Source organism: Tyto alba, unplaced genomic scaffold (genome assembly GCF_018691265.1).
Source record: "Tyto alba isolate M040663 unplaced genomic scaffold, T.alba_DEE_v4.0 Super-Scaffold_38, whole genome shotgun sequence".
In the NCBI taxonomy this organism is placed as follows: domain Eukaryota; kingdom Metazoa; phylum Chordata; class Aves; order Strigiformes; family Tytonidae; genus Tyto; species Tyto alba.
This window is the reverse complement of record NW_024881313.1, coordinates 8751635-8895813: the sequence shown is the minus strand read 5'-3', so window position 1 is coordinate 8895813 and position 144179 is coordinate 8751635. Positions and strand designations below refer to the sequence as shown.

The following is a 144179-nucleotide window of genomic DNA, read 5'->3' as shown; positions in this document are numbered from 1 at the left end:
ATTGTATAACATGGTTTTATTATTCTGATCCATGGTCAAACTAAAGCATAATAAAAATACATTTTAAAAATGTAGTTACAAATTTCAACAATTGGATCAAAGTGAAGTCAATTGTACCAAACCCAAACCCTTGCAAATACTTAGTGCTTTTGTTATTCTAACTTCATGCTATGGATCAGAAATAAAAACCCCAACATAATACCTCACTAACATCAGTTCAATCCTCAGAAATAACATTAACTCCACAGCATTGGAAACACCCTAAGTCATTTCACTCCATCTTGCAAGAAAGCCATGCTCCACAGCAATGCCACTCTTCAGCCTGATGAAGAAAGGTCTTCCTCCACAAAATCAGCCCTGGATGTCTTCCCTTGGTAATGTTGGTATAAAAATCAGAATGTGAGAGCTCCGACCCCCAGGATGCCCATGGCCCATTTCTAAGTGGACAACTGAAGTTCAGAGAGCTGTATCTCTTTTGCTATGGCAAGATGTGGCCACAAAAGACCATGTTCCTTTCAATCCCAGTCTTGCCACCCTGACCATCTGGCCCAACAGAGTGATGTACAGGTGAAGAACAGTCTCAGGCCCTCATAAAAACCACCTGCTCTGCCTCTCTTGAACACCCACAACCATAGCAGTAGGTTTACACCTCAAAATACTTTGTTTTAAATAATAGTCCCAGAAGGTAGATGATCCTGTCTTTACCACTGATATAGACATTTGTTGCACCACATTCCTATCAGGAAAGATGAAAATTTACCTTGCTTTTTCAGATGAAGAGGAGAACCCATACTACATAACCAAGTAATTCTTTGCACATTGCATACAAGTATTTTGTGGACTTCAGGTTGAAATCCACAGTATTTCACTGGGTTTCAAAATTTGTGTCACACGTTTGATTCCTGCTTGTTCCAAAGGAGGAGTAAGTTGAATAAAGAAAATTAAGGTACCCCTCACTGCATTCACTTCCAAATGATGCCAGGCAATGCCTGTGGACAAAAGGACAGCTGACACAGGCTGGCCAAGGTAGTTAATACAACAGTATGAAAAGGCTGTGTTCTCCAGGCTCACAGCAATTGCAGCAGAGAGGGCAGAGAGAGAGCACACGTGCTGCACAAAGCCCGGCAAAACCGAGTGGGGCTGCAGGCAGGGCTGGCAGCAATGCCAGCAGAAAATCCCAAACACCCTCAAAGTTCTCCTTTTAAGCCACAGCTGGCTGCCAACTGTTCAACAGCTGCAGAGAAGAGGAAGAGGAACAGGGAAACTTTGTAATTTAACAGCATATAGCTTTCGTAGGAATAATTTCAGAGAGAAATGCAGGAAGGAAGAAAATAAATGAAACGTACTGCCCTCCCCCACAATTTTAAAAGGAAAATGACATGGCCATTTACAAACCCCAGGTTTCTGTACCAGCTGAATGACCAGCTATAACAGAACTGCACAGATTATACTGTTTGCTAGATGGGACAAGGACTGGAGTTTACCTGCCCACTTGTAACAAATACCCAAAGGAGACTCTTCAAAGTCTACAAAATACAAATGCACAAACCCCCAAAATTCTGACATTTAAAGAAAGCAAAGGCATATGAACAGATGACTCAGGACACCTGAATCAGAGCATGATTACCAGTTGAGACACAAGACCCATCAGTACACTGCTCTAGGCTCACAACATCTGCTGATGAGAAGATGTATCACCCATTAAGCTAAATTAAGATGCACAAAGGAAGAGTGGCTTCTGGGAAAGAATTTCCAGTAAAGCCACACTGGCATGAGTAGCACAAACCACGTAGTCTGACACAGAGCAGACCCACCACAGAATAAAGATTACTATCAGAGCTTCATGGTTCCCCAGGGTGCCTGCTAAAGGAGGCCAATAGGTACAGCACAGAAAAGAAAACTCAAAGCAGCATGTTGCTACTTTTCTGAACATACTGATATGGGAGATTTAAACTCACATGCTGGTGATTTCCTCATTAGAACAGCACTATTGTACTATTTGCAGACTAACTTACTACTCAGCATGTGCACTATGTCCCTAATTTGGCCCTTAATAGGAACATATTGATACACACTGCACCAGATGGAATGCATTAGACATTAAATATAAAAGTTGTTTTTGTTTTTAGAAGTCTATGTAACTTCATACACACACAAAATAGTATCCCACAGACTATATATTAATCATGTTTACTGATCTCTGGAGAGTATTAGTACACTTTGAAGTTAGCCTACTGTGCCAAGCCTCTGTCAGTTGAAGGCATAAATTTCTCCTTTGCTCCTTGTGTAACTTTTTCTTTCTCTCCCCACTCCAGCCTCCAATGAAGTGAGGTTAGATTGGAACTAGATGTGTTTTTATATTAGCTTACAACAGCTTATGAGATGTGTGAATGGGTGACTTCACTTTGAAGGTACGTGTTCTAGAGTCCAAGCCATCTTTTCCACCCAGTAAACTTCTCAAGCATTTTTTGAATTGTTCTGCAACAGAATGGAAACTTTCCAAAAGTACAACTCTACCCATTAGCACATCATTAGAGAGCCAAACTTCAAGCCTAAGGCTGCAAGTTACATCTAAAAAGCAGTGATTATAAATAAAACATCCAAGATATGGTATCCCCCACATTGTGAGGCATAGTAATAACACACCTCATTTAACTGAATAGGTATTTTGTGTCAGAATACAAAAAAAATATAAGTTCCAGTCAGAAAAATATCAGCTGGTAGAACAAAATGAAAAGATGTGTTGATAAAACTGAGCAGAGTCATGCAGCATTTCCTACCTTGAGACACAATGCCATCTAGCAGTGGAAAAGGAGTCATCTTTCAGCCATCAGCTGGTGTAGGCATGCACAGACGTGGCATCAGCAGGGACATGGCATCAGCCAGACAGCTAGTGCCTGATGTTCCTGGCATTTCTCGGAAAGTCCTGGTACAGTGGGAATATCTCTCGAGAGTCTTTTAGCAAGAGTCACTGAGAAATGTTACAAATGTCATGTATAAAAGCACTTACTGGACACCAAAGCATAAACACTACTTGCTAGGAGCAGCTCAGGAAAGTCAGTCTAAACTATACATAGTTCCACCGTTAACACCATCTTCTGCAGAGCAAACAAGTAAATGCAATACAACAAAAACAATCCCGTTCCTTCACCAGAAAAACATCACAGACTGCATATAAACAAGAAAGGCACACAGAAATTTCAGCTGTAGCTAGCGTACAAGTCAAAATTGTCAAAGTTAATAAAGTAAGACAAATTTTCCTTGCAGTCACATCAACATAAGTGATTTGTGGTTATGCATAGTCAATATCTCTATCCACCTGCATTGCATTTAAAAATTTAGGCTTCTGATTTTGGCCCTCTGAATTGTACTGAAACAAGCTGCCTACAGTAGCCTGAAACTAGTGATGAACATACATGACCCTCAATATATTTTTCATAGCAAAGAATGACTTCAGTCACCAGTTCCAATCTGACTGGAGATATCGAAGATAGATATCTCAGCTGGAAAGGGCAAAAATCAAATGGCCTTGAAAGATTATTGAGAATTTTTCTCCTCTGCCTCCCAAAAAGACAGCCAGCACACAGCTAATCAAACAGAAATTGAAAGACACAGGGCACAGAAAGCAAAAGTGGTCTTCTTTATGCAGCCATGGTGGGAAGCTGCTCAAACACTACTTCTCTTGACTGTTTGTAGGTTGGAAACGTATAAAAGATGCAAATGGGAGCATAGGAGGGGTGTTTAAAACTGGGATGTGACACAAAAGATTGCTTCTCCAGCCCCAGGAAACTATCATTAACTCAGCAACACCTGGAAAATCAATGTCTTGACTCACCAATGTAGAAGTAAATGTCTTTTCTCTGACCATGCAGCCAAATAAATCTGACCTTTCTGAGCATCTGAGTTGTGTGATCCCATGCCAAGGCCTGTGTTGGCTCTCAGAAAGAACAGGTTTGAAAGGTACCTATCTCCATCCCCTTGGAGCTGCCTGTTCTGCGCTGTGCCTGTAAACAGTGAGTGCTAAAACCTTACCCCAGCCTGGGATCCTCAACATTTCCTACTTTGATTTTTTTCTGGCATTGTCTGGGCACAAGAACCTCAGATTATAGTAAAGCTTTTATAAAGATTAAAGAAAAATGTTACATTCATTGTGAAACTAATACATCTTAAGACTTTGTAGCCCACTATCTTCCCGTTACACCCTAAACACACACACACTGAAGATGAAAAATTATATGATGAGCATACCCATAAAATATATTAGTAGGTCATTCTAGTCAGTGTTACATGATCATGTCATGAAAGATCCCGCTATCAAAACAAATGCATGTTATTTACAAAGGAGTATTACTAAGGTAACAATCAGACACCTGAACTCTAAATTCTCACTTTTTGTATTTATATCTGAAACTTAACCTCATAAGAGTATGATTTAGTGCATCAAACAGAATGGCCTCTTGGAAAAAAATACCCACCAGCACACTTATTTCATCCCTATTCTTAACACACCCAGAGTGTACACATACTTTCACTCACAACTCAGTATGGATAAAGATAAAAGATCAGAGACAGTTTTGAAAGCTTTAGAATTTGTTTCTACTTTGAATGGGTTAGTTATCAGGGCTACAATACAATTCAGAGGCAGTTTTCTGATGAAGCTGAAACAGCCACTCTCCTGGGCTGGGAAAGGACGTTACTTAAAGGGCTCTACTAGTCACTAAAGCATTTTTCTCTTAAATGTGCAAGTTTTTGACCTTGGAGGTCAACAATAGACTGCATCTGCTGTTAGTTGGTTTTCCTGAAGTCTTGCATCCAAGCGTTCAGGCTGACGTTTCCCTAATTGCATTTCCTTTCTACAACAATTTGTCATGGCCCCATTCAAGAAGGGGTTCATCCAGATTGGAAGTGCTTGTTGTGGCACTTGGGACAGGGTCTGCATCGTTGTTTCTGGCTGAGAAAGACCTGCCAACCAGAACAATCAAAGAACTTCATGTCCCAGTAAAACTAACCAAAGGGATCCATTCAAAGCAGGGGAGGGAAAAAAAAAAAAAAAAAAGAACAATAATAATATACAACTAAATCAGAGCCATCCCACAAGAGGGTCCAGTCAGCATGTGCTGGGCCACAATGGAGCTTTTATTTCACTCAGCTACAGGCAGGGAGCCCCTAGCGTACAAACAATGGTGTAAGAAGGGGAATGATGGCGATTACTACCCAAACCAACAAAAACTGAAAGAAAGGAATAGAGATTTTTTTTTCCTAAGTAATTCAAACAAATGAAATAAAAGTACAAAGAAAAAATTCCTCTTTAAGAATCCCTCTCCTTGCAAAAGACAAATACATCAAAGGAGGAAGCAGGCAGTGTGACACGTCATGGTTATTGATGGTAAGTGTTCTTGTTTCCAGTAACTATTTTGATCTCAAATGTGTGTTTCAGATGGCTTAAATAGAAGAAAAAAAAAAAAAAAAAACCAAACCAAACCAAAACAAAAAACACTTCAGCCAGATAGAAAATATTTTTTTCCCCTTGCTTTTCCTTCCACATTACTTGAATCGCTCCCTTTTTTTGTGTGCATGTTTTAAAGCAAGTACCCTCAAAAAACTGTTTGCATTCACCCAAGTTGTGATAAACAAGAAAGGCAAAACACTGAATATCCTGGATATATCTTCTGTATGTGTGTAAGACATAACACTTCACAGTGCACATCTCTGTGCAAAGTTTTACTATGGGGCTACAATAGAAAACCTCACTTTCTGTTTACCCTATCAGCTGAGCATGTCATTAGTAGTCACTGAGGATTTCATCATGTTAAAAACAACCTCTCAAGGAACAGATAGCAGTCCCCCCAGATCACCATGGAAATTATAGATTATAATGATAATGATTAATATTTTGAATCAAAAAATGAAATTTCAAAGTTCCTTTTTCTTAAAAACAAAACAACACCCAAAAAAAGCCCAGCTGCACTTGATTTCCTGTTGTCATATCCTTAAACCCTGCCAGTGAAAATGTCACTCAGAAACAGCATTAAGCACACGTGCCACCTTGTGTATATGCTTGAGCACAAAACAAGTTTATACAGACACAGAATGGGAAACTTTTCAAAGAGGTCATAAAAAATGACTCTCACTGGCTTTATGAGAAATTAAATATCTGAAAAAAAGGTCCGTGATGTGATATATACCACCTTGTGGCAATACTTTGCCAAATACACAACATTTTCACAGTGCCATACGGTCTGTTATTTAAAGTCCAAGCATTTCTCGCTTGAAATCCAATGAAAATATATTTACTTCTTAAAGCTACTCTTTTATACTTTATGGTATATTTGTAGAAGCTGTATATTCATTTAGTAGATTATATAAGTTTGCTAATTCTTTCTTATTCACTAGGTGGCAATATTAGACCATCAGTTCTATGCTAATGAATGAAAGCTCATTGGCATTTTCTCCTATAGTTGTTGCAGACCTCTGTCTGAAAAAGTGTTATGTTTTTAAGTCTACTTTAAGAGCTCTTCTGGGTTTCCCTTGACATGTTTTGTCATCTTGAACAGGAGAACAATTTTTCAAAAAGACTGGAGAAATTAAAGCCATGAAATGCATTACATACGTATATCACTTTATATTTTTAAAGCTCTGAATGGTGATATAACCACATAAAATAAAGATCCAGCATGAGGGGAAGAGAAAAAACTACCGTGTGTCTGAAGCCTGACTTAAAGTGTTTATGCTTTACACACGTTTCCTGTGAGGAAATTACTGAAGGGGGAGAAAAAAAAAATTAACTTCTGGGGCAGCAGAAACTTCTACTCATTTCTGAATGTTCAGTTACAGAGCTTGAGTTGTAATAATAATAATACATAAATACTTGCTTTGTTTGTAGCCTTTTGGTTATTGATTACTAAAACTTAAAGCAGTAGCCAATGTAGTAAAAGTTTGCTGATCTTTACTGAGAAAACAATGTGTAAATAAGGGAACTGAAGTTAGAGCCTCGTTTTTCTCAACCTGAAGAGCTAATAACGTGGGATGTAACACCCAGTGCTTCCCACGGAGGATCATACACTGACAGGGAGGGCAGATGTGCCAGCCCAAGGGTTTCTCACTAAAGCATGCAGCAAGACTGATGGTTCAGTAAAACGCTCTGAAACACAGTCTGATCTCTAACATTAGTTTGGTCGGTTAGTCAACAATTCGCAAGGCTGATTAGAAAGAGAAAGGCATAAAGGAAAAGCTGATTCTGTTTTGATGGCAAAGGAAAGCGTCAGCCCCTGCTGTCTGCCTGTGCTGTTTCTCCAGCATGCTTGGTGGGTTACTTTTCCTGGAAACCCCTGCAGCTTGTCCACAGGCTGTGGACACGGTGGATGCAGCCAGCAGCTGCCATAGTCTGTCCCCAGCACCAGCCCACAGAGACGGAAAAGGCAATGGAAAGCTAAAATAAGAACTAGCTGTAGCACTACTCAGTCCAAGTGAAAACCCAATGGTTGCCCACGAAAGGCCAGTGCCTGGCTCCCCGCAGAAGTCTTCTCCCTGTTGTAAAGGTCAGTGACAGGTTCTGCTTGCTATAAAGCTCCTCCTCACTTGCACAGGATAAAGGGCCTGTGTGCATGAGGAACAGTTTTTAAGTGGTCTGTGGTCTAGCTATGAAACAGAGCTATTGCCAGAGGCTGCTGTAGGTGAGACCTGAAGAGGCCAGAGTGCCAGGGCAGGTCTGACAGGCACCCAGTACCTAGGGAGTTGGTGCACGAGCTCTTGCAACGGCTTATGAAGGCCATGATTCATGTCTAATTGGTGCATCACAGAAAAGAAAGATCCATTCATACGTGTGTCCCAGATTTCCCACATGACAAACTCCAGCCTTGCTCAGAGAATAAATCATGCACCGGGTTTCTGAATGACCAAGAGGCCTTTCAGATTATGTTTTCAAAAACACTTACCAGTTTGGCTACTTCTGAAAATCTGAACCTCAGGTGAGGAAATAGGAGATGGGATAAATCTGACTCTTGGAAGGTGTTATAATCATAAATATTAGAGATTAAAATCTCTGTTAAATCATCCCTTCTGCATTAAACACATTTAGAGGGTTTCCATGCAGGGCTTTTTTTTTTTTAATCATATATTAACATTCACAGGAACGGGTGCTTCTGAGTAACTCCTGAGGTCCTTTAAAAGTATTTATTTGAATGTTTTTCTTCTTCCAGTTTGTCACTTGCTCACATATCAGAAGTTTAGAAAAAGTCACAGAACACCACTGTGCTCACAACCAGCTCCCTGAATAGTCCCTATGCAGCTGTAACTCAGCAGGAAAGTTAAGCTGCTTCTATGTGTTAATTAGTTGGCAGCTCTCCTCAAATTTTCAGCATTAATGCTTAGTGCTATAGGTCTGTCGCCAGGCATACACTTTTATTTTGCTGTTTCACCAGGCAAATCATGTAAAAGGAAGAACAAGCACTGAGTTTAATAGGAGTTAATGCATTACTTTACAAGCACTTCATGGTTGAGAGTCTAAAGTCTTCCTTTCAGTGATGTAACTGAGACAGCTGCAAAACACTAGTAATGACCTCTGCGAAATGAGTCAGTTGGTTCAGTTCAACTCCCAGCAGATAAATAACGGCAGATATATATCTACCCTTCAGCTATTTGACCTAGCCTTGAGAAGGAAACAGTGTATGTGAGCCTCCTCCTGCTGTAGCTGCACACAACCAGCTGTACCTACGTGAGCAAGCATGAGGTTAACTGTGCAACTCCGACCTTGCAGGCATGGTGTGACTGGTTTTTCCTGTCACCCAAAACACTCGAGAGCATTAACAGCCTCCAACATGGCATCAATTCATCAAACATGGAACCTGGGCAACGTTCTGTTCTGTTCCATGCTGTGTCAGTGGCTCATTGTATCACCTCATCCAAATGCATGATCACCCAAAACTGTAAGAAGGGGATTTTTTTTTTTTTTTTAATTCAAAGTAGTATCTGCAATGAACAGTTAGCTCAGCTGGTTCTTTTTCAAAGCAAGATTTTGTACATTTACTAAGTTATTTTAAATGCATTTTAGATTATCATGCTGGATCCCCTCAGCAGTGAGGGTACTTTCAGGCAGCTCATTACCTAGCACCTTCAACAATCTATGAACTGCAGAAGGCTATCTCAGTTTTCAGAAACAATGTTAGACAAAATCAGTCACCTCTGAGTACTGGAAGGGTCCAGTTTCCAAAATCTTGGGAATTTTCTTTTTTCTTTGTTTGACCAATAAGAAGTAATTAGCACCCTCAGTATTATTTCTAACTGTTTTCTGGAGTCCATTAACAAAGTACACACTGAAAGAGATTTTTCATGAGTAGGTTTTCTTTTTCAGCTTTTCCTTATTGCAGGGTAACATTGTAAGAGAACATCAGTCAGCTGCTTGTAATAGGTACAAGCTCAGTTCACTTAAGATGATGTATTGTAACCTACAGTCATATAATTATTTGTACTGGTGCAAAAAAAATGCATGAGGTAAAAATACAACACAATGCACTAACATATTCAGAGGTCAGTTAAGTAAATGGAATTTACCTAGTTTTTTCTGGATCATACTGCATTTAGCTACTCATATACTTTGGAAAAGTAAGTTTATCCTTAGTTTGGTTATATGTCTATACAACTTCCATACAGCCTGCTCTTCTCTTCTCTTAAAGCTGAAAAAATAGGTCAGGGAAGCAACTTCAGACTTCATAATTAATGTGGCATTATGATGGTATAGCAAAAGTGCCATTTCAGGTGGCATTTGAATGTCAGCAATCAGCTGACTGTAAGTGAGGTCCTTCAAGACAACAAGTTAAGATGACAGATTTCTGGTTTTATGCGAACTGTGCAAAGAGCCATACATGTTGCTTATCTCTTTTATTAACATTCCAGGGGAAAGATCAGTCACAGCAAGAACCAGTAGCCAAGAAACAGCACAAATGTAATTCTGCAACTGGGGAGAGGACTGGCCACCGTCACCTTTGCACATGCCAAAGGCAAAGGCACCCACCAAGGCAGAGGACCCGCAGCAGGGCTCTGCACCCACAGTGGTGCCAGCCAGGCAGCTTTGAAAAATACTGCCTTTAAAATAATTAAGGATGTAGTTCGTTTATAAAATACTGTGTCATAAGGTCTGTAGCCTCATTTTCTTCAGACTGACTTACACCAACTGTTAAATATATGTCTTTGAAAACAGTATCTGCAGTAGGAGAGTAAATGTGGTATTACTTGCTCTACTGGAAAAATACTAGACTACCTGATCAGCACAGTGATTCGATTCTGATACTGCAGTTCCTGCTTTTTAAGGAAAACACCTTTGGTCTGGAGCGGAATAGGACTGAAAGTGCTTATTCATACAGGCATACACTGAATATTGAGATATTATCACATTACTTAGATCAGCATTTGCTAGCTTCATTTCCAGGCATTAAATTTGAGAATTTAAAAGAAATTCTGAAAACTAAGTGTTTTCAGAAAAGAAATTCTGAAAACTAAGGGAGCTCAGTCTTTGCCCATCCATGCAGTTAGCTAGCATGTAGCCAGAAAGGCAGACTTACTGTCATCTTAAATCTGTTTAAAAAAAAAAAAAAGAAAATGAAAAATGCAATGCATCCCATTCAACTCAGTTTCCAAGGGGCTTCCAGAAGGTGGCAATCTTGTTTCTTATTTGTGTCATTTCCAGCCAAACTCCTGCAGCAGGACTGAGTCTTCTTCACCTGCAGATTAAATAAAGAAAAAAACAACTCGATTTTAAACTGGCAGCTAGAGGCTTATTTACAGGCACAAAATCAAAAGAAAAGGGAAAAAACCCCTCATCTCTAGAGATAAAGATATTATAAAGTTGAGCAATTTGACTGAAAACAATATAATTTTTAAAAAGTTGTTCTTGGTAGATAGAACTATTTTGCAACTGTCCTTTTATTTATAATTACCTTTAGGACTGAGAAACTGATCACAGACCTGTTTTTACAGGCAGAACTTTTTAAGTGGAAATATGTGCAATGGAAAGCTTTTGGTTCTTTACTGAGGTGCAATTTGCCTACCTCATAAAGTGAGCACAGAGGACCTCTATATGGGAAAGACACCATAAATTTTGCTTCCTGGAAGAACTTGGAGTAATACAGAAGTAATAGGTGTCTCAACATACAGAAACATTGTTTGAGAAGGTATTTTAAAAAAATGAGCACACTACAAAGCAATTCAGCTCTGGTTTGCAGAGAAAATTAGAATAATTTCTCATTAATAAAGGGAAAGGAGTTACCTCTTGCACAGGGCCTAAACCCACCTGCAATGCTTTCCTCAATGAACGAAATGGGAGATTTACCACAGCAAAATCTGCAACCCCTATTGAACTGGAAGAAACATCAGTTCAGGATGATTTTTCACTCCTCAGGTCTACTCTTCTCCCATGGCTTTCCTGTATATTTTGGGAAAGTTTGACTATTCTGCTTTTCCAAGGTCCTAGATGCAAACAGACATACTGAGACACAAAAGTGTGTCACAGGAAAGAGTCTTACTGGGAACTTTCACAGCCACAGGCCTGGTTACGACTTTTGCCAGTGTGCATGCTCTCTGGAGGGATTACTCTAACACATGCAATACTTCACATAATTTGGTATTTTGCACCCCAGAAATGTTCTCCAGACCAAGGACCTCTTGAAAAAGAACTCCCTCTTGCAAGCTGTGTGTAAAACCCAGAGATCAGTTTCTACAGAAGTCTAACATAGGAAATAATTTATTACTGCCTGATTAAAGATTTCACAATGTTTAACGTTAGAGGAAAAGCTTGTCCACAAAGAGCACCAGAAGCTGAGGTTTCCCAGGAGCTTCCCATAATGTGCCTGGTGTCAGGATTTCCCGTCGTTGTACCTCAGACATGTGCCAAGTCAGGCTTTTGGTGCATTCATGTACTCTTGCACCTCCAAAGGCAGCAGCTGAAATGGGTTATTTTCTCTGAGACTCAGCTGTGCCCTGCAGCAGATGCTTTTACCTCATCAAGTAAATATTTTCAAAGATCTTCCGTGATATTTTAAGTAGTTATATTTTAAAGGAAATAAAAGTACAAAAGAATAAAATGAAAGTATTTCTGATTCTTTGAGGCATCATCTATTTAAGCTATGCAGTGGCTGCTGAACCGCAGTGGTCCTTATCCCCTGGCTCGGAAAATACTGGATTAATTGTTGACATGCAGAGGACATGTTTGTGCTAGTGTCTGTAAGAGCATTAATCTCTCCATCCTCTGCAAGAGGCTGTTGTTCTGGGCATCAGTACAGCACAGTAACTGTAAAGGACAGAAAGCAAGAATTAGAATTAGGCCAATAAATTATATGTTCCAAAGCACAACAATCATTATGTTGTGCACAGACATTTGCAGTTAGCTTAATGAAGTGAGAGTGAAGGCCAAAAGACCAAAGGGTGTGGAAACCTTCAATCTGCAGACATGTAATAGCAGCAACCACCCAACTCAACATAAGGCCAAAATAAATCACTAAGATAAGAGGAGATTTCTCCAGGAGACTGAAAAACATTGGAACATCTGGGAAAAAAAAAAAAAAAAAAAAAAAAAAAACAACAAAACTTGAATGTGTGTTTTGGATGCTTGGTAGGAAAAATATCTGCAAGAGACCGTCTTGTCTTTAAGCATTGAACATTGAGACCCAGGACGTTTCCTGGGGATTAATAACTACCTAGGAGGGTTAATGACCCAGAGAAAAGCTGAGGGTCATTAAAACCAGTCAGTCATCAGCTCATCAGGAAATGCCCTCTGCTGAGGTTTGTTAGGGTTGCTGCTAGCACCCCTCCTTCTTGATAAATACAAAGAAAGAAAAAAAAAAAGTAGCAGCATACTTCCTTCTGCACCACCAGAAAGCCCTGCAGCCCTACCTCTGTGAGGGGAAATGTTGGGGGGCACCACTGTCTTGCTAAGCTTCCCAAAAAAGACGATGAATATTCTCCCTCGAATCTAGATTACATCGCATAGACACTTAAAGCTGCACTTTTTAAAAGCATTCCTGCTAACAAGGTACCAACAAAGTATCAAGAGGAAAATGTCACTAACACATGACAGAAGCTGCCTGTCTCCTCCCTGTTAGAAGAGCATCATGTGCTACAGGGAAGGGATGGAGAAAACTTTCTGCCCAGTTTTCTATGTACCCCCAAAAGTGAACACAGCACCACTCAAATTATAGAGGAGTTGGAAAGGACCACAAAAACATTTCTAGACCTGAGAACAGTTTCTCCCTCCCTTACTTTCACTCAGTGAGATGCCGCCCCACTCGCGCTTCAGAGTGCTCCTTGCTCTGAGCTGTGCTGCCCATCAGTCCGTGTGGGGGGGATCAAAGGGACACCCCGAATTCTGGGTCACGCCCAGTGGCTCCGTTTCACTCCAGGATTACAGCACATGTGTGAAACAGAGACCTGCCGGGGCACAGCACGGGCTGGGGCACTGCCAGTAATGCACCAGTGGAGCCTTATAAAAAACAGCAAGAAGGAAGAGTAAAAGTATGATCTAGAATATATGGTGACAGTGTACATTTTTTGCAAAATTTTGTGTAACCATCACTTTATTATCAGTTTCCTTAACTCTGGAGAGTGGAGATGAACAAGATGAAAGGTGATGTTACACTGTGAAAGAGGTTCAATACAAAAAGCTAGGCAGCCAGGCAAATCTCTGCAAACTCTAGTATTTCATCTATAAGATGAAGTATGTATGATTATTAAGGCATTTTACTAGTTTGCAGTTTAGGATACATATGGTATTTGCACAAAGTAGTATTGTTGTATCTTATTTCAGTGCCCTTAGATATAGTTGCACCTGGAAAGTCTCAGACATCTTTCAGGAAATGCTAGATACTTAAGAGATTCTTAACATAAAATATTAACTTTAATAACTGTAAATGCACTTATTAATAATAGCACTTGCAGCTGAACAAGGACAGAACATGTTTCAGCCTTAAGGCACCCAAATATTATCAGGTACATGAAATCTCCAGTTTAGCAATGAATATTGGCAGACAGGTGCTTATCTGAATATTTCATTTGTCTGAGAGTTTGCCAGTAACAAGGGCAGGTACAACATAAGCAACAACCACAGTCATGTATTTCTTATCTTAGTTATATGCCATGATACTGTTGCAGAAGCCAGCAGCCAAAAGCAAAGTCAGGAATTCTCTGGAAGAGACATTCTTTCAGGGATATCTCTGTCTGTGTTTAGGTTAAGGTAGTCGGCTGTAAAAACTTGAGGCAGCAAAGTTTCCTTTAAGAAGTAGATTTGGTAATGAAGCATGTCTAATATAAAATACATTTTTACAAAATTTAAAGAGAGGCAGGGGGCTGTGTTTAACAAAGATAGCTTGAACAAACAGCAGTTATCAGGTACAGCCAAAGGACCTTAAATACCAATTTTAATTCTCAGCCATGCAGAAAGATCCAAGTGGGCATACACGACTGAGGCAGTGAAATAGTGCAGGCACTACATGGCTGGGGTCCTCCATATTGTCCTTAAGGCAGATAGCAGGGCAAGAACAACCAGGGACTGCCCAGGCTATCTCCTTCATCAGCAGAAGCTTCATATAGTTTTCAGAGAATCATAGAATCATTTAGGTTGGAAATGACCCTTAAAATCATCAAGTCCAACTATAAACCTAACACTGCCAATTCCACTGCTAAATCATGTCCTTAAGTGCCACATCTACACGTCTCTTAGATACCTCCAGGCATGGTGAGTCAACCACTTCCCTGGGCAGCCTGTTCCAGTGCTTGACAACCCTTTCAATGAGGAACTTTTTCCTAATATCCAATCTAAACTTCCCCTGGCGCAACTTGAGGCCATTCCCTCTTGTCCTATCACATGTTACTTGGGAATTAAGACCAACACCAACCTTGCTACAGCCTTCTTTCAGGTAGCTTTAGAGAATGATAAGGTCTCCCCTCAGTCTCCTTTTCTCCAGACTAAACAACCCCAGTTCCCTCAGCTGCTTCTCATAAGACTTATTCTCTAGACCCTTCACCAGCTTCATTGCTCTTCTTTTGCTGCATGGTAAAAGGTCTCCTGTGTTCCTCCCCCACCATGCTGGGGTGGGCAGTGGAGCTGTGTATGAGCAATTTAAGAAACACAGGGAAGGAGCTGTTCATCTCAGACAGAAAAATTCATATAGACACTACAGTAGGGACCTTCTGGAACTGAGAGGCAATTCTTTCAGAAGACTCATTTTACTGATTTATTTAGGTAAATTATTCAGAGCTGATAAAATAAATCTCTACCTTCTTCTGTACAGAGTCTTGCTACACTTCAAACTGGGAAACCTTCTTTTCTCTTGACCGAACGTACGTCTCCTCTCAGGAGAAGCTTTCCACCAAATTCCTCTTCCTCCCCATCCCTCACAGGAAAAGGATGCACCACTTCTCCTTACAGACTTTGGACATTACTCCTCATAACTTTTCAAGATGTGCTGGGGCTGAAATACTCAGGATAGCAATTTTTACTGCAGAAAAGGGAGAAAAACTATTTTTAAGTGCTCCTACTTTTTAGTCAAGTGCCTTAATCTTTGTTTTTTATTACAGAGTTTCTCTGCACTTAGGAAAACAAAAGTTCACCAGGACAGAAGTATCTTAGGAAGTTCAATCCAGCCTGCTCTGACTAGTGATAATTAAGCAAATTTATTTCCCTGGTGTTTACTTCCCTTCCAAGCTTCACTTTTTTTTTTTCCTCTGTCTCAGTGTGACAGTCTTAGGCAGCAGTATCCTTCCTTCATCAGAGAGAATGGAAGAGAAATTCAGCAGTCTCCACAGTTTAACCTGCCCATCTGGAGTTTTACCTGGCATTTCTGTCATCATCAATAGGCACACAAGTAAAATTATTTGCCATATCAGCCCTATGATACCTTCTTGAAAGAGCAGGGTTCAAAGTAAGGTTTAAAATAAACATGGAAAAAGGGAGACAAGGGAGAGAGAAGTCTGCCAGCAAGTCAGAAATCTTTTCCAACTTTTTATACAAACTTTCACGTACTGAGTTTAGCTGGAAATCTGTCAAAATAGGGTGCTACACCATCCACACGTTTTTTACTTAAAATAGTGGCAATCAGCACAAAACGTAATTAAATGCAAGAAAGCAAACAAAAAATAGTCAACGTAATATTATAGTATGGCAGACTTGCAAGACTAGGAGAAAGGAAAAAGAATATATGGAAATTCAAAACAGAGAAGCTTCCAATTTCTCTGGCATTGCCAAATATCAGGGACTACATGGAGAGTGAATGTCAGCAAAATGAGCTTTTATCACGCAGCAGACGGATCTCATTAATTGCACCAGGGCGATTAGGAAGGCGCTGCTGTGAGCAAACCCAGGTCTCATACCAGCTGCAGCAGCCGCTGCCAGACTTCACCTGGACACCAGACTCTGCTCCACCTTTTCTCAAAGAAACACTTGCTGTACACAGAAAGTAGGTCTAAGAAGAGTATAAAGTAGTACAGTTGGGACAGTTTCTTGAAAAAAAAAAAAAAAAAAACAAACCACCACAAAAAAACAAACTACTGTAAACCATAAGGAGTGGGGGGGTGAGAGCTGGGTAAATATCACACGCCAAAAATTGGCAAAAGGACTTTTCAGACTTTGTTATGGGATTTCTCTGCAATTTATTTTTTCGTGTTACAATTACTACTTCTACAGGTGTTGGGGAAGTAAAAAGAGCAAATACTCTAAAAAACAGCTACAGCAGAAAACCAGAAAATGATAATAGCCTAAGTTAAAAGTATGATGTCTGTGACAGCACTCCAGAGAGGTAAGATTGCACTTGCCAAGGCCAGGGGAAAAAGCAGGATACAATAACCTGTATGATGATAGCCTTGACATGCGTTAAGTTTCAAGCTTCAAGCAGTAACCGGCTGCAACAAGAGTGACTTTTCTAAAAATTCCTCTTTAGTCATCATGTGCAAGCAGAGACTTACTAAAAACCAAAACCTGAAGACTAAAGGATTGTTTCTTCTCAAATATCCATTCTATATCCATGAAATACGTGCAGAACAAGGGTAACATGTTAATAGACCTCAGCTCTCTTGCCCACTGGATACACGGAGGCAAGAGACTGATAGAGAAGGGCAACAGAGAATGACCTGCTGAAACTAAGTAGGATATCAGGCCATCCTCAGTACAAACAAGGCAATGGTTTTGGGGTTGGGGAAAACAAAGATTTTCTAGAGCTTCTTACATAGTCCCTGCTAGCTGTCAGGGCTGAGAGCCCAGCCACAGCTTCCATCCATGTCTTTGCCCTTTCCACCTACAAGATTATGTGTCTGATGCTTGATCTAACACCACCTGCAACCACAGACTGCACTGACCAAAATTTCTTCTTAATTAAATGTTTTTCAAATTTTTCACATGAAGTCACACACACAAAAAAAATTCTTCATGCAGCTTCTCAGTTTAGGACCCACTTTCAGAAATATGTTTTCATTCTAACATTATTCAAAGACAACTGTTAACATATTCACTCCCTGGAACAATTTATGGAGAGGAAAAGAAGCAATATAATGTAACATAGGGAATTTACTACTACACAGGGCTTTTCCCAAATTAAAACGGCAAAGCATGGTAACAGCAGTCATACTATTGCAACTATAATAGCACACTAGTAATTGTGACAGTAAGTTTTGTAAAACAGTGAGTTTATCAGGATGGAAGTAACCTGAGCTAACAGGTTTCAGTGGTAGTCAGAGCTGGTAACAGATTAGCTTCTGTAGAGCAAATTAACAGCCTGTTCAATAATTGGCACCACCACATACAACTACTGTCATTTTTAGAAATGCACAGAGCTAACAGAAGACAAGAAACATTTGCTCAGGGAGAACAGGGCTGGGCAATTTTCTTTTTTGACCTGGAACACTGAGATCCTCTACAAAGGGAAGCTCCAGAGATAACACTGGCTTCTGTATCTTGCAAATTCATCATCTTTCAGTCTGTCTGTTAATTTTGCCAGACAGCATGCATCATATTTTTGAAGACAGCTATTCAAGAGAGGAAGGATTAAGCTATTTTAGCCTGAGGTCCACGGAGTTACATTTGCTGCTTCTCTGAACGTCACTCTGGGACTACCTTAAACTTTTCTGGGGCATGGGGGTGGGATGTTGGACTTCTCCAGCCCTGCTGCTCTTTGTGTGCTTGCCTATGGGAGGGAAGGAGAGTGCAGCCCTTATACACGTGACACTCACAGTACAACTGCCAGGAAGCCTACCTCTCTGCAAATACCATTAGGAACTTTTCTGTTCAAAAAAAACAAACTTAAATCAACATTAGCACTGTAATTATTGCAAAGCTGTTGAATGGGCCACTCCGTTAACATCAAGCCCATTTTAATCTCAAAACAACATAGTTAGGATGGGAAAGACTTTTTAAAGGTATTTGAAATATGCATACTCAATTTCAGGTCCAGGGAATCAAATTACCAGCCTGTAAGTGAGATAAGGCAGTGAGAGAGCACCGAGACCCCGGGCGGCTGCGGGACTTGGGTAATTTGCTCAGTTCAGTCCTCAGGCGAGCAAAGCCCCCAGTAACACCAGCTGGAACGTGTGCACTGCAGCTCCGGACAGCTGGGAGGAGAAAAGGCCAGTCACAAATTAAATTAAGAGGTGTAATATGGTGTGAGAAGAAAAACAAATTGAGATTGTGAAAACAGGTGCCAACTGACATTTACTCAATACTCAGTCACACTTTCCTTTCTCTCTATGTGATTAGCAGCTAAGCTGAATTAGGATAGATTTCATGCTTCTGTGACCTTCTAGAACCCCCCTGCAGAAAAAGAAAAATGCCTGTAGCTAGAAGGTTTTTCCCAAGAGGGTAAAAGTGCTCAACTATCATGGAGCTGGGGTGGCCAGACAGATATATTAAGGCAAAAATATATGTATATGTTGGGTGACTGCAATCAGATTTTTTTTTTTTTTTAATTAGTCCAAGAAGTAGCACTAAACACAGGGCTTTAAAGCAGCATCAGGCTGGCAAACCAATGGATTTAGTAATCCGCATCATCCAAGGCTGCCTTAATATTTGTTGTTCAGGGAATAAACTGAAACCCATGGATGCTATCCTGAAGTTCCTGTAAAGGACGGAAGTGAAACTCAATGGGCTCAGATCATTCCCTGCAGAGCTTTGTGCTGTTTCCATGCCTCAAAGAAGGACTGATTTTGTATCAGCTCCATTCAGGGCTCCCTGAAAGAGGATTTAGCTGGGAGGGCATAGGAGATCATCCCAATACCACTGCACCTGAACATCTTTCCTCCACAGTCATTATAGCTGGTCACATCTCATGGTGGGAAATAAAAACTTTTCTTCCACTGCTGGGGCAGCCTCTCCTGTTTGAGCATGGAAGCTCCCACAGGCTTGGCCCTGAGCTGTCTCCTGGCTGGAAGCCTCTCCAAGCCTTCTCCTGCTTGCTGCAGGCTCCTCACAACCAGGTCTTACTCTGAGCTTCTCTCCTAGAAGGGAAGCTACTGCAGATTTTCAACCAATTGACCTGCGAACACACCAGTCATTTCTCTTGATCTGATTCAGATGCTAAGGAGGTCCCTGATTCAAAAACCATTTATGGTAGAATAACATTAAGATGTGCCAAGTCTACCTGCTAAGTCTAGGACAACCTCATACACCCCAACCATGGTAATTTCAGAAAAGTTTCCTTTGAAACAAAAAGATCAACATGCCTGTTAAGGAGGGTCTGTCGCCACAGAGCAACTTTCAAAGCAGGCCTTTTCCTCTTTCCCCAAAGCAACAAAGTTTTCAGAACAAACTATTTTTGTGGAGCTTACCACAGGATATGTAAGGACATTCTCATCCTGCACCATGCTTGGCTGCAGCAGAGTCAGCCCTGTCCTGTGGGGCTCAAATACACTCGCTCCTGCCCCCCTCAAACCTAACTGCGGAACACGAACCACCCCCAAACAAGCTACACTGCACAGATCCCAACTGCTTCAGGAAAAAAATATTTCCAGCTACTCGTTCTGTTCACTTTTAAGCTCACTGACTTTTACGTGATAACACGAAGTTTTGGGACTCTGTTACAAATGCAGCAACATTGAATTAACATTTTTTTTTCTCAAGTCTCCACAGCTGAACAGATGATGGCAAGCGCGTACCATAAGACCGCTTGATGAAAATGTCAGGGGCCTTAGAAATAGTTCACATTCTCTGGCCTTCAGTTTCAAGATCATTATCATAATAAAATGTTTTTGCTTATTCCTTGCACACCTGCTGTGTGTCAGTTTTCTCCCATTGCGGCTCCATTACCACACGCACTGCTCACACTGACATATACAATCACTTTCTTTATACCAAGCAGATCTTAGGAACTACTAGCCCATCACACACTGATAAAAACCACAGCACATAAAATGCTTTGTAAAAAGAGAGGAATGTAGACCGGGAACGTGGTTCAGTGTTAGATTAAATGAGAACAGAGGTCTGGAACTTGCTGTCAAGAAGTTTTAGATCGAAATTCATAAATATTTCCAAAGTATTTGTTTTCATCTCATACAACCAACTTTTCTTATGAAATGTCAGCAGCAAATCCAGCCAAGAGACGGGCTCCTTGAATTTTGAAGCCATAAACCATAACCAAAACACTCTGCAGACAGTCAAAAGGATGGACAGAAGGACAGATGGAATGGGTGTAGATCCAAGAGTTTCACCACTTGACTTCTTTTTAACCTCTACAATTCAAAGGGGCTTAAATTTGGAGCCTCAGCTCCTCTATCCCACTTCTTCCCAATTGCGCTCAGTACCTTCACTGCCTGCCCATGAGTACCTTAGCACACGGGTCATTCAACACTCTACACGTGCATTAGGCAGTCTCTTTCAAAATAAATTTGCTTTCAGAAGTATGCTATCCTGGTTGTGCTTATAATAAACCAATCTGAGGAATAAAAAAAGGTTAAATATTGACTGTATAATTGAAGCAGAGCACATTTTAAATAGTGGTTTACCTGGTTTAAATATTTGGAACTATTTTAATTTTTTTCTAAGTTTAATTAGTTTAACAAAAAACAGCGTCATACGTAGTCCTACAGCGAACAAACAATAGCTGCCGCAGCAAAACCTACTAAGCACAAACAAAAATAGAAATGTCTGGTTTACTTCAAAGAATTAAAAAAAACCCTCAGTAGCAGAATATTTTTTAACTTGACATGTTACACTAAATAAATGTTGAATATCTCAGGTAGTTATCCTTGCAAGATTTTATTCTTGGGTCTTGTGAATTGGAAAGACCTATAAGATGCAGCAGACTATTAGTATCAAGCAGTGTATCAAGCAAAGTATCTTACATGTGGAATAGTTAATAGTAAATAGAAGATTAATCGAAATTAAATTATTCCAGGCTCATGAGAAACAGGCCCAGAAATAGAAGTCCTAAATGTGATTTATTTTTCAATTAATTTAAGAAACTGCCACCATGTAGAAGGCAAAAGCATACATGGTTGAATTACGCTCAAAGACTAACTCGTGAATGCAGCATTTGCATTACTATTTTGTAATCAGCTTCTGTTAGCCAAGATTTCACTGTGTCCTTCCCTGAATTTACACTGAAAAAGTACTCTTTAACAACTCAGGTGTTTCCATGTTCTGGACATCAGTTACCACAAAACACAATTCTTTGACCACATCTTTTCTACAGACACACCCCCTCTACCTTTAAGCCAGTCAGTCCAGTGTTATTTGAGCAATGCATGGATCCATGGCACCACTTGCCATAAAGGTGTTTACAGAGTCCATATTTGAAGAGCAACTTCACAGAAAACATTTCAAGCAGCTGAAAACACTCCCTGCCAATGAAAAAGACATGCAAATGTATGCCAGTCTTTTTTTTTTTTTTTTTTTCCCCTACTTCTGCTGTGTGGATTATAAGACAAAAAAGAAAGTACTACAATTACATCAAAAAACCTCAAGAAAACAATCAACCAAACAGAAATCTTCACAACAGACACTGTCAAATTTTTTATTTTTAAATGTGTATTTCTTTGTTTCCCCACATTCAATTTTAAAATTGTAAATTTCCTCAGAAGTTGGACAGAAGGATGTTTGAACTCAGTACTATGCTTTGGAACACACAGATTTATGTATGTATATGTAACAATGTTATCAAAGTTGTAATTGTATAAATTTTAGACTTCTTTGGTTAAAGTTTCCTTAGAAGAAGGAAAAGGGATTTCCTGATTGATAGAAAAAGAGTCAGAAAGTGTACAATTACCTCTGGCAATTCCTAGTGGTGATACTTCATCCTTTTTATATCTTAACAAAAAGAAATATTTTCTAGACAAGCTGACTGGCCAATGGAGTCTTAACTAATTTTTGGTGTGATCAGCAAAAGCAGTTTGCAAAAACTAAGCAGTTTATTTGAAGAATAATTCTCCCAATCTCTGATAAAGCCTACAAATAGTTTTGAGAAAGGAAATGAGCATTTCTTGTGAAATAGTATTTCTCTGATAAGAAATGCTTAATGCAAACTGTTTAAGTCTCTGAACCACAGACACACAGACCAGTAAAGTGCCATCCACAACCTGCAATTGTGAATTTTTCAATTATTTACAGTCTAATTTATGTAAGCAGTATGAATGCTTAAAGTGTTGGGAGTGGGAAGGGAAGTTGGTGGGGTTTTTACTTAAGTTTCCAAAATAATTCTGAGATTGAGGGATATTTCTAACCCATCTCAATTTTTCTTCTGCAGTGCTTTCCCTTCAGTTTATTCAAGTCTCTAATGGAAACACTGAGAATACTGTACTTCACATGCTGTTACTAAATGGGTACAAAATTTGACTGTTTTCTGAAGAAATGGGTTAATGGACCCGTTATGAGAGCATAAGTGACTTGGCATAAAATAAATCATCACCACAATAGCTTTCAGTTAAAAAAAAAAATTAAAATTAAAAGGTTACTTCTTAAGGATCCTTATTAATTCTAGTCCATAATGCTAAAAGAGTTCTGGTGGCCACAAAAGTGTACAATTTTATGCACTGGTGAAAATCAGGTGAAGAATTTCTTTTCAACACAGACAGCTGAAGCTGTAACTGTCATTTTATTTAGGTAAGAATTAGAACTCTAGTTTTCTTAACTATGGATTTAGTAGATGATCTTGCATACAGAATATAACCCAATCACATTTTCATACGCCATTTAGAGTGAAGATGTAACCATTGTCTTCTCTCTTTACATAGAGGTCATCACCAGATAGACAGAGAATGCAGAAGTTTCTCTCTCCCATCTCAGTCAGGAAAAAAAAAAAAAAAATAAAAAAAAAAAATCAACAAATGTTTTCCTGTCTAGTACCTACCTGTGCTCTAGTCCATACAAACTAGTGATAATCTGTTATGAAAAACTGCTATTATGTGACTGATTCTAGTGTCTGAATGATAGCACAGCCTTTATCACAAAAATCTTGTCATATAAAGTACATAAGACCAAGAATTTAACTTAAGAAATCGAATGACCACTCAGGTAACTCCGTTTGTGTATTCTTACTTCAATAAATTACCACTTCATTTGGTAATACTACTTAATATCCTCTATAGCATCATCCATGAATTTTACTCCTGTCCTCAATACTGTCACCTAAACAGCCATCTACTGAATGTGACTACACTTCTTATGACTGAAGAAGACACGCCCCCTAGAGACTACAATATTCTTGCCAATATCAGTACTATTGAGAAAAAAAAAAAAAGGATGGATTCTATAGCAAGTGAAATAGGACAAATGGTTATATGTGGAATCACCTGAAATCATTCAGGTACTTCAGCAAGACTTTCACTGGTGACAGTCCACATCTTGGTTCTGAAGAACCGTTCTCAACAAAACATACAATTTTGCAGGCTGCATTTATCTTATTAGCAGAGCAGTTCAGCTGCAACACGTTCAAAGACATTCAGCACAACTGCTAACTGCTAGACACAGCAATACTTAGAAGAAAAATACCTTTATTTTCTTTTGATATACATGATACACAGGAGAACCTTGGGTGCATAGTTCCTTTACATGACACTGCACAAAGTCAGCAAAATTGCTGACTTCCCAATTGCGTGACATTCCAGTTTCAATTCTGCACTGGTACAATGACCCAAAACAGCAGAATACTGAATGAAGCTCCTATCTTTTTCTCCTCAAAATGCTTCACGTTTTTACATTAGGTATAAACAGGCCTTGTTTGTTTACCAAAATGATGTTAGGGATTACTGGGAAACCAGTGATTTAAAGCAACATAGGTAACAGAAAATTGAGCAGGTGAGACATGAAACCAATTTTTAAAACAGACCATAAAGGAATGTTTTGTACCAAGTCCTTGAAAACAAAAAGGAAAATGTTGTCTTTAATAATCAAATTCTAATTTCACCTTCAAACTGAAAAGTAACAACCCCTTACCTTTCTAACATGAGGTGACTTCCGAAAAGAACATTTTTTACTTACCCTAGTACTGGCTGGCTTAAGAAGCAAAAAAAGTAAAAGTTTTTTTCCAGTTCTGGCTATACTGTGCATGGAATAACCAGGTAACTCACAGAATCATCTTCTACATGTTCTAAATGAAGACCAGCATTCTTAATACTCACAATTTTAGGAAAATCCCTTACCTAAAACTGGTAAGGTGATAACAGAAAAGTTCCATCACTATCCCTCAACTTAATGCAGAATTAGCATAATTCTAGACCTCAAGCTGAGAAAATGCAGCATAAACACTCAAAAGACTACCAGCGACTTGCTTTTAAAACGGTTACAGTAAGAAAGAGCAAGTCCATTTTTGAAAGTTGCATTCCTAATTTCCAAAAAACAGCTCTTGACTGCCAACAAATTCAATATAATCTTGTTCTCTACTTAAGACCAACCTCAGAATTAATTTATTTACCATTCTAACGCTAAGATGTCAAATGAGAATTCCAGTTAGCCCTTGCTGAACCAGGTAACAAATAATTTAACTGACCCACGTAGAATATCCCAACCCCAACATGTCATAGTAATTCAAAGAGACATGGCATGGGAAACCGTTATTTGAGGTATTTGAATATGGAAGTATTCAAACATATTTCTCTGTATGTGTGTGCATGTTGGGGGAGAACTGCAGCAGCACAGATGTTTCATGAAAATAAAGCTTAACTTCTTTTGAAATATATAACAAAAGTGAACTAATTGTTTTCATGATATAATTTCCTTTCTTCCAAGAGATCAATCATGAAATTTGTAGTTAAATAACTCAATGCGGAGTGATGCTGATTACCAAACTTTACAAAAACTGTAGCAACCCACACATTTACTAAACATCAAAACCAAAATAAACCAGATAATGTGGTAGACTGGAGAGTTAAATAAGCCACAGATGCATGTTACTCTCACTTAGTAAATGGCAGATATTATTAAGACTTTTAAAATAAGTTCATAACGCAGTGGATTTCTTGCCATGAAATTACCCCAAGAGAACCGTTTCCACAAATAAGAACTTGCAATCAGCTAGAGAAATTCCTGTGATGTATCTACATCCTGTGGCAACAGTGTGTAAATTAGTGAAAACAGTAAACACTTCACCCTAGAGTCAAAGAACTAACATCTCTGTAGCTCAGGACATCTTTTTGATGAATGTGAAACAGCTGGAATAAATATATCAAGGGTAACAATTGTACTCCCATGGTAGATCCAGCTGCTGCAAGAATAAGCCCAGGGGGGGAAAGCCAAAGAGCAAAAAAAAAAAAAGAACACAACCACAACAATATAAGAAACTCCTACAGCATACAATCTCGGTTTCTGCATATGTCCTTTTAAAATACAGAGCTCTCTGCAAATGCTGGTTGAAAATGAATGTCGAGATTAATTTGTTAAAAAGTAAAACCAGTTTAGAAATTAAAAAGAAAATAAATAATCAAAGAATGATTGTTTTATTTAGTAGCAATATTTTTATCTTCAGTGATTTTTTTTTTCCCCAGACTTGAGGAACATTCATACCTGCTAGCAAGAAAGTTACTTTAAAAATAAACAGATACTCATAATAATCCTGTTAATACTTTATTAGTGTAATTTTTTAGCTTTCTATTGGACAGAACATAAATGCAAACTCCAAAAAAAAAAAATATTTTAGAGTCCTCTGCCATTCAGTAGAAGTAACCATGGCAGCCTGTTTCACGTTCATTCGTTATGGAAACGAGAGGAGAGGGAAGGGAAGGAAAAAGCATGAATAGAACAGTTAGGCACACAGCTGACACTTACTGTACAATGATATGCACAAGTAATTTATAACAGCTATATTAATGAGATGTGCTCTTCAGATTTTTCCCTTGTAATATGTGAGCTTTGCTCAGATGAGCAAGGATCACTGAGAACAAGAGAATTAACAAAGGAGTAACAGATAAGACTTTTAAAACAAGTCCTTAAATAAACTAACGCAACAAAAGGCAAAATTGTTCAGCTGAGAAGACGTCAACCTAGACTTCAAAACATTAAAAATTCATTTATTTTACAGTTACTCAATTACACATGCATTAAATGAAAATATTGCACAAAATTAAAAATTTAGATTGTGGAATTCATAGATTTTTATTTTGGTACACATTCTGGTAGCACTTAAAATTTACTGTTTAGTTCTAGCAAACACCAGCAGCACAAGCTTGAGGATGAACCAAATGAAAAATTCAATTGCTCATTTTCTCTTAAAAATAATTAAGGCTAAAATAAGTGCATTTGTTGACAATGGCACAATTTTCAGTGGCCAGTCACAGCACCCAAAGGCCAGAAGAAACACCCAGACACTGAAGTGCTGTATATTAGCATTCCGTTTTGGAGATTTGTTGGGATAATAGGCTGCATGGGTTGAGAGGGCAGGTATTTTAAATCGTCAACAGGAAAACCATTTAAATAAACATACATACAAACTCTTTTTAACAAAAAGTATTAATTTCTGATGATTCTTGCCAGCCAACAGGCACCACTTAATTAGGAAGCCACATTCTGTAATTAAATACAGAAGACAAATCTTTAATACATATATACATATGCACACACATGTATATAAATGTGTGTATAGGTATATATACGTAATAAATTCATTAAGTAAAACAACTAATAAACATGGCATATTATGTTCAGTTCACATTCCTAGAGTTATTATTTTATTTTTGTACAGAAATGTACCAGATAATTAAAAAAAAAAATCCCAAATTTGCACATATCACTATTCTCTTAAAATTTTTCATGGTACCTACAGATAGATAAAAGGTTCCACAGATTTAACAAAACAGTATTTGAACTTCCCACTTTCATACCGCATAACAAATTCGGTGATTTAAAAGACATAAATTAGATTTGGTAGGATCAATGATATATTTACTGTATCGCCAAGAATAATTGCTGAACGATCTTTCATCGGTCAGATGTCAGGTATGCTGGAGCACCCTGACATCTGAGGAAGATACAGGCATGTAAACAATAGGAGCTGGCTATGTCGATTATTTCACATGGAACTCAATAATTCTGTTAAATTCAACAGCATTTAATCATCACGCTTCCACAGAATCTGCAGAGAGGAAGGGGGAAGGGTTCTTACATATTTACCAACTTGTCTTCCCAGGGATTATAAAAGAAAGGGATTTCATTTACAGTATTTAGTCCTGCAATAAAGAAAAAAACCAAGTGCACTTGAGCCCATGCATACTGTATGAGAATGCTAACAGTACAATATGATCATCATTAAGTAGTATGATAAAAGGCTACATTGCATTAATAGAGTCCATGAGAAAAAAACGCTCTATATAGAGGCTTCAGCCAAATTAACTAGGTCCTTTGAAAGCCTTCTATCTTCTCTTAGAACTCTTTCATAAAAGGTCTACATTCCTCCCTCACATAGAAGAATCATCTGTTCCCATTAAGACACAAATTACTATAAGGATGCTTGATCAATAGCTGTATCTTACCCTGTGTTTAGCATTCAGAAAAAAAAAAAAAAAAAAAAAAAAATCAGACTCTATAGGATTACTTTCTATTCACCCAGATGGTGGTGCTCAAACAGGTGGGGACTATGAAAAAGAAAACACAAACTGAGATATGCTGTGGCCAAACAGAATTATTCAGTTGTAACTTCATTTTTTGTTGGACAAAAATTCTTCAATGAAACTGAACAGATGGATGTGGGGCCTTGAAGTCAAATTTTTTATTAAAATTTTACACTATGCAAAAAAATAAAAAAAATATTTAAAAAAATATTATCGTTTTATCTCCTTTTTATTTTCATATATACACTGAGATGCATTCAGGAATTTCCAAGTGTTTGCATATGACTAATGAAATCCTTTACCTGTGAGGAGCCAACTAATTCTAGTATTTTTCCATGAGGCTTACACACTAAAAGTTGAGGAATCTTTCAATTAAGTAGGACAGTCTTTCACACCCAAAAAAAGTTTAAAATTTTAGTGGGGAGTTGTGTGTAAACTGTGTCTTAGTGCAATTTCCTCATCTTCTTACATGATGTCTGTCCTCTTTGAAACATGTACTCCCTTCCTTCTACGACTAGCAACTTGACATATGTTCAGATAGGCCAATTGAACATAAATGTGATGCCCCTTCTCCACTGAAGTTACATGAAAAATGTATGCCAGGTGCTCTAAGAGCAGCATATGGCCCTTAAAGCTAAAGAATAATCAGAATAAAGGGTTTATTTCTACTGCACCTCTGCCTTGACTAAAACCCCCATTAGATCTAGCGTTAGTTTATTTCTCAAAACAAAAAAGTTGAAGTAAATGTGGCATAAGAGTCACATTACCTCAACTTTTCTTTAATAAATGTACTTTTATGATGCGGCTATAACTATTTCTCCCCTCTCCTATGAACCTGCTATTCCAGAGATCTCTTTTCCTGTTATCTCAACCCTTACAGGAACATTAAAAGAGCCCTACAGCCTCAACAGTCATAACATAGAGCAATTCCACCTGATTCTCACACATTGCACTATCTCCCAGTGCCAAAACATCCTTTTCTTCCCTTGTGTCACCACAGTTGTGCTTTACTTGAACAGTCTGGCACCTTTCATTGCTGGCAAAACATCGACTCAGGAACGGAAGGAATCAGCATTCTTATATATTGGGCCAGTATTCTTCTCAATGTTGCATGAAGACGCACCAAATCATTTAAGACACACAAACCCTTCTGGTAGTGGTTGAATTACATGTGAAGATGAGAAGATCCACAGGTCTTACAGATGCATTAATAATCTAATATGTGACACTAGAAGACTGGTGCAGAAGTAACAGCATGTGAGTTTGAAGCCCCAGAGAATCTGCCCAAGTAATTAGTCCTGGACAAACATACACCAGCTTAATAGGTTTCAAGTGTCACCTTTTCTGCAAGGAAGGCGCTTGAGTAGAATGTAGTCTCTGCTTATACCTCTGCATCTGCTTTGACCGTGAATGCAGTTTGTTGAAGAGCTCATGGAACTTATTTTGTGGAAATAAGGTTTCTAGGAATCTCTCCAGAAACACATACACCATTCTCTTATTCAGTTGAGTGTGCTGGAACATCTCAAAGACCCGAAGAATGCCTTTCCGTGTTGTCTCAGCGCCTATGATGTGCTTCAGTTCATCTACAAAAATTAAAGTCACACGGCAGTTTAATCTGCTTCTGTATTAACAGCAAATTTAAACTGAATATTAAATCTTTCAAATTATGTAGCTTGGAACTTGAAGTAACAGCACCTCTATTATACATAACATGACTCAACTAAAAGCTCTCTTACAGCAGAAAGAATTTCTGAAAATTACTTCACTTTTTACACTATGTATGTGGAACCATATTATTTTACATTAAATCAAGCTGTATTAGAATATAGGTAAACTTAATTTCTCTAGTGAAACTAAATACCAGGTTGGTTCTAAGAGAACTACACTTGCAAAGTCACAATACATGTGAAAATGTTCAGTGCTTTAATAATTAAAAACCTTTTTTATTTAAATACAGTTCATACATCAACATTTCAACACTTCAACAATCAACAAGAATACTGACATTCATTCCGGTAACAACATACGGTAAGAATTATTAGGCTTCAATCCCAGACTCACTTACCTGGCATTACCTCCAGTAATTTGGTCTTCCCTGCCACTCTCGTTCTCATTCTAATAGCTTTGTCCCTCCGTGGAACGGTCTCTGCCAAAATGCCATTGGGCCAAAAAGCATCTCTGTAATAAAAGCAAATCTGTCAAAATACATTAAAGTTTTTTCAAGTGAAAGGCTCTTTTTAATCCCTCAAAGCTTTCTCATAAAATAAATACAAGAAAGTAATTTGCACATAAAGTAACACACACTTCAAGTATTAGAAAAGGCAAAAAAGAAATCAAAAGTAAGAAGTACAATACACTCAACAATATTAGTAGCTATTGAATACTTTTTTAGTACAAGAATGAGATGAAAGAAAATATTAAACACCAGAAGCATTCAAATACCACATAACTGTTACATAAAATATACTTAAGATTTACTTTTACCAACCAGTCTCTACTGCCACTGAGAGACTCTAAGCTTAGGTCTACTAATTGTTTCATTAGATCTCTGACAGCAGTTAACCTATCAGCAAACTAAAGCTGAGGTGAAGTAGTTTTGTTGTAGTTTAAAGCCCAATGCAAAAAACATGCCTCTGTCTAAAAATGCAATTTGCCTCAGTGAATGACATTTTTTTTTTCTCTGAGTAAGAACAACACATTCTTACTTAGTGTTATTAAGGAATAACAGAATATCTGTGAAGTGCAACCCTTTGGCTAATAGTTATTCTACTTTCTTTTCCACCCCATCCAATGGGGGAAAAAAAGAAAAAAAAAGGCAAGTAGGATGGTTCTCGCTCAGCTCCACTGCAGAAGTCATGAAGCCATTAAGACTTTTAGGAAATGGAATGACGGAGCCTTTGATACAAGAGAAGTATCCGTCCACACGCCAAACATTAGCTTAGAGCTAAGGCTTTTGTTTTAGTAATAATTGTTTGCCTTTTAAGGCAAGGCATGCATATGCCTTCATCAAGGTAAACAAGACATTTCATCCAGTAATAGAATGAAATTCATAAGTAGGCCCATATTATAGTTCTTCTAGACTGGTTAAAAAAGAACTTTTTAAGGAAGGGGAAGAAACTTAAAAATATTCTTCATGTGACAATTACTCTCCCTCACTTAACACACATAAAAAGCAGTGTATGCTCCAACTGGAATTCTGTACAGTAATAATAATTTTCTCACTTAAAAAAACCAGGAAGGATACACAGATATTAGACATCAATTGGTAAGTACTTCACATTTAACATCTATGATAAAAGACATACCTGAAGCGTTTCACTGCATCTGCTACTTGCTCAGGAGATGTCATCCAATCAACATGATCAACTATTTTTCTAAAATCAAAGCAACAATTCATTTTAAAAACAAAGAACAAATAAGAATAGCATTTTAGAAAGCACTCTAGGGCAAACAAAGTATAATATCAGCTTTCTCCAATTCCATACGTAGCTTCTACAAAACTGCACACTAGGAAGGCAAACACTGATTCTCAAGATAAAAAAAGTCTAAGCTCACTCATCACTCCTAAAGCTAAAGCTTTTTTCAGTAAATGTACAATGACTATGCAGGCTGAAAAACTGATGATGCATCTTCCATCAGCATTACATAAATGTCTTGTCTCATCTTCATGGAGCACTCTTAAAGTTCTGCTTCTGTAAGCAAAGAACCTACTAAAAAAATCTCTAATTACCATCCTTATGTATGCAGTTGCTTCATAATCTTTAACAGGAGAGACAGACTGATCATAAACTTTGACCTTCATTCATCAACACATACACAGGTCAGTATCCAAATCTAGTATGTTTACAGAAATTATATATGTACCTGTGTATCACCATAATCCCAGTATTATTTCCCTAAACATAATTTGCATTTAGTTTTCTAAGAAACAGGAAAACACAGTCTAGTTGCAGAATGTCATTAAACCCCAAGAATCTGCTGGGACAAGGTATAACTGCTGAACCAGAAGCAGCTGCGAGTACCTGGAATAGCTCACATGCAGAAGCAAAATAGTCCTGCGCACATCTCTGTAATAAGAAAGTAGCAACCTGGGCACAAAATCTGCTAGTTACACTACAATCTGAAAACAGCAAAAGGTAGTCAGAGTTGTTCAACAGGGCAGCCTATTCTTGGAAGCACATGTCTCAAGCTAATTGTCACCTGGCCGTGAGAAATTATTTGAAACACACCCAGCACTATTATTATTACATGGCTGCATCACTACTAGTAGTACCAAAAGAACTGTCTAGATTTTTAGTAGTGATGATGAAAATGTTAAAAAAAAAAATATATATACTTGCGAAGGGTAAAAAGTAATGACACAGTGAGGAATGTCCTGAAAAAGTAATAGGAAACTACTTACCCGCCAGAAATTAAGTTTTTGTGTCATGGCATTAAATCAAAGTGACAATTTAGTGCCAATCCTGTTTCTAGCAATTTTTTTTATTCTTTATATTTATTTACATTCCAGAAACAAATTATTAGAAGGGAAACCCTAAAAACAGTAGATTTCTAAACTGAGGGCAAGGAACATTACCTATTTAGCACTTTTAATCTGCTTTGCATTTGCATGAAAAGGAGTATGTGTGAATTACAGAGAACACAGGGAGGGGACAGACCAAACCCCAAAGCAGACTTTTCCCTTCCCCCCACATCCATCTTTTAAAGTGCGAGAGTAAAAACTTAACATAGCAACTCAGTACAGTTCACACAATTTGACAGTGCCAGTATATCATTTGCGTCATCAAAGAGATGTAAACAGAAATAGTTAAGAAAGTAACAAACAGTATTAACAAAAAGTACAGTGTAAAACACTGGGCAAAAAGCATAGACACCATCAATATTAAGTTACATTCACAGAAATGTGAACTCTTGTTGATATGTGAAGGCTCTTTTGGAAGTTATATGGAATATGAGTTATTGGAATTTGTCTTTCAGCAATGTTTTGTGTTTATCTCCATTGTACACCACATTTGTACTTGGTTTATTGGTTGTCTTCAAAGGGGAATGCACGCAGGTATAAGCCACAATAATTTAGTAATACCAAAAAGGATTTATAGACAGCCTACATAGTCTCGCTCATACAATCATTCTATATAAGAAAAGCAGTACCTATTAATTGTGTCACCATAAGTTGCTCTAATAAGTTGCTGAAGCAAATTTTTTATATTTCTTCTTAACCACTGATTTCTTTCCTTTAAATCAAAGACTTCATCCATAAGGAGGAGCATTACTCTCAGCGGAATATTGTCATCCACCTGATCAAGAGAATAAAAGTATAATCAGTAAATTTTGATTTCAGTTCAAGAAAGTTACAGTTTTAGTAGGTACTTCACAGGTCAAATGCTTCAGTATAAGCAGAACAACAACAAAAACGTGTTGCTCTATTTTACCGTAATATGAAATCTTCCCTGAAGCTTCTATAACATCCCTAACAGCAAAGAAAGACTGAATATTAAAGATAAACTAGGCTTAAATCCATTGAATTTCTAAAGTAAGACAAAAAGAAACATTATTTCAAAGTTGAACAAAGTTAATTCAAGTAAATATGTCCTAAAGAGAGCTTGTCCCTGACCTTTTGGTAGTTGCACTTCCAAGTGCCTAACATGACAACTCTGGAAGGAGCTTTTCTTTGGCATCTTTTTCTTATGGATGCACTCTGCCAAGTTCAGAATCTCCTAAGAACAATGATATTTCACTGCAATGAACTGCCTTTGCTTTAGGTATCCTTCTAACCTGCATGGCTCTTAAGTGATTTTACGCTTGTAGATTAAGAAAAGTATCATAATTTTATCATTTAATAGAAGATGTTACAGAGATTGGCTTACATCTTTTGTGGAAATCCTAAAACAGAGAATTCAGTAACTATGCAGAAGTTTTTCAAGATGGATGGCGTACACTTGCAGTAACTGTTAACTTTTTTTTAAATATTAAAATCTGAGGGACAATTTACTAAATTCTGTAGTATGAAAGTATTAGATCTTAATCTTAGTTGTTATTAATGTTTATCTTAGAGAAACAGCAGTTTCTTATGGCAGGCTCACATGCCAAAATACAAGCCTACATATTGTTAAGCTATCACATACAGAGACAGCACCAGGAGTTAGTTGTATTGCATAAGAGACCCCAAATATTTACTCAAACACAACAAATAAATTTGATTTTGACTGATTCATTATTTAAGCTTTGTGTGATTAAAACTTTATAGAATAGCAAGATATAACTTACTATATCCTCTGCAAAAATTATTTAAACACTGAATGCACTTTCTTAGTGTTTTTGTTTGTTTGTTTGTTTGTTTTGTTTTTGTCTTTTTTATTTAATTAGGATTTTTACATTCCAGACATAATATTAAGAATTTTTGTTTGTATTTGAAATATGACACAGCTCTACCTAGAAGAGCAGTAGTTTGCACTATATTGTTAAACCCACACTGGAAGAAGTAGCAAGATGTCACAGCTATGTAGACTTTTTTTTTGTTGGACTACACAAGTACATCTTCACAGACAACGAACACAGACAGTGGATTCGTAATACAGCTGGAGATTCTATATATCCATGCTTCATTTTTAAAGCACTGCTTCTCCATATAAAATTCCATTCAAACTGCCGTATTTTTTGTCTGACCGGGTGACTACGTTGTAAACAATGCATCTTAAAAGAGCAGTTGAGAGTTGACAGGTTTTAAACCATTTGAAATCTGCCTTTCATAAACACTTGGTATGTTAACTTAGAAGCTATCAAGAATCCTAAGTTCTACTCATTTTACAGAAGATCAGTGAACTATTTGCAGAGAAGCTGCTGATATACTTAATGATATTATTTTGTTTTGACTGTGCAAAACAGAAGCCTCAGGAATATCAAAGATATACATTTATAATTAGAAATTTACAGATACAGTTTGATATAGAGAAAAATAATGGTGAAAAAGAAAACCCAGAAGAACTATGTTATTTGAGCAAAAATACATCTACCAAGCCACCACAGCAGTTATGCACAGGAAGACAAAATGGAATGCTTTGATGTGATCAAAATGCCTGAAACATGAAGGGCAGAACAGGTGCAGATTTATGACCATAGCAAATTGCATATAAGCACTGGTAATCTTATGGTCTTTCTGTCTGTCTTAGCGATAAAAGTTTTTTTCCAATTGTTTTCACATATATGATCAATATTTCAATCAAAACAGTACCAAAATATCATAGCTTATGATGACATCAAGAGCTTAAACTTCACTTTCAAGTTTCCAATATTACTGCTTCATCTATTTTAGGAATCTACATACTAAAAGTTTATTATTTAGGAAAACATTCTGAAGGGTTTTTTTCCATAAAAACATAGCAAACACTACTTCTGATCCATTAAACATGTGCCCCTTAAAAGGTCACTTTAGAAATCAGAATCCATAAAATGCCAATGGAAATGATGCCAACAGTCTGATACCACACTATCTTCAAACAAACAGCAACTGGAGGGAAGAGCAAAAAAAAACAACAAACAACCACCCCCCACCCACAAAACACGGAAGCAGTAGCATGTACACTCTGAAGTTACTCCACTGTTGTGCAAACCATTTTAGTACCAACAAAGATGTTAATTTTAGAAGGAAGCATGTAAGTTTCTTTTTAAAAAGTTAAGAACTGTTTCTAAGTGGCTTGTATAAAAACAAGAAATACGTGGTGCAACAAAGTAACTGATTAATTTTGTTTTAGGAGTCCACTTTGAAAGGACAGATGTCAGACTCACATTGTCATCAATTGGTGCTGCAACACGGCAGTGGTCAGGATCTGAATAGGTTTTCTGGATCAAAGGAGGCACCTACAATGAAAAAAATGTAATGTTTATGAAGTAACAAATATTTCAGAATACTAGGGAGTCAGATCAATTTTCATAATCAATTTGGTTATGAAAATGAAGAACAAACACTTGGTCAAGTGAGTTGCATGCTACCACAGATAAACACACAGTAGTCCTTTCAGCTTGCAATAAATCAAGCCTGTATGTATTCTCCTACAGCTATCAAAGTTATCAACACCTTTAAGACAGTCCACATGCATTTTCTCAAGTGCCTAATGCTTTAACTGAAAAACACCTAGAAATTCATATGGGACTGATACTTCTGCTGGTATTTCCTTTTGATCTTAAGTCCTGCCTAGTCACAGACTTCCCAGAGAGTGTAACTGGACATACATTGTTAGTCACATTAGGGAAGTCACTAGAGATGATAAAGTCCAGAGCCAATCATTTTATCTCACAAGTAATGAAAAAAACCAAACAGATAACCCCACTCCCCACACTTATTACTCCCTTTTGTGGTTTGAGGATTAACTCATCTCGGTTGCTGCTCTACAACTGCCACATGTAACTGTTCTGGTAACACAAAATGGAACAATCTTTGATCACAGACCTTACAGCTACACACAGAAAGAGGACTAGGGAAGGGAAGGTAAAACGGACATATTAGGAAGACTATTACTTTCATAAGACTTCTAGATAGCGTGCCCTGCTACCATTATCCCCCTCTAAGGTATTACATTTTAGGAATAGAATAGATGAGGAAAGATGGCAGGAAAGGCAGAAAGACAATTTAATTAAAAACAGAATTCAGCAAGGAATAGGCAGGAAAGAAGCTATCTCCTTATTTTAAGTTTCACAATATATGTTTTTTTTTTTTTTTTCCCCTAATAAAAGCAGCAGATGCTGCAAACTAGCTTTATGAGAATGAGTGGTAAAAAAATAAGAAAAACTGGTGACTTGTCTTCTCAAGGGGCTGCACGGAATTAAGTGAAGAAGGATCACCGCAACAGTCTGTGGATGCCATCTTAAAATGCGTTAATAGCAAAGACAACTCCATGTTCGTAGTATAATGACTGCTGAATCTTTTTAAAAGGGCATAGGTATAAAACAGACGGCTTTCCTGTCTAATGACTTAACTCTTCATTATAGCTTACTAACATAGTAAGTGACTTGATAGCTAATCTCCTATTAATTCAGTAGTATGTATTAACTACCAAGTGTGTTCTTACCTTGAAAAATGATTGCTTTATGTCTTGTCCCAGTCTCTCTGACATTTTACCCATGTTGTCTGACATTTTAGTCATTCCCTCTGCCAGGCTGTCAGGGAGAGACTTGACTGCATTTGATACATTTCTCATAGAGTTACGCAGTGGGTTTACAAACGTGTCCATCTGAAGGGGAAGATGTTTAACCAGAATTGTATAATCTATGAGGACACCAGTATGTTAATACACTATGAGAAGTATCACGCTGTTCCAGAGAACAATAATATAAAGAACAACTCAAATTGCTTAACTTCATTACAGAATGAGGAATAAGATTTTCACTTAATTTTCATTTATATTTCTCATTCCTTACAGCCCTACTGTAACTATTTACATCTTTCAGCAGATCTTTTTCTCTGAGTCATTTCCATTTCTCATCCCTCAGGTCTGCTTAGTTTGAATTTATTTTCCTTTTCTTCTCCATCCAATGCCATTTCTCCCTTCCAAGCTCCCTACTTCCAGATGTTTCACTTCTGCTTTCAACCCTTCATCTCTGAAACATGCCTCTCAAATAGCACTGGAGTAATATGCTTTAATATCATGGCAAGTATAATTAAAAACATAAAGTAGTTCCATAGAAACTGTTACAATTCTTCTTTCAGTATATACTCTAAATTCAGTCCAAACAGAGGCAAAAATACTAATGTGATGGCCTTAAGAAGTTAAGTTTATGAAGTCTTAGTCATCACATAAACCTTGAAAAATATTTAACTGTTTCACTGTTAAGTATTTAAGGAATACAGGCAGAACAACTTGAAGTGACAATACAGTTGGAGATGCTTTTTATATCAAAATCACTAGAGGTTTGGAAATAGCTGTATTCGCAAAGCAGATGCCCACACAAACTGGTCAACTGAACGATCACTTCTCTGAAGAGGTTTCTGGTGGCTTAAAAAGGATGCACAGCTCAGAGCTCCAGATTTGACCAGTGACTCTGAATGGTTACAACAGCTAAATACATAAGAGCTGCTTTTGAAGGGAAATGCATTTCATCTTTTGGGCTGAAGAGTGGAGAGCACGGTAACAGCAACAAATACAGAGCAAAGAACTGAAAAAGAAATTAGCAGGAATGAGACTAAAAAAAAATATCACAGATATCTTACAGAAAGTAACTTGCAGCACACACATTTTAAAAGTAGTCTTGGTGCAATACAATTTGATTTCCTTGTCATAAAAATAAATGTACCTGTTATAAAATTGGTAAACTTTTTGGTTCTATATGTCCTCAGATACTTTGCCACTCAAAGTATTAAAGCAACTTGCTTGCAAGTTGTTTTGAAAGTCCTAGATAGCTATTTAATATCAGTTCAACGTCTCTGTTTAATGCAGTCATTGCACTACTGCGTGCTCTAGAGTTCCCTTGAGACAGTGCAAAACATTCTTACCTTTCGTGCAAAATCCCCCTTCCCTTTGCTGTATGCTTTATTCTCCAGGAAGTCATATACATAATGGGCTAGAGCTGGAGAAGCCTTCATCATTTCAGGATTTAACAAGAGCTGAGTAAAATAATTTTTAAAAGGTGCTTTTAAATAAATAATTAAAAAGGCCACACCACTCAGTTTAGTAAAAGTTTACCATACACAAAAATGATACATCTCGCAATGTATTTTCTCATCCATTCTCTAAATTTTCTTCCAATATTACACTATTCTCAAGATGGAAACAACATGCTTCTTGTTAGTTCCCATAATTTTAACTAGTATGTTAATTATAGCATCTCACAGAAAAATATACAACTTAATGACCAAACAGCTTCTAAAACTCCAAGGGGAAAAAAAAAAAAAAAAAAAACACACACACAAAAAACCCAAAACAATAGCTGTGCCTGAAAAAATTTTGCTATTAAAAATGGGGCATATATCTCAAAGGAAAAAGATACTAGCACTCTAAACAGAACATTTCTATTTCACAATGTTTTATTCATCTTCGTTTTTTATTGTTAACATGTCCATTGAGTTGGTCAACATATTTTAGTGCTAAATGACCAGAAAGCTCTTGAATTAGGCCAAATTAATTCCTTTAGTAGGGCTGATACAGGCCTTATCTGAGCGGAGCAGCTGTGTGGTTGTGCTACACCGCCAGAGCTGGTGCCGTGCCAATCCTTATGCAACAGCAGAAGAGAAAGTAATCACAAGCATGAGTGTAATGGTGTAACGGAAGAAAGTTAAGTAGCACAGACCTCAAAACCAACACAGCTGGAACCTCACCAGCTCAGAGGACTTGGGACAAAACTGGCTGAGAATAAACCAAAACAACAAAGAAAAAGTAACCTTATTAGATAATAGAAAGTTCTTATGTATACTATTTCGGACTGTATACCACCCAGAAGACAGCTTTTTTTTTTTTTTGGTTGGTTGTTTTTTTTTTGTGGCTTTAGGGGCTTTTTTTTTTTTGTTAAGCATGCTAGCAAATTTCTAACTCAGAAAAAAGAATTATAACCTAGAACACAATAAAAAAACTTAATGCCTTACCTGCAAATATGCATTTAAATCTTTTTTTCTCTTTTCCAAAAATTCTCTGTCCATATTGTTAAATGTCTTTTTGCCAGGAAGTTTCAGTATATTTGCAAGGTTTTCAAACTAGAAAAAACACAAGATTTTTTGTTCTGTTTTCAAAAGAGTTTCAAATCACCATATAAGCTCAGAAATTATAGGGGTCATTATATTCACATACTCTTGTCTGTCATGTAACACCTGACAAAAAAATTTCTGCATCAAGGTCAGAACTTGGATTCCTTGAAGATGACAAAATGAAAGGTAGGCCATCAAGAACAAATGCATGAAAATTCTCATGACACTGTCAAGGGCAAAATTTAATTTCTGAACAGTCATGATACTCACTTTTGAAATACAGATCAGTATAATGTGCATATTATTCCTGTCATCACACCTGCTCAAAAAGGCTTTTGTTCAAGATTTATCATTATTATTTGTGCAAATGCTAGTAGGGTTATGATACTACATCAAGATAATGTGAAAATCTTTCTAAAACATCTTCCCTCTCCTCTTCTAGTCAAACCTGCTAAGGAAATGATCAAGTTTTTATCCCTGGAGTGGATGGCAGTACCCTATTTACACATAGGTTATCATAGCATGCTTGATATGCCATCACCTGTGCCCCTTCTCCAGGCAATTACAGTGATTGGCACTGGTCAACATGTCTTCCACTGCTCCCATTTTACAGAAAGAATTCATGTTCCAGGGAAGTGGCAGGGAAAGAAGAGGCCCTAACACTTCAGAAGGCTGAACATATCTTCTATAATACACAAAAATAAAAAAGTGGCAAGAATAAAACTCAAAGAATCAGGATTATCCACATATAGAATCCAGACTTCCTGTAAATAATAAATATTTTTTAAGAAACAACCTGGAAAATGGTTGTATCCTTTTATCTCTAGAGAAGACCATACAATTATAGATTTAATGAGAGAGATTGACTCCATTCAAGTCATTTAAGTCCCTACAAGGTGTCTTTTTGTAAAGACATCATTAAACTCTGAAGGTCACAAAACACATATAATGTTTATGCCCTGAGGAAGTACCAAAGCTATTTCCAACTTGACAAATCCCATTCCCTTGCAAATACGTCACTTGGGAAAATAACTGAACAAAATATGGTCTAGTTTTTATTTGGTTACTTTTATCTAAACAGAAGCAATGTAATGAAATAACAGTCTATATTATTATTTATATTATTTTTTATTGCATCACTGACTACAGAAACTGGTGTGAAACTATTCAGTACTTTAAGGAAAAAAGCTCATACAGATACTATACACAGCTAGCTTCAATTCCATTTTGGAATAATTATCTATTTTCTCTGAAAAACATAAACAATAATCCCATCCCTTCCTATTAATTTTAAATAAAATATTCTAACTTTTACCCTTAACTTGTCAATAAAAATGTCTCAGACAAGCACACAAGAAGGATGTCCAGTGTATCAGTAATGTTTCTGTGCCCATAAAGTCAGTGGGAATGTCTATTTTATTGTCAAAGCAAAATTGTTGGAAGTTTCTGACAGGGTACAATGAAGCACAGGAATTCCTTTGCTTTCTGCAATCTTGATGTTGGAGGATTATGTTTCCATTTTCTGTGAATTTAAATAACTCACATTTAGCAACAAGAAATTTCTGAGCTTTCTTATTTTGAAAATTTCTGCTTCTCCCATTTATTTCTAGTCATTTACTGGTTGGTCAGTTTTAAATGACTGCCTGTATCAGCAGAACATTAACTCACTATAAGGTCAGGGAACATATACATGCTTCAACAGCTCAGGGTTTCTTTAAAACAGTGAATTAATTAAAAAAAAAAAAATCCCACAACAATTTGAAGAGGAGTACAAAAATTGGTATTTCAAATTTATTGACAGCACACTAAGATAATCAGAAATTCAAAGGAAAGTCAGACTTTGTTTATAATTAATACAAATATTCAAATTTTGCTTTTTTTTTAATAAAGCCTTTTCCATTTTTGTTAGTGTTGTGACTTCACAGTGCTAACCTTCCTGCACAGAATTTATTCTCTATGCCTCTCTACTAGTAACAGAATAAAGGGATGTAATCCAACACTTCTGACTAGTTCCAAGGTTATGCAGCTAAATCTGACTTCTCCAAAGGCTTGGTTTAAAAGCATTTCACCCTCCTCTTAAAAGCACTACATTTTTGACACTTTTTCATGTCAGCAGGTTCTACTTTGTACCAGCTGATGAATTACAAGTGTCTGTTTTTTCTTCTTTTATTTTTAGGAGGTTTAAGAGTCTGAGAATACAAGAACAGCAATAAAAGCAGATTGTCTAGCAGTACACCCAACTGCCAACAGCTGTCCCTTCTGAGACCCCACCGATCCTTAACATTTCACTTAAAACCTAAATACCTATTCCCCAAGCTCAGTTTTTATTTCTTAACCTCTGTGACAAATATAACAAGTGAAATATTCCACTGTTTGAGACAAATAGCACTTCCATACAAATGTTTTAAAATTAATCAAAGGGGAGGGTGGGGGGAAAAGCTTTAAGTTCCATTTCTTTTTCTTGGAGCAATTATACAGCCATCAGACACTAAACCATATATGCACACCCGTAAACTGCTCAGTACAAATAACGTATGATATAAACAGCAAAAAAAGTACACTTTTGTGGAAAATAATAGTGTTGTAACTCTACATCTTAAGTCACTTTGAGAAAGACAGTGTTCATGCCATACCATCACACAGAACAAGCTTCTTTCAAAGAAATCTTAAAAGATTTTTATGAGATTAATCACCTGCTCAGTGATCCTCATGTGAAAGTCATGGAAGTCACTGTAGCGTCGATACGTCTTCCATGTTTCTTCGCTGTTTGGACTTCGCCGATGGACTGTGATAGCATACAGCGCATATGTCTTGCCATGGTCATTACACACTCCTGCCACAGCATATGGGTCATAATCAGCATAGACTGGTAGTTTAAAAACAAAAATAAAAAAAGGAACAAACAGAAAGAAGGAAGACGAAAGGACACAAACATGAAGTGAAGAAATGTCTGGAATGACAGACCCGAGAGACAAAAATGGACATGCAAACACAAGAGTAAGCCATCCCTTTATCCAAAACACTGTAGAGGTGACACCCTCCAAAAACTTATTATGTAAACTTAAATATAGAGATTAAGCAGCCTTAAAGTTAGACAAGTTTCACTGACATGCAAAACAAAAAAATAAGAAAAAGTTTCAACTTTTAAGAATAGTGAATAGATAGTTTAAAAAATAATTTTAACCTAAAGAACTCGAGATATAGGTGAAAGGCAACTGTGAAACCAAAAGAAATTCCAGTCTGCAAAGTACTCTAATCATATTGCAAAAGTCTGTCCATCAGAAAATCTGTAAATACACACAACAGTGCTAGCAAGCTGTGAGCATTCAGTTTTAACTTCAGCAGTTTGTCACTAAGATAAAAAAATATCACCCACACTATTTAAGTCAACAGAAACTATATATACACACACATGTATGTATTCTGCATGTGTGTACATATATACAATATATTCTGTGTGTGTACACACAAACACACACATTTTATGGAGAAGTCTATTTATAAATGGAAAGAACACAGACAGTTATCTTAGATAGAAAAAATCACACCTTTTTGTTGTCCACTGAATATTTAAGTTTTGTCATTATTTTTCAACATAAGACAAGGTGAACTTTCAAATATTATGGAGAAGATCTTATATACACCCCACAAGCACATGAAAGGGTACTAATCGGCAGAAGAGGAGCCTGTACACAGATACAAGATGTACCTACTGCCTGTAGCATCCAGAAAGCAGGGACTTGTATTTCTTGTTCAAACATGAGATGAAGAGAAAGATGACGTCCAGTTTAATCTTACAATATGAATCTATACATATCACCTGGTTCAACTGGAGTATTATGGATTCAGAGTCAAGCTGATAGCTATCAATACACACTGCCATCAAGATTACAAATTTAACATAATTTGTGTGGTTCTAAGTTTACCTTTTTTCTTAGATCAAAACAATAAAAATTTTAAGTTTCATTCAGAAAAAAGTATCACATAAAGAAATAAATGCAAAATTGTGATTCTTAACTTTTAAATTATTTTTCCTCTTCTCGGAGGACTGACTACAAGAGACTTGGATTGGACCATGCTCTCACACTGGGTTAGAGTTAGAATTTAATTAAAGTGCCAAGTAGTTGAATTCTTGCTCACAGATCATTTATCTGCTATATAAAAGCATAGATTTAAAAGTCTATTGCATGATAAAATTTACCAAAATAAGTATCTGAAGATCAACTCACAATTTAATTAACCAGCGCAATCTCATCTAACTAGAATATTTGCAAATATTATTTGAGAAGTTTTTGTTATTTACTCTCACACAATAGAAATTAAGTTATTACTAGGTAAATTTTTTCAAAAGATAACCAAAAAAGCCATCATTGTAAAGACTGAAGTCACTACCTTCAATTAAGCCAAGTCAATAAGGAAGCACAAAAAATATGAGAAAGTATTACAGCAAGAAAAGTAAACAGTCAAGAATTAGAACTGTGTAACTAGAAAAAGAGATGGCTTTCAGAATTTTTTCTTTAAATAACTGTTAAAATAAATGCTACTCGATATTAAGTGTAATGAATGATTCTCCAGAGAGAGGAAAAATAATACCACAGACAACAAAAACTGTATCACATTTTAAGTATAGATATCCAGTCTATGACCTACAGTACCAATTCTGTAAGGATTTCCATTTACAATGACTTCATGGGAAATATTAAATCAAATGTTTATTAGGTTAAAAAAAATAGGATTTTAAAGGCCTGTAATATTAAAAAAAACTCAAAATAAATGGCGGAAAATAAGTAAGCAGCCATCATAACAGATTCACTTACCTGTATCTGAGATGTACGCGTGGAGTTGAACTGCCTCATCAGAAGGGACATTTGAAAGGTCATCTAAAGACTGCAGGGTCAGGGAGAGAGGAGACAAGGAAGAAACAGGCAAGAGAGAGTAAGATCACAGATACATTTGAGAAATTCTTTTTGATTCATCTATTTCATTTGCAAACTTTCAGTTCACTACACTAATAGAATAGCTTAATGTAACAATGCAAATAAACATCTGTACTACCTAGTTACTAAAGCCTGCCTTTATACAGAGTGTAGAGCCCCTCATTTCCCCTACCAGTTTCACATAGTATTGTGATCACTCTAACACATTTGCCATTTTAATTTTATATCTCAACTCTGACAGAAGTACAAAGTCTTTTACTAAGCATTTAGAAGAAAAACAAAACAAAACAAACTCCAAACAGTGGTGGAGATACAGATGTTGTATAACAGATCTTTTTGTTTTATCTTTGTACCTTTCCGTTTTCTTTCATCTGACTCACTACACAAAAGTTACAGTGCAGTAAAACTTGAATAATTTATCTGCTGTATGTAACAAACAGCAAGCACTTTTCTCAGAAATGTTTCCCCTCATAAAAAGTGAACGGGTACATCCTCAGCTGGCTAACGCCCTGTCTCCCTGTTCAGTAATTACTGAGATCAAAAGAAGCCTAACACGTCTTTCAGAGAAGCTTTGCTATTATTTAGAATTAATACATCTGACTACTAAGATTCAACAAAATAAAGCTCTGCAAGACTGCTGTATGAAAAACTTGGATATACAACTAAAAGAAATACAGGATAGGCCACTACACATGTTACTCTAATCTTAAATTACCAGATTAAAAAAAAAAAAATGGAGCTACTTAAGTAGAATTCATAGGCACTGGGATCCTAGTTACTTTATATAAGATACACATTCAGAATGAATATGCAGTTATCTTTTATAATTTAACCACGCCAGTTTAATAGCGAGTTGCCACAAAAAGCTACCTAAAATGGGACCTACTGGGTAGCAGTGCCATACTTGTGTCAAACTAAAACCTCAATATATATCAATCAAATTTCTGAACTCATCTGTTTTCTTCAACATAAACCAATCTTATGGTATTACAGTCAAAAGCTCAGTTGGACTTCATGTAAATTATTTAAAGACTCTGCTCTTGCCCCTTCATCTGAATCTTTATCATCTTCATAATATCTCAACATAATACTCCACTCCTTCCTTCCCAAGCTCTCCAGAGGGAACGGCTCTTCTCTGCCTCAACCGGTCTCTGCCTAAATATCCACTATGGAAAGTGAGGAAAATAATATCTGTTAGAGAGTCTAGATATTGAATAAATGGCATTGTTAAAAGGGTCTGAACATACTATGCTTTAACATGTATCGCAGTAAGTAATCTCCTGAAAGTCTTGTGATACAGATTGTAGGCTTACAGTACAAAAGTCCCAGATTGAAAAAAGGTAGGAATTTTTTATTTGGGAAATCTGTTTTGCCACTGCATGCTGTAGTGCTAAAAGTTTGTGTCTGTTCAATGGTAGAACAAACTAATTCATGCAAAAAAAAAATTTGAGAGCAGACATCATCTTTACCTCAAGAACTCCCCAATCTAAGTTTACTAGACGCTGGAGAATATTCTGGTAAAGTATCACTGTAAGTGGACTGTTCCTATAATCTTCACTAGACACTTGCTTTTGGTCACAGTTGGATATAGGGCTAGACTTTCTACAACCTAGCTCATTCTTAAGTCACCCCTGCACAGCAATAACCCTGTAAGGTGTGGCTCTATAATGCAGTGTCAAAATTCAGGTTCAGAATATCACCTGAGACTGATGAATGGCAGGCATCTGTGGAAGCTTGGATAAGTGCTTGATACTCTGAGAGCTCTAGGATTTGATTATCAGTAAGATGGAGGAGATGCTATTAACGAAGAACAGTTTGCTATGTAATACTGACATTAAGGTGCTGTCAGATGTTTTAAACGGCATCATTATTTCTTGTTTCCCTGCCTCCCTCTGACAGTTCAGTTGCCATCTTGATAACCGAATAGGGTTCATGCTGACATATACTAATGACTGCCAGAAGTTCAACCCAGCTGTTTCTGCTGCCATGCGAGGTCTTGGATATGTAACACCTGAGTAACTTATTTACTCAATGCAGAAGTAATATGTAAAGCTCACATTATGGATACATTTAGATGAAATCTGCAAGAGGCTATAAATATTTACAATAGTTTTATACCCCCAAAATATGTCCTACTGGTTTAATATAGTAGATTAATGTGTCAAATTAAAAGGAAGAAATTAAGAAGATATTTTTGTAAAATAACTTTTCCTCAAAATAGTTTTGAGCCTCTCCTCCAAATAATCTTAAAATATATTCTTACAGTGACAGTATAAACTGCAGGCGACGTATTTTATAATAGAAACCTTAGGAAACACTCAACTCCTGTGGCAAGGCACTATACAGCAACAACTGATACAAATAAATTAAATGGCTGAAACTTTAACAGATAACACAAGGGACAGTTTGTATTATGACCTAGTATCTTTGACATTAGGTATATGCACAGGATCACAAGTTAATTAAAAAGCAAAAATATCACACCACAACACAATCTTGTTTAATACATTGTCATTAGCTAAAAAAAATAAAAATTCCCTGACCTTTGAAGTAACCTTCCAAAGGTCTATTTTTCTTCATGTAACTAACAGAAGGGAGCTAAACTATGTGTACAGAAATTCACTCTTGACATGGAGTTCAGCCAGGAAAAACTAATCTACCAGTATTCAAACACCTGTAAAAGCACTGAAACCCCTGAACAATATGGACTGCAGAAAGCAAAAGTACTTCTGCATAAATAGAGCTTTATTATGCATTTCTCTTAGAATGTTCTTCACTCTTTATAGAAATAATAAATGTAGTATTCTGCAAATATGCTTTTCACAACAAAAACAAAAATCAAGACTTTGAATTGTGCCATGCAAATATCTATTTGTATTGCAACAGTGCCTGATAAAGGCTTTAAGATTTTCCAGTTTAGTTTGGAAAGGCCACATGAAACTAAGCAGCAGGTAACCATGAACCAGATGTGCCACTGCAATGACAAATCTGCATCCATAAAAATACAACTTCAATATGTCAGAGCATTCTTAGTAAAAGTACTTGAGACATTTCATAGATCTTTTAAAGAGATTAGTCAATTAAAAGAATATATTTTGAAATCTTACCAGAATTGTATGTAAATTTATAAAAAAAAAAATGCCTAAATTAAATTTTCCTTCTGCATCTAACAGGAGTTTCCATAAACTGCTGACCACCTCCCCTTTTCTTCATATTTCAAAATTTCATTTTCCAAGAGGAAAATATTAGGAAAAAAAATTCCCAGCTTCAAAAAAACCCCAAAACAAACCAACCCCACAAACAACTCCCACAGAGAAACATGTTTATGCTTATGTTAAATGTATTCTTTTACAAAATGAACTCTATTCCTCTGCGTGCAATCATGATCTAACCAATGGACTGGAACTCCTAAGGAGCCACGCCATCTTCCAAGAATGAATTAGAAGGGCCTCTGAATCACATAAGCCAGGAAATTACGTGCAGATTGTAAACCTTTCTAAAACCAACAAATTTGGAAAAATACTCTCATATGCCCAACTGAACCTTGTGCATCCTGTGGCTTACCCACACACAGTCTGAAGAAACAAGTTGGGGGGAGGTGTGGGGGGGTGGAAATACATCAGAATTTTTATGTTTTTTCCTTTTTAAATAGCTGTGATTTGATTTTTCTGTTTAAAACATTTTAAACCTAGTAAGATCTGTGTGGGACAGGTTATTTGGACAAAGTCTGGTAGACGTATACATTTCTCTTCGTACTCATACAACCACTAGTACATGCAGAAGCTTTTTTCAAATATATAGGTGCATTTCTGTAACAAATAACAAGTTCTGACAAACTGACCCAGTCAAGAATTGTTTAAAAACATACCAAAAATTGAACTCAAAATTGGTCAGATTAGAAAACAGAGATGCATTTTCTATATAAACTCCACATACTTTTGTATTTCCAAATCATGACCTATACTCAAAACAACATCAATCAACCTATAAAAAAATCAAATTAAATACCTCATTTTACAGTCTATTTGGACTTAATCCTTTGATATTTCAGTTTCAAATGATTTGTTTTCACCTATTATTACCTAACTCCAAATTTATTACTATTTAAAAAGACAAACAGGAATAAGAAAGTATGCTTTGAATAAAAAAACTGTAGATTATTACTGTTTCTGTGAGAAACAACACAAAATTTCACTAAACACAGGGTAAAGTACAAAAGGGACAGTTTTATCTTGCAGATTAATTGATAACTTACGTGAGTTTCAATTTGATTCAAGAACTTTTTCAGAAATTAACCTGAAGTAAAATCTCTAATGTACATAATTTAAACTTTTTTATAACACTTTCCCTACTGTTAGGTAGAAAAAAAATAAAAATCCAAGAACTTACCAGATTTATGCTTCCAGTAGGAGACCCATTAAAAGATTCTAGGAGCAGTGGGAAAGGAAAAAATACATTATAAAATTTTCTCCAATGTAGGACCACATACAAGAAATAAAATGCAAAGACAAAACATTTTGGAAAATAATGGATAACTGTAGCACTGGGCAAAATGTTGCACCCAACATAAGTACTTCAAGTTTCCAATAAAGATACCTAATAGAAAAATGTATGTAAGTTTATATAGCTATAGATACGAAATAAATGCATTCCTTTTTAAGTTTATATTACCACATGGAATTGCTTCATTAAGGAGTCAATTTAATAGTTAAACAATTTCCATTAGGTTTGTTATTCAGTCAACTTCAGTTAAGGACAAGAATGATTTTAATTGCTTTAACGCACCACATTTCCTACGTATTTTCAATTTCCATTTCCAGATGAAGAATACACTTGTATATTAAAACAATCCAACATGTTGAAGAACCTCAAATATTTTTAAATAAAAAATGAGAAAGTGACACACCTGTTACCACTTAACAAAAAATTTACATGAAATTAATGAAGTTACTACAGGGGAAAAAAAAAAAGTCTACTTCACTCCCAAAACAATTTATATAAAAGCACAAGGAGGCAACATTCATTTAAAAATCAGAGACAGTACAGGAACTTTTCTTATTTTCATTTTAAAGCAGAAAAAAGGAATGGTCCCAGGAAATCCCCCTTACAGATATAGAGCTCACCCCCTTCACCATCATCTGATCCTCTGAAGCTAGGATCCTTCAGCATATCCAGCTCAGCCAACATACGCACATACAACACGTTCTGTTTGAACGAAGGGTAGAATCTTTCATCTCGCAGCATCAATTCATACACCTTATTGAAATAAAAACACCAAACTTAGACATATTACTTACATTTTTAAATTAATCAGACAAGCTTTCATAAATTCTACTTGACTAAGGTTTATTTGTGCATTCTTTTATGTTTCTCTGGGTTTCCTTTAAAACCCTAATGCAAGTTTGTGAAGTTTCAATTCAGGCTTACTCTCTACAGAAAGGTTATGAAAACTAATTGTGCTAGAAGTAGAATACAGACTCAGAAAATATCTTTCTATCTAGTGAGACATGCACCTATAGCAAGGGAATTAGCACATTAACTGTAAATGTTTCCTTCCTCTCTTCTTAACACTTCCAATTGCACTATAAACATATTTGGTCTTTACCCGTTTCACAACAGGTTCTCTCCCTCAGTCCTTCTTTGCTGATAAACTATAGACAGAGACCTGCAAACACTTAGAGGGAGAGGTGAGAAGAGGGAAAGAAAGGAAGGGAAGACATCACATAATATTTCTCCTGAAAATTTCCAGTTCAATCAATACAGTGTAATTCTACCTTGTGAAGATTTAACAACATCTCAAGAAGTTATCTAGATCACCTATACAGTGACAGTATATATACACATATACATGCATATATCTATATGTAGTGGGAATTCATTCACAATGTTTGGATATTCATGTCAACTCTAGAATATTTTTATGATGATTTTTTTTTCCCCATGGAACATTTTGTAGAGGTGCTATCACCTGGTAAGAATGGAAAAAGATTTCATGCATGTCTGAGGAAGTAAATTTATTTTGTAACACATGAGAAATTTATGTTCCTCAGCAGAAATCACATGCAAGGCCCGTGTAACCTACTTTGAGCAATACAGATTTCACAAGGTGTTTTCTCATTCGTTTTAAATGTGGGCCACAAGTACAGAGTGATTCTAAGTTCTACAGCTCATATCACTAATTTTTATCATGAATGAGAACATTAAGTTAATGGCATAAAATAAAAACCTCTTACACTGGGTATATATTTTACAGCCAGAATATTAATCATTCACCTTTTTTAAAAAATATATATATTAGACTTGAGTGATAAAGTATACATATGCAGGTAGTAAAAAGATTGGTTTATCTTCAGTACTTGCTGCTTCTGAGTGCTACATTGTGCAGGCTTGCAGAAACAGAACAGTCAAATTAACTTATGGAAAGAGATATATAATTTAGTATGGTAACATGTTTATATCCACCTTTGAAAAACAGCTAAAACCACACCAAAATTGTACCACTTAGTTATTCTACAAGGCACTTTTCTTAAATTGGTGCATAAACAGAACTAATAATCCCATAATTCTGAATTGTACTTCATAATTAATTTCATACAGGACACCTACCTACTCCGTCTATTGCTTTGAAAATCACAGGCTACTTATGGATTAGCAGTTGTCATCAATTCAGAGGATGACTTTTATAGAATAGAAAAATTGTAAAATAGGGTTTACGTTTCAGATATTTGCGTTCTTTCCTCCTTTTTCAGTGGCTGTAGTGACATTTAATACTCTATAGCATTAACAGTTCTTATGAAATACATGATGAATACAGTATACCTTTCTCTGAATGTCATCAAAGATTTCAGGTGTTGGATCCTCATGGTTCAGCGTTTCTGCCAGTTTTGCGACTAAATTGTCATCAATATTAACTCTCGGAGATGCCTGTCATAGAGATCTTAATCAACTTTTGCAGCATAAAAATAAGAAAGCTTCCATTTGAACAAATAAAAACCAATACAAATCTGCAATTCTCCAAGCAAATTATATTTCTTCTTGAGGAGTGTCTCTAGAACTGTCTAGAACACGGCAGGAGCCAGACACCCTCCTCCCCCCAAAATTAAGTTCTGAGTTTGTGATAAAACTCAGAAGTGTCAGAATTAAATATCAAGAATTACCTCAAAAACAATTTCTGCACATTATTTTGAAGCAATCTCTAAACCAGATTTACTCAGACTTAAAACCAGATTTTATTTATTTATGAATAGGAAGATTGATTCAGAAATTAAGAACAAGCCAGTAAGAAAGTAAATGTGTGAAGTCCTGAAACACCTGAGGAAAGGCTAACAGTTTGTCAACTCTGCCAGTTTCCAGAAAGACTGCCAGTAGCTGCAGTCATGGTAGCTTTTTATGCAGACTATTACAGCTACCAGCACACTAACTATATCAGTCATCAGATTCTCAGTGATTCCTTGGTATGATGTATTTCAAACCACTGGCAGTTAAGCATTCTTTTAGATAGACCCAAGTACACACACTTTCCCCATTTTCTGTAAGACAGACAGGGAGCCAGCACTGAACCAGACCCAACACAGCTCACTTGATAGCGTAGCTGGGAGGCTGAGTTTATAGACTTTGGAACAGATCTAGTGTTAGGTGGCTTCCGACTTCAAACTGGCAAGCATTCAGTCAGCTCAAAAACCCATCAGAGCAAGCTCTGCACAGACCACCATGCTGATAGACTATTGAGTTGAAAAAACAAAGTGAAAGAAATGATGTGAAAAGAGAAGCATTACAAGATAGTTGAGGGAAGCTTCTGAGTAAGCAGAGAGGTGATTTTTGTGCATACACAAATTCTTAACAAAGCATCTTTGTTCTCACAAGTTGACAAGTGTTTTCTCTCACAGAAGACTCTGTAATGACAAGACTACTGGAAGCATTCAAGCTTAGCCTACTCAAAGATATCCAGTGGAGATATTGGAGCAATTTACACAGACGATTGTGGAGAGGCACAGAAGTTATTTCATTTAAAAATCCAATCTTAATCCAAGTTTGTACAAATATTGGGTTGCATATTTTTTAAATGTTTCTTCTTAAGCAGGGGGGAGGGGTGGAGGGCAGAGTAAAAGTAACAGAAAAGGAAAAGGACAGCATACACAAAGGGACAGAATTTCTTATTCTGTCTTCACATTTTTCTGTAGTTTTTCCTGGATATTAGGAAGTCAGCTTCTAAGGAACACATTCAGTGCATTTGACAGGATAGTCAGTGCCAGTACGAGACTTTTTAAATGGTGGGCATGGGGGGGAAAGAGGAAGACATTTTCTTACTGTTTGACATAAGGACAGAGAAGATACACAAGTAATAGCTTAAATGTCAACTTGCAAAGAACTTGTGCCACATCACAGCCATTTCGTATTAACGTAGCCATAAATATCAAAGAAGCATCTGTACAAAGAATAAATTCCAAACAATAGAGAAACAAGTTATTCCTACCTTTTCTGATAAATATTGCTCATAAACTCCAAATGCAGCTGCTCTCAATAGACCCTTGGTTTGATTAGTCTGATGCTTTCCATCTTTCTGCCGACTTTGAAGTACCTCCAGCTGTTGCTGTGCCGTAACCCTGTATCCTTCCACTGTCATCCAGAAAAACAGATGTGCTTGGCCACCAGTCTGCTGCATGTAATCTACAGAAAACAATCACCATACAGCCATAGTTATTGTTCTGCATCTTAAAATAAGATTTCTCTATGATGTTAGCTACATATGAAATTCCAGAATCTCATTACAAATCTGGGATATTTGTCATCTAGAGCCAAAAAATAAAAAATACTATATACATATTGGTGATAATAAATAAGATTTTGAGCAAAGTCTAGCAACTATGAACTGAATCCTAAAATGCACATATAAAAAGGGAATCCATTATTACTGTGTGGATGTAACAGGCTTGTACAGCATGATACAAGTAGAGAGGAAGTTTGAAGTGAAATTCTAATAAATCACATGCATAGAATCATTTAATCATTTAGGTTGGGAAAGACCCTTACAATCAACAAGTCCAACTGCTAACCTAACACTGCTAAGTCTACCACTCAACCATGTCCATAAGTGCCACATCCACATGTCTTTTAAATACATCCAGGAATGGCAACTCAACAACTTGAGACCATTCCCTGTTGCCTTCTTACTTGCTACTTGAGAGACCAACACCCACCTCACCACAACCTCCTTTCAGGTAGCTGTAGAGAGCTATAAGGTCTTCCCTCAGCCGCTCCTCATAAGACTTGTTCTCTAGACCCTTCTACAGCTTCACTGCTCCTCTTCGGACATGCTCCAGCACCTCAATATCCTTCTTGTAGTGAGGGGCCCAAAACTGAACACAGTATTTGAGGTGTGGCCTCAACAGCGCTCAGCACAGGGGGACAGTCACATCCCTAGTCCTGCTGGCCACACTGTTTCTGATACAAGCCAGGATGCCAATGGCCTTCTTGGCCCCCTGGGCACACTACCGGTCATATTCAGACAGCTGTTGACAAACACCCCCAGGTCATTTTCCACCAGGCAGCTTTCCAGCCACTCTTCTCCAAGCCTGTAGCATTGCATGGGGTTGTTGTGACCCAAGTGCGGGACCCAACACTCAGCCTTGTTGACTGGCCTTGGCCCACTGATCCAGGCTGTCCAGATCCTTTTGTAGACCCTTCCTACCCTAAAGCAGATCAACACTCCCACCCAACTTGGTGTCATCTGCCAACTTACTGAAGGTGCGTTTCATCTCCTTGTCCAGATCATTGACAAAGATACTAAAGAGAACTGGCCGTCCAAGCTATGAGCAGCCATTTGTCTAGGAGAATGCTGTGGGAAACAGCGTCAAAGGCTTTATGAAAATCCAGGTAAACAACATGCACAGCCTCTCTCTCATCCACTAAGAAGGTCATCTTGTCAAAGAAGGAGATCATGTTAGTCAAGCAGGACCCACCTTTCATAAACCCATGCTAACCGGGTCTGATCACCTGGTTGGCCTGTACATGCTGTGTGATGACACTCAAGATGATCTGCTCCATAACCTTCCTCATCAATGAGGTCAAACTGACAGGCCTGTAGTTCCCCACATCCTCCTGGCCCTTCTTGTAGATGGGTGTCACATTTGCTAACCTCCAGCCAACTGGGAACTCCCCAGTTAGCCAGGGCTGCTAATAAATGATGCAAAGTGGCTTGGTATGCATTTCTGCCAGCTCCTGCAGTACCCTTGGGGGGGATCCTGTCTGGCTCCTCAGACTTAGGCATACACAAGTTGTGTAGCAGCACGCTAACCATTTCTCCTTGGATTATGGGGACTTCATTCTGCTCCCTGTCACTGTCTTCCAGCTCAGGGGGATGGATACCCAGAGAACAACTGGTCTTGCTGATAAAGACTGAGGTAAATAAGGCATTAAGTACCTCAGCCTTTTCCTCATCTCCTGTCACTATGTTTCCCACCACATCCAATAAAGGACAGAGATTCTCCTTAGCACTCCTTTTGTTGCTAATGTATTTGTAGAAACATTTTTCATTTTCTTTTATGGCAGTAGCCAGATTAAGTTCTAGTTGGGCTTTGGCCCTTCTAATTTTCTCCCTGCATAACCTCACAACATCTTGGTAGTCCTCCTCAGTCACTTGCCCCTTCTTCCAAAGGTCATAAACTTTTTTCTTTTTTTCTTTTTTTTTTGTCTCCCGAGTTCCAACCAAAGCTCTCTAATTCAGCCAATCCAGTCTTCTTCCCTGTCAGCTCGTCTTTCGGTACATAGGGATGGCCTGCTCCTGCACCTTCAAGATTTCCTTCTTTAGGACTGTCCAACCTTCCTGGACTCCACTGACCTTCAGGACTGCATCCCATGGGACTCTGTCAACCGGGCTCCTAAACAGGTCAAAATCTGCCCTCCAGAGTCCAAGGTGGTAGTTCTGCTGACCCCAGCGCTTACTTCTCTTATCATTTCATGATCTCTATGCCCAGGATGGCCTCCAACCTTCACATCACTCACAAGCTCTTCTCTGTTCGCAAACTATAGGTCCAGAGGGGTGCCCTCCCTAGTTGGTTCCCTCATCAACTGTGTTAGGAAGTTACCTTCCACACGCTCCAGGAACCCCCTGGACTGATTCCTCTCTGATGTACTGTATTTCCACCTACTGCATTAAAAGGACTATCACCACCAGCAAAACTGATGGATATTCTTAGTAATAAAATCAGCAGCCCAATTAATTCAGAGAAGAGAATCAAATACTAGAAAGTATTAAAATGATACAACTTTAATCCATCTACCAATTTCCTGATTATATGATAAACCTAAAATAGTACATAAATTACTGCTGTATTTTCACTTCTCAAATAGACATTCAGTAGGCTTGTAATACTCAACTTCATTCTAACATCCATAGTCATTAGTTCCATTAACTTAAGGGAGACCAAGAAAGCTAAGACTGTGATACGCTTCAGAGTCATTCCAAACCCAAATCTCTACGCAATTCTTACAATGATTCTGTTCTAAACAATAAACTTGATAAGTGACAGACCAAGAAACATTGCAAGAACAATTTTACACAGAGATCTGTATCAAACAAGCTTGATACAAGCTTTTAGAAGTACTGAGTATGGTGTTCTGAACAGTTAATTACAAAGCGATTTGCAAAAATGTTTTGCTTCCCTCTAGCAAGGGGCTTATACACATTTAGCTCTCAGTAGGCACCTATATTTAGCAGTTTCAATTGTACAGTCCTGGGAATTAGCATATTCTTTATAAATAAAAGAGATCAGATAAATTAACACTTACCCATAAAAAACTGTAGTGCAACATTGTCTACCAGAATATGGTCCAGAGGGACTGTGCAAAGTTTTCCAAAGTTTGCGGCCAGTTTCACAGTATCTATTTCCTGTAAGACACAGTTCAGTGTGTTCACATGCTTTGGGGTTTTTCTGAAATTAGCTTTTAAAACTTCTACTTACCACGAAGCAGACTTAACATAAAATAATTTACATTATAGATTGCAAAGTAGCCTCTCAACGGTTAGTTATTTTCACAATCACTAGTAAGTGAAGATCTAGATCATAAGGTTGTGTTCTTGTAACTATTTGCCTTCAACATAAAGGATTTCTGCTACATGGGAAGCTGGCTTTTAACGCTGCCATTCACGTAATACTATACAGGTCAAGTCAACCCCTAATACCTCAACAACAGTGACAGCATCATGAAAATGAATTAACACAATGAACTAATTTCATCATTTGATGAGGTGCGGGTCACCATAAATTATACTCATCTCTGCCCAACCTTCTGCTGTCAGTCTGACATTTCTTGGTATTACAGTAATGCTTCCGGGTCTAGCTGTAGAATACTTAATCATCTTAACAGCCAATATTCATACAATTACATTATCCTGGGGCCACATCTAGGTCCAATTAAGAGAGTCAAAAAACTAAGTGAAGCCAAACATACTGACTCTGTCAACCTTAAAATATAAACCAAAACATAAAACAAGCAAACAGAACAACATGAGGTTCTCAAAATTAACATCCAATATGCCATAGGCTTTTTGTTGAACTAAAGACATAAATATGTCTAACAAAAGGCAATACATGGAGTCCACAAGATGTTGTGAAATAATCACCAAGTGGTACCTTTATCAACAAGAGAGATCTTTGCCAAGGATTAAACATGAGGCACACAAGGAATGCACTGGTGCAGCAAAAGAGAACTGAATCTAAGTACATAAATACAAAGATTAAATACAAAGATGCTTTGCATTAATGCAACATTTTGATTTAACTATTGTATTGAGAAGGTAAGAATAATTTTAAGATGTACTGACATATCTAAAACTGCTAAGGCCAGACACCAGAAAACTCTAATTATGTGAACCTTTTGAAATTTTTTCCGTACTTAAACTGCAAATACAAGACTAACTTCAGTTGTATAATGTATTCCTATAAATGCATACTTCAAGTTATGTTTCAAAACACAAGAATTAAAAAGCTAGACCAAACCTGTAAGTCATTTGTAACTTCACGCTTTTGAAACTAAAAAAAATCTAAAATACTTACTTTTCCTGACTGCAACCTCTGAATTCTTGAATCACATACTTTAACAACATATAATAAACTGTTTATTTGATTCTTTATAGTGTTGATATCTGAAAGCAAAAACAAATAAGATTAAGCAATGCAGAGGAGTAAGTAAACTCTTGTTCTGAAATGCTCTAAAATATCATACAAAAAGTGACATACCACATACAAAACACATCAGCTTTGAAGAGAAGGGGGTTTTTTTCAGTTTAAATACCTTACTGATGGAAGTAAACATGAAAAAATACCTTTTTCTTTTCTTTTTCGGATTGTTAGCTGACTACCCATTAATACCTAAAGTATTACTGAAATTCAGAACCACCAGTCAGGCAAGTTTCAATGCAATGGAAGTATACATACCTAACCAATCAGATTATATTTAAAAAAACAAAACAGAACAAAAACCACTTATGAAGATTCAGGTTTTAACACTTCACATATAACTTATTTATTTTTTAAAGTAATAAAATATTTTATGCTCTGCTGCAGCGTTTTTATTTTCTAAATTTTTGAAATATTCTTCAGAAATCATGCTGGTAAAAGCATTTCATATTTTGTAAAACAGTGCAGCACTAACCATCTCCCGCTGTATCTAGAGATCGAAGATATTGCAGTTCTTCACTTGCTTTATCTTTCACTGCTTCCAACTCTCCTATATTATCACTTAATTTAATAATATTCATAAAGGCCTCATAGTTACAGTTGGAATCACGAATCTGAAACAAAAGTTTTACAGTGTGAATAATGCAAAACAGCTAAAAGTACATGACATGATTTTTCACTAAGTGAATTATTTTGATACAGCACTGAAAAGCAGTATTTTAAAAACACTTTGATGCTTCTAAACCTTCCTTTTGATGCTAAACTTTTACGTGGACCAAGAAAGAAACATGCACACAGTCAAAACCTATCTCACACCATCATTTTCTGTTTTCAAGAAGTACAATAAAGACACATGGAAAGTCTGACAACCTACTTAATGAAGATCTAGCCCAAAAAACAATCAACCTTCTGCTATTACCTATCTCCTTATCTAAGTAGGCATAAACTGGTGAGACCACTGAAAAGGTTTCAGCTTTGCCAAGGTCCCCTGCAAGTGTGCATGCTCCCAATGTAACAGCTTGTTAAAATACAGAATTAAAACATTCTACAGTGTAATCATAGCCTACTGGAAAAAAAAAAAAAAAAAAAAAAGAAATTACTGAATTAATATCCCCTCTGAAACATTAGTTCAGATACCCTTGTAAATATTATTAAGCTATTTCAATACATAATGTTTTCCCAGTGCAGCCGAGATCACTGGAAACTGTTGTGAATGCAGCATGGAGACTGGGGAAGGCTGGCAGCTTTACAGCATGTGCACACAGGTGCAGAGGGTTGGGTTCTAATGCTGTCTTTACCATCTGAAGCCAAAAAACATCACTTCACTCACGTCTTTCATAAGTGCTCACTCTGATATGGAAATTTAATACTTGGCCTGTACTGCAGAAGTGCATGGACACAAGTTGCATAGGGCAGAGAGAATGAAGACTGGATACTTTTGACCAAAGTTAATGGAAAATCTTCCTAGAAATCTGCTTTTAAAAGTAACAGTACAAGCAATATTTGAATTTAAAACATTTTCTAAATATGTGAATTTCATAGTGAAGACAGACAAGTTTGGATTAACCTCTAATTTTACACTGAAGCTTTATATTTTATTTCAAGAGAATTAGTATCAAACTGGCATGCCTAGAAACATGGAATGAAACTTCTCATTTTCAGAAACTGAATTTCTTCATTTAAATTTTATGTCCAAAGTTCCAAAAGGAACCCGAATTTATTTCGGTCCTCTCTACTTCTGACCTTAAATTCTGCAATAATCTTCATTTCATAAGACTTGGATTAAATTTTTGAAAGCATTTACTCTTCCTTATATTTCCCCCAGTACAATTACTTCCTCATCTCAGAAAGCAATTATGAAAATTAATATTTGGGACATCACCATCATAACAGAAAGCTTTATAAAACTCTCAGAATTCTATCTTTGGATGCAGCTGGGGGCAGTACTTAGTAAATAAAGAATGAGGCCAAGTTACAAATAAAGAACATGCGTAGGAAGAAAGGGGAAACAAAAATTGAAAAGCTCAGTCCATGAAGAGCAGTATTTTTCCTTAGTGAAGCTAGGTTCCTGTAGAAAAACAGCGTGAAAACTTTTGCATGAAATGGAGGTGGCTGAAGGAAACATTGTACATGTACACTTGATTTCATTCCATACATAAGAACTTCCACTCTGAAATACAAGGGTGTTTTCAGCATAGTGTTTGAATGCACACTATGAGACTAAAGTATATGAACAGAAGTAGAAAGAACTTGGATAAATTAAAAAAGTGAAACTCAATTCATGACCTATAAGGGAAAGTAAACTTTAAGAGTAAGTTTTAACTTGCTTTGCAAAAAAAAAAAAAAAAAGGTGTGAATATTCTATTTATGTTAAATTTAGTATATACTACTACTTTTAAAACTTTTGAGGGTTTTTTCTAGGTGCATTAGAGAGAGATCAAAAACCCTGTTTCTTCCCATTCAGCTAAATTATTACGGGTTACCATAAGTATCCCTAAAACAATCACCCTGAGATCCTTAGCAGAAGCAAAAACGCAGTCTTACCACTCATCATTCTGGAGGCCTCTTAAGCTTTAAAGGACACAATGTAGTCAAGGAAAAATCTTCCAAGGTTACTGCCATACATCCTGAACAGCGAGTAAAAGAGTCGGAGGACTCAGCTTTACACTTTGTTACACATCTATCCTCAGTCAGGCAACTTTTGCCAAACTAGTACAACACAGAGTACATACAATACAGATAAAGTGTGAGTGTGTTTATACGTACATATGTATATATGTATAAGTATATATTAAAATATATAATTTAATATAGCAGCCAGAAGTTCACCATCTCTGACAATACATCCATTGGTAACTTTTCTACCAGATACCTATCTGCCATGATACAGGGAACACAAATAAAGCTTCATATGAAAATATTCTGGAAACATCACTCATTTTAAACATTATAAATCTTACCATCCATATGACATACTGATTAATATAATCAGGATCACTAAGCTGGTTTATTAATGGAAGAAGAATTCCTCGGGAGAGGATTTCCTGAAAAATAAAAGATAATAAATCATTTTATACATTTATTTGTAAAGCTAATATAACTGCAACAATTTCAAAATCATTGTGTAGAAGATAAATAAAAAAAAAAATCTGTTATTACAGAAAACATTCAATAGGCACTAACACACTCCCTTCACAATTAACATTAGATGTTAATACCTTAAGAAAAACAACATCCATTTTATCACGCTTTTCTAATGCTGCTAGAGGTAAAAGAAACTTCAAAAACATTTCACACAAATTGTTTGCTGCTATTAAATACTTATCAAGATTGTACTGCGTTTAAAATAACCTAATATTAAACTAGATCAATTTTACAAAATAAAATAAGAAGAGCAGTTGAGATTTGAAATTTTTTATGGCATTGAAACAAAGAATTTGGATGGCTTTTAGAGTCTGTACTTACCCTGACAAAGTATCGCATGATCTTGTTCTGGAAGTCTCCAGGAGGTAGCAATATATACAGTAAAACCTCACACAGATCCCTTAGGAATCCTAGGGAGGGAGAACAAAAAACTCTCAGCACAAGTTTGTATAATGTTGTTTCACATCTTACTTGATATTATAAAAAATAACAGATAAATCCTTAAAATGAAATTGAAATATAGTCATATAAATTCTTATAGTCCAAGCATCACAGTAACACCTTTCAGACTGAATATAAGCAGTACTGATGTTAACCTGAGACAGATCTAGAGTCCCAAAATTTAGACAAAAGAAAGCCAAATTCTAAGAACCAAAAAACTCCAATGTATTTTCCTTATTTAACATATATAGGGTTTTTTCCCTCCTTCACATTTTGTCCAAAAAAATAGTGGTTTTTTTTAATGAAGACTATGGAGTCTTCATTATAAGGAAGAGATACCTAACAAAAAGCAGTTAAGAATCTGCAAAGCCATCCCCTGCCTCCCAGAAAACATATTTCTATCTTAAAAGTTTTCCAACGAAAAGAGGAATAGCTAAATATGTACTTACTACATTATAATTATAGCATTAATATGCGCAAATTAGAGGAAATAGACATGTAGAGTAGATAATAATGTTTTGAAAGTCACTTGCTAAGATTTCAGCGTATTTCATACTGTGAACACAATTGTTAATATTTTAATTTAGTCTCCTTCACTAAAATAAGTTTAGAAGATAATATTGAGAGACCTTCTTCATCTTTGGGAGAAGTGCAGACTAGATCACGACAGACTTCTTTCTCCATTTCAACTTCAACCTCAAAGAATGTATCTACAAGTTCCTCAGCTTGGTCTATACAAGAGAAAATAAAAAGAAACATTCTTTTTCGTAAAGATTAGAAACTCAAGAGTAAATCTGAATTATGAAATAAAGGTAACTACATTCCATACATGTAAGATACATGACTACTCAGATTCAAACAAAAAAATATTTAAATCATTACTTTACCTTTCATCTGATCACCTTTCTCTGCTATTCTTTGCTGAGCTTTTCTGAAAACTCGAAGATGAGTGCCAAAGTCATCGACAAGTCGTGTAGTGAAATAAGGCTGCCAGTCTGTTTCCTTTGACCTATCAGAAAAGGACATCCATGAAAACGAATTATTTTATCCTGAACACAAAAAACAACAATAAATTTCTACCTCTCCTTCCTCCTTACCAAGAACCACACTGATAGTAAACATGGTAAAGTGAAGAAATATATCAGTCTCCTAATTGCCTATCCACTGAAAACAAATCAAATATTGTAAAATACTTCTCTCGCACCACATTAATATTTATGCTTGAACTACTTTAAGGTTGACATTAGTATCTGGAATAGCATTCTGATTCATGACATTTTCACAGATATTTGACAAATCCCAATATAAACAGTCTACATCCTAAAACTAAAATATTCCTCAGGTCCTTTTCAGTCATACTTTCTATCATTTTGGAAGACACCTAAACAAAACCATTTTCTTTTGAATTTGCAGTATATGCATAAATGAGAAAATACATTTCACTTGAAACAAGTGACCTAGTATCACCAACAACTGATTCCACAGCTTATATGAAAGGTAATTAGTGTGCATCTCCAACAATGCACATAGTGACTTATTTTCTGATGCTAGCCTATTAGATTTGCATAGAACTATTTCCTTAATGATATCAAAAAGATGCAGAGATACTTATATTGTCCATGCCTTACCAGTCACACTGAAAAGGCACTTGTACATTATAGGTTTAACAAAGCTAGACGTCAGTGATGGCTTTTACTCTGCACTAAGTATTCCACTACCTGAATTGTCTCAGATACCTACTTAGTTATAGAAGAATCCTTCTACAACACTTCCTTTTTTGTGTTTTGACCCTCACTTGCTCTTTCTTCCCTCAAAGAAAAAGTGATAAGTTACTCTGGAAAAGAGGGAAGTCTACTGCAAAATCTAGACATGGAAATAAGAAGCAGAAATGTCTCAGAGGGCAGTCAATCAAAACTGGCAAGAACCCAGATCCAGCATTCACATAAGCAACAAATCATATAAAAACACTAGGTGGCAGCCTTACATCATTCTCCCAAGCGTGCAACTCAATGAAGAAAAAAAAAAAAAGTTATCCCACTGTATTCATTCTCTCCAGAAGCTCACAGGGTGTATGAAATTAGAGATGACAATACTAATCTAAAACTAATCCAGCAACAGCCATTATAAATACACTAGATTTTTTTCTCTTAATAACAAGAACTGCTGCAGCCCTGTGAAACCGATTTGATTTGTACAGAACACAACTGCACAGGAGTGGTGGCTATTGTTGAAAAGTTATAGTAGTGTAGGAAAAAAAAAAATTACTCTAACCTGACCTGCTTTGACACAAACCCAATGCTTGATACTGTTCAATGAAGTAACTTTGCCAAACAGACAAAACCACTGAAGTTGGGTAGCCCGGTCTGTTTCACACCAGCACAAAATTGCGTGCCGTAACGTACAGTTTATTTAGCCTAGTTTTCACTATTTCAAAGACTGTTTCCTAGGATTTCCATTATTTCACAATGAGTAAGATTTTATTATAACTAATTTTTCCTACTATTAAACCTAGCTCTCCACCTTTGACCTTTCTTGCCAGAAAAGAACACTGAGCTATATTTTCAAGTCAGAGGGAGAGGATAAGACCTCAAAATTGCTAAGTTTATTATATTCAGGTGACCCACAACCTATTCTGAAGAAAAAACAGATAACAATCAGCACAGTGGGATGAATACCTGAAATCATTACTTAACAAAGCAGTAGATGGATACAAATGCATGCAGTACCTGGGCTGAGAAATCAGCCATATTAAAGGAGAGTAATAATTTCCCAGACAAGTTCCTGACTTCTTGCTACTTGGTTAAGCAACAGCAGAAAACACATGGGACAATTACCAAACTACTAATTTGTTCTGAATCAACCCTATTTTTAAAAAGGATTTACATATGTGACATATCATTTTGTTCCCCAGACTACCATTCTTTTAAAAATGTTCATGGTTCTTACACACTGAACAGTAATACAACTTTTAAGTTACCTGAGCTGATACAGATGTTTGAATTAAAGCTTTCAGATTGTCTTACCCTGGGAATAGCTCTGCTGTTTATATGAAACAGTCCTGCATATAAAAAGGTGATGATTCATGCAACTCAGTGCTTGAGTTGCAGGAAAAAAGCTATTCCATAGTTTTAGCCATTAATCTAAATTTTGAAAAGGCCATTTTGCAAAAGACCATGATTACAAACATCATCTCTATTCTTTACTAAAGGGATCTGCAAAAGACTGTAGTTCTTAGATTATTATCTTAAATTTTAACATGTTCTTTCTGTAAAATGCACTGAATTGTGCCAACAGATAAACTTAATCATTAATCTACTACCATACAAACCACAGAGGTCCACTTGCTTACGCAGTGTATTGATGTAAATACAAATAATCTTACCTGGCAGAAAATTGAACAAGTGCATACTGAAGAGCCTGCCTGATTTCCAGAAGAAACGATTCATCATCACTGAGTGTGTAATACCAATACTGCACATAGTCTCTCAGGGAAAACTGGATTACCTGAAAGTAGAAAACTGAAGATGAACTAATGAACAAAAGACAACAAAATATAAAATAGCTTTCTGTGTCTGATAATGCAACACTGGTGGTCTTAAAAGGTTAACATAGTAAACCATACTCCCCTACTATTACGAAATTGTGAGTGAAACAATACAACTCAGATACTGAAACCTTTTTTTTTTTTTATATTGGTTTGCATGCATTCATCATTGCTATGCTGAGAAACTATAATATACAGAAAACAGACTCAAATATCATCCAATAAATATCCTGGCCCATCCTCAGTGTTTTTTCACCTACCGCTCTCAAACATGATAAAAATCTCTCAACTTCTATTTGTCTCTGAACTATTTAGATGCTACATAGTCAATACTTACAAAACTAAAAATAGGCTAAATAGATCTGGTTAGAACCTACCTGTTGCAAAGGCTCATCAATTATATTTGCACCCGTCAGTCTTCTGTCAATCTTAATAGGTCTGGCTTCACGTTTCATTTCTTCTATGCACTTGAAAGAGATTAAGAAATATAACTTTGCAGGTTTTAGTTGTAATTACAAATCAGCTCTACTGTTTATGATACATGTATACTTCCAGTAATAACTTTGTACAACATTCTCTCTATTATTATAATTTACTGAGTACATAAGATATAATCACAGCATCATAGAATGGTTTGGAAGGGACCATTAAAGGTCATCTAGTCCAACCTCCCTGCAATGAGCAGGGACATCTTCAACCAGAGCAGGTTGCTCAGAGCCCCATCCAACCTGATCTTAAATGTTTCCAGGAACAGGGCATCTACAACCTCTCTGGGCAACAATAGTACCTGTATGTTTCACTATAGTGAATAATGGTGAGGAACTCACCTGAAAACCTACTTGCATACTGTAAAGGAGTAAGTTTGCAAAAATACTAGATCAGAAGGAAATAAAACTCAAACAGGTCTCAGGGTGGGGAGGATGGTGGGTGGTGCTGCACAGCACACAACAGACTCACAAACTATCTTGTGCTGAAGACCTCAGTTCCATACTTGACTATGAACTTCCTGTGCAACCTCAGGCAGGTAATTGTTCAGCTGTTTTGGGGTTTTTCCCTCAGTTTCTTTATACGTCTCAGTTTATTCTATATGCCAGAGGAAAAATTACTCTTCTGTACCACCACTATTTGAAAGACAAGTCTTTCCAAAGTAATTGATGGAGGGGGGGAAAAAAGATTTTTATAGAAGAACTTGCAACTCAGAGTAGTTAACTCCAAGAATATGAATTACTTCATCAGAGCTGACTTTTGGCAAGTGAAATACTGAAAAAGAACACCCCTTATCAGTGCTTCTCTGAGTGGAATAATACACTGTCTTCCTACAAACTTAAGATGAAATCTGCAATGAGCCCCTTTATTTTCACAGAAATAACCCAACAACCTACATTACCATTAAAAAAAAAAAGTTACTTTATTCTTTGATCAACACATAAAGTTATGACTGTATCAGAAACACAAAACTTCCAGAAACCCCAAATCAAAAAAATTATAAACTGTATGTCCAGTGTTTCTATACTATGTAACTCTCCCTAAGTATCTCTTATTCAAACCAGTTAAACATGAATGGCAGTGAAATACCTGAGGCCAGAAAACATTTCTCCTACTACTTAATCAACTCTGTATCAACACAGAAGTATTTGTTGCAAAATTCTGTACGTTTTTTAACTTTCAAAACAAGGGAACAGTTCAAAGCTACTTTAGTATGAATAAAGTTGACTCATACTTAAACAATACTGCAGCTATATACTAATGAATTTGCAAAATATTTTTGTCTTGACAGTGTCAAAAATACCAAAACAATATGGAATGAAATGATTAAATATTTTTACTAAGCACAGCATAGTCCAAACTGCCAACCAATATTGTTAAAAGATAGTTTTGAAGTTTCAGGACTGCATGCATAAGATTACATTTGGAAAACACAGAAGAAAAAGCAGCAGCGAAAAAGAGCAGCAGCCAGAAGAAAGAGGGACATACAGAAGATATCCAAGGTGAATTGGTTAAAATCTGAATGTTCATAGGCTCATACGATTCAGGTTTAAGTCTGGACTTCAGGAAGTCACCTTGTCCAACCTCCTGCTCAAAGAAGAGCCAGCTATGAGGTTAGACCATTCTTTCATATTCTTTTTTCTCTATTGAAATGTTTATGTACATGCAGTAGAATTTCTATTGCTTTTGATATGTCTGAAGACACCTAAAATTTAGAATATCCGCTTTTGTTTCATCACACCAACAACAGCTGATCGTACTTCTCACTTGGAAAGCACTGTTGGTTTTAAGCCTGGCCTTCCAGACACCTAGAAGACAGACTTAAAGGAAAGACCCAACTCATGGGAAGAACTGTCCTATCTGACTGCCACTTCATGCACAATACTAGTCTGACATACCCTACCAGTATTAAATAATTAGTTACGAAAAATTAGTATCACTTGTTATTGTTAAATTCGATACCTACTTACTTCATTTTAAGCAGGTAGGAAGCACTTACGAGGAATGTGGAACATACACTCCAAAAAGTGAGATCCAGCACAGAGTAAAGAAACCCAGGCTCCACAAGCACTTAATCGCAGTGACTAAGTAGACATTAGACTTTTGCTTCACTGTATTAATAGATATTTTTAAATCTTTTTTTGAAGCTAAGCTAGGTAACTGTTAAATATGGAAAACGCTTAATTTGGATTGCACCACTATTTTCCTAATTGCACACCTGTGGTCACAGGTTCTCACAAGTGGACAAGACACAAGGGTTTTACACATCCGCATCAAATCCATAACATAGCATGACTGACTCAAAATAAAGAGATTCAGAGACTAGCCAGGGACCAAATATGCAACTAGCACTTATAAGTTACTGCAATGGTTATCTTACAGTAATTTGGCAATATTATACCCAGCCTACAGAAACTCCTTGCCTTTTGGATGAAGCATAAGACATATCAATTATGATAATAATTGAACATTCTACACTTCCGTTAAAGTTGGACTGAATCTATAATTTTTATTGAAAAGAGCATTCCAGTTAATAGTTCAGAAGTGTCTAAACTTGCATTTCATTCAGCATTATTTTAATATAAACATGCAGACAACTGTGTATCTTAGAGCCAGTATATCATGGCAGCATCTAGTATATTCCTGACACAAAAGTTATATAGAACAGACTTGCAAAAAGAAAAGCTAGTCTAATCCTAATTTTTAAACCTCCCTCCATGCATGCAAACAAAAAGAATAGCAGAAAGGCATAAAATCTTCCATCAAATTTATATAACTATTTCTCCTTAACATGAGGCATTCGTTATACATTCACTAATAAGCAACAACCATGGAAACCTCAGCACCAAATGCTGGGTTGTATCTTAGAGTCTGGTACATTCTACAGAGTATTTCCATCCACCATTGTGGTGCTCTGAATTGTAACTGGTTTTCTTTAAAATCAAGCATTTGAACATTCATCTTAGCCTAGAAAAATCCCCAAATCACAAAACACCCTCAAAACAATCAACAGAACTCTGACTGCCTTTGGGGAAGAGAGCTTCTTATAAAGAAACTTACATCATCCGATTACTACTCAAAATACAGTATCACAAAATAACTTCGTATCAAGGTAAACTCAGTTTGTACTTGGTTCATCGAAGAAGCATAAGTTATACACTAGCCACTTGAAAGAATATTCATTGTTCACAACCACTTAGGGCCACGACCGTTTTAAACATAAAAACATGTCAAGTTAAAAATTACTTTCCAACAAAGATAAGCCAGCAGAAATTTAATACAGAAGTGACAAATAGGAATCCAGAGCAAACCAAACATTTGGTTTTGGTTAGGACTCACCTCTCATGCTGCTGCTGGAAAGCTCAGCTAAACTAGCTAATGCTATTTTTATACAGTGGCAAGAAAGAAATACAAAACACTATGATGGAAGACAAACAGATTTTAGTTGAAGAATAACTTCAAACAGCACTTGGTAAGCCAGCTAAAAATAAATATCTTTGTACTACAAAACTTAAATCCAGAGATTAGTCAAGACAGGTCAGTTGAGAAAAGTGATGTGTCAATAATCCACACTCAGAAGTCAAACTACTGATTTTGCAAGGATTACACAAAAACACCACACATTATGAAGCAACCAGAGCATACATATATGTACTGATCTCAAAAAAGAAACACTAACATAAAAAAAGTTTCAGTAATATAACGGAAATTTAAAAGACAGAAAAACTTCTTGTAAATCTGCTCTCAAAGCATGAGACATAAGCAACATTTCACAATCCATAATATAATCACTGAAGTCTATACAGCACCAAGAACCTTAGTCCCCTAAACTTGCCCTTCTCCAGCCGTAAACTTTGTATTTTTCATTTGGACCACTGATGTTACTTTATGGTTTAGAATGTACTTCAGTTCCAGATTTATCTCAACAGATTCAAAGACATCAGTGAAAAGCCCACTTACTGAGATATGAACCAGTCACAAAGAGTTCTGTGATTACAAAATATACTGCTGAATCACAAAATAAATTTCTATGTGCAACTGATAAGAAAGTTGAAGAACACCCCCCTCACCCCCCCTTTTGTAGACAACATGAAGTGTAATGACTGCCAGCTAAGAAAGGGCAGAATGTTTCAGTCAAAACAGTTGTGAGATTAAATAACATAACCAGCAATCTTTGGGTTAAAGTGTTTTCTTTATACTGCTGAGTGCAAACTGATTAGACCAAGATGTATCTAAACTTCTGAACTGCCAAGATGTATTGGTTCATAAACCAGGAATTCCTAGAAATTCTACCTCTTGGCTAATAAGAATTTATTCTGTACTAAACAGATGCAGATTTATCCAATTAGGAACTCAGAATTTAGGTCCATCATCCAAAATAATGTGTCTGTTAAGACTTCATGAAAAAATAACAGAGTTGAAAAGGGAATCCCATTGCTGCTCCACACTTACTGATGTATTTTCAGGATTTTTGCATGATCTAAAATATAGTCCAAGATACCAACTGCTGCATCCCTGAAGTACTGTAAATCTATACTTTATTACAGTTTAATCTTATTGGTTAAGCAAGCAACTTTCTGACCACAATTGAAAGCATCAAAGCTGGAGAGACTATAGATCCAGCGATGGAAGAATCCTAAAGAGTCATGACAATCTTTCAAGAAGGAGCTACCACACCCACCAAAAAAAAAACCCATACACAAGTAGTCTATAAAGGAATGGTTTAGTAATTCCCTCTGAGATATTATTAGCCAGTTACATCTTACTCATTTCTCATAATGAAGCCGGAAGCAATACTTGAAATAAACTTTCCCTAAATACTTAAAAAGCTTTTATTTCAAAAATCTTGCATGAATGACTCAAAACATTAAAAGGGTCTTTTACCTTGGGAAATGGGTATGGTTCTTAGATTACAACTGATTACTAGTGTCATTCTAATTTTCAAAGTTATGAAATATGAACTAGAAGTTAAGACCAGTAAGCTCTCCTTACCTTAGGGATCCCAACTGATGTACAAGGAAGAAACGAATGTTCACACTGCTCAAGGTATTTTTCTGAGTTGCTTTTTCCAAATAAAAGAGTAACCACAAACCCCCTAAAATCAGAGGGAAAAAAAAGACCAGCTAGAACAAGTAATTTTTTCACCCCATTTAGAAAATATTTCACAGCAAGTTATAAAATGACAATGTATCACAAATTCTCATTGTTTACTCTCCTAGCACAGTGTTCTTTCACAGTGTAGCACGCTGCTCAAAATAACTGACACAATACTAAGACTGAAGTTTCCTAGTCTTGTATTCTCGGTCTTAATATATTCTTACCGCCCAGGAGATCCATATAGCACAGTCCATACTACACAGCCTGCTGCATGAGAAGAACCTGTGATGGTGTGCTACCAATGATCACAAATATTAGTACACAGAAAGAGGGTACATACATAAACCGCTCTGGTTGTATTTATAGAAAGATTATTTTGCTTCAACACTATGAAGAAATAAACTCTTTAGAGGTACATTTAGGCCACTGCATTGTGGCATAAGCCACAATAACATAGATCAGGAAGAAACTGATGTAACTACTGATTGAATATATTTAAACAAGAAAGACATTTTTCAACTGGGAACTTGTTTTAAGCTGCAAAGAAAAGAAAAACAAACAAAACCAAACCAACAGTAGTCTTGCCAGGCTGCTTAAGAATAGAGTCAAGGAAAAAGTCTACAGGATAACTGAAATCAAGCACAAGGTGTTGGGGTTTTGGGGGGTTGTGAGTATTTTGGGGATGTTGCATTTTTTTGACATTTCATTATTGTTTTAATTTTAATTCAGAGTATAAAATCTAATTAAATGCACTCCTGGACCATTTATTTTAAAAGAAGATTAGATAAGAAATTCATTATCATCTTCCCTCACAATTCAACAACAATATTTAAAATATGACTTATAGTTAAGCAGGACATCAGTTAATCTTATTGTTTCCTTTACAATATAATTAAGGCATAAGGGAAAAAGCAACCATTACAAAAAGTTCAACCTTGCTACAACAGCAATCATTTATTTACAGCTTATGATACTAGGGCACAGAACACAAATATAAAGCTGATTTTACTAAGAAATACATGCAAACCTAAAGGCAGTGCCAATTATAGCATAATCAAAGTATATAGCCTTTGGAAAGTCAAGCATAAAAGAAGGAAAATATGAAGTTACTAATGCTCAGACTAGCTTTGGGATGGCTAAAAACACATAGCTTTTCACACAAATTTCAAAACATTCAATTTAAAGGCCAGCTGACCAACATCTGTGACCAGAGGAACTCACAAGGTTATTCCAAGGCTTGAAACGTGCTGAAATAACACATTTTTTTAATATAGATTGCTGTTGATATACAATACTCATATGATTAAAATAAAATTCTTAACCGAGGAAAACCAAGCCATTTGAAGGTTTTAATTCCCAAACTGGGAACAATTCTTTTTAAGTACTCCAAAGGCTGAGTAATTCAGAAGCAGGTGGTTATTTATACCTAAACAACTCCAGGAAAAAAAAGAAAAGCTACACAAAATTATTATCAGTAACTTGACGATATGTAAGAAAATTTCACTTGATAATCTTATTCCCTTACAGTCATCATTATCTGCCAGCTGTGTGTACTTTCTACATACGAGGACAAGAAATAAAAGCAGGTCTAAATGCTCTTTTGCTCCAGATACTTGGAGACATCTTTAAATTCATAACGCCAATGGTGTTAGTAGCATCATAATTCAGTTCAAGGACAAAAATTTAAGTAGAAAAAAAATTTACTATTAGTTTCACTATGCTTAAAAGTTAACTAATGTTTTGGGTTTGGGGGCGGGGGGCTTTGCTGGGGTTTTTTAATTATTAAAATGTTTGGGTTTTCTTTTTATTATTTATCACTTCTCAATTAGAAACCTCAGCCATCTTTTAAAGTAAACAGGATACCCAAAGTGCCCTTTTTTTTTTTTTTTTTTTTTCTAAAATTACTTTTAGTTTCAAACATGTATCAGCAATTTGGTGGTGGAGGGAAGGGCAAGGAGAGGAGAAACGCTTCTCTTATTCAAAAGGATTGAAGCCTTGGAAATAACTAGCTATAGATTATACAACTGTTTTCTCTCAAGTGTTATGATACTTTAAAAGTTAATGACTCATTCAAAAATACTAATATGCTACTAATATAAATACATGCTCATCTTCTTAGATGCCTTTAAGTATTTTCAATTTGAAGCTAGAAACACTAGGAGCTTCCACCTCTATAGCTGGAATTAATACACTCCATTCTCTAATTTTAAATCTTGTGCGCTTTAGAGAAGGATACGTAGCCTGACCATTCAGTGTATATGGTTGCTAACCAGAAACTTCTAGTGTAAATAATTATCTAATTCATCAAGAAGATATTCAGTGCAGTAAGTGAGAAATCATTTTAGTTTTTTGTCTAAATGAATAGAGCAGAAAGAGGAAGAGATGGTATTTTATTTAAATTTTTGTAGTTAAACCTTTCCAAACATTATTGAAACACAAGCTTTTCATAGGGACATATTAACAACAGAACAAAGGTGGAAGATAGAAAAATGAAGACTACAGATTTATCTTTTTCTCCTAAAGTCTGAAGAGTAACAGCCTCCGCTGAATACTTTGTGAAAGTCAAAAAGCAGCTTCAGAACTATTCCTGATTTGGTCAGCAATTAGAATCATCAATGTAGGCAGTCAGTCACGCATAAGTGATTAAGTATCAATAATTATGCTTTTTCACAACAGAGCCAATTCCTTTAAATGGCAAAGCAACTGATGGTCTGAGAAATTTCAGTTCTCACATCAGAAGCCTAAGGCTGTTGGCAGAGCTGCAATTCACATTATTTTTATTTTACTTCTATAGGATTGAAAGAGGGAAGGAGAAAGAGTAGAGTAAGAAACATTCATAGCACAAAGAAAAAGTAGATGGTAAAAGACAGGTGCAGCACTCAGGTTAAAGTATTGGTACAAACCCCTTAAGTAGAGGCAAAAAATGTTTCATGAAGATTAACACCTCATCATAGTCTTGGCTACACAGGTTAAAGAAACTATCTTTTGCCTCCTGCTTTTGATGGAAAGAGCTCAGTTCCCTAAGCAATGAGTTACCAGATCCTGAATTGAAAAGGGATGTACTAAAAATTAAAAAGGCTACCATTTTATAGACCAGTCTTGAAACAAAAGGAAACAAGTAGAACTTCTGATTTAGAGCTTTTACTCATATACACAAATGCTTTCAGTATCCTTTCACGCACACAAACAATAGTACACTTACTACAGGCTGCCTGTGCAAACACACAGTTAAGAGTAAATAAAAAAGAAATAATTAGATATCATACTAACAGATGTAAAACCATATAAAGAGATTGATTATGTTGATACAGCTATGGAATCATCACTATTTTGTTTTCCTTCACAATTCACTGGTGTATAATTTAAATGCTCAGGTCAATAGTAAGAATGCAACCAGCTATGATTCAACATTTTCTTTCATTTGAACTGCAAAATGGGACAAAAGTGGTTCCCAGCTAGTGGAAGCCAGAAACCTTTGATACAGGCTACTGGTTTTGAGCAAGTATAAGGAGTTAGAAAACTGTGTGACAAATGAGATAACAGCTCCAAGTTTCAACATAAAATTCTACCATAAATATTCATGTCCAAAATTGTTGTTTTGCTCTAGACAAGGGTATAATAAGTATCAATGACACTACTATAATCATAAACCAAAATTATAAATTTAGAAAAAAAAAAATCTATAAATGATGTTATGACATATAACTGCTAATTGTAAATGAAAAAGTTACTTTATAACATTCATTTCTGTTTGCTTCCAAGAGAAACATGACCAAGCGTTTTGTGTAACTTCACAGGAATTAATTAGAACAGAACAAGCAGGCAACAATAATTTAGATATAAACCTATTTGACCTAGTTAGCACGCACAGTTCTGTATGTTGAATGTTAAAACTTAAAGTAGGTTTGTCACTCTGAAAAAATTAACTGCGTGAAGAGGGCCAGATCACAGCCTCAGCCAAGATGTGTATGTTGAAGTAATGAAATAATGACACTCTGCAGGCGGGGCTGAGACTTTGTAGCTATCTATATACGTAAAAAAATAATGGGGAGATGGATACAAATTCTGCTTTAACAGATATACTACCCCAAGATGAATTTATCCTTAAAATGATCAATATTTGCTGACTAGCTACAAAAATGAACCAAAGCAGCAAAAGAATCACAGCGAAGAGATATCAGAGCTGACTTGAGAATGAGCGAGCTCCGGCACTAGAGGCAGTCTCGCGGTGGCGAACTGACTTCAGATGTACTCCACAAGAGACCACTTTGACCACTAAGGTTTGAAAAGCCAAGCAACTGAATTAAGCAAGAAGGAAGTATAAGCTTTTAAGAAATTTTAATATCCCACATTATTTTTCATACTATAAATACTAAGGAAGTAGTAATGCAAAACAGTAAATGCATGAACTCTTGCCCTCTGGATGAACTCTGTCTTTGCCTTGGACAAAACAGACAGCAAAACATGCCAATCATACATGTATTAAGACTTAACAAGACAAAAGCATTTAGTTAGAAGTTAGTTTAAATCCTCTCTCTAGTAGACTGCCTATTCTGATTTTGCAGAGATGGAATTCCAAGTTTAATACAGCTGAAACCTAAACGTAGCAGCTCTAATTCTATCCACTAAACTCGGGTATGTTTTTTGATAAGACATACAAGAATACTGTACTGTATCCAATAAGAAAGTTAAGAGTATTTCCAGGAAGAAAAAAAAACATTAAAGATAGTCCAAACACACCATTAGAAGTCAAGCAGGTCTTGGAGAGCCTAGAAATATTACTGTCCTGTAGATCAGTCTACAGTAGAGAAAGAAGGAATGCCCCACTAATACATTTAGACTTTGTATTACAAATAAAAGTTTTAATGGTTACAAGGCAGACATTATAACATACAATGTAATAATGGTGCTAAAGATTATAAAAACATCACCTGTTTGCTATCTTCATCTCTCTATAGATAAACTATGAAATCTCTACAGCTGCTGAACTGATCTACTTGTTCAAGATGTAGCATCGTTTTCCTGCGTGTGTGGAAATACCCACTCACTCTCCTCATGAATGAAGTATCTTAGGCAGGAAAATCAGATTATGATAAGAAAAGAGGACATAATTACTTAGTGCACACATGGGAAAAGAACTAACACAATAATAGAAATTATGAACTGAAATTAACATTGGTTTTATGTAAGTATTTGTCCTTTAATATCTGTTATAAATAGCTACTTTTTTTAAAAAAAAAACTCAATCTTTTTTTTGCGTGGGCAAAGGTCATATAAGCACTATTCAATACCAAAAAAACAGTAATTTGAATAAAATTGAGGTTTCAAGAACAAAATTTTTGCTTGGAAAAAGCTCCTCAAATTTGAAAATATTAATTACATAGAAGTCATGTCAGATTTTGAAAGCAAACTATTTGACAACATACGCAATAAAATTTTACTTTCATAGTAAATTATACAAAACACTAATTAGTATACTTACCCACCCACAAAGCAGAGGATATAAAATGCAAAGTAAAATATAGCGAATGGTCCAAAAGTTACTAGAAAAAGCACAAGGCCAAGACTTCCCCATCCCCATATGGAAAGACTGGTCTGTAAACAAGAACACATAGAAATGGAATAATTAATACAATATTCATACAACTTTAAGTCTCCAAAACAGTACTTGTAATTTCTACAAAGCTTGATACATTTTAACTAGATATGAAATAAGTTTTTCTTGATGAAATAAAAATTATCTTTATTTTTTTTAAGCATATTGCTATCAAGTTATATTGTGAGCTAGTAGTCCAGTTTAGCCAACATTAGAGCATTTTTGTCATATATTGTTACTCATCTCACTTCAGATGCAACTATCAACATTTAAAGTGTCATTTCTTTTTCTTCTTTATTCTCATTTTGTGCACTGCTGTTTCTCAAGATCCCTTTTTTCTCCCCTGTGAAATTCTCCACTACTTCCAAGAAAAATGTAGGCTTTGTAACAGAACAGGAAGGTATTAATACAACCTCATTTTACACAACTAAACATGTCATTTTTCCCAGCCAAACAACATTACTTCTTCCCTAGATCAAAGCAGTTTCAAGACCAAAAAAGCATGCCTTCCTCCAGTCAAGTCACAAACCAGATATCTAGTGTATGGTTATTTTTACTCCTCCCTTTTAAAATAGAGGGAAACTTAAGAAACTGATTACTGCCTTTAACAATTTTTACCACAAAGATCAAGAGCATTCAAACAATGCTTTGAAATATGTAAATACAATTCTGATTAAAAAAAAAAAAAAAACACAGGAAATTTTTTATATATACATATATAAGAAAAGACATCCCAGATTAACATTTCCTTCACGCAGGCATTATCACATTCCAAGAAGAGATCTGCCTTTGCAGGCAGGACTGATACTTTGGCATGGGTGGGGCGGAGGACAAGAGTTGTTTGGAAGGCCCGTGGTGAAGCTGGAGTCAGCCACGAGAGTGTCGGTGGGGCTGGTGGGATTTGGGGGCTGGTGTCTTGCATAACACAGCAGGCAAAGTTTCACTGGTGCTGGCAGATTCCCCACGAGGATGAAAAAAGCAGCAAGGTTCAGATTATTGTGCCGAGATAGGTTACTGTACAAGTGCATTCATATACACACATGTATGTATATGCACACACACATTTATCTATCTAGATAGGTAGATCTGTGTATGTACATATATATAGACATATGTAGGATAACTTAAAAAGTAAGGTAGGGAAAACCTGACTAAACTGAGCTACAATAGTTTTGGACCTTCACAATGCTGCAATGCAGACAACAAAGATTATATTCATTTAATTCAATCTAGTCTCTAGTTCAGTATGGAAAACATGTTTCAGCCAAGTCCCAAGAGTGTGAAACCGATGATGACAAGTATTTATAGGCCACCAAAACTGTTCCAGCTCCAAGGTTCTCAACTTTTCTTTTTTTGTTGTCTAATTTACGCCTTTCTTACCACTGATCAAATGACACCCTCATGGGAACTCAGACAACTGCTATGTCAACAAGTAACACTAAGAAAGTATCTAAATAAACTTGTCTTGCAGTTTGACATTTAGAAAACAAGCAGAGATTGAACACCATATTTGCAGAGTGCCCTTTTTTAGCTTTTAATATGGAGGATAGGGGAAGCTTGCTTACAGCTCTTATTTTTCTAAAGGGCCTATTTAGTTTTCATCTTTCCATCGTAGGCATGGGATTCAGAAAAATCAACTTCCCCACAAAAAAAAAATTAATAATCTTATAAACAATGAAAAATAATATAAGGTTCCTAGATAAAGCAGCTTTGATTCTTTCCTGAGAGCAAGACATGAAACTGCCCAAAAGCAAAATCATAGCTCTAAGACTTTCACAGATGTAAATTTAATTCTTCCTAGTTTACTGTAAGTTTAATAAGTTTACTGTAAGTTTAACTTCATCACTGAGATGAAATTTTACTTTCTTCCTAGTTAAATAAAGCTTCTTAGCAAGAGCTAGAGAAGCTATACTGGCTTTTTTCCTTGGTGTTTGAAGCTGGAAAAAATTCCATTTGTCTACATACTTGCATGCTTAATTAAAAGTGGTGCAAAGACTGGATTGCATGTTATTTAATTCTCTCTAAACTGAAAAAGTGCTTTATTAGATAATTTTAACCATACAATCCACACAGCTAAAATGCTGAAGATCAGTGCTAAAAAAATAACAAAAATGTTGGCCATAGCTGACTAGAAGATTTTGTCAATTCACAATAAGCAAATACAGTAGATAAACTACTTGGAGGGTGGGGAGGAGAGGGACATCAATCTAAAAAACCCTGGCAAATACAATAATTAACTAAAGATGCGAGCTCTTCATATACATTTACATTTCAATAGACGAAGAAGATTCCTCACATTCATGCCCTCAGAAATACATTTCTAAATTTCTGCAGAGTACTACTACAAGTGACAGGAAGACACACACAGAGAAAAAAACATTTAACTGTGTTTTTTTTTTTTGTCAAAAAATCAGTATGCTTAATGGCATTATTCAAAAAAGTGTAGAGTTCTAAATATGGGATAAGCACTCTAAATGACCTGACAAAACTTAATTAAACTAGATAACAGGATGCATATTCAGAGTTGGATGAATGCATAATTAACAAAGGAAGTTTTATAACTCTAATAAATAAAACAGTGACCTTATGTCCAATGGTCTAGTTTTGCAATTTAGCATATGGCTACAGAAATTCAAATCTCCTTTGGTATTTTAAGAGGATTTCTTAAAACTCCTACAACTTGGTACACTGCAGTAAGTACAACAGATACTGGCCCAATTCTTACATACTTTAGATGAGGGGTTTATAGTCACAGATTTCAAGACATTCAAAGGGATCTAATCATCAGCATGGTTCCCTTTAGGCTGGTTGTAAATAAAACTTTTCCTAATGTCACATTTCTTAAAGGGACTTCTGCAGTATAGCTCCCAGACAAAAACAAAAGCTTTGTTTAAAGTTTCTTTAACACATCAAAATCAACAATTAAAAGAAAATAAAGTCCAAACATTACATAAATATGACTGTGCAGCTGGTCAGTATGGAACTAGTTCAGGTATTATTAAATTCAAACCCCACTACTGACAACTTATTTCCAAGTAAGTTTTATTTATAGTGTCAATTTTTTTTTTTGAAGATTTTACTGAAGCTCTGACTAGCCTTAAAGTTAACTGAAGGGTGAATGCTAAGGTCAATGTTTATGAGCTTGATTCAGCTGTTACAAATAACAAGACTATCATCACCTCTCAATGACACCTGCTTTTTTTTTTTTTTTTTGGACTAGGCTTTGTCCATTTTTGCCACTGAATGGTTTTGCCACAGTGTACAGCCAACTACTAGAAGCAGTACATAAAAAACTTGCTTTCTTGTATGCATCTGTTTCTCCTTTCTTTGGCTTCTGCTTCCTAATTAATGCAGCGTTTTGATGGTCCCAGTTGCATACTGTTGTAATGGTTAACAGTGCTGAGCTAATACTGACTATGCAACTTAACATGAACATTGACACAGGATTTTATGTAAATCCACAAGATTCACTCCTAGAAACTGTGTACTAAGGCCACAGAGTCTTAAATCAGCAGTTTAAGAGAAGAAAAATCCCACTGTAATTTAGTATGTATGCAGTTATGCATAATAGATTTTAATAGTTATGAATTAGCTATAGTATTTTGCAGACAAATGGGAGCATGGCAAGGATTTAATGTACCAACCACAACAGCAATTACTTACTCCAGTAACAAACACAACTATGTCTTACTATGAAGTAGCTTCAATAGGTTTCTTGTTCACTTAATCCAGCTGACAAGCTTTTGGAGCTTTGCCTCTATCCCATCTTTAAACACAATCCTCAGCCTTGATACACCTTTCACTAAAATGATTCACCAAGGTCACTACAGGTTGGTTGGCTGGATTTAAACCGGCGCTGTTAATTTTATCTTACAACTGACAGTAAAATATGTAAGTGCTCCTAGTCTAGTGCAAAATCAGTGCTACTCCAGAAGTCCAGGAAGAAAAGGAGCACCCAGGGCCTCACGAGAAGCAGCACGTGTATCTGCTCTTCCCCTTTGCCTCCCAAGAGCAGATACACGTGCTGCTTCTCCTGAGGCTCTGGGTGCCACCATCCTCCTACTGCAGCCAGGAGCTCCTGTTCAGGCACTCAGTTCTCTTCAAGATCCCCCCACATGCTTGGAGTAACTGTGGTTTCAAGTTCAGACAGAGCAGGAGGGGAAACCAAGAACATCCACACAGGAAGGCTGGGCTCTGGAATTCGCCACTTGCAAGATTTAAGTATTGTTCTGCTGAAGCTGTACGACTGACAGCTATAGCATCCAACAGGCCCATACCACTTCTGAAGATTGCCATTTGTGATTGTTTTCATATTTAATGGTTGCAACAGAGTAATCCGAACACCGAAAGAACACTGTAATTTAAAAACAAAACCACACTTCTTTGCTCACAATTATTTTACTGTATATATTCAATTACATTTGTCCGTGAATATTTTAAAAAATACAGTAGCTGACCTGTCCCTAACTATTCATTGATATCAAAGAATAGTTCGCTTATTTGAGTAGTTGAAACTTTTTTTTAATATGATGTTTTGCTTTGCTAAATGTATTTAATGCCACCTGTAGGCTCACATTCAAAAAAAAAATTGTCAAGGATTGCATACACAGTAGATGTCAAGTTTAATTTTGTTAATTCTACACATCTGCTTTTTAATTTGACTTCCATTTTGAGTGTAAATGGAACATGTTCACATATAAATCTTTCCATAATCAAGGTGAGTGTCATTTCTGTCAAGTGATTAAAAACATTATTTTAGGATTCAAATTACTGTCTCTTCACTAGCATGACAAGTAAAATTGGAAAGCTTTATCAACTGGAGTGCAAATTTCATCTGCAGTGAAATTGTTATGTTACACTACTAGGAGAAATATTTAACAATTGTGAAATAAACCATTAACATCTTTATAGTTACATTCTATCTGCCAAAGTTACAGCAATCAAGTGAAAGAGCTGTCAAGCAGGGTTTTGAAGAGAGTTCTGCATATCCTTGTTTCCTAACATCACTAAAGGTCTCTTTTTAACCTCTACCTTCTTATCCTTTTGCCCTTTTCCTTCCTTAGCCCAAAATGGCACGGCAAAACAAAACTCTAAGCTCCATTTCTACTTCAGACTATGTAAAAATAAAGGTACTGAATCTACACAATTTACTGCAGATGCACAAGAACACTCTTGGGATTTTTTTTTTTTTTAAATGAAATTTTATATAATCTATATTGCTTTTCTTGTTCTAAGTTTAGGTTTACTTTTTTCCAGAGTAATCTTAAAATATACACCAATCTTAAAAAAAACAAAAACAAAACAAAAACAAAACAACAAACAAACAAAACAAAAACCAAACACATTACACAATTAATGTTAAGATTTAAGAAGTTAAGCCAATGAAGCTTCTTCTGGATAAGTGCAGTATTCCTGCTGACCCCTCCTGGTTACAGAGGCTGGAAGTTCTCCTCTCACCCGCTCAGCGAGAGTCCATCAGTCCCCTCGCTACCTCACCTCCTCCTCGGCCGCTCAACCCACGCTTTGTGTGTCAAATGGCTGGTTAACAGTTGGATTAACTCAAGTGCATTCACGTCTAACTGTATTTAGTTTGGATTTTCCTGCTGCTCCTCACACTGCATGAGACAGAAAAGCTTTTGGGATTTTCCCCTACCCTCCTCCACAGTTATACAAGGAGGTCTAACAAAGCTCTTATGGACAGGCAATAATTTTTCATCTATATTCTAAAACCACAATTACTGCACTGTTTTGACTATTCATGAAGTTCATTTTTAGAAGAGCAAACCTTTAAATGAAAATACATGCTAACATTTGCTTAAAGTACCTAACATTAACATACAGTATGTAACTAAAAAGCTTAAAAGCTATTATACATGTTACTTCAATTTCAATATTTATCCAGAGAAAAAATTCCACTACTGAAATAAAACCTGCCTGTTTGCTTAGTCAGAATATTACTATTAAAATACAAATTGAAAAATTATGTTCCATATTTTGATACAATTTATGTGTATAATAAAGCTGATAAAAAAAATATCAGTTCTCTGATTAACACTTGTAATTGTTCTACCAGAAGCGGTAAATATTTTTAACACCAAACTATCAAACTCTCTCTCACACCTACTCTGCCATCATTGCTGATCACAAGACAAAATTAGCAAGTGGATTTTTAAATTTTAAACTGACCTTCATGTTACTAACCTTTATTTTCAGCACTAACAGCTACTTTATTATACAGCAAAACTATCAGCAAGGGACAAAGCCTCATGTCACAAAACTTTATTTTTAAAGTGGAATAAGTATTTATCTTACAATGAAAAACAAGAGACAACATTCAGGCACACTCTTTCTGATAACATCTGCATTACAATACAATTCAGAGTGGGTTTTAGCTTACAAGGATATAGAATTTTGGTCAAGTTTAAAAGAAGCACTTGAGCATCTTGGATAATGATGGGAAATAAGATGCAAGCCCACTTTCTGCTACTTTCTTAAATACAGAAGTAACATACTCAAACTAATTTTTAATATAATTTAAAAGAAAGGGACTCTTTTCCTTTGTAACAGTCCATATTGACTTGCATCTAAGTTAGCTTAACCATGGTGACAGAAAACATACAAAAAGGATCAAAGTTTTTTGGATCACCTTGGGTGACTGAAACAGGGCCAGGGATCCCATCAAGCAATAAGCCTAAGGTGATCTAAAGTGAGAAGAAGTAATCCCTCTAACTCTAGATTGAATTCATGCCAGTAAGATAACCTAGACTGTTCTGTGTTCAGCCTCTGGATAAACATATTACATCTATTTCAAGTTTTGCTGATGCAAAACACTGACTAAGGGGAAAGAAGGGGAAACCCCCAGAATCTTTATCAAGTAAAAAAAAAAGTGTATTCTCCTAAGTGGCTAAAAATAACTAAGTCACATGTTCTTTAGTCAAGAAAACATTACTGCATATTTCATTTGTGATTACTGCTCCAGCAGCATTTCAAACTTTTTACTTCCCTGCCTAAAACTGCAGCAAGGAGTTATTTAAAACTTCCTTTCACCCATTTTCTCTTTCTTTCACTAATAAAGAAAACTGATTCCACTAAAAGCATTTCAGTAATCATCAACTTTGCTTCTAGAACAATCTCTACCACTTAAGATTCCCAATATTTATCTCGGCAGAAATAAATTAAGTCAGTCTCTCTCCGTAACAGTCAGATCTAGTAGGCTGTCTCTTTATGTTCCATTTAATTGAAAACCTGCAGGCAGACCTCAGGGCTACCGCAGAAACAGTCGCACAGAAAACATTTTTATAAAGGTTTCGTCATACCTTAACAGCTATGCTTTTTGAAGCTAGGAAAAAAATTTCTTTAGTTTTAAGTTCCTGTTCCATGGTAATGAAAACTTCAACTGAGCATCCTTTCTGCCAAGCAATAAGCAGCTGCCTATTCCTTGAACTCAAATCATTCACCATACTGCCTAATTTATGTCATCACCTATATCAGCTCATACTTACTAAGAAATATTATTTATATATAAATGGTTTGGGACACATCCTTATATTTGAAGGTAACCCATTCTTGTCCATGATCTTTAGAGGGAGGAGAAAGTAGAAAAAGATGGGTTATAAGAGGTCTGATGAACAACGATTACTTTTCTTAAAATAAATCCATCATTTCTTCTGCAGAGATACCACACAATTCCACAGCAGCTTCTGCATGCAATAGTTTGCACAATCTTAAACTGATAGAACTAGCTAAAAAAAAAAGAAAAAAATAGACAGACACACAACAATCCAGTATCTACTTTAGGAAATCTCAAACTTCAAACAATAACAGCCCCACAAAAACAGAAAGTGAAATTAAGTGAAAGTACTTAGTTTTTGCAAATACAGAATTGTCAAAAACATGAAGGTATATTATAAGATAAATTCCATGAAGTTATTAACATTTTGGAACTTCACACTGGAGCAGCAGTTACTGTGCTTTTTTTTTTTGCTTTTTCCTAAATAACTCATCACATAGGAACAGCAGACACTACCTTCAAATTTTATACTGAAAAAGAATCAAATTTTTATTTCTACCACTTGATTACTTCCTTAAAGGTACCTATAAGCAAATAATTATTCTCAAGTGAGCTCCCTAAAACCAGTAGTTTCTTCTAAAAAGACTGATAAACCATCTGTTTCAATGACATCTGCAGGATGCGTGTGATTTTTTTACTGAGAATTAGAATTATATGTGTTTATATATACTTCACATATACATAAATATTATATGCATACACACACAAAATCCCATACTTAAGTTTGCCGTAGAAAGATTTAGTCATTAACTTCCCTTATAATCTTTTAGCACCCTAGCTTCCTCAGGCTGTAACATCAGTCATGGAAGACTCTGGTTTAATTTCTTTAACCCACTAGTAACAAGGTATCTGCTATTTGCATCACAGTTTTCAGAGTCGTCTGAACTACAACATGATCCCACCAACTTTAAGATGAAACTGCCCTGGATTCAGTACAGTATTTTACTGTGGGTTTTTTATTATTTTGAAATTACATACCACAATCTGAAAGTTCCCAAATAAGCAACACTCCTCATCTAAAGCAAAAAGTTACTTTAAAAGTATTAAAAATATCCCAAAGTTATGTTGCCAACTTATCTGAGACTAGACTAAATATAAAGAGAGACTCTAATTGCCTTATTAGGCCAGGTTGCAAATGTGAAAGAATACAAGTGGAAGAAGCTAATTCACATTATCACAATTGCCAAAAGGAGTCCTCCAGTAACAGACACCTTGACTACAGGCAGTTCTGCAACAGGTATTATAGAATCCATAAAGCCAAAGCTCAACAGAAAGCCAACATAAATGATTTCTCAAATTATACTGGCAGCAGAAGAGGATCTGCAAGAAGGAAGTTCCAGGCCAGGAAGGAAGGAAAATACATGCCAGTCAACCTCACCTCAGTCCCTAATAAGGTTGTGAGCAAGCAAAATGGATATACCAAGAGCAAATCACGTCCCCAGTCGCTTTCTATGGTGAGGTGACTGATGTTGAGGACGGGGAGGAGGGTGCTTAGGTGTTGTGTACCTTGACTTTAGCAAGGACTTTGACACAATATCCCACTGTCTCCTTATCACAAAAGCGGCGAGGTATGGGCTGGATACGCAGATGATAACTTAAGCAAAAAATTGACTGGATTGTTGGATGCAGAGACACATGATCAGCAGTGCAAAGTTCAGTGGGCAGCCAGTAAGTAGGTGGGAACCTTCAACGATCAATATGGGGACTGATGCTGTTTAATGTCTTTATTAACGACATGGATGATGGGATACAGCACACTCTCAGTCTGCACAGAATACTAAACTGGGGTGAGGGCTCAATATGCTGGAAGGTAGAGCTACTGTTCGGAGGGATGTCAAAAGGCTAGAGAAATGGGCTGACAGGAACTTCATGGAGCTCAAGAAAAACAAGTATGCATCTGGGGTGGAACAACCCTGGGCCACAAGGCAGCCTGGGAGCCAACTCTCTGGGAAGTAGTTCTACACAAGGGGACCCAGAGGTCCTGATGGGCAGTAAGGTGAATGCAAGTCAGCAGTGTGCCTTTGTAGCAAAGGCAGCCAACAGCATTCTACCCTGTATCAGCAAAAGTGTCACTAGCTGGTCCAGCAAAGCGACCCTTCTTCTCTATTTGTACGTGGAAGACCACTCCTGGAGTCCTGTGTCCAGTTTTGGTCTCCCCATTACAATACAAATCCATCTGGAAACTAAAATACAATATCGAATTCCACCACAAGGGATTTTGTGCCAGAACATAGCAAATTTGCTATGTAAAATAGCAGCTGAAAGGTGCTGTAGTGTATAGCTCACAAGCAAACAGATATGCTTAAGTAGAGCAGAGCCTCCTACGATTTCTTCCAAGACTCTGCTCCATAACCACTGTCCACCTGGCCTCTCTATGGAAGGCAAGAGCCTGGTGAGTACCCTAGATGAATCTTTTAGCCTCAAGTAGTCCTCCTCTCCTTTCTCACAAAAAGTCAGGGCCCAGAGTTACTGTGTCAACTACACCCTGGGTATCTCATGTGCATATACCACCTCCTGCCCACTGTGATATTGAAGAGGGAAAGGAAGAGTGAACACCTGCAAAGAAAGTTCACATAAAGTGGCAGTTGAATAAACTCAGTGGAACCTTCATTCTCAGACATCAGAGCACTGAGTATTTCCAACAAATTTCAATGAATCTGGAAGGGGAAAGGGGGAAGGAAGCCACAGAAATGATGCATCAATTCCTGCCACTAATACTTCAAGATTGTAGACTGAAACTATAGCTGAAACTGAGTCATTTCAGTATCCAGCTCTCAAGGCAAGTTTACAGAAGGTATCCAAAAACCTCCAATCATTGCCACTTACTCAAGAACATCAAGAATGAAAAAAGAAACCTAACCAAAGTGGAGCTAGTTAATCTTACTCATAACTTTTTCTAGAGGCAGGGATGCATTCAGAAGTCACAGAAGGAATGATGAAATCCTCTGTTTTCAAAAGGGCTGGAATTATTTTGGATATTGATTCACTTTAGATCTAAACAGAAAGAAATGCAGGAAAGCACTATGCACTTCCCTTGCACAAGACCATGCAGCTGTTGATTTGGCAACTTCTCCTGTGTTCCCACCCTTGTACCTCTCCAGAAGGCTGGTTTACCATGACGAAACAATTTCTTATGCAGTTGCTGCTTAGCTGCTAGACCTGATACAAGAAGCAGAGACACATCAGCCTGTGTGTGGCAGGAGGAAGTAAACCTCTTTAGTATCAGCTCCAACTAGATCCAGTTAAGTCGAATGTGAAATAGTACTCCTAGTGTCTTGAATTCCTTCATGCATGCAGGATATTTAAAGAAAAATATATGGCCAACACAGTGACAGCAGCACAAAGATAAATGTATAAGGAAGAAAAATAAAGAGGAAGGAAACACACAAGAGCAACAAGTAATAAACAAAAGAATCACCATACAGACAGCAAGGTGGAAGCATTCATAGACTAACCCAGGTATACTATTCCACATAGCAGTAACGCAGTGACTGATCACTGGATAACATAAAAATGTTTTGCATAATGCATCGAAGAATAGAGAATAAGAGAAATAACAGTTATGGACAAACTTCTAGAAATCCAGAGAGAAATATTAAGAAGAGTGGAAACAATGTTATATTGAGATTACAGAAAAATTACTTCCAATAGAAAACAAAAGAAAAGAGGGTATCAGTAAAATAAAGCACAATTAAAAGAAACAGTAATAGACAACATCAGACTGTCATTAATTGGAGAATTCAATAAAGGAAAATACCCAATAAAGTAATGGGAGAGCTTAGAAACATTCAGGGAAATATGAAGTTTGCCTTTGGTCTCAGTATTGCTAACTCATAATCATGGAATGATTTGGGTTGGAAGGGACCTTAAGGATCACCTTGCTCCAACCCCCCTGCATGGGTAGGGACATTTTTAAGAAGTTGTAATAGGGCAGCTGCCAACTGAAAGACAAAACCAATACTATTTAAAGTCCAAAACTTAAAAACAACATAAAGAAATAAAAACTTATTCCAGTGTTTTAGCCACATGTGCAAGACAAATTAACGCAAGCATAAAGCATGAGAGAATGCAGTATATAGTTGTACGATCATAAAGCAAGGCCCTAGTACTAAATGCTTGTACACACCAAATGAAAGTAAATTCTATTTAACACAGGAAAACTGTGTAAGAGTGAAAGTTTTAAATAAAACCTTATTCTCCTAGCCTAACACTGTAAAGAAATATCTTCTTAACAATGGAAGTGATTTTCATACAAAACAACTCGTTTTCCACAAGAATTTAAGTTATACATAAACAGTAAATGAGCCATTATAAGTAATTTCCATTTTATTATATGTACCACCAAATTAACTCTGTAATTGAGATGTTAAATCACAAGATTTAAGACTTCCATAGTATGTTATTTTACTTTATAAAGTTAATGAAATTTCAATTTGTTAGCACTGTGATCAGAAATACTAATTTGAGTATATAAAAAAGTGGTTCTCTTCAAAGTGTGTTAAAAGAGGTTAGCTACTCAATTTTTAATGAAATACATGTTTGATTAAGATATCTATCAGTAACAAATATGCCAAGACATACTGGGGGGGGAAAGCCCACTCAGCATAGCATTTTAGGCAGGGAGGAGGGGAGAAAAAAATTGCACACCAAAATACAGACACCATTTCAAGCACAAGTAGTTCCTTCAGTGGATAAGGAATACATATCATTATTACTGATGCCATTACTTTCAAGATATCACAAAAGACATTACATATGCTTCAGAAAAGTAAGATGATACAATGTTATCAAATACTACAACATTTGGGAAAACTGAAAACAAGCAAATAAACAGTTTTGAGTTATTATAAAGGACATGGAATGCAAAGGTTTAAGTGAAGAGGTGCCAGGTGTCACACAGAAGAAAGGGCCCAAGACTCAGACACATGTCCCCTCAAAGTCTACAGCAGCATTTGTTAGAATAGCAGCATGGAAACAAGCAAGGCTTCATTGTATCTCTAAATCCAACAGTTCCAAGATAATTTTGACAATCAGCAAAACTTTTCAACAATCACTCGTTCCACAGCTATATCGGTTGGATACTTATTTCCTAAAGTATATAAACCACCAGATTTTTAACTCATCCGCACAGTCTGGAATGCCAAACGCTGAATACAGGGTGACTGGGAACATCAGGCACATTCTTTCCCATTGCTTTCAGTACCAGTTAAGAGCTATGAGAAAAATTATCGCAGGTGTGAGGCACTGTTTCATTATCAGTTGGTTAGCTGTGACAAGAATTTCACTATGAACTTCCAAAGGTTTTTCTACTTGGCCTTGTCTGACAGCACCAACAGGAAGAGTGGAAATGCAGAGGATACTACAGGATATATAGCAATTCAAACTTCCTACTCAAGTCTGTTCCCTTACATCACAAGAGATAGCCTAACCTACCCTGCCTCAGAGGCACCAGCAGAAGTGTTGAGTACAGTTATTCCTTAGAATTGCAAAAATATACTGAAGAACAGGAATACATGATCTTAAAATAGTGATATTTATGAAATAATACCATTCTGGCACAAACAGATTCAACTATAATAGAACTGGGATCACCCTATTCCTCCCAGAAGCACGGGATTAACTGAAGAAAGGCAGCTGAACAGACATAAAAAACTAACAAAAGCACAGCTGCATTTAAACAGCTAATACTCTTCAAAGTAAACCCCCAAAATTCATTAATATTCTTAGAAAGAAAACATATAAAGCTTATCTTCCTGCCTAAAACTGTAATTGCAATGGGATACTGAATTAAGAATTTTAGACATCAATGTTATAAACAGGTAGCTGTGAACTTTTAATTATGCCACATTACCCTTCACTTGAATATACACAGGGCTATTTCCACCTGTGAAATAAAAAACAGCTCTTGATATTTAGTATTTCTGATTATCAAAAATTCTTCCAAGTCAGGGCACAGACAGGACATCCTACAGGCCATCTGATGCAGGAAGGGACTTCAACTCATTTCCACTTGCTTACTTGTCATTACCTCCCCTTCCGCTGGCAAGTGGTGGACTGACTGACTAGTGAGATTCAAATCAAATTGTTCTTATGCTTACTGTCCAGGAAAGTATGCAGAGCAGTAGGACTGAAGTTTAAGGGCCACTGGCGAAATAGCTTCTAAATAATCTACTGAATTAACCACTACGGTCAAACTCTGTATTCTGTCATGGGGAACCCCCGTTTTTGCGGAGAATCCCAGCTGAACATAACTAATTAAAAATTTGTGAAACTTTTTAAAATATTTGTAAAATACTAATGTTAAAATACAAGAATAAATTTGACTCACACCGTTTTAACTGCAACACTGCAATCACATCCCCTTCCATGTAGAAAACAGAAAGCCAATCAACATCATAACTTCTCCAGAAATCCACCTCCCTTCTCTGCAGACTTTCCAGCTACTTCTGACTTCAGAGCAAGAATAAAACCTTTAACAGGTATTCCCAAAATCTGACAGGGTAGGAATTGGCCTCTCTTTCAAAATAAATTGCAGTTATAAAAAGAATCCCCTAGCTGAACATACCTATCATCTATGCTTACTCACATTCAAAATAAATGCCCGTTTCACCTCATATCTATAATCACAATTATGCAGTCATCATTTTAAGGTGCAATACTATAGAAATTATGTAAGCAAGGTTAGCGTGCTCTTGTTAAAACATTTCAATATATTTACATCATGAAATAATGCCTCATTTCTTCAGTTCAGAAATCAGACATTGCTTTGGGGTGGGGGGGGGGTGGCGGGGGGGGAGATGGAAGAGAAGAAGCAATTAAGCCCAAGATCACAATGACTTGTACTTCTTGAAGTTTCTCTCATGCAACTGCAAGTGCCAATTGCAATTGATTTTTCTATTATTCCAGTCTTGGTACTTGCAGTCAAACAATGCTGAAAAGTGCTAATGGGACTTCAAAATATTAATTCTTTAAGTGTTGCCAGTAACTTACATACAACACCAATGGTTTCTCATTACTAATAATAGTAATTCTCCTGATGTTAATTCAAAGAAAAACATGCTTTGTCATCTTTGTAAGGGTGGGGAGAAAGGGACAAACATATTTAAAACAGAGATAATTCCCTAGAGTGCAGCCAAAGGAAATCATCATTTGGAGCTCCTTCAGCTATCTAACAAGACAAGCTACTACTATTTTTACTGAACTGAGGAACTTCACACTTTTCTTCCACGCTGTTGGGTGAATGGTCCAGACTGGCATTAGAGTTGTTGCAGAACCTTGCATTCAGTCTCAGCAGTTTAGGCCCAACTGTACACTCTAGTCCTGAGCATTCAGACACTATCTTTTACTGATAGCCAGCAAAATATTTAAAAACAAATACAAGGGAAATGTGACATCCATTCTTTGTAAAAGGTTAATTTTCTGAATTTTACCATTGATCACACAATTTTAACTGACACTCCACAGAATATGGAATTATTAAGAGAGCTGTCATAGCAACAATTAGGGACACAAAGCAGACCAGCAATAGGCTAGACTTTGTTTATGGAATATATGGAAGTAAGAAGAGAGGCTTTTACCTCTCTAGGGCTTGCAACTGATGCTCCAGCTAGATCTTACCTGGAAAAGCACCAGCACCAAAGCAAAGCCCCAGCATACAAATTTCATAAAAGGACAGAAAACTAATTTCTTTCCTCACCCTGCTAATTGTCTACATATTTGAAGCTATCTCTACCAGCAAAACATAGTTCAGTCACATGAAGCATCAGAGCAGCCTTCCACATCCTCATATCAAGAACAGAAAAAATTAACAGTGCTATAGTCTATCAAGCAGCTAACTGTGTTCTGCATCTTTCAGAGCTGGACTAACATATACATTACAATGTGCTACTGTTTCTGTAAAGCTAATCCATTATTATTATAAAGCAAGTTAAAACAGCTGCTGAGGTAGCCTTTATTCTTAAAAAAATCTGATAATTTGCTTGGTTTTGCTCAAAACCAGTTCTCAGTGGTTAGTAGCTATCAAAGTTTAGCAAGAAAGTTTGTTAAAACTTCCCTTACAAATAAGGAGTAGATTGTTTAATGGAAAGGAAATTCTGCATGTAGTTAGTGAATTATCTTGACTGGTATTTCTTGTTATTGCAACCAACACGTTATAGCTCATTTTGTATTACTCGTTTTCATTTGTGTACAAGAAAAAAAAAGTTTTCCTACTTTGTCAAATTTCAAAAATCTTCTAAACCATCACTAGTATTGCAACAAGTACTCTTGCTAAACTGAGAATGATGTTGTCAAAAATTGAGCTGCCAATAAATTCAGAAGGAAGTTTTCATTACACATCTCAAAGAGGTTTAAAGAGCAACTGAAGAGAAAAAAAAAATGGAAAAATAAAACTACTCCTCACTTTTTCTAAAGCTCCTTCTTTAGACACAACATGGGCTGAAGATGCAGACAGCACAGGCCATCAGTCTGAAAGACATTCTAGAACTTCTTGTAAAGTAAGTCCCACTGAAATCCTATGTAATGTTTGTTCCCATCAGAATTTAAGACCCTGTTGACCAGCAAGAGCCAGATTTATAAAACACCAGCTGCCCCGCTGTAGTCAGGGCAGTACAGTTGCTGACACACAAGAGGCAAGAAGGATGAAGACAGTTGTCTGAAAACACAAGGGACAGACCATTGTAACTTGTGTCCATCATGGCCTCACCAGACAAGGAAGTGCTGAAACAGTAAGTCACACAGAAATAGGCCGCACTGGGTCTTGAAAAGCAAAGGAGACATCTGATGAACAAGAAAAGGGGAACAAGCGAAAAGACACAGAAAGGCCAACCCAACAGACCAGGGAAGTGATCACTGCAGCAGGACTCTGAGTGCATGCAAGCTGAATGTACTCAGCGTGACTGCAGAAATACGCTCCGGCGGCCAAGATGCTGAAAAATCGGGGAAGGGTGTTCACTCAGTAGGTAAATAAGTATAGTGCTTGGCACCCAACAACATGATTTCTGATGCAACTAAAATAAGATGACCTGTAGTTAAGGGCCAAATAAAAAACACAGCCAGTATTTTTTCCTGACGGGAAATGCGATATTCCCCTGAAATTACTGATTACAAGGTCCTACTCCTAACTGCATCCACACAAAACTGGACTCAATCTGATGAGGTCTGCATATATGGAAACAGTCAAAGGGAGAAGGAAACTGATCTTGAGAAACTGTAAGTTATGTTTTAACTGCATGATAACACTACATGTAGAAACAGATTCTAACTTTTCTTCATGCTTAAATATATTTAAGAATAATATTGTCTACACTTAAATTATGAAACTAACAGTTACAGTGAGGAGAATGTTTTTAAATTTTTAATGTCTAGAAAAGAGAAAAAAAAGAGACAGTGATCTTGGCCATTCTAGACATTAGCAAACTATACAAGTCTGCAAATATCCAGCATTTTTTTTTATCTCATTTCACTATATGTTCTTAAACAAAAATATTACTTTGAGAGAAGAAAAAATCCCAACAGATGTAGTGGCTGTCCGGTGTCCCCTCTCCTCAAAGTTATTAAGATAAATTTAGGCAGCCTGCAGACGTGCAGTTTTCACTATTGCCCTACTCTAATGTCGGTCTGCCATAAATTCCACCTCAATTTTCACATATAAAGTGGGGGGGGGGGAAAAAAAAAAAAAAAAAAAAAAAAAAAAAAAAAAAAAAGAGAGATTTAGGCATTTATAGAACACTATACATGTATCAGTAGGCTTGAAGCAATCTGCATGTTCTTGCAAAATGTGGAAAGGGGTCATGGGTGTGGCTGCATACAGTTTTCACAAGGTGTTTCAGCTACCAAGTCACCATGGGAACACGCAAAAGCCATGCTGAAAAGGATTCCTTCCAGTTCCCATGTCAGGTGGGTCCTCTGACAGCCAAGAGTTGTCTGGTTGGTTGAAGAACTTCCCACAGCTACTTTTCAGGCAGGCAAGCAAAGCCTGCAACTTTGCTAGCCACCCCCCCATAGTCATCTCCTTGGCAGAGACCAAGGAATACTTCACCCTGAACCATCTTTTCTACAAGTATTTTATATACAGGGACTAGAAGTAAAGGACATGAGAACACAGTCCTCCAGGCACCTAGGCTAAGTACCATAACTGGTCATCACACAGATAAGCAATAGGTTTTACCTCAAAAAGCCAATGGAGCAAGTGTCATCCACACCGATACGCCAGTGCTATCAGAAAAAAAAAAATTCAATTTCAAGACAATAAAGTGCCTTGGATAGGCAAACACTGCCATCATCCAACAGAACAAACAGTCCAGTATGAGGCACCGACCCAGAACATTCTATGCCACCCTTAAAATAATCTAAATTACTATGGTCAATGCTTACATATCACACTCACCAACACTATTCAATGCAGATTATTAACCCTGACCACCCACCAAATACCTTTCATGTAAAAATAGGTCATGTATTTTTACAGGTTTAACTCACTTGGCAAATTTTAACCTCCTGGGGAAATCTGATTGCTCATGATACTAACAGAACCACTTTCCTAAATGCCCTGAAACTTTGAACTGATACAAATTGAAAGCTTCATGATACTTTTTTTAGCTATCATCCAGGAAAGCAAAGCTAAATTTTTCAGGTGTCAGAAAGCAAGCCTTCACCCTTCAAGATTTAAGCAAATTCAGCTTTGGACAAATAACCTTCACGGCAGGATAAAATGACAAATTATAAAACACACGTAACACAATCATCATGCTGGAGAAGTATCTGTATGCCAGACACCTTGCTGACATATTAAAAATAGAAAATCAATCAGTCTTTGTAGAGAAAACTGAGTACAGGGGAAAGTCTCCTTTCCAGCAACTAGAAAACACTGCCAGATTCCCCCCTGTGAGAGCACCTCTGGACACAGCCATTTCTGGCCCACACTGATCCCCAAATACCTGCTTGCCTCACAGCTTAGCTGCCCAGCTGCTTTGGGACAGAAACCCCTACCAGGCAGCGGCAAACCGAGGCAGCTAACTCCTAGCAATTACGTACAACAGCAAAACTGTCCGGCTGAAGACAGCCAACACGGAGCCTTTACGTGAAGCCACCGCAGAGGAGGGAGACCCAAAGGGGCTTAAGTCGGAGCCGGCGTTCAGGGCCCGAGCGGGGGCACGGCTCCGGCGAGGCCTAGGGCCGAGGCGGGCCCCCTCCTCGCCAGGTGCGCTCCTCCGGACGCGGGGCCCGCGGCGGCGGGGAGGCCCCGCGGCCCCTCGCCGGGCGGAGAAGCCCGGCCGCCGGCGGATCGCGGGGGAGGGCGGGCCCGCCCGGCCGGCTGCCGCCCGGAGCAGGCACGGCGGGCTAGGCTCCGGAGCAGCCCCCTCCCGTCCCGCCCTGCCGGCCTTGGCCGCGGAGGAGAGGTAAGAGGGGCCCGGCGCTGCCCTGGGCGAGCTGGCCGGCGCCTCTGCCCGCCCCGGCCGAGGGGGGAGGCTGCCTGTTACCTAGGCAGGTCGGAGGCCCCAGCGGAGGGCAGAGCACCCTCTCCGCCGCGGGCCGCGGCTGCCCGCTAGGGCGGACGGAGAGCCGCTCCCTGTCCCCCCACCCCGCCTCCCCGCACCCCGCGGCAGAGCTCTTACCTCTGCTAACATTATTACCCCGCTGCGCCGCGGCGCCTCTAGCCCCGCAGCATGGCGAAAGCCTCGCGGCGGCGCGGAAAGTTCTCACCCTCCGGGGAGGGGAGGCGAGGCGAGGCGAGCGCCGCCGGCCCCCTGGCCGCCTCCTTCAGCGGCCTCCCGCCGCCCCCAGCCCCGCTGCCGCCCTCGCAGCTCGGTCCGGAGAGGCCGCCATCTTGAGCGAGCTACGTGCACCGCCACCGCCGCTCCCCGCCCATTGGGGCTGCGGGACGCGGGGCCGCCTCACGCCCCGCCCCGCCCCGCCCCGCCCTTCCTCCCGGTGCGCGCCGCTGCTCCGCCTGGGCCGGTGCCCGGTGCCCGGTGCCGCGCACGGCCGGCCCCCTGCCAGGCTCCGGCCGGGAAGGCGCCGAGCCCCGCGGCGCGGAGGGTCCCGGGGCCGGGGACGGCTCGGGGTGTTAGTGCCGGCGCCCGCCCCGCGGCGCAGACCGAAGGGAGAAGTTGTGGGCAGCGGGACTGAAAACGTTGTTGTCAAAGCCGTTCTGCCACGGGGTTTTTTTTTTTGGTTGGTTGGTTTTTGGGTTTTTTTGTTTTTTTTTTGGTTTTTTTTTTCCGCTCTGCCTCCCTTGAGACGCTTGTGTTCCTTCTCTCTGAGCTCTTCGGTGCCAGGCAGCTGTCCTGAGGACGTTAATTGAAATCTTTTTTACAATTTCTGACCCAGCGGCGTGCCTCTCACTCACCAGTACCTTATGCAGCATTGCATGTCATTCCCTGCCCTAGATGTTAAGAAAAAGATATTTGTAAGTCTGCTACAGACAGTGTTGTTAAGTAGTGGCGTAAACTGTGGAACCCAAACACATCTCGGAACCAGCCAGGCCAGTGAGCCGGCTCAAGGGGCGACCACCACAGCTCAGTATTTAAATACATGACATGAAAAGAATTTTGTCTGAACCTTGGTGGTTTTCCCTTAAGCGCTGTTCGGGGGTGTGTGTGTGTGTGTTTACTTGCTTGCTTTTTAACTAGACTTCAAAGTTACAAAGTTAGCCTTAGGTGCATTAGGAGAGAGAAACAAGATGGGGAATTTTTTCTGCATTGCTAGTAATAAAAAATGCATACCAAAGAAGTAGTAATGGTTAGCAGTGAAGACAGAGGAAAAGCAACACTACTATTGCAATGTGAAGAAAAACAACCTTCTTCAATTACAGTGTTTTTTCTCTCCAAATAAAAGCAAAGCCCCTTTCCTTACAGAGGTGCAAAGGGCATTAGGCCTTAACAAACCCCTAGGTGGGTTTTGTAGAAGCTCTCTAATTTTCCCAGGGATTGTGAAATACTTCACACTTCAAGGTTGCCCACTTCTTAGTTTTATTTGTGAGTATTACTGAGTTTCGGTTTTACTCATAGAACTGTTTTTTCCCCTGTGAGAGACCTAGCTGTTAGTGACATGGATCGCCATTTCAAAAAAGCAGACCCTCAATACTCGTAATTGTTTATTTGCCTTTTCTAAATAATCCAAAATACTAACTTTTTTTGAGTATCTAGTAAGCTTTGTACTTATGAGTCTGTATTTTTGAATGTTTCATGTTAGCATTACTCTTCCCTCCAAGCTGATCCCTTAGAGAAAATCCAAATCTCACAGCATACACAACTCTATCTTAAACAATAGGTTTAAGAATAACAGAACCATGCAGTGGTCTTGCACATGGTATTTCACCATCCTGATAAATTAAAAATTGTTCAAAAACATTGAGCAATGGGAGTTGTGAAATACCAATTCCATTGTATCGCTTTGGTCCCCTAACATTTATTTGCAGCATTCCATAGATGCTTATTTGGAAGACAGTCATATATGTACGCAGCTGTAGTTCTCTATTTGTGGCTTTCAACAGACTTCAATTCAGCCAAATAATACCCTGTGCTCAGGTCTGTAGAAGAGGAAACCCTGAAGGAACCCATAGCAGAGTGCTCAGTAAATTATCAATGTCTAATTGCGCAAAAACATCAACACACACTTAGCTAGGTAGGAAATAGAATCAGAATACTTAAAACACATACTGTTTGCCATGTGACTTAGTCATAAATACATTCACTTGGCAGGGCACAGTATCATACACTGATAAGATAAACTACCCATATTATAAAATGTAAGGGGTAAACAGGAGGTAAAAGTCTCATGATATTTATGAATACATATAAATGACAGTAGTTGAAGCAAGATGATGGTCTAGCAAAAGAAACTGTCTCTTGGCACTGTATTTCTTTACCTTGTATGTTTAGACACATCACATAAGGTTTTCAAAAGAAGTAATCACCTTTGAAAACTTACTGCAAAACTGCATATATCTTAAGTGTGCCAGATGTAAAAGAAGAGCAAACATTATACAAGATAAAGTCACAATTAATACTTTGTACTTGAATTTGCCCCTACTTGTGCTTGGGATTCGGCAGCCCAACAGCATACTAGTCAGGGAAGCACCCTCCATTCTTGTACTGCTGGAATAAACCTACTGATACTTCTACAGAAAACTCTTCTCTGATATCACACCTGTCAGCATAGCCTTAATATTGTTGCAAAATAGTTGTTAATGATATAATCCATTGTTCTAATTTTTGGTTAATACCATCTCATCTTCCAAAGGGAAAGGTAGTATCATTGCAACAGCAGGAATGAGGCTGTGAGGAAGGACTGAAACACACAAAAGTAGACTCAAGGTGGAAGAGGAGGCAGCACTATAAAGGAGAGGTGAGAAGAGGCAGCAGCTTGGAAAGAGGATGATATGAGGGACTTCTTGAAAAACTAATCTGCTGGGAATAGCACAAAGGAGGAAGAGAAAAGAAAGTTGCCCATCTCTGAGGAATTATACAGTTATGTTGCCTGTTCCCATTCTTGGAATAAACTGAAAAAATGTAAGTACAATTTTTTTTTTTTTTTTTTTTTTTTTCAGTGGAGGAGGGTGTTTCTAAATTAGTATGAGCAGGTCTGGAAACAAGACTTCAGCTGTGATGGAAAAGATTATCAATGGTAGGCCAGAAGCACTTGAACACTTATTTGTTTCTCTGATCCCACCTTTAAGTGACAGTAACGCTATTGGACTTGGTGAGTCATCCATCGCAGAGTCATATTCCTTACACTTTATCCCTGTGCATTTGTTACACATACAGCTTAGGACCGGTGGTGCAACGGTCTAGCGTACTTAACGGAAGCGCTGCAGCCACATTAGCGCTGTGCTCAACCAGGCAGAGCAGCACGCTCATTATTTTCGTGTTACTTCCACAAACTCACAAGCACTCTGCGAAGAACTGTGTTAGGGCAAGTATATATGTCTGTAGTCAAATGCAAACCTGGCAGAAAGGTTTTTGCACCTACTCCTTAAAATACTCAGAGAATTTTCTTTCTCATAGGCCTAGACAAATGCTTATTTCTACTAGAAGTACCACCTTAATGCAGATGGCTGCAAATACCTTCATATTTATAGGACAACACTTACCTGTTGCCAGATGTCTTTGTGTTCTTTGCATTTATTACAGTTCCCACTGACTACAAGCAAAGAAAGTTGTCTGATGGTCTAGATCCACATTTTGAAATCCCACTGCAGACACTGGAAGGTGTGGGGAGTATATACTGAAATTATGGATGAGTGCAGCATTAAAATCTTAAATGGAGCAGGAGGAGATAGGGATGGCACCAGCAGGTTGTCCATCTAGAAGTGTGTAAAGATTTATGTAAAGTGAAGCATAGTGAGTACACTAAGTTAAGAGGCAGGCTCAGAGACAAAAATATAGTTGTGAGGGGGTGGATGCAGCACACACAGAAGAAGGGGCACTGGCAGGGTTTAGCAGTAAAAGAGCAACTGTGCCAACTTGCACAGAAGCACAAAAGAGTGCAAATTATTTTCCAGCCCTGAAAGGAGGGCAGTCCCACAACCTAAATAAGTCTTAGCTCACCAGCTTATGAAAAATCAAATCAGTGACCTAATTGCCATTAAGATAACCTCTGAAACAGCAGTAACCTGCATTTAGAGAGTAAAAGGATATATTCTTTTGGCATATACAAGAAGACAAGGGAAGATTAAGGAAAGGGGAAACTACAGACGGGATTGGGGGAGGGACAGACTGAACAAACAACAAACCAATTTTGCTTTACTAAGCAGTTTCATTAGAATGGCTACGAGACTAACTTCATCAGCAACCCTGAACTTTTGTACCTTTCTCTACAGTCTAGAAAAGATCTTTTACAGAATTATTTCTGTATACTACAAATTAGTTCTGATTGTCCATAACCAACTGATGTAAACCAAAGTTTGGCTTCTCTTGCTAAGTTGTTCCTAGCCTAGGCTAGCAGTACAGTTGGAGTTTGTTTAGTTTGGGATTCATTTTGAGGGGGGGAGATGGTGAGCTGGTGGAGGTCTGAATCCGTAGTCATTAAATGTTCCAAGTGTTAAGTCTTACTGTTTAAAAGCAATTCTATCTTTATGGTTATATTCCATTACATTTCAAGTAAGATCAGATGACCCTAAAAGTCTACATAGCAACATGATTGAAAGGGGAACTCAGGGCATCTTTTCTGTGTGAAATTTGAATATTCTGTTATTTCAGGATGTTGCCTATTGTAAGATCTTTGGTCTGAGCTGCCTGCTCAGAAGTTTTGCTTCTGATCAGGATCACAACTTTATAAATTCCAGTTAAAGATCTCATTCACTTTCTGCTTTCTCAGCATTCACCTGAGATGCAGCACAGAAGAAAATGCAAGGGTGTATATGAAACAGCCAGTTGAGACATTAGGATGTTAATGTTGGGCATTAGATAAATAATTACTGAAGAAGCATCAGGTGTAATTCCTAGTTCATCCTTTGCAATAAGGATGCAACATCTGCCCAGTGTTCATGTTCTCAGCATTGTTTATTGGAAGCTGAAATTTCTTTTAAAATTTTTCCCAGCTTACATGTCTTCACTGTAGTGAATTTTCTGCTATTCAAACAGCTGTCTCCAGATAGGACAGACATTTTGTCTTAGCAGCTTAATCCTAGTTGTCTAAGCAAATATTAGAATAAAGATAAACTATATTGCTTAATACAACAGAAACTCTCAAAATTATAAGTGTCTCTTTCGGAAGTCTATAATGACATGACTAGAGTCATCTCAGACTTGTAACATATATGTTAGTCATCAGTTGCTTAGCTTTTGGCTGTGGACTGTCTATGAGAATAACGCACAGAAACAGAGGGCTTCCTATGCTGTTTGCACATTGCTGCTACAGGGAGGAACAAGATAGGGTACAAAACTGTTTAGAAAAATCACCTTAATTCTTAAAATTCCTTTGGAAGCAACCAATGCAATTCTTTATCTGAATTATACACTACAGTATGGTAAATGATCCCATTCCCTCCTTTCAAGTGTGTCAGGAGTCACAAGAATGTATCTGCGACCTGAAGACATCTCTGTTGCTCTTCAGAGTATTTGCTGTTACCCATGCTTGACCTGATGACAGCAACTACCTGTTGCAAAAGGGTTTGTATGGTTTATCTTTTGAAATTTGAACTCCTGAACGTGTCTGGCGGGTAGACCAGCCTAAGTGATGGGCCCACAGGTCTGAAATGTACCTCTTTTAGGTGTCTTCTTGAGCAAACATATAGCAACATTTAAAACATATTACAGACAATTTGTGTACATGAGTTTTAGTTTTGCTTGGTGATGGAGATGCAGAGGACTCAGTTTACTTTCTGGTAAGAACAACTTCTTTGTGTCATTATATCATGACATTATATCCTTCCAGACATTAGGTGTGTGTCACGAGCAGATGAAGTTTAGGCCTGGATTTTCAGGTTACTTACTGCTTTAATAGTGATTACAGTGATACTGATACTGTGATAAAGTGTTATGGCAATACTGAACTTTGTCAATGACTTAAGACCAAAATGAAGATAGTCAATGGCATGGAGAACACAAAATGGGTTATACGTAAAACATTTTGGTAGAAAATACCCATTTAATAAGACTTGACAGCTAGCAAAAAGAAAGACAAATAGGAAGCAAAGCTATTCATTATGCATTAAAAAATTTTGCTTCATTTACCATATTTGTATTCTGCAAAATTGGTATGAACGGATTCCTCTTTACCTAAGCCCAGATAAAGATATCATCCTGAGAATTCCAAGAAATCTGACTAACTGTACTGCAGTTAGCACATGATATGAGGGGTTCTCTAGTTAGGAAATATTTTTAAAAACCAATAGCTGAGCAGAGGGGAATTAGAAGTGATTCTAAAACTTTTTCCTTTTTTTTTTTCTTTAAGTGATGTTTTCCACTGAGTCCTAAATGCCTAATCCACAATCAACACATTTTGTAAAACAGTTAATCTGCTTATGGGGAGCAAATGGGGCGGGAAGGGGAGAAAATGAGAAGAATGGAATAGCTAAGAGTAAAATAAATATTCTGTCTGCAGTATCAGCAATCCCAGGTGTTCAGAGCCATTAGACAATCTCTAAGAATCATGACATTAGAAAAGAAAGTTGTTTAAATTTTCCCATATTTTCAGGCTTTGTACTCATAAAGGCTACAGACTCTTTTAAAGCTTATTTCTTCTTGCACTGAGTGACATGGCTCCACAGACTTTAAGAAAGAAGCTAAATATTGTACGTTATAATAAATTTGTAGGACTTGGCAAAAACTGTGAGCATACTAGAAGTCTTATTATACTTTTCTTCCATTGTATGTCACTGATGTTTGCATCTTCTTTCTGGGTGAGGGAGTTTATTAGTATTGTATATGCTCTCAGAGCTGAAGCTCTCACTGCTTAGACCTTCAAGGTCACTTTGCAAATTGGCTTCATTCTTCTGGTCGTTTGTTTTGCTGCCCACTTACAGCACTTTGTTCATAACAAGGACTGATGCAAAAAACCTCTACAAAATGTAGAGATTTAATTTAATCATCAAAAAGAGACACAGGAAATTCAAACTCCTGACATGAAATGCTACTTGTAATGCATTAGGAAGAGGACAATACAGAGGAGCACAACAATCATTGTGTATTGGAATGATGACATTTCCCCTGGTTTTGTTAAAAACAGACCCAGAATACTCTGCCCTATGTACTTTACAACACAAATTAGTTGCTGTTCCCCTGACAGTGAGTTAAAAACTGGTCCTATGCCGACTCCAAATTGTTTTTCATGTATTACAAGGACTTCCACATCCCTCCTTCACCAGAAAAACCTGTTCCTTGGGCACTCCTCTTCCTCATAGTTAGATGCATAGTCAGAGAGGCCATTATGAAGAATCTTTAACCGGGTGGATTTTATATACAAAATGTGTCCTTGACTAAAGTTTTAATACCTCTGACTGTTTCTATGGTTTGTTTGGTTTATTTTTGAGATTCTCTTCTAATTTTTCACAATTTTTTTTTTAACATTATTTTGAAAAAATGATCCTTTCTGATTTTAACACTCCCTCTACAAGGTAAGAGACCTTCTCCAAGACCACCACAAGCCATTTATAGTTAAATTAAGGATCATTACCCTCTTAACTTCAACTTTTAACTCACGTGCTGCCAGTACTCCCCTTTCCCTTAACACAAAAGAGTGTCTCAACTATCAACCTGAGCAACCTACACAGAAAGGCGTGAGGTGAAACCCAGCTTTCCCATGTGGGTTCTTCCTTCACTTTACCAGGAGGACTAATTGACACTTGTCTGTTCTCATAATTTGAATCCAGTTCCCAGAAAGGTAGACAGGTTTCTCCACAGTTTCTTGTGAAAGAATTGGAACGACGTATGCCACTGCTGCTGACATGAGGACATCAGCAATACATCTAAGGTCATGAAGGATCAGTAAGGGCATAATCTTAGATAGGTTTTTGCAGTGACTCACACACCTGAGTGTTAATCCTTGCAGCAAAGGCATATCCTAAAGTAGGACAGTGAAATTCTCCATATTAAATCCCATAATTTCCTGGTAATTCCCACTCTCTCTTGAAATACTTCCTATGGAAATGACAATGTGAAAAAGGATTGCAAGTCTGAAATGCATGTTTTGTCCTTCCCATCTTCCCTGATGTCACTGGGTTTAACAAAGGGCATCACTTTTTCTTCAGGCTGAGCATACAGTACTTCAGACTTTTTTATGCCTCATGTTACAAGCAGTACAGATGCTGCAGGCAAATTATATCCTCACATTAAACCAACAATACAATCACATAGATTTTATTTGAAAACACTTAATAGAAACATCACTCAACCCAGACTACTCTGGAATCAAAGCTGAGATTGCAAAGTAACAGACTAAGCTAAATGTTCTTAAACAGCTCTGCACAGGAGTCTGCAATGCAGTTTTGAGTTGAAATTCAGATCTGCTTAGTCATCATACTGATAAGAGATTTTGGATTTATACAGATTTACTAACAGCCTTTTATAAACCTGTTCTTGCTAGATTCCCACAGGGATCATAATTTCACTTTTGAGATATAAAGTAACTGCCAAAAAAATCCTGATTTACTCCAAACTCACCAGTCCTTTGGAGGTGAAAAAGGAGAAAAGAAAAGATGTGTTCTGTCCAACTCTGATACCTGACTGCTTTTAACATTGTCATTTTTCATTTTTATTCATCTATTCAATTAAAAACTTGCCAGTTAAGTACAATACTAGCTACATCAAGTTCTTCCCCAATACCAGATGCAATTAAAAACTTATTCACTATCTTCAAGTGTTTCCAGAGTTAAAGCTCAAACAGCAGCTAGTTCTCTAATTGAAGCTCCAAGTTATCTGACAAAAGTGACAAAGAGCAAGGCTGGAACAGAGATTTTCCAGTTACAAAACATAAATCAACTACACTAGATCTTTTCTTGCACCTTTCTGGAGCAGTCCAATAAACACACAGTTAGAAAATATATCGGGGGAAAGAAACAAAACCAAGTTTTAATAATATACTTCTTGCACAATTTTAAGATTTAAAAAAAAAAAATTAGTCCCACCTACATCCAGCTGATGAAAATAAATATCTGCCCTGCAAAGTCTCCTAATACTCACCTTCATCCATCTGTACTCTCTCTCCTCGCCCAGTGCCATTTTTTTTTTTTTTTGGTTCCTTACTCTGCAATATTTGGACTTAATACTTCTTTACTTTTATTCCTCCTTTTTCATACTAGCAATATGCTTTCCTCCTCCTCCTTTCTGCTCCTAGTGTGGCAACATCTCCGTATTCCTTACAGAAATACCTCTCTTTTTCACAGCTGAGCATGAATATGGGCTATCTTCTGCTTTGCACCTGAGGAGGCTGTCGTCCCAGAGGGGTGAGCAAGCTGCCAGGTTTCATCCATCTTCTGCCTGCCCCTTAAGCCAAAGAGCTTCTATCTCTGAGAGGAAAGGCCCTCTAGGATAAGGCTGATGGGAACTACTGAAAGCACTTCTGGATCTAATATATCAGTCCTTCTCACGAATGGGGAAAGGAAATGTCTGCTCTGTAACTTTGAACTGTCTAGCTTTTCAATAAATGTGAGATAGCTTTAAATAGACATATCAAAAACAGTTACAGTTTGTCATTATAGTGGGTCCTGTGGTTGGTTTTGTTGTTTTACCTAAAGCCACTGTCTATGGAGTCATGTGTCTAAGCCATGTGATGATGAAAGATTCTGCTCTAGGCAAGCAAGTTTTTGTCCTTCCTCTTGACAAAGAATTGCTTACATTTGTGAATCCTAAAGCCTTAGAAAACCAGGGAAGTACAGAAGATGCATTTCTGTTATGTGATACAGATACCCCTTGATACAAAACCCTCCATCTCTGTTACTCGCAATGCTTTGAAGGTTCAGTAACTTTTGCATCTGTTAACTTTGCTACTGGAATAGCTTTTTATAATCACTCAATACACAGAACTAAAGCAAACATGTTAAAATGTCTGTAGGATTGTAACCAAAGCACATTTAGACATCTTCTGATACATGGCTACTGATTGGGTTGGGTAGCTGTATTCCAAACAGTGTTCCACAAGCAGATTAATATTTCAAAGGACGTCATTAGTATTCTTCTCCAAAATCTGGAGATTTCCGGAACTCAGAAGACATCTTTATCACTTTAGCACTCTGTACCCAAAAATAACTATAAAGAGACAGAGCTTTGTTCCCCCAAGAACATTTATTTCTGATACAATTAAGGAAAAATACCTTTTTTCTCTTACCTTAGGTAAGTGAATTAATTGCATTAATTCATTGGGATGCACACTGCTAGGATTGGACTAGTTACACAGAAGCATTTTGTCTAGAGAAAGTTCAATTGTGGAATGAATTGGAAGGAATCTAGAACGAATTGGATTACTGCACGGGAGCTAGAGAAAGCAAAATTACATCTATTTCCACAGAACATTTTCTTTTTTTTTACTTTGTAGTTAACATTCTCATCATGTATGTAAAGTTCACAGCTGCTGATTAAAGATTGCAAAAGGGATGTGGAAAAAAAAATCTTTTAAAACATACAGAATGAAATAGTTTGAGTGGCACTTTGTGATTTGTTTTCCAATTAGGAATGACATTTAATTTTAAGATTTGAGCTGTTTTTAAGATAACATTTTGTTGGTTCAGGTGCATATGCCTACTACTGTGATTACTGACTGTAATTTACAGGATTTTAGGCACAGAATAGGCCATATGCTCCCTTGTATCTTTTTCCAATAGTCTCAGTTTTAATGTGTAAGACTGTGCTTACGGTTGCGAGTGACAGAACCCCAAATTTATTTTTGGTTCCAGTTTTTATGTATTTCTAGATTATTAATGAAGCTGTAGGTTTTAGATCTTCACTGACTTCACAAGTATTTGGGATGGGCCTTTCTCTTCAAGAAGAACAAAGGAAAACACATCTTGTTACGCAGATCATAATCTGTCCTAAGGTCAGTTTTGAGGTGTGCAGACATCAGCATGGATTTGACAGTTTTTGCATTAAAATCCAGTGGTCAAACTAATAAAATGTACTTTTTTTTTTTTTTTTCATAATAAATATTTGTAAGTTGTTTAGTTAAAAATGGCAACGGTTACAAAGAAAATACACTTTTTAAAAGTACCCCAACTGTATGAAATGCTTCATAGAAATACATAAAACTACATCTCTACTGCTAACTTGCAAATAAGAGGCCTGCCATGATGGCTGCATGCTCACATTAACCTGACACAAATTGACTGTCTCCCTGTGTACCCAGTTGCTTGCTCCCATCATCTTCCTTATGCTGGTACAAGCACTGAGGCTTTCTAGTGAGTGCAGTCAGGCAAGTCAAGGAGCACATGCCACCCATTTGGCAGCAGCATTTAATCAGCAGGATTTAATCACATTAAACTGACTGTATAATCATGACCTGATTCTGCAAAACCGTAAGTTCGAGTTTTGCATCTTAAAAGACTGCACAGTTTAATCATGTTATAGTTTCTATGATATTAAGCACAAAGCAGGACACCTATGGAAAAGAAAACTATTTCCACTTCAATATGATACAGCAGACAGAAGTCCTGAAGGAAAACCATGATGAGGGAATTACTATGTTGGATATGTGCTTTTTATATAATATCAAAAATAGGTGTGCCGCAAAGTAAAAAGAGGAAGGACAGGGAAGCAGAATATTTCCTGTTTTGTTTTCAGAAAATTGTTTACTTCGAAATGCTTGCATGTCTTTAAAAAATGCTTTAAACAAACTGCCTGGATTAAATCAAAATTATGAATTAATGTAATTATGATTTCATGTGTTATTCTGCGTCTTTTAGGACTGAGGCTTTGATCTGTGACATGCTATGTCGTATTAGGGTTTATTACAGACCACCATGCTGTTACTTGGCAAATAGGGAATCTTTCATTATGCTAAGACTTGCATATAGTTAAAGTATCTTGCTGGGACTATAAAAATAATCTTTTTTCCTATATGAGCTTAATGCAGTATTTCAATTTTGGTTTTCATAAGTGATAGGGAGATTTTCCAAACCAAATAAATAGTCAGCTGTTCTTTATGTATTAGCTGTTGTATAACATGCTGATTACTGCTGAAGGGTTTGTTTTAAATTGTATTTTCAGATTGGCTTTTATAAGATAACAAAGTTGCGTGTGTGGGTGCATATATATGTGTGTGAATGTGCACGCATGCACACATGCATGTTTATCTTTCTCCCTGTTTTCCATTAATACGTTAGAGCCCCTTGGCTAATTCCAACCAAATTAACTTAGGACCAGAGTTCTAAAAATAAATACGTTCCTACAAGGCTTGGAAAATGTCCAAGTAAAATAAGGAAATCTTATCAGTGTTCTGATTAAAGGAAAAGTATGTAAGTGCATACATTAGACACTAGAGAATCTACCTTGAGGACACCCTGTATAAATATCTCAGATGTGGAAAAGAGGGACTTTCTTGGCCTATGCCAAACTGGATGGTGCATGTTATGTTACATTCCACATGCATAGCTGTCTGGTTTCATGTCTTCTTTCTTTACCAACCTTGGGAGTATTTCAAAGTTCTCCATTCATGTGTAGCCTTTGATGTTACAGACATGAGTCCCTAGAATACCTGGCTTCATGAAGCTACCTGAAGAGTTTTAAAGGATACTTGTTGCCTCCATCCAGTCTGTGTGGATGTTTGTTGACAGCAGACAGAAGTACCAAGCAGGCAGAGCCTGCTACAGGAACATATATCCAGCCCTGCTACGCTGTCTTCTACCCTCTGGAATCCCGCTATGGGTTGTGGAGATACTCTGCAATCAGATAGCTAACTGAAATGTCTAAAGATAGATTTACAAAAGCTTCTCACCCCGTTTTCACCTGTGAGGTCATAGGCCAGGCTCCATGGACTAGCAGAGACAGTGCTGCCAGCCACCTTCAATGGTCGATCACACAGCTTAAAGGAATTAAAAGCACATGAAACTTGGCAGGATGTGCCTCACTTGATCCTTTATAACTGGTTTTTTTTTGGGGGGGGGGGGGTTGGGGTTTTTTTTGTTTGTGTGTGTTTTTTTTTTCATTTGTCTGATAGTTCCAAGCAAAATACTATAGGGCAGCATAAAAGTTTATACTTTCTCATGAGCCTCATATGTGTCTCAGGTATTTTTGTCAAAGCTCTTAAACTTACTTATTCTTACATGATCTTGATTTTCTTAAAAAAAAAGTAACAAACACACACAAAACATGTTTCTTAATTTTGTGGTTGAAAGGAAAACTTTAAGAAGTGATGTGATGATGAAAAAGCAAATCAAAAGAAATTTAAAAACCCACAACCCCACACTTATAAAAATAATCTCAAATTGTTTGTAGACTAGTCTCATGATTTTGATGCATGATTCTGAATGTCCTTCTATTGTTCTTGTATATTAGTAGTGTATCTTAGCTGGACAAAGAAGTCAAAGGGGACATGCAGAACACCCATAGCAACAGCAATACTACAGTTACATACTACTTTTAGATTTTTTTGTTTTCTGTAGGCTAGAAAAGGCACTCTCCATTTGGCATAGGCTATAACTCTACTATAAAAATGTGTTGTAATTTGGTCTTTTCTGGTTATACTATATGCAAATATATTCAAAATGTTTGATGAAGAACTAAAATTTTCTTCTTTGTGAAACTGCATTTAGTATAGAAACTGAAAGGAGAAGAGACTGGTTTATTGTTACTCTTACTTGAATTGACAGGCATTTGATTTGGCAATACATTTTCCATGTTCTAAAAGGCTAAGAAAATATAAGGACAACTATTTACCCCTTTTAAATTAATTATGGAAGACATTTGGGGAAATAATCATCATCCCTGCATGAAACTATTGCTTTAAAGGCAAACAGCAGTCAGAAAGAGTGGATTATGTAGCTTTTTCATGTAGTGATGCACATACATAGTAAGAATGTCAAAGCTTCTATGGAGTTTATGATTTTTTTATGGAGCTTTTTGGGAATGTTGGTATTTCTAAAATATTTTAGTATAAAAACTTATATGGAAGACCACTGATGATATATAAAACAGAGTCTAAAAACTTTAATTATCTGTGAATGCATTCCATAGTTCAATCAGAAAAACGTATTTATAGCCAAGCTGTGTTATAACTAAATATATATTTACTTAAATTCAAAGACTAATATGCACAATGAAGAAAAGTTATATTATTAAAGATACAGCTTCTTGCTATTTCAGTTAAGGTATGAGATTTCAGAATAAAATGGTTGAGGCTCCTGTAATGTCTACAAGACCTAGAATTACAAAACTTAACATTCATGATACATTTTAAGTTAAAAAAATACTTTCAAACCCTAGCCAGAAATGATAATGAGCAAAATAAGCTGCCTTAAAAACTGGAAATTGATAATAAAGTTTGGTTTTGTGAGGATTTATGACCTAGTCCTGCATATACTCTCAAAATAACCCCATGTTGCCCCAGGTCCATATAGCACACCCACCAAAGAACTCTGGTCTTTTCTGAGACCTTTGCTGACCTCCTCCCTAGAAATATCTCCAACGAAGTCCACCATGATTTGCAAATATATCCCAAATACCCCAGCACAACCCAAATACCCCAGCAACCAACATATTCTAATTCTATTTTATTTTACCTGCTGGTTGTACATGACAAAGCACATGGTATGATTAGTTCAGTTATGCATGTGCTGGATGGCTGGCCAATGTGTGTAGATCAGCCAAATGCTTCTGTTAAATAGGGTGTAAAAATTTCTGCATTCTTCATGTCTTTCTTTTAATGAACGCTATTAGCAACTGTCTTATCTCCCTCGGTGTCATTTTTTTTCACTGATCTTGAGGACATACACCAACTGTGTAACTTCAATGCTTTTGTTGTCACTGATGCTACTAGGTTCCAAGTTACCAGAAGGGGAACTTGCAGAAGCAGAACCATTTCATAACCCTCATTTTCCGAGGAAAGCACAGACAAAAGAGCCAAATTCAAGTTTAAAAAAGTCACATTACCTTCTGACTCTCTTCCGCATTTTTTCGTATTGGTTTTAATATAAAAATCATGAACAATTACTAGATACAAGTAATTCTAAGCATGTTCTTTTTGAAGCCCATGCATTTCAGCATAATGCATTGTCTCCTAAACAGATATTGGGTTAATTATATGATTCTGAACTACTACAAAAGTGGAAGACCAACAAATGCTGAAGAAGAATAAGCCTCTGAATCGATGTGTCTCATGTGAAGACAGATTATATTCCCTGGATATCTATTCAGGAATGACCCCTTAACGTGTGGCTCCAAGCATATAATACACTAGGCCTGCCTTTCTGCAGTAGTTTTGCCAGCCCTAGATTTTGAGTACAGGGTGTCACTGATGAGCATTTCATTTGTGAGGCGTGTTCTACATTGTCTCTGTCAATCCAATTATAATTATGTTTATTCATGAAAATCTGTAGTAGTTTCTCATGCTCTCCCAAGCTTCTAACATTAGTGCAGGAATACCGTAAGATTCTTTATTTTGCCAACTTTATAACAATCTGTCTGAATTTCCTCTTAATCACATTATCTTCTATCTTTTTCCCGTATAAGCCCCAAGACACCTAATTTAGTGCATTGTATCTTTCACATTGATGGCTCTAGCTTTATGCTTAGCTGAGGAACTGAATAAAAATTAAAAATAAAAACCTCTACAATCAAATAAGGAAGTTACTAATAGGTGTATAAATTCACAAAATTATTTAAAAGTCAGAAAGTATATCTAATACAGCTGCTATATGTCAAACAGACAACAATGCCAAAACCCCAAATTATAAAATTTGTGACAAAATGTTTTGAAGAATTGCTGTCTTTTATTCATCACCACAATTGCTTGGTACAGTCTCTTGAAGACTAAAAATTGCATTCTCTGCTGCAATGCAGATCATAAATAATGGGAAATAAGTAAGTATTTTCTCCACCATCTTTGTCCTAGCTGATGTTTCTAATGTTTATACACATATACCTATGTTCAATTGTCTTTTTAGGATAATTTTCTTTCTCGGAGGATGTCAGAGGCTGTCTGGCTGTTTAATTATATCATCTGAGCCATTTGAGGCAATATTTTTGAGGGTTTTTTTCTCAGCAGGATAATTGTAATTCTGTAACCAGAGGAATTCTCCTGGTGAATGAAGACAGATGGTTCCTGTCAGGGCCCAGAGAGGCTGCAGCTGCTGTGAGAAGCCTCACCCGGGACCTTCACCCACACAGATGCTGCCACTGGCCCAAGACCTCCATTCGGGCTCTGCCCAGGCTATCAAGCTCTAGCTGAGCTCTGCTGCAAGTATACTTCTTTTCAGTCGTTTGTTGGGGTGTTGTTTTATTTAGATTTTGTGGGTTAAGCTTGGATTTGTTACCTCGCCTCTGCCTGATGGTGGCTGGGTAGCTGCTGGGACCTGTTGCCTCGCTGCCCGTGCCGTGGTGTGGTAGGACGGTGCCCTGTTGGCGAGGGCCTGCCCCTGCTGTGCTCCTCCTCACCTCCCCTTTCCTCAGGGGTCAGCTCTGCTCCTGCTGCTCCTGAACAGCTTCTGGCTCAGTCTGCTGGCTGCCTTAGCTTCCTGCCTTGGGTTTTATTTAATTTCTTCAAATACAAAGTCCATCTATAAAAGGAGAACATGGCAAGTCTTCGTCTTGGGTTTCATTGTACCAATTAAAAATAGGAAGAGGGACATGCTTCTAATTTTGAAAGATTATTGGGAGATCTCTGCTGATCTGAAAAGTTGCTGATACATACAAAAATCTTAGCAAATTTATCCAATTACTTTTCTTTCCTGGCTGTAACTATCAGTCATTTATTTACTTAAGTGTCAGCTTAATATACTGAGTGTTGATCTTTCAGGCCTACTACTATATATTACACAAACTGGAAAATGTTTTATAGTGGAGGATTACATAATGTACTATTTCTATATGCCAGAAACAACAAATGTTCAGTTTGGCCTGCTGAGTTTTATTAAGATTGTAACACTGAAGAAAAACTTGGTGTAACCTTGTCTTGTCTCTTACTTGAAACTTAAGGCCTTTACCATTGATGGTAATGTTGCAGAACTATGCCAGAACTATCAGTTTTCCCTGTGTGCTAACAACCTATTTCTTCTAAAGCCTCTGAAGACACCTGACACCTCAGAACAGTGCTTTCCTGACACCTCAGACTAGTGCTAATAAAACAAGTTCCCTGTCTGAAAGTCTGCAACTAAGTTATTGCTTGATCTGTTTCCACAGTAGCATGCAAGAAAATGGAGGGAGGAGGGGTGGGGAAAGCAATATGAGTAAAACAAACAAGAACATGCTTTGCTAGGAGAAACAAAGGTACTAGATGCTTCTTTGTATTTTAAAATGTCTTGGGTGGTTTTTCACTCATGACAGATGATGTTGGTTTTATACTGGGGCTATGAATTGCCATGCTGATCTGTTTACCATGTGTAATTCTGCAAGAAGCGTTGGAAAATGTAGTGCAGTGTTTTGTTTTAGAATGTGCTAGAATATAAGATGAATTTTCCACTTCAGTAGAGCAAGTCAAATGGTTCAACCTAATTATCTATTCTGAGAGTAGGGGTCTACTCTCTGCAGAAGTGCTTTGTAGGTGCCAAAGGTATTTTGGGTTAGCAAAACTAGTTCTGTCAATGAGGGATCATTTCAGCATGAAACCTAAAGGTTACAAGACAGGTGTGGAAGGAATGTTCTCATGGGGAGAAGCTGAGAACTGCAGCTGCATATCCAAGAAGTATACTGTATTTTATACATCACTTCTTCACTGAGAGGTGTAACTATATGAATGCTTTGGTTTTGTCTGCTCTGTGGCAGTTGTACACAGCAGCTCTGAACCTATGAAATGCCAGAGAAGGTGTCCTGGGTTGAGTGAGTGGTGGAGTTTTTTGGTGGTAGGGGACGGGGCTATCGGGGCGGCCCCCTGTGAGAAGCTTCTCAAAGCTCCCCCAGCTCCAAGTCAGCTCCACTTCTGTTTGGAAAACTGAGCCAATCAGCTGCGCCTCTGCGATAACGTATTTAAGAAGGGACGTGGTGACTGGCAGTGGGACTTGTGAGGAGGAGCTGCGGCAGCTGCATGAACACCAAGGTCAGTGGAGGAAGAAAGGAAGAAAGGAAGGGGGAGGTGTGCCGGAGCAGAGACCCCCCTGTATCCTGTGGGGAGACGGCAGGGCGGCCCCCCCTGCCACCCATAAAGATCTACGGTGGAGCAGACACTGATTTATGACCTGTGCTTTTTCGCTTGGGTGATCAAGGTGCTGTGCCTGAAGAAGGCCGGGGTCTTGTGGGAAAAGGTAGCCCCGTTGCTGTAATTCAGCGCTGGGAGGATTGCAGCATGCGGGGGTGTCCCACGCCGGAGCAGCTCGGGAAGGGCTGCAGCCGTGGGAGGGAATCCAGTCGGAGGAAGTTGGTGACCCACGACGGAGCAGTGTGGGGAACGCTGCGGCCCATGGGAGAGTCTGATGTTGGAGAAAGTTTGTGGAGGACTGTCTCCGGTGAGAGGGGGACCACGATGGAGCAGAGGGAAGAAGTTCCAGAAGCTCCTGCCACCGAAGATGGAAGAAGAGGCAGCGCTGACTGCACCCCCCATTCCCTGCCCCTGCGCCCCTGGGGGAGGAGGTAGAGATATCGGGAGCAGAGCTGAGCCCGGGAAGAAGGGAGGGGTGGGGGAAGGTGTTCTCAAGATGTGGCAATGCTTCTCACTGTCCTACTCTGTTATGTGTTGTTAGTGTCTGTAATAAATGTATGTTCTTTTTTTTCTTCCCCTAACGAGTCTGCCTTTTGCTCGTGACCATAAAGGGGGATTTTTTCCCCATCCCAGTCCTATCTTGAACCCCAGGCTTGGCTCTCTGTCCCTTCTTATTGCCAAAAGAGAAGGGAGAGAGAGTGGCTGCGTGGTGGTTGGCTGCTGCCCAGGCCCAAACCATGACAGAAGGGCAGGAAACCATGGTTGCTGTTTCTAATACATCTGGTTGAAATTGTTGCTAAGGTCTCTTTCCAAAAGCTGTTTCCCCTCCTGACACACACACCGGTGCTGTGGTCTCTGCTAGCACCCTGTGGTGATGCTTGGCAGGGCTGGCAGCGCCTGAGCATGACTATAGGGTGGGAAATGGGGCTGTGAATCAACCTGCTCCTTGCAGTCCTCTTTTACCCCATTTTGGTGCTCGCTCAGCCATGCTTTATTAAGATTGTTTATTACTTTTAGTTTCTCTTTGTCAGAAGATGTGATTTTTACTGAATAAAAACACCAGCTATGAACTGATAACACTTTACCAATCAGTGCTTGGAGAAACTGGACATGATTTAGATGGTGAAATTTAGACATAACACCTTTCCTCAAGCAAGGACTTTATCCAAACCATCCTGCATCTCTATCAGTATTTGCTGTATGCGTTAAAAGTATTAGAATTTCTGGAGTACTGTAAGGACAACTTAGTATGTGTTTGGGTACTGTGTGTTCATTTTAAGCTTATCTTTATCTCTTTGCCTATTCAGTGACGACAGAAATAAGAACAGTTTATTAACTTCTGCTTTTAGCTAAGCTCTGCAGTTTGACTTCCAAATTCCAATACAGAGGGTTTCTGCAGCCAGAGGCATATTTGGAGTGAAGTAGCATCTCTCGTGAAGTAGCATCTCTCTTTAGCACAGCACTATCTCCAATGTAATTTATGTAATTTCAGTGGTCCCAGGTGAAGTTGGCAAAGTGAATCAGCTCAACTACAGCAAAGTAGATAGTGTTTGGCAGGTAGAGGCATGGATATTTCACCCCTTTTCTTGTCTTCCAAGATGAGACTGAGGTTCAGAATTCCAGACTGTGGAGGTCATAGGTTGTACTTGTTCACACTAGAATTGGGTCACTACAGTTTAAAATAAACCTCCTATTTCTTATCTTCCAAGTATTCAGGCTGCTTATTGAACAAAGGCTGCCTGGACTACTAATAGAGTTAGAACCCAGACTCTGCACAGATTAAAAAAAAAAAAAAAAAAAAAAAAAAAGGGTGATCAGCTAGAAACCTAGATTTTGAAGGAATGCAGTTTTCTGAAGGAAAAAAGTATGCTTTTCCATAATGCTTTTCAGTACTTTGATGGTTGTCTATCATTGAACTTAAGTACATAAATGCACAAGTACTTGAAGAAATCTGACTGTAAATACTGTAGATAAAAGCAGTTTAGTAGTTGAAAAAATGTATGATGACCTGCTTATAGGGAAGAACTATGCATTTATGGACAGTCCAGGTATTCACACTGTTTGTCCTAGATATCCAAGGCCTTCAAGACTGACTGCTATGATAAACGTCACTTTTGTTATTGATTAAGGTATTGTCTTGAACATCATGATTGGATCAGGTACAAAGTAAAAGTACTTTTAATACAAAGTATGTATTTGTAACATTTGGAAAATACCACATACCGGGTCCCTATTATTCAAGTAATATTAGATGATGCTATGATTCTGAATATCCCAGGTACAGTCAGAAGGAAGAACAGGATCCTTTAATTACTGCAGACAAGAAATATCACTCATGGCCTGTTTCTCTTCTATATTTAAAGAACGGTAGTGATAATGAACCTGAACAAACATTTCCAAATGTGTGAAATGGATAATCTGCTATTATTACATGTCCAAATCTTTTCAAGGTCACCGGATTTACACAAAATTAAGAGGATGGGAAGGAACAGAATTGCTGTGCACGGAGGAGTCACTAAAAGCTTAAAAGCAGAACAGACTTATAAAGTAGGGAAGCAGTCATTTGTTACTGTGTAACTATAGCTTGATAAACAATTATCTGACATAAACTGAATGGCATAGTTTGCCTGTATTAAGGACTCAGTACTTCAGCTTCAAGAATAGATGCAACTTTTTGAATATCTAATGGCTTGTAATGAACTTTGTGCAAACTTTTTTAGTATTTCAATATTTGTGATGTGACAAGTCTTCATAAACCATGATCGTGATACAGTAACAATAACAGTGACAGACTTAATGCTAGTGACAGACTTAATGCTGCCCAGCAGCTCTGTAATGGGAAGTCACATGGTTATAACATGTCTGCTACTGTCTGAAATAGAATTTACTGGTGGATTTGAGGCTTGCTGTAAGCTATTACAGAGGAGAAAGGGATTGTGCTTCCAGCATACAGTGACAATACAATGAATATGCACAAAGAACTACTCTAAAGTAGTTAATAGTTACTCCTATCCAACTGTAAAAACAAACTCCCTATGGTTTAATTCCCACTGTTGGGAGAGGGAGTATATAAATTCTGATCAGGGTGATAGACAGGTGTTAAGGAGAGGGGTACTGATCGTCAAACAGAGTTTAGCATTCTTCAGAAGCTGGAAGAAAAAGAAAAGTTGATGTATTTGAGCAAGGGATTGTATTATCCTGTCTGTGTATCCTATGTCTAGTGGCAATTTATAGTGAGGCTACTAGGTTCTTCTGCAATACAAACGTGAAAGCTTCTAAATTAATATATCTTAATGATTTTTTTTAAAGGAAAGAGTAAATGTCTTCTATAGTGATATATTAGACTGACATACTTTTATACAAGGGAAGTGTTTTCACTTATATGGATGCTTCTTGCATTTCACTTTGGATGGTGGACTAGAAGGCCAAATTTCAAAGACAAAGTTTGAATATAAAACTCATTGCAGATAGGTCAGTTTGAGAAGAATGTAAGTGTTCTTACTGAAACTAAGAAAACCTTTAACCCTTTTGTTTGAGTCAGATGTGCAAGTCTGCTGGTATGAAATTTTACCATAAGATAATTTGCTCAAATATGATTTTTCAGACTGGAAAATGAAAAAAAGTATAACTTACTAATTAGCAGAAAATGACATAATTATTTTGGACCTCTGTATCTTACTATTACTGGGTTTATTAACAGGATTGTTATTAAAATTAATGCAGCAGCTTGTCTCTACCAGTAAAACAGACTGATCCCCCCAGGTTAAGATTTCTTTATTGTTTCCCTATGGCTCTGCCTCTGCACATCACTAATCATTTAGATGTCAATTAACACCTTAGACTTGCACCTTTATCAGAAGTCAAATATGTTTAACAAGGATGGTCATTTTTTCCCATTATTCCATTAAGCAGGAGTACATGCTGATAAGATGCCCCTGAGCTTTCTCTTCTCCAGGTTGAACAGTCACAGCTCTCTGTCTGCAGTCCCTTAATTTTTGTGGCCCTTCATTGGACTTGCTCCAGTGTGTCCATGTCTCTCCTTTACTGGGGAGCTTTAGCCCCAAAACTGGACATCAGATGTGTCTGCCTCACCAGTGCAGAGCAGAGGGTAAGGATCATCTCCCTCAACATTGTCCAGCTACCTCAGCACTCCTGGGTGGGTGCATCCCATCAGGTCCCATGGACTTCTGTATGTCCAATTTACTTAAATATTTCCTATCCTGATTCTCTATATGTGGTCAGTCCTCATTGCTCTAGACTTTCCTACTGGCCTTGGGGGGCCAGGGATTTCTGTGAACAAGTCTTATCAGTGAAGAAGGCATTTAGTACCTTGGCCTTTTCAATGTCCTTCAATATTAGGTCCCCATTACATTCAGCAAGAGGCCCACACTTTTTCAAATCTTCCTTTTGTGACCGATATCTCAGTAGAAGCTCTTCTGGTTGCCCTTCACGTGCCATGTCAGATTTGCCTCCAGATGGGCTTTGACTTTCTTAACTCCATCTGTGCGTACTTGGATAGTGTCTCTGTGCTATTCCAGGGTCTCTTGTCTCTGCTTCCACGTCTGTTTTATTTTCTTTTTATGCTTGAGTTTTGTCAGGAGCTCCCTGTTCATCCATGCAGGCCTTTGCTTGACCTGCCTCTCAGCTGGAGGGATCCTTGAAAATCAACCAGATGCCTTGGACCCCTCTTTCCTCTGGGACTATCTCATGGGATTCTTTCAGGCAACCCCATGAAGAGGCCAAAGTCTTTTCTCCTGAAGCCCAGGGTTGTCATTTTGCTTATTTGCCTTGTTCTCTCCTCTCAGGATCCTGAACTCCACAATGTCATGGTCACTGCAGCCAAAGCTACCCACAACCTTCACATTCCCAATCAGTTCTTCCATGTTTGTCCAGCAGAACACCTGCCTTTGTTCATTCCTCAGTTGCCTGTGTCAGGAAGTGACCATCAGTGCCCACCAGAAACCTCCTGGATTGCTTCTACTCTGCTGTGTTGTCTGTTCAGCAGATAACAGGTGGTTCAAGTCCCTCCTGACAAACATTAGGGACTCCAAATGTGAAGCTGCTTCAGTTGTCTGAAGAGGTCTCATCTACTTCTTTCTGATCAGGCAGTCTGTAGCAGACACCCCACCACAACACTGCCCATGTTGGCCTTCCATCCCAGGGCAGAGCTCTGGGCATCCCTGCTGCTCTCCCACATGAAGGGCAGTTCCCTCTCCTTGCCCGCCTGGGCCTGTCCTTCCTAAAAACCCTGTATCCACCCATGACAGCTCGTCAGCCGTGTGAGCTATCCTACCATATCTCTATGGTCCTGATGAGATTTTAGTCTGGCACCTGCACACAGACTTCTACTTCCTCCTGTTTGTTCCCCATGCTCTATGTATTACTCTTCAGTCACTTGAGAGGTGCCTGGTTGTATTGATTTCCAAGAAAAGGTGTAAGAGCATTCTGTGTCATGCTTCCCCACTCGCCAGTTCCTTATTTCCCCTCTTCATTCCTTTTCTGTTGTTTTGAAGGTCTGTCTCATCCAGGTCTTCCTGCAACCTTTGCTTACCAAATGTGATTCACCACTTGCTTACTTGATGGTTGTCCTCTCCCTGGTTTAAATCTCTCCTCACCAGGTTGGCTAGCCTGCCTGTTAATGAAGATGCTTCTTTCCCCACCTGGTCAGGTGAATACAATCTCTTTCTACCAATCCTTGAGAGGCTCTCAACATAAAAGCTGAATCCTTGTCATCAACATTAACTGTGCAACCAGTTGTTGACCCTTACATGAGTAACTAATTCAATGTGCATGACAAACCTGGGTGCATAGCCACCTTTATTTGACAGGGATAAAACCTCAGGGGAGATTCTCTAGATTGTCAACACAATCTTTTCTGTCTTTTTAGCTTTTGATTACATGCTTGCTGCTAAGAGCACTTCAGAATCTGTTAGTTGAAACTTACTGCTTTCTGGTACAAAGTTTCTGGATTCTTCTCTATTGGAGTGAATTTATTACATAACTATTTTTTACTGGATGTTTATTAATTTGAAAAAACATTATACACATGGGATTTTTTCAAAGTGCATGTATTTTTTCTGCATACAATACAGCTGAGTATTGTCTTGATTAGATTTCATCTTAATAGGTTCAGTGGTCACAGTCTCTTAATTGAAAAGGCAAAGAGAAGGAAATAATTGCCAAACAAATTTCTGTTGAGGGTAGACATACTTTCTTACAGATTTGCCTTTTATTCCTAATGCCTCCCTCCACTGCAACATCCCCAGTCATCTCTGATACTCCTTTGAACCTTACCCTCCATATAGCAAACCAGACAAAAGCTAGTATGTGGTTTTTCTAATGTGGAGTTATGCATAAGCTGATCAGTTGGTTGCAAAAGAGCGGGACGGAGAAGGTAAAATGGCTTAATTTTTTGGCCTTCTTTATGGGTGGCTATTAATTTAGGTTTATCCCATCTACTCAATCACAGATTTCTTCAAAGCTTGTAGGAATTGAAATCTTCTTTCCAGTTTGGTTTGTAGGGACCAATGCATTAAAATCTTACTGGGGACAGACTTCCAGACTGTGAACGTACCACATTATTTGGTCAACCCCATTGTATCAGAAAACTAGGTGAAAAAGGGTATGTAATAAGCCTGTCCTACATGAAACAGGTGTTAGTGTAAGGGAAGGTATCAGAGGACTAAGTTTCATTTCCCTTTCTGCCATAGACTTGAATGCATCTGTAGTGTACTTCTTGTTGTACCTCTAATAAGGAGATAATTTTTAGTATAAAGTCTGTGTAAAGTGCTATAGGAAGTCAGATTACAGAAACAGTCAGTGTCTGGAGAAGCTAGGTATTCACAGAACTCTGGGCAGTGACCACCTGCAGGATTAATTGCTGTCCTCAGCTGTCACAACTGCCCTAATAATGCAGAAATTACTTTTCTACAGGACAGCACAGGTTTTCTCAGCATTTTAAGGTGACTTGTTGTACGGGGTGTGGCTGGGATGGAATTAACTTTCCCCCAGCAGCCTCTATAGTGCTATGCTTTGTATCTGTAGCTAGAAGGGTGTTGATAACAGAGCTATGCTTTGGTTATTGCTGAGCAGTGCTTGCACAGCATCAAGGCTGTCTCTTCACACACCGTGCCACCCTACCCCCCTCGCCGAAAGGCCAGCAGGCTGGGGGTGGGAAAGGGCTTGGGAAGCTGGGACAGCTGTCCCGAACTGACCAAAGGGATGTTCTGTACTATATGACATCATGGTCAGCAATAAAAACTAAGGGGTGGGAGGTTGGGGGAGGTGGAAATGGGACACTTGTTATTAAGTATAAGGTATTTGTCTTTTGAAGCAACTGCGATGCATACTGAGGCCCAACTTCCCAGGAAGTGGCTGGGCATTGCCTGCCAATATGGGAAGTAGAGAGTAAATCTCTTTTTTCTTTGCTTCCATGTGCAGCCTTTACTTCTTTCATTAAAATGCCTTTATCTTGGCCCATGAACCTTTCATCTTTTCACCCCCTGTCCTGTTGAGTAGGGGAAGTGAGAGAGCAGCTTGGTGGGCACCTGGCAGCCACCACACTTACTTAATATAATTAATAATATTTTAGTTTAAATACAAATGTGAATATAAAATTCAGAATTCTTACAGCAGGTATAGAGAGCAGTAGATATTTATTGTCTTTAAAATGTGTCTATGATGAAACGAACCAGCCAATGAATTTGTGGAGACTTGCTAATACATATGTGGTCCCAGTGGACTGAAAGTGACTGTCAGGAAAAAAACAAGGCACTTTGTTTTCAATAATACTTGTTCAGTCTATTGATTGCCATTAATAGAGTGAAAATAACATATTCTAGTAATGATCTCTAGCTCCTTAGTGATTTTTAAATAGATTGATATCTGTCAAGACATTAAGCACTTAATCAGATTCAGTTTATAATCTGACAAAAATCTGTACTCTCTTTACCAGTGTTCAAAGACTATTCTCACTAGTGATACCTGGGTCCTGAATATTGTAATACTAAAGCTGTTTATCTTCAATATAAATATAACTGGTATTAACATCAAGGATTTAACTCTAGGTGGCAGTTTATTCCATCATTTTTTTTAAAAAATGCAGGCTTAGCAGCAGCATTTGATCAGCAAGCTTTGTAAATGTGACACTAAATGCTGAAAGTCAGCTAATCAAGCTGTGGTAACAGCTATTCTGATTTTTTTAAAGTGTATTTCTTCCTATAGTCAAGTCACCGAGCAAATGGGTTTTAGAGGGTGCAACTCAAATTTTACTTTCCTGAAGATTAGTCTTTTTTATAAATATGAGATGACTGGGAAGGGCCTGATCCTGACTCCCCAAACCCTCCTCACACTCTCCCTGCTCCAGCATGAGTCCCTTCCATGGGGTGCATCCTTCAGGAACAGGCTGCTCCAGTGTGGGTCCCCCATGGGATCACAAGTCCTGCCAGCAAACCTGCTCCAGCGTGGGCTCCATGGTCCACAGGTCCTGCCAGGAGCCTGCTCCAGCGTGGGCTTCCCATGGGGTCACAGCCTCCTTCAGGCACGTCCACCTGCTCAGGTGTGGGGTCCTCCCCGGGCTGCAGGTGGGGGTCTGCTCCCCCATGGACCCCCCCGGGCTGCAGGGGCACAGCCTGCCTCTCCACGGTCTTCCCCACGGGCTGCAGGGGAATCTCTGCCCTGGCACCTGCAGCACCTCCTCCCCCTCCTTCCTCACTGACCTTGGTGGCTGCAGGGTTGTTGCTCTTGCATATTCTCACTCCTCTCTTTGGCTGCAATTGCTTTGCACAGCAGGTTTCTTCCCTCCACCTTAAATATGCTATCCCAGAGGTGTTACCACTATCGCTGATGGGCTCGGCCTTGGCCAGCAGCAGGTCTGCCTTGGAGCTGGCTGGCACCAGCTTTATCAGATAGAGGGGAAGCTTCTAGCAGCTTCTCACAGAAGCCACCCCTGTAGCCCCCCTGCTGCTAAAACCTTGTCACGCAAACCCAACACACACTTGCTGACTACTTGTAAAACTGCTTCATTTTGAAGACACGGGAATTATAAAAAATCAATTTAGGGGGAATGAAGAATCACTAAGTTATGGTGTAATAACACTGTATTGGTCCCAGATTCAGGCAGTACAGTTCTGAAGGGACTCTGATCAGGTCACTGACATTTTGAAGCAAAAATAAAATTAAAAAAAAAAAAAAAAAAAAAAAGGAGCATCTAGGAGTGTTCCAATATAAAGGTACTATGATGAAAGGCTAGAATAGCAAAAGATAATGAGATTTCAGCACCATTTTGACTCTCAATTTTGCTCTTTGCCTTTTGCAGTGGTGAACATTTGTCATAACAGGCAGAGTCCTCACAGCCCATATATACCCATCTTGAGGATGAGGTCATTAGATAAGCAATACTACTACACTGACATAGTAGATGAAAGCTATACTCCCGTTTCTAGAGGCTGAGTTTACTGCAGATACCACTAATGCAGCTGCATATTTGGGGAGGCAATCTGACTGGTTTACATAATTGAAGTAAGGCTTGCCCTAAGCAAAGCATATTCTCTACTGAGCTCTACAACCCTTCATACAGATTGCTATGCTCAGCTCATTCTGTTAGAAGTTTGCCAGCAAAGTGGTTTCAGATGGGCCTGATAAGATGAAAACAAATACAAGCATCAGTGGATTGATGGTTATAAAAAGGATTATTTTTTTAACTTGAAGAAGAAAATCATAGGAACATAACATAATTCAGGATGTAAGGGAAGAGCCCTGGGGAATTCTAGTCCTGTCTCCTGCTCAAGCAGGGTCAGCCAGGAATCGGGCCAGGTTGCTGTGCTCTGCTGGGAGGTTCATTTTGCAGACTGATGACTCTGTTGGGTTACGCATGCAAAGAAAGCCAAGGGAGAGTAATGGACATCCTGCATACTAACAGGAAGTAATTTCTGAGACTGGCAGCATAACTCATAAGTGAGAGAGTCAGTGGATATTATTAGGTGTTACAAGGAAAACTTTCCCTCTTAACGGATTTTCCCTTTCCTCCTACATACACCTGAACTGTATGAAGAATTTTAATATGTCTCAAAATATGTACCATGATACTTCAGGTATATATATTTGCAATGTAGCAATGAACAAGAACTGTGTTTTGTAGTTGGAAAATTAAAACTAAATGAGCTGGTAATGTCACTACAGAAATTCTTTGAAAAACCATCTACATTGGAAAACATCAATAAAAATATAAAGACAGGCAGGTACAGAGGAAAGGCATAACCTGTTGTGAACAAGACTTCAGCAGTTTTTGTTGATGGACCAAACTCTGGTTTGTCTGCGAAGCTAGGGATTTAATACATGAACTAAACCAAAATTTAGGCCGAGACTACCTGGTCACAGAAAGTGTGTTTTGTGACCCACAGCTAAGATCAGGCTAGATGTTCTAATGTTTCCTTCCGCGTAGAAAAAAAAAAAAAATCAGTGAATGCTTCGGCTTTCATCTGTTTATTGTGGGAGGGCAGTCAATACACAGTATTGATATATTCTCAAGCACGAAGCATTCGGTAACTGGAAAAGATACAGATCAGCCTGGCCAATTCTTTTCTGTGTGTGAAGCTATAGATGGATTAATTTATGCTTTCACATAAATTACTATATAACTAATCAAAATCATGGTATGATATGGTTCACCAAAGGAAATAATCTAAATAGATGATATTTGAGGAAAAATAAGAAATGCATAGTATGGAGCTTAGAAAGAAGAATGAATAGGAAGGCAAGAAGTAGAGTTAAAAGAAAAGTTAAGTTGAGGAGTATTAACTTGGTATACTTTGAAAGGAGAAACTGGAGAAGGAATTAAAAATGTCAAGAAGAAAACTGTGTAAACTTTTTAATCTTTGCTTTTAACCGATTCAATAGCAAAGAAACCCACCCTGCTGAAATTGATGCCAGTGACAAAACATTTACTGACATCCTCTGTGGTCAGATCAGTCTCACTAACTCCAGCACCTTTAACTAAGGTTGGACCAAATGGGTGTGTACTTTACCTAATCCATATGCAAGGTACCGTATGCTAGTTGTTTGGTTTAGAGTTGATTGGGAAAAGTCCCCAGATTAGTCTGAAATATTATTTTCTTGTTTGTTATAAACTCCTCATGGGACAGTAATTCAAATTTAATATACTTTGCATAGTGTTCAGTATCAATAAAATTAGCTAAATATTCAAAAGCTAAATATTGCTTTCAAAGGCGACTAACATTTAGGGGTTAGCAGAGAGTCTAAGGAACTGTGCCCCTGTCTGCATTGCAGCTGATCCAATCCTGTTACGTAACGTGGGTTTTGCTGATAAGACTGACAGTTTCTAATTTTTAATTTAATTAGCTTTATGAAGTTAATTTAAGTTTTGGGGAAGCTATATAATTGCAAAATGCAGTGTTATGTATTCATAGATATCCAATCCCAAACCCATGTCTAACTGAGATGAGTGTGATGATTAAGGAATATAATAGATTGCTGCAAGAGAATATGGGAAGTAGTCCCAGCAATTTGCATGTCTATGTTTCATTTTACAAGTCAGAAACTCTCTGTGGATGACCAGTGAAATCCTCGCACACAACCTAAGTGCTTTAAATAGAATAAGGAAATTTTCTGTTAAATAAGTTTGTACAGTAATACGTGTCTTCATTTTAAGTATTACTCTGTTTGAAGGCATATTAGACTGTACACAAACTAGATAGACTAGAGAGACATGGGCACCAAACTGGCACATCAGGTACCTAAAATCTAACCTTATTCCCAGTGCTTCTGTAACTCTTGGTTACCTGCATGCAGTCACTGGAGACCAGACAGTGGAAGTTTGATAACTAAATCCTGGCGGCTCTGCAAAACATGCTTTACTCTCCCAAACACAGCCTAAGAAATCCAGTTCAGATGTTTACAGACTATTCCCACTTATTAGCTTCTTTCTCCCAAGTTCCTCACCCCCACAGCAGATGGGAACATGTTTGGCTACCCAATGGGACACTGCTGACCGTGACTGTTTAAGCTACATCAGTGGGCTTCGTACCGAAGCAGCCGAGACCCACGTGCATGTGCTGCGCTCTGACGCTTCCACGGCAGGGGTGGAGTGGCAGCACACAAGGCTGTAACAGACACCTGAAGGAGCAGCGATGTTTCTCTTCTCACAGCCATTTGCTAAGCAAAAATATGTCACCATTTAAATTATAGCTGTGAATGTCTACAAGTCTTTCCCTATTCTTTATAAGCAAATATAGGTTCTTAAGAATGCAGGTAGCTGGACTTCATCTCAAACAAGACAGTTAAGTAAAAAGACATCCTCCAAGAAGTGAGTCTTCCACCAATTCTGCCTAAAACAAATTCTAACAAGCATAAAACAAGTTTTCCTATCTTTTTTTTTTCTCACCCAAGACAATTTAAGTCAAGGCACGATATACAATCTACTTTAATAATTAACTCCTTATGTACAATAATTAATTCTCTGTCTTTTCAGAATCCTGGTTCTCTCTCATTACAACCAACTGAAATATCAGATGTTGAGAATTTTAAGTGTGGCCATGGAGGCCTGCTCTCATGCATACTGAGCACTGAGACCACCACGGGTTCTCATAATGGTGTCATTAAAAAATGGCTGGCAGTTTGGTTCCAATGCTTTTAAAAGCTTTTCATATGGCATAGTGCTCTCCTGAGGTTCAGTGACTGCTACTTCTTTGTTCTGTTATTTTTGTTGTGAAAATATCAAAATCTTGAACTCTCAGGCTTCCAGCTCAAAAGCACTTAATTGCAAGGGTTTCTTCCATCTTTTTCCATATTCAGAAATTCAGTTAACTCCCTTAGATGAATGCCTTCTTACATTGGGTATACAGACTTTCACTTAATATTGTCCTCAAGAAGACATGTTCTGAAAAAGACTGTGAGCCAGCTTAGGCTGCCGAGTACAAGTTCTAGGTGGTATTTTTTCAATTTTAGCAGGTGAATGTGCTAGAAACTTCATCCCCATAGCAGAAAGCATGATGGTAAAGCATGATTTATCATGGACTGGATTCACCTGCAATTATTTTCATAGAGAAGTTAAAGGGCCCAAAGATGGTTTTGCTTAATGCAGTCTCATTTTAAAGCACTTAGTTACAGGTCACAACTACTCTAGGCATTAATATTAATTACCATTATTTTATTGTTTTATCATTACTATGACTTATCAAAACAATGTCAAATTCTACTGATTCAACTGCTGAAATGGCACTATTTCTATTACTACGTGAAAAACAGTGAAATTTTTTTTGAAAAGAGGCTAGCTAAGAAAAGCACAAATCTCCATGGAAAAGCTAATTGTTTTTAAAGTAACTTGGGAGCTATTTTTATATTCCTCTACATTTTAAACTGTCTTGCTTTTTCCCAACATCTCATATTCTCTTAACATAGGAACTCCCTGACTTCACGCTACTGTGTAAGCACAGGTTAGGAACTTGTCATCAATACCCAGAAATAATCAGAAAGGTAAACTCAGCTCAAATCAACAGAACAAGTCTCCCTCTTTCTCTCTTTCTTCCCCTGCGCTTAACACATCTACTATAGCTACCACAGTACCTTTTTCCATGCTGCAGAATTCCTCCAGAGGTGCTCATCCTCAGACAGATTTCCAGATGTGCCAAAAAGAAGCCTCCTTCTTCGAGCAGACTTGTTTTCCATGGTTCTGAATGAAAGTTAGCAAAAAATCAGCCTGTATTCTAAAACAACAAATGAAGTTTATAACCTGAGACGGGTTTCTCTTCTCTTCTTTAAGAAGTCAGTACAGAAACACTATTCTATGTTATCTTCTGCACAGATCACTGTTCTTAGGATTAGGCTATCCATTGCATGTAATTCTCTGTTCTCTATTATGAAAATAAGAAACTATAATAGACCTTATCTGCCTATTCGGTGAAAATATTCTGTCAAAATAAAGCCTGTCACAGTTTTATGGATTGATTCTCCATGTTTTGGGCTACTGTTTCTAATATAATTTAATAACTTGTACTTAATAATATGGAATGTGACTATTTTCCTTACAAGTTTAAGCTCTTACTGGTCTCAGGGCAATTTGAAGATATGAAAGTTTCTGATGCATAAAAATTCAAAGAGCTTTTGAAAAATAGGTTTAATTCAAAAATATTCTTTTTGAACAATAAATAATGACTTACTCTAAAAATGAGAGACATCAGCTGTTTCCGTAGACAGACTTGTGCATTTCCAAACTCTTGTTTTAGATACAGAAGAAAAAGAGAGAATGAAATGTTTCTCTGAAGCAGTGGGAATTATCAGAGAAACACAGGCTTCAAGCAAAGAAAAAATTGATCAAAATGTAGTTGTTGCTATCCTGACAGAAAAGGAAAAGTGGATTCCCAAAAGAGAAGAGTCTGGGTTGTGAATTGGACTACAGCAATATATCACAAATAGAGGTATTTAAGAAAAAATTGTCTGAGTTAATTCAAGTATTAGTTGCTAAAACATTTTGACTCATTTTAAAAAGTGATTTTTTTTTTTTCCCTGCAATTATGTGCCCATTAAGTTATCAAGCTTCCCAGGAACTGCTCAGTAATTATCAGCACCCAAAACTTTCTGACGTCTGTAGTAGTTGAGTACTTAGGCCTTTCTGAAAATCTCAGTGATTTAAAGGGAAGTTATTTTGCTGAAATAAAGCAAATACCTTAACAGCATACCTGGCAGTATTATAAAAAGGAATAGAGGAAACCTTGGGAGATGATTTAATCAATCTATCTGAGCAAAGCGAGAATATTATACCAGTTCTCCTGCAGTCTCTACTGCTGTTAATTGATTCCAGTGTGATGTTTGGCTTTTTCATAGCAGCATGAAACTACTAACTCATGCTCACCTTCTAATAGGATATATTGATATACCTCTTCGCTCTTGTTTCAAAGTAACTTCACCTAAACATTGCATATTTTTGCACTTTTTTTGCCCAAGCATAGTATTTTCACTTCTGTTTTTGTATTTTTTTTTTTCATGTTTCCCTGCTAATTTCTCAATATAATTTTGAGTTGTGATCTTTTCCTCCAGCATACTTATGGTTCCTTCTAGGTCTGTCTTTTCCTCAGATATAACTACTGTACTCTCTATTCCATGCTCCAGCCTGGGAAAGACAGACCTGAGCATGAGACAGGCCACATTTACATCTGCTATGTTCCTTCATTTTGTCAGTGAACCAGGGACAAATATGTTTTTAGGTATGCTACCCCAAACAGTTTGCACCAGCTTTTGGCTATTTCATCTGGACAATGTTTCTCCTGGTTCCATAAAAGAGTATACTGGACAGTGTGATTACTATATTACATATTTCCTTTCCTATAGGACCAAAGCCTGTTTTAAAGGAAAAGACTAGTTTGACAAAAAAAAAAAAAAAGAAAGTAATTTCTTTGTAAAAAATTTTCAGTTGTCTGCATTTTTATATTATTTTTTTTTAAATACACAGTTCTGAGACTTAAAAATTGCATATTTGGTTTATTTCATAATTATTCTGAATATTGACATTAAATTAACAGTTCTAGAAATTATTAGGCCTTAATTATTTTCTTAAACATAGGTGTTAAACATGGCTTTCTTCAAGTCTCTAGAAAGAACTCTATCCTTAATGAGTTTCTAAATACACTTGTTAAGAACCTTGCAATTGTGTTGATTACAACGTCGTGTATTTGAGGATGTTCAACAGATTGAGCTAATCTGAAAATTTTTAAGTACTTTCTTACCTATTCTTTCCATAATCTAACACAGAAAACTTCCTCTTCTGTTACTGATATTAATTTTCTAGGCCTTTGCTATCAGTGAGTCTTCTTAGTAAAGACAATTAATTTAAAAAGATTTAAAGCCTATTGACCTTCTTTGTTCAGTAGCAGACCAATGCCAGTTATCACCTCAATGTTGCTTATAAAAGTATTTCATGTTACCTTTGGTTTCTCTCTTTATTTGAAGATCTGTGCACTTTTATTCTGATAATTACAAAATAACCTAATTTCCATTTTCTCCCTGTCTTATATTTGTATTTAGTATAATTTATCTGAGAAAACGCCTGTTCTGCTTAGGTTTAGTTTTGGGTTTTTTCCTTAGATTGATCTTAAATTAGTCTTTTTTTCTTAAGACTGATCTTTTATTCTTAGCTTTCATGAAGTCATTATGACTTTACCAACCAAATCTCTGGGTCTATGACGCTACTCTACAATAACCTCTAAAATGCCTACTTGTTCCTTGTGAATATGAATAACAGGTTACCTGTGTCACAGCAATAGTTATATGTCTGTGAATCTACCTGTGTGTTAGATACCTTTATGGTAAGTGTTGTAATAATTAAAAAAAAAAGTTTGTAAACTTTTCTATCAAGTGATTTGAGTTTGTCTCACTCCAGCATACAATATGACTTCTGAGCAAAACAAAACAAAACAAAACAAAACAACAAGATTTTGAATATCTTTTAAAAGATAGTGCTGTTATATCTGTGGCAAAAAAGCATTCTCACCCAACTCAATTTACTTCTTATTTAAAAAGCCTTAGCCACAAGAACTGAAAGCTTATTTCTCACTGCATCACTTATTCATGTGTGTGAAATAGAATCTTTAGACAGATCTAGTGGCTTGTGGAAAATGAGCATTGAATTACTGGGCAGTGTTGCTACATTAGTTTAGTGTTCGTTTCAGAACATGTTTTACTTTAGGTAAACTTGCATATCCTGAGCTATTTTGTTCATGGAGCTGAACATTACAGAAACAGCCTTATGAGAAAACAACAATGAACAGCACCATTTAGGCAAATGGTTAATTTTATCTTTGTTTTGCCAAGTTACAATTCATTGTCCTTCTTGATGGTGCAAAACTAATTGGCTCTTATCACAGTTACATTATCTCCAAAGGCAGATAAAATTAATGCAAAGTAAACATCACCATGATCAGAGAGTGACTGATTAAAAGGGAAATAGACTTGCATGAAGTTGATGCTGAAACCCACAACAGGCGCTCTCAGAATTACAAATCAAGTTCTTCAGGTTATCAGCTACTGCTCCAGTTCATTATTTTGTATCCTTTGCTTTAACCTTGGGTCACCCTCAATACATCTGTTCTGCAGTGATTAATATGACTGATGAAAATAAACTATGGAAGAGCAATGCTGTATTGCATGACTAATTACTCTATCAGGTTACTTGTTTACAGCTTTAAAAAAATGTTTTTGTTCATATAAATAAATCAAAGCCTGTTAAGCTCTGTGCTGTACGTGCAACACTATCACATCTGACTGTAAAACTTCCAGGGTGAGTCCTTCATTTTCAAGAAATTATGGTTTGAACTGCAAAATCTCCAGCCTTTTATTTTCTTCCATTCAATCCCTTTAATATTTGCCATGTTTCCAGGAAGGTCCTGTTTGAATTAATGTTACTTCTTTCCTCGGAGAATTCACACTTGAACAAATCTATATACTAAATTCCTTCTAAGAAATCTCAAATAACTTTAGCAACAGGCATTTGCTATTGAGTCTGAATGGATCAAGGAGTACAGGGCATGACCACTGAGGGGTCAGGATCATCATTTGCCTTTTTAAGTTTAAAAATGAAAATGCTAGTGACTTTATTTAATCCCAGTCTTCAAAGAAGAGCGCAGAAACATTCTTGGAAAAACAGACATTTCGAACCAAAGAAAATATGTTACATTTAATCAAAAGATGTAGTTAGTTTTATGTGAAGCAAGTAAAATTCTAGAAGATGTGAAGGAAGATTTATATTTACATGAGAGTTGAAGACTTGACAGTTACTCTCTACAAAATAATTGACTTTAGGGAATATGATTCTTAATTAATGGATTAGAGTCTTATGGGGAAAAATGTCAAAGAGTTGTTAAAACCCACACAGAGGTAGAAAGAGTTCAGAAATCATTGTGGTCTACAAGCTCATACACTGACATCAACTGGACAAATGCATAGAATCCTACTGTAAAGAGAAAAGAAATGAATTGTTCCCTATGCACACTGGTAATTGTACAAGAAGTCCGGAGCTTAAACTGTAAGAGAGGGTGCTTACATGAATGTGTACATACCTGGAGGACAGGGGAAAGAGGAGCTTCTCTTCAAATTGCTCCCAGACAAGACTATCTTATAACCTTCATCACACAGGATCCAAACAAGACATGTTTGTTCTCCGGCAAAGAATATAATGGAGATGACAGGCTTAATTAGATGTATCTATAATTAATATTTTCTGTTATATTTAATATGTGGAATATTAAATAACTCAAAGAGAATGTGCTAGGGTATTGGTGTTGGAGCCTCCGTGAATCAAAAACATTAGGCAAAATGGGAATTGGGAGCCTCCATTCTGTATGTGAATATATGGAGTAACAGAGAGAAAGACAGAATCTAGAGGATAAAGAAGTTACTTGAGGAACACACTGAAATACCCATATGCAGCTTTCCAAAGGAACAGCCTGTAATGATTGTAGGGGACGTTCTGTTTATTTTACATGCAATTTTTAATTTCCAGTCCTTTAACCCACAATCTGAGTGTCTCAATTTCTTAAAAAAAAAAAAAAAAAAAAAAGGTTTTTAAGTTTTTACATTGTTCTACCAGCTTTATCTATTTTCATGTAACATGGTGGGTGAGTTATGTTGCCACTAATAAACTAATTGTGTTCTGTTTTGTCAAAGACATAGAATTAGTATCTAAATGGGGTGCAGGCAATCTGGAAGCAGCTAAGCTGTAGGGGTTATGCTTTGTTAGCTGAGGGCCTGCCGAGCACTCACTGATGGTTCCCAGAAGCTCTGTGTTGTCAGATAGTGGCTTTGAGGGTTTTTTTGCTACACATAGGGAAGCATCCCTCTTGTAGGTGACAGTGAGTCACTGAACGCCTCAGCCCTTCTGCAAAGCAGCAGCAGCAGAGAAAGTTTAAATTAGACAAGTCCACTCTTGGGGTAAGGTTTACCAAGTACTAGAATAGATGTCATGGGAGGCTGTGTAATCTTTAGAGGTTTCTGAGAGCAACAGAAAGAAAAACCTCTCTCAAGTATGACAAGGTACAGCTGATCTATTTTTCTGTGATACATATTTTACTTTCTAAAATCCACTACCCATAGCATTTTACAGAAAAGATATTGCATTACACTTAATATTGTTGACAGGTGGTGTCAAAATATTCATTTCCAGTTTATAGCATTTCACATAAAAACCTGAGTATGTGATAAAGATGAACTGAACTCTTGTATCCATTAAACTGTTTTTCAATGAAATAGTTTCACCTTAGAACAACTTCAGAATAGAATTTGAAACAAATTTGTTGCCAGTGTATTTGTGTAGGCATCTTTGTATAGTCACAAAATACCATCATCACTGTATTTAAGAACAATGAATAGCTGCAAAAACAGAAGGTGAAACTTTATTCAAACAGCAGCTAAGTCATCCTGTTATGAGAGAATTAATGTGTGGCAAAGGTATTTGAGAAACAGACATTTCAGATAAACTTGTTCTAGTTTAAATGCAATTTCTTACTTGTTAATCCATTATTGGCCCATTCTGAAATTGCAAATCTTATTGATGTCCTTTTATGAATTTTCCAATTCTTTTCCTCTTCTGCAGCATGTTTGTGAGGATTAGAGAGCAGGTCTTTCTCTCCCTTTCCATCAAGATCAGGGGTTTTTTTTTGTTTTTTTTTTTTTTTTCCTCGCAGGGAGAAGCTTTCTTGCAAGGACTGTTAGCTGAGGCCTCCATCAAGAACCAAAACAGACCTTCCCATAGAGCTCCTAACAGATAGTTAATGCCAGGCCCTCGGCACTGCTCTGATGGCCATTAGCGTGCTAGCACCATTTCACTTGAAGTTAGCATCTTTGTATCATAGCAACACAAGAGAGTGCTAAGCATGGATAATACAGCAGTGTTTTGTTACAAAGAACAATTGGAGAATTCCTGAATTGATTTTTATGTTTGAATAATCTTTATGTGCAAATTCATAAAACAGGTTTCTCATCTCAGATACATAAAAAATGGTATTCTAGCATTAAGCTAGTTTCTAAATGAGCAAAATGACCTCGTTCTGTCTTAAAATGTATGACTATATCGCCTGCTCTTCAATCATGCAATGAGAAACAAGTTCCACAATGTTATTGTGATGAGGGCAGGTCAGCTGGTTATTTTTAGCTTGAGCTAGCACATTTAGCAAACTCCCACAAGAGGAAACATTCTTTACCTGCAGCTGATTAACATTCAGAGCTGCACAATTCCATCCATTTAAGCATCAAAACAGCTATTTTAGTCTTATTTTTACATCCGAATGCTTGCTGTTCAGTATTAGGAAAAAGGTGCACTCAGAAAAAATGGCATAATATGTTTCTGATCTCAAAAGGTAAATGCAAATACTGGTTACTAAAGTTTCTGACATTGGAGTAATAAGCACATAAACATTAGCACAGCTACGCTCTGTCATTAATGGCTGTAGCCATTAAAACTCTCCTGGAGTAGGGAATTAAATTTTCACTGTATTTTTTAAAGGTTTCCTTTAAATTTTTCATATCTACATATTGAAAATTTTAACAGAAGTTCCCATTTGATTTTGAACCCTTTTATTTAGCTCTAGTTAAGATGATATTTTAGGATAGGCAGGATCTCTTCTAATTGTGCTCCTTGACCTGGCTGCCTAGGTTCACACACCAAAGACTTTATCTTTCTCCCTACTATATAACCAGACATGGGTACACCAGGGGGAACGCCAAATTAGCATCTGGAAAGGCTTGAAAGTATGATCTACAGTTTAATATTAATTGCATACCTGAACAGAGTCGTGTGGGGGAATGTTCTTGAAGGAACCTTGCAAAAACTCCTTCTGTTTGCTGTCATCTCCTGGATTTATTCCCACTGCAGGGTGAGATTCTGTGTGAATTAGTAGGTATATACAAGGAATCACAAAAACAAAAAGACAGAGGGAAAAACAAATGTTAGTTTAATTACTATACTGCACATGTGTTACAGTTGGTTAGAAAGGTAAACTTCAGTCAAATTTTTAAATTGTTCATTGCTTACAAGTAAAGAGACAAACTTTCTTTCCTTCCCTTCAAAAGAAAGGCAACCTACTTAGAATTTGTAAAATATCTTTCTTTTTTCCTATCAATTCTCCTTATAGATACCCATTGATAATACTTATGACCATAAATTGTGAGGTTTCAAAACATGACATTGAAGGGGTTGTCACTCACTTTGCAGTTGCTGAAGGTACTGAGCATTGCTTTTATCAGAGACTTGAGGTCTCAGCATGCCATTTTCTGTTCCCATCCATTTTAAAGAATTCCTGAAATCTCCTGCCTCCTTCTGTCCACTTCCCTGCCAAGAACTCCCTGCCCTTTTTCATAGAATCCCAGCTCAGCATCCTTTTCTTTTTCCCTTGCCAAGATTTCTGCATGTGTTCTAGGTGGTTCTTTCTTACTCTCACTCCCACAGAAAGCACTTTCATTCCCTCCTCTTGCACTAGCACTTCTCTTTTCCAAATTCATCCTACCTTTTTTTTTTTTTTTTTTTTTTTTTTAGGTCATTCAGGATTCCAATGTTTAAAAACTGCATAATGCAGATTAATGGAAAGTTGGTGAAATTATTGTTTCTCTGGAAGGTGTTACTAGCTGGCAAAACCTGAAACATCCATCTGTTTTCGGTTAACAAGGCACTTGAAGCTCCTGGATATCTGACCACAATGTCAGCATCTAAATTTGTCCTGGATTTCTAATATTTTCTCCTCCAGCTTCTGTTAACCCCAGTAGATGCTTAGGGGTAGACTCAAAAGTTCTGCTGCATTATATACAGCAGAGGAGTAAGAGCATGTAGGTAGGAGACCAGCTTTGCTAAGCAAGCAGCATCACTGAAACACAAGAATGTTGGAAAGGTCTTAACAGATAAAGGATATATAATCTGAGACAGATGCAAAAAAATCCCACCCAACTCCCTTATTATTAGTTGTTCCAACTATCTGACTCTGATTTATGGGCAGATATTAACTTTAAACAAATCTAAATGGACCAGTAGAAATAATTCTGTGTGTCCAGATAGCTAATTCAGGTCTATGATCCATTTATTTACTTGCTTCCTGAAATAAGTTTTCCATTGTTTAAGGATACTCCTAACAAAATGTACTGGTTGCCAGTATCTCAGTGCAAACATGTAAAAGCAGACTGATATATGAATTGGTCCCAATCCTTTAAGCATCTTCTGATGTCTTAGTGAACGCCATGCAACATTCATGAATGTTGGACTGTCCTTCTCAGTTATATTTAAGAAAATGTATTTGCCTAATAGCAGTTACTGGTTTGTGGGACTCTTCCTTTCTCTTTCTAAGATGGCTATTTGGTGGCTGTAAGATTATTATTTTATGACTTATTGTTTGAACTGAAACTGAGCTTTGGACTGACTACACAGTGTGGCCATCCTATCTGACGCACAGGTTTGTAGTGCACCATCACTGTGGACACCCATTATGACAACTGTCTGTGTGAGAAGGAATCAATAACAATTGTGATTTGAGTGTAAGAGAGCCTTAACTGGCAGTTAAATAAACAATATGGTGTATAGGAGTCTTGCAATTAGGACTGAACATGTAGAGAATGTTACTTAATGCAAACTTGTGCTCCCACTTGTACAGCAAATCTTTTTCTTTTGGCTTCCCAGTCCATTTCCAAGTCAAACTCCAGTCAGGAGGAAAAAATTAGTAGATTTGCTGACCCCTCTAGCCAACAGAGGAAGAGTTTACCATGTTCTTCCTCAAAAGCCCTATTATGTCAGTGCAGTACAGACATGCCAGGTGGCAAACACTTCTCACCAATAGCGCAACTGGCAAGGGCAGGCCAGGCAAGCACGAGTAGATCGGGATCTGGGGACACCTATTCTTTGCAGGCATTCCTACTTCCATGTCCTTGCTGCATCCATAACATATGAAAAAGTATCAGTTCTAGTACCAACACTCGCCAAAGTGCAGGTTGCTGTTTAATTTTGTGATCATTCCTGTGAATAAAATTTCATTGCTGGATATTGTTTTTGTAAATTAACATAGAAGAACCATCAACCCTGCCAGACTGAATTAAAGCAATACTGCTGTGGAGCATTTGCTCTAGTAGCGCTGACTTTTAGTTCTCAGTACTTCAAGGAAGCAATTAAGACATAAACTGAGGCCTGGTAAGAGTTTGTGTTCTTATGAATCATCAGGAGAATTAACTGATTATGCATTAGTTGCAATCCCAACAATATAGACTGTTAATGCTCAAGAGACAGGTCTCATTTCCCTCATCCAAAACGTTCTTTTTGCTCTCACACAAACAGCTCCTACCATGGGATGTGACTGTATCACCAGCAGCTCCCATCTCCATCCTGCAGCAATGTTTATGATTGCATTAGGATGACTACATGCACCAGACTAAAACTACACAGCATTTATTCAGAGTAACAAAATGGCAAATACTGAGATAATCTTCCCCCTTTTTCACCTTGGTTCCTGTTGTGATATTCAGTGGAGCACCTATCAAAACCAGCTCAACATTCAGAAGTTTTCAGTGGTGTCAGTATTTGGTAGATGTCCTTATGGTATTCCTGTTGAACTGCTATTGGTTTCCTCAAGCTAATCTTTCTTCTTTTAATCTCAAAAGTTCCAACTTCTGTCACTGGAAAAATACTGAAAAGAAAAAAGGAACAACAAAAAAAAATCCTTAAATCTGACTTGCAACCCCTAATGAGAAAAGAAAAAAAAATAAAATCTGTCATCTCATTCAGAAGAAAGAAAAAATGCTAGGTTTTTTTAAGTGAAATAAATGCTTTCCCTAAACATGATCGCAGTTGACAAAATGCTGGATGTTTAGGTGGCAATTATAGCTCTTTCAGAGACTGTCAAATCTTGTCACAACACATGTTATAAATGAGGACAGATTTAGACATCCTTTCTGACAGTTATGTGTAGGATGTGGATGGTTGGCAGTTAAATTTCAAATGCAGGGAAATTTTCCTTCCAATAGATCTTTGCTTGTTTATTAAGAGGGAGTTACCGTGCACTGAATCTTGTATCTACCATGTGCAGCTTTTCATCCTTACAGCTTTTGACATTTCACTTAAACTTTCTTTGTGACAGCCATCTGAACATTGTTTTAGGTAAAAAGTAACCTACGGTGCTCTGGAGATGTATGAAATTTCTACAGCTCTTGGTGTTTTCATACTGAGATTAGAGTAGGAAATATGTCATATTATACATGGACGGATAGGTAGCAAGAAAGCAAATAACAGAGGCTGCAACAATGCTGATTGAGGGGAGCAGCTTCATGATGCACACAGAAAATGGGGTAATGCATTAGCCCACATTCATCATGTGAGACGTGCAAAATGTTGATGAAGTATTAGTAATAGTTACATGCATCACAAAGCACAATGCATGTGATGATAAACTACCCGGGTGTCATTAAAGGCTAAACCTGACATGGATTTCAAACTGTTTCTGATGTTAAGAGGTCGGATGGTGTGGGGAGAAGAGGAATCATACTACCATGGGCAAGAGTCCTAGCTGGGTCAGACAAAACTTTTTTTGGAAGCTCTGAGGACGAGCATGCTAGAGCAGCCTTGATATCACATTTGATGAGTGCATCATAAGCCTTTTTCACTGCAATAGCCTCAAGCTGCTAACCAGCACAGATAGTGACAAGCTTTGCATTCACCCTTTTTGCAGAGTTCAGTAAAGAGCTGGGGAAGGTAGAGGCAGTATCTCCCAGTTAGGTGATGTCCAGCACACGTTACACTATATGCAGCTACTGGAAAGAGGGGATCTATAGCTCCTTTAGCCCCTGCTCCAAATTAAAAAAATCCCTTCAAGCTTCTGGAAGCATCTCCTCCTAGAAAAAACTGGTAAGAGGAAAAAAAATCTGTTTACGCATTTTGTAGTCCTCTCACGCTTGAATATGGCACATTATAGACTAACTTTTATGAATGGTAGTGTATAAAACCCCAGTGAATTAGGTAAGTGTAATGCTAACATTTCATAGAGAAAGTGAAGAAGAGATGTCATCTATGATATCAGGACCTTGTGACTCTTCAATTTAGCTATAGTAGCAGTTTAGCATAACAGAGTTATTCACGTGCATACTGTTAAGCTGATACTTGAGTAGTTTTCTGGACCGGGACCAAAGTGCTCATTGCGTTGGAGGACTGAACCCATAAACTGGAACACTGTGGGCAGCTATACCTTTTGCAGAGCTGAAGTTTTTGTACTTTCTATTTTTGTAAGAGTGACAGTGTTACGTAACTAGCAGATAGATGAACTTGTGTTCATTCCTAAAGATCATAAAATTCAGAAATATTTGTGAAATTCTATCTTGAGTAATACAGCTTAAGCCCTTGAAATCTGAATGAGTAGCTCTCCTGTTTCTGTCTGGTTACAGACCATTCACTTAGCCCTAATGACATGCATGCAAATAAATGCTTGCTATTTCACAAATGTGAAAATAAATGTACTGTTTCTATGCTCCAAGACATCAGCATTTATTGCCTCATTTGGGAAAACAACAGACTTATTTGGTTCATTTATACTCTATTCAAATACTGTTTTGAGAACAGGGACTGGCATCTTGCGTCTCGGAGCTCTTCATGAATAAGGCTATATATTCCCAGGCATCTTCCCTTCTATTCACTTGGATGAAAAAATCTTGGGGGGTAAAAGATTACAGGATGTCTCAGGTATACATAATTAATTTGCCCATAAACTACTAAAATGTAACATCCACATTTTTTTAATTATTTGTGCAGATCCTTCCTGAGCTGACTTTTTATGTCTCTTCTTAACTTCAGAGGTTGACATGTGAATAAATTCTACCTGACAGTGTCTCTCCTTCTGAATCATTTAACAAATGAAACCTTGCTGGTAATAAAATATTACAAAATGTTTGCCTATTTGAGAAGTATTTTTGAGTATGTTTGACTTTAAGGAAATGTCATATTTGTGTGTATGCTTTCAGAAAAAAAAAAAAAAAGAATTAACTACTTCAAAAGTAATTTTCACATTATTGCTTTGTTATGGGAGTATACAATCTAATTTTACAGCTTTAGGCAATAGCTCTGATTGTGATGCAGCCTATCAGAAAATTAGAAGCACTAACAATTTCAGCCCTTTTTAGTGCCATAAGACTGATCTTTAGAATTATAATTGTTTGAGGTTTTGTCAGACTCATTCTCCTATTTGTATTCGTTATTTCTAATTACAGGGAAAAAAAAGGAAAGATATCCCCTGTATGAATAAAATAAGCAACATATATTCTCAGATAATATTTGTAAGGTAGCCATTGAGCAAACTTGAGAAAAATTAAAATGCAGTAGCAAAACATCCATGTTTAGATGGAAACACTTTAAGGCTCCTTTCAATAAATGGCTTTCCTTCAGTGCAAATAGATCTTTCAATGCCCAGGGATGTAGGTATTTCTAGACTACACCCGTTCAAAATCCTGACCTCCAAATTCTTACACTGAAGAGACTTACATGTCCTAGTTAATGGCACTGCCTTTGATGCTGGGGAAGGGAAAGGCTATCGTGTCATTCTGTCGCTATTTCTGCTCTTAGTGTCACACTGGTGACAGAGGCCATCTGGATCAAAATGGTACTCTTCAATGAGAAGGAGAAATTTAACCCATGTGGGTAGAAGCTCCTTGAATTTAGTGCTAAAGTAGGTGAAGACACAGATTGGTATCTGGAAGCCCTGTTATATTTTCAGGGTGCTGGGGCGCACTACCAAGCCTTACTGGCCCTGCCTGCCCTCCCCTGGGGCACCCAAGACTGATCAGACCCCCATTTCAGCCCCCCTTGGGGCTGTCAGTCCTTGCCCCAGCGAGGCGGGGTACCTGCAGTCCCCAACCCCAGGGAGACCCTGGCCTGTATATCTGGAAGGTGCCCTCCCATTAGGTAACGAAATGTGAAAGGCGAAGAACCATCAGCGTGGAGGAATCAAGTTTGCTCTCTGGCAAGCTCTATGTGAATTGCATTGTGAAACTAGAGCAAAAATGATCTGATCTAAAGTTGCTCTATTTCACTGAAGTCAGACAGAAAAACATGTAACTGTAGATTTGGGTGCTTAATTCTGTGTAGCTGTATCTGAAAGGATTTGGTGTAAAACACAAGACTAGCACTCCATATCGAAAAAATGACTGTGTAACTCTTCACCCTCCAGCTGCCCACAGCTGGGATTTGGAGGTTGCTTTGTATTTCAGCTTCTTGGCCTACCATAAAAAAATACCTGCAGCTGCTGATAATCTGCTTCTGCAGCACTGGCCAAAGCACTGGCTCAAAATTCCAGAGGATGGTTGTAAGATATTCATGCCCAGTATGCAATCAAATCTGACGAGTTGCTTGCTAGTTTTCTTCAGGATGTGGGTGAAAATGTAACAGCCATTCCTCATCTGAGCAGTGTATTGGGACAGGCTGACAACTTAATGTGATGCTAGGTGATCTCAGTAAGAAGATAAAGAGCAGTAGCGAAAATGCTCCGAAAACACTTGGGAAGTTTGGTTTTAGACAGAATGACAGGAAAGGAGCAAATTTATTGGACCTAATGATTGCCACAGATAACCATGTTTGAACTGTTCTGTTCAGTCATTGTCTGAGGAGTCACAACCAGACCTGACATATTCTGGAAATTTTCAGAAGGACTACTATTGATCATCTTTTCATTAATAATCAGAAGTAGCCACCGGTCAATAATATGAATAAGCACTGAAACATCAAACTTGATACCACTCCTCAGTTTCTGCTAGAAAATGTACTTTTCTGCTTTCAGAATCCCAGTGCATGGTCCAAAATAATTCTCATTCAGACAATTTTATTGGCACTGGGGTTCTGATGGAGTTCTAAAGGAAATGATTTTTCCATGGGCTGATAATAAGGATTTCCCATTCTTTATCATCCAGCAAGGAACAACGCTTCATCATTCTGTTTCAACAGTGCTGACAATATTTAGCTTTGTACTAGAGCCTGCCAGATATCAGCCACAGGTGCAGGCACAGAAGTGTAAGAGCATGACAATTTTTATAGGATACAATACTGAAAAAAATCTTTAATTCAAGATTACCAAATGTTCGGTCATCACTGACTAGTACAGCAATCCCCCTTTGAAGACAAAATAGGTATGAGTCATCATGATGAATAGTTTCCTCATAGATTCTTTTATGATGTCAGGTACTGTCTTGGCATACTCTATGCCAATACTCTAAAATGTTAATGGTATCATATTATCAGAAAATAAGAATAAAACAACTATAAAACAAATGTGCAAATACCTTTGTAAGGCTTTGCAGTTGGCCAAAATGTGGCTTGCTAGAGAACGTACAGTTGTCCTTCCTTGTATCCTAGTCAAGAAACTACAAATTCAGACTTATTTGGGAAGGTGTGGAGGGAAAAACTGAGGACTGGAGTACTTGGATTTTCTCTTATATATATGCCACCGACAAATAAGTAAGATTATAATTGTTATATTTAGCTATAGCTTTGACAGTTTATGTGATATATAGGCTGAACACTCACATAGAAAATGTACATATTGGGTTTTTACAAATAGCAGTAAATAAACAGAAACTTTCCAATCAATAAATCCTTGCTTAATATGAAAGCTGACAGCTGAGTTTAAGATTTTCTGGAGTTTTAGTTGGAGTGATGACTTCAGTTGCATGGTTGTATTCCTCAAGAAAAAATTACCTAATGCTTGTTTCGTTTGAATAGGCTTACACAAATAAATGTGTGTGTTAAGTGTATTCTGTGACAAATAATGCTACTGCTATTTTACTAGTCTTACTTTACAAAAGACCTGAATATTCTCTAGTAGCTATATTGTATGCAGAAAAGACTTAGGGCAGAGATCATAGTTCCTCTGTCTTACATACAAAGACAGAAGTAAAGGAAGAACTAAAGGAAGACATAAGTCTATTTTTTTTCTTATGTAATTCTAGTAGTGTGATTTGGTGGAATAGGTGGAGTTTCAAAGGTTATGTACAGGTGAATTTTGTTATACTCCTGAATTCCTTTTTTCCAGGAAAAACACTTCAGGAAGTTGAGATAAAATTTTTCACTTCATACAGGGCTGGTGCGGGGAGGGGAGAGAGACTTTCTCTCCAGCTCTCAGCTATAACCTGTATGTGCACGCTTAAATATTATATTTATATATACATATGTATAAATGTGATATATATACGTATATATGATATACATATATGATAGAGATCAAATATATATATATCATATATATGCATGCATATGCATAACATAGATTCTAAATCTTATATATGTAAGATTTTATGCTGTACTGCATAATTCTTTAATAATAATTAGCACAAAAAACATATAGCCCTCCAAAACCCAGAATACTTTACTCCTACAGAATAGGTGGTATTCAGTGAGCAAGTATGTTTTTCTTTTCAGGGTACAACACATCGTGTGAAAGCTTTCAGAAAGCGGGCATTCATGCAGTACAGCGAGTATGTGTGACCTCTACAAAGTTATTCAGTTATGTGCAAAAGAAATGGCAGGCTGATAAAGGTTAAACGTGGGCCTCTTGTCAGCAACATTTCCTGAATTTCTTTAGCTGAGAGATAGTAATTGTGGCAAACAATCAAAAAGAAATGAATGAAACACACTAAAGGACACAAAAAATTAGAGTGGAATATTTAAAATAGGTTAATTACTAATGGAATTTTTGGTATGTAAAAGACACCTCTTGTTAATTCCCATTTCTGACTTTGCCCTGAAATAATTTTGGGCACTCTCAGATTTGTCAGGAGCCTATCAGTGTCTCTAAATTGAATGCATTAGTGTTGTCAGTGTCCACTTCACCCTGTAGTGTTAAAATTGCAAAACACCACAATTTTAGAAAGAGTATCCATCTGATAATCTTGAACACAATACACCTATTTGGTGGCATATGCATTTGTAAACAAATATTAACTTTACAAATACAGAATTTATGTAAGAGTAGCCATGTCTCTCCTTGGTGGTCTGTAAATGAGATGGGCCTTTTTCTGTCAACTTGACTGATAAAAATTCCTCTGTAAGACTTCATGTAATAAGAAGAAACCTTGTAAAGAGTGAATAAAAGACAGCGGACAGCTCGGGTGGGATCCATCCCACCTAATTTTCGGCACCCACATTTGAATGAAGAGTTGTTCTCTGGAGGTGTTTCTCTCTATTGCCTGAACAGGGAGCCGAGGGTAACGCAGTCACCTAAGTTGGGGCAAATGGGTTTCACTTCTTCTGTGAAAGCAGGATGCCGATACGGGTCGCTGTTTGCAGGATGCATCTGTCGGAGGATGCTGGTACAGTGTGAGAGAAAGAAACATTTCTGCTATTCACTGGAGAAGAAAGGCTTGATGCTGCAGGCACCAAGGCTCTGTGACTCCTGTTGGCTTGGACAAGTACTGATGGTGCTTTCTACCTCACGGGATTACAAGCTTAGCATGTCGCCTTCCTCATGCCTGCTGAGCGCCTGCTGTGAGGCGCTGAGCAACCTCAAACCTCATTAAAGTCGTTGGATAGAGCCCTGCGCTATCTCATGAGATAAAGTTGCACTATTTATACTCTGAGAACATATGCATACTGTACTATTAGTGCTAATATTTTTGTCAGAACACTTTTTTAAAGGAAAATGTGAGAACATTTGTGGGCAGTAATCACAAAACAGGGCTGACAGCTCCTTCCTTCTCTTACTCAGTCACAAACGTTTTTCCTTTCAACAGATTATGAAATGTAAATGGAACTGGTCATTTTCAGAAACTAGTGTTATTTGGTCGATAACACATGAA

At 37.5% G+C, this 144179-nt stretch overlaps 1 protein-coding gene and 1 long non-coding RNA gene across 4 annotated transcripts; one reads left to right on the top strand and one right to left on the bottom strand.

Moving 5' to 3' along the window:
- Positions 1-26007: 26007 nt before the first annotated feature.
- On the bottom strand, positions 26008-95544 carry SNX13 (sorting nexin 13). 3 transcript variants are annotated; one of them, XM_032991559.2, is made up of 26 exons: positions 95279-95544; positions 75980-76092; positions 70393-70495; positions 65292-65381; positions 64753-64874; positions 62258-62379; positions 62000-62101; positions 61251-61339; positions 60746-60829; positions 58261-58399; positions 57663-57751; positions 56395-56494; positions 53081-53274; positions 51427-51531; positions 49731-49863; positions 48997-49034; positions 44488-44557; positions 42364-42503; positions 39572-39679; positions 38486-38596; positions 37065-37226; positions 35785-35856; positions 33151-33296; positions 31305-31373; positions 30065-30177; positions 26008-29582 (listed from the first exon to the last, which is right to left on the bottom strand). In XM_032991559.2, exons 1-26 carry the CDS (start codon positions 95288-95290, stop codon positions 29335-29337), a joined length of 2874 nt encoding a protein of 957 aa, XP_032847450.2. In that variant the 5' UTR covers positions 95291-95544; the 3' UTR covers positions 26008-29334. The 3 variants fall into 3 exon arrangements, with proteins under 3 accessions (XP_032847450.2, XP_032847449.2, XP_032847451.2); XM_032991558.2 differs by having other exon boundaries at positions 42364-42536; positions 95279-95520; XM_032991560.2 differs by lacking the exon at positions 37065-37226 and having other exon boundaries at positions 42364-42536; positions 95279-95520.
- LOC116961229 lies at positions 94977-106208 on the top strand. Its single transcript, XR_006166198.1, has 3 exons — positions 94977-95062; positions 97908-98176; positions 104491-106208. It is a non-coding gene; the product is annotated as an uncharacterized LOC116961229 (long non-coding RNA).
- The last annotated feature ends 37971 nt before the right edge of the window (positions 106209-144179 follow it).

What these genes read in the sequence shown, in the direction of transcription:
- SNX13 (XM_032991558.2), bottom strand. An exon ending in ATCAGATGATGGTGAAGGGG is followed by an intron (nt 49,035 to 49,730) that starts GTGAGCTCTATA and finishes CACTGCTCCTAG; the next exon opens with AATCTTTTAATGGGTCTCCT. An exon ending in AGGGGGATTTTGCACGAAAG is followed by an intron (nt 37,227 to 38,485) that starts GTAAGAATGTTT and finishes CTTCCCCTTCAG; the next exon opens with ATGGACACGTTTGTAAACCC.